This window comes from Triturus cristatus, chromosome 3_1 (assembly GCF_964204655.1).
Source record: "Triturus cristatus chromosome 3_1, aTriCri1.1, whole genome shotgun sequence".
NCBI lineage: Eukaryota > Metazoa > Chordata > Amphibia > Caudata > Salamandridae > Triturus > Triturus cristatus.
Window position 1 is genome coordinate 45,799,495 of NC_140583.1, and position 144,179 is coordinate 45,943,673.

The 144,179-nt window shown below is 45.1% G+C and overlaps 1 protein-coding gene across 1 annotated transcript; it reads left to right on the forward strand.

Moving 5' to 3' along the window:
- The first annotated feature begins 30,057 nt into the window (after nt 1-30,057).
- Nucleotides 30,058-112,343, forward strand: LOC146859666 (embryonic protein UVS.2-like). Its single transcript, XM_085643419.1, has 13 exons — nt 30,058-30,177; nt 46,952-46,976; nt 48,829-48,894; nt 64,726-64,866; nt 64,970-65,087; nt 69,996-70,171; nt 84,574-84,655; nt 86,095-86,222; nt 93,665-93,780; nt 95,181-95,406; nt 97,201-97,319; nt 101,005-101,227; nt 112,010-112,343. The coding sequence occupies exons 1-13, from the start codon at nt 30,109-30,111 to the stop codon at nt 112,018-112,020; spliced, it is 1,500 nt and encodes a 499-aa protein (XP_085499545.1). The 5' UTR covers nt 30,058-30,108; the 3' UTR covers nt 112,021-112,343.
- Nucleotides 112,344-144,179: the final 31,836 nt, after the last annotated feature.

The window sequence follows — 144,179 nt, forward strand, 5'->3', positions numbered from 1 at the left end:
GGTCGCAGTTGAAGATGGTCGGCTTGGCTCTTGCGGTCAGGTTAGTCACCTTATGGAGCTTGTTTCCAAAAGTTCCAAAACTTTCCCAAACCTTTGGAGGTCCTTCCAGAAGGTCTCCTTGTAGGTTCCAAAAAATTCATTCCAACACAAATCCAACGGTTTTGAATCTTCTAGACAGTCCTTGGCAGGTCTACACTTACCACAATGCACTTTGTGAACCTCTTAAAAGTGCACAGGACACACGCCAGGATTGGGACTCTGGCTGGAGAGGAGTTGTTTAAGCTCTGTTAACCTGAAGCTGCAGGGAGTCCACTCCTTGCTCCATCTTGTAGGAACGCAAAGTCCTCAAAGCTGTAATACCAGATAGTGCAGCAGGCGTAGTCTTCACCAAGTAGGCCCTTTAGTGCAGATCACAATTCCAGCAGGGCAGTCCTCCTTCTTCTTGGAGTTTCAGGCAGCAGACTGAGAGGCTATGCACCTCTCACATATTTATTCTCAGCTTATGGGCATCAAGATGTTGACACCCTTGACCAAAGAGCTGCAGGGGGCTACCCAGGCGCATGATCACTTCACCCAAAGTGGGCATCTTCTTGTCCCAGAAAGTACTATTCTTTCAAAATCCATGATGGCTGAAATTTCGTCAAAGCAGTAAGAGCTAACTAAACCTGGTCTCAGTGTGGCACGTTCCATAGCTCTCCTTCCCCTAACAGCGGAAAATTCCTTCCTTAAGCCTGCAATCTGGCTAGAGCGCAGGGGACTGGCGTTAGGTAGGCCTGGCATTCACTGCCTCTCTATCTTTGAAACCTCATACTTTATGACCCCTCCCCCCTGACCAGGCATCCTGTGTAGTTGCAAGGCTCTCTCCAGCAGATAGCCTCTCCACTGGATAGCCACGTATCACCTAATCAAAGCAGCCTTGCTAAGCCTGTTCACACTGACCAATCAGGGAGGACTGCAGGAAGGCTGAATTTTGGCTTACAGACAAGAAAGTGTCATAACGTCTTTTCTTTATAATAAAGAAAAAAGTTTATTTATAATCATCTATTGTGGTACACTGTGCTTTTTTAGACAAATTTTGGTTTTGTCTCTGAAATAGACATTCATTGTGACAATTACCTTATTACAATTGCCTTGGAAGTTATTACCTACTATGCTTGTTGCCCTGTCCTAGGAATTGATATATATACTCTACAGGGGGTCCTTGATATTTTCAAAGAAATAACGTCTTTTCTGTACAAGTTATGATAAATTCAACAAGAGCAATCTGTTGGATTATCACTACCATTCTGTAATGTCTACGGGTAATACCTTTCAACACTTTCGTAGCAATAGTTATGTGTCCATAACATATTGCCATGTTAGCCTAGGAGGTCAAATATCTACAAAAGAGGAAAATTAAATGTGCAATTCCTCTCTTACCAGGGTTTATTAAACATGATTTATAAGGACCCTGCTCATAATAACTGAATCCCCCACCCCTAGGACACCTATGGGATACCTGAAGGTTGCCTCATATGTAGACATGATGTAGATTAATACTTCACAGTGCCCCCAGCACCAAAAATCGAATTTGCACTGGGTTACCATGGGAGCAATTATTGGCAAACGAAATGAGGCGAAGAGGTGGGGGGCACTAATAGCATCAACACTTGCAGAATGGAAGAAAGACCTGGATTGGTGCATGATGGGCGAGAAAGTAACATATGAAGGGAGGAGGACAGATATGGGGGAAGGGGAGCACATATGGGGGGAATATATGTACCCCTTCAGTATTCACAATTCGGGGGGGAGATTCCAGGAGGAACCGACCTCGGTTGAGGTGTGTGATAGTGGGAGATGGAACCGAGATGTCCAGTTGTTTCGTTGAGTTAAGTATACATGTTTTGCTGTAAACAAAATTCGGTGACCATGCTGCTCTATATTTGCTTAATAAAAGAACAATTTTGCATGAAATTTCTACACTGGGGAAAAACAAAATGGGCTATTTTTCATCAACAGGGTTTATAAAAACATATTTTATAATGACCCTGCTTATAGTTATAACGGCCCTGCTTATAGTAACCTGACCCCCACCCCTGGATCTCCTTGGGGAGACCTTGGGGCTACCTGATATGTACAAATAATGTAGATTATCACTGTTATAGTGCTTTTGCCACTAAGGTCGAGTCTGCAGTGAATTTACTTTTTACAAGCAGTGCTGCAACTCGGGACTGCTTTTAAAACGACATCATCTCTCAGCAGTGCATGCATGCAAGTGCAAACAAAGGCTGCTGACCTCCAAACTGCCAGGCTGTATTATATACTGGGGACTTATGGGTAATATTCATCCCCATGCCCTATTATCTACTAGGCACATATGGGGTAGATCTTCCCAAGTGTTAGTGTACCTCAATGCATGTGTGTGTTTAACATAGCACTGGCCCTGGGCCTGGGTAGCAGGGTCTCAGAGCACAGTCATGGTCAGCTACATGTCAGCACATGACAATTGGGGAGAATGGGACAAAAGCGTGACTTTCTAACAGTGCTGATGATATGAGTTCTGTACTGTTGTATGAGGGAAAAACACATGCAAATACCAGACATGCTTTTACAACGTGGTCACTACCACGCAAGATCCAGTACCACAAACATCATTAGCACACGTCATTATAAGGCACATTTAGAAGCATACATTCTAAATACCTTTAACACACATATACTTACCACACATACCAGTACAATGCACACATTTACAACTAGTAGCACACATGGAAAGTGGAAAATGCCTCATAGGATGTGGAAAAAGGTATCCCTTCCTGCACAAAAAACAATCCTGGATGCAATAGGGGCAACCTTGCACCATGGTGCAAGGGTGCCTATGTTAGTTCTAGGCTGCCCAAATGGCACGAGAGCAGGCAGAAAGGACAGGAATGCACCTTTTTGCTGAACTACGGTGCATTACTGCCCTTTCACTTTGGCGTAGGGCAGCCCAACAAGGTGCCTTGCTGTGATGCACTATGCCAAAGCATCATAAATGAGGCCCTGAATCTACCAACACCCTGCAAAAATGCGATTTATGGGTATACAATCTCTTTTCACTACCCACAATAAGTCGACAATGAGCTGTAAGTACTTTATAACCTTACTACGCCTAACCCTACTATCCGGAAACCATTCCTGGATGACAGAAATGTGAAAAGCAGCAAACATTTAGCTGACTGCCATTTATGGAAGATACTGACTGTTGACCATTGCACCCCACTTGAGCCCTGAGACACTTTCCGCTGGCATGTGACTCGTGGGTCTGTCCATTTGTGCCATTTGGATAATGAGGTGATAATATGCAAGACTCTGTAAGAAGAACATTCATCATATATATTTTCTGTGTTTGAGTGAAGTCATCTTGGGCTGTGGTTTACCCATAGAATCAGGTTGAGTTAATTCACTGGACTTTTTCCAATGAGACACATAGATCAGGGAATCCCTTGGGCTGCACTCGTCATCTCACCTTGACGGAGCTACTCATATGCATCGGGCTTCAACAATACTTTGGTCCGATAACTGACTAATGCACAATGCAGCACACAGGTGGAAGAGGAGAGGTGCAGCGGCCAGGGTGCGTGACTCCGGATCATGGGTTTCACGGGTCGATCCTCGGTTTGATCCCCGGTGCCCGCGGCAGGTTAGCCCAGCACCATGTGACTCTGGACAATAGCTCGCTTAATCTTCCCGATGGCACCCAGCACTGGGACACCTCTCTGGAGAAAGCTTTGCGCTTTACAAATGCTGGTATTTCATGGAAAAAGCAAAGACAAGGAGAAATAAGAGTATTTCTCCTTGTTTCGCCATTCTAATGCCGGCTCTTGTATGGCGTCCGCTTTTGGTGCTGCCTCAGATTTACATCTTGTAAATCCGGGACAGTGTCAGAAGCAATGGGTGGTCCGGTGGAACGCCCACAGCAACCGCCATTGCACCCCCATTCATGCTAAGTGATGCGTGAAAAGGGGGCTTATTTACCAGGCAGCGTTAAGCCACAAAACGTGGTTGAACGCCACTTTGTCAATTTGGAAAAGGGCATATTGCCACCAGAATGTTGCTAAAAGTGATTCTCTGGTGGTGATATCCCCTTCTAAATAAACCCCTGTGTTTAAATAGCTCTTCGACCATTTCTAAGCACTAAAAATAATAGGTGCTCCATGTGATGGAATGACCCCAGAAAACGGAAGGATCTGCTGGCCCTGCGTTGATTCGAACTTGTGCCTTTCTCACCATTCCAGATGTCAGTCGTGACCTGAAACTCGCCAGTCAGCTTTCTGTAGCCAATTGTCACTGTCTGCCTCATGGGACTCGGTTCAAGCTTCGAAACATAACTAGAAAGGAACCTCACCCAGGGCTCGAATAAATGAATTATCCATTTCAGTTGCACGTACAGCTCATCGGTAGGACTTGTTGTCTCATCCGTGGTTCTCTCCGATCCGGGTCTTTTAGTGCCTCGAGGCCCAGGAGGGGCTGTGTCCAATCGCAGACACGCCCTTTTTACGCAAGGGTTATGCAGCGTGTAGTTTTTACAATATCACGAGGCAGGGTCTGTGGCAAACCCAATTCATCACACTAAAGAGCTGCTTATTAGCATCTCGTGATGGCGTTTCCATGACCAGAGGAGCTCGCGGGCATTTCTTCAAGGACAGAAGCAACTCGTCACCTGTGCAGAAGCAGGCGTCATCCTCCGTCTCGACAGGCGGATTTATTTATGCGTGTTCATTTTTAGGGCTGGCTGCAGGTACAGCTGTCAGTAAGACGCATTATTACCATTTAAAAAATATGCGAAGTGGGCTACAGATCTACCCTAAGGAGGGTATGTCTCTCGCCTCATGCTATTGGCTATTTGGTGTATGATTCCACCTTTAAGGAAGTGCTTACACTGAAGTGTAGGAGGAACTATTTTATATCAAAAAGTACAGCTGACCATCCCTCTGTTTCCCACACTCACTTCTTCATCTCCTAAATTCACTCTATGGAAAGCTATAACGTTTTGCGACTTGTTTTTCCTGCATTGACAAAGCCAGAAAGGCAGGTTTGAATTAAATAAACAGCATGTGTGCTATAACTGCGAGGGCAAATTTTAGTCAAATAGGAGTCCTAGGGTGTGGCCAGTGTTGGGAGCAGAGGTGAGCGTGTGTAATTGGAGGGTGTCATTTGTGTCTTACACATATAGGAGGTCCACCCACACACCATGTCTAGCGTATGTCTTTGAAGTGTCTGTGGGTCTCAACTCTCTTTCATGAAAATGTTTGATAAACTCAGGGCCAAATGTATCCTACTCTTGCACTGACCTTGCATCACACACAGTGACACAAGGGCAACTTAATACCAAAGACAGATTTACCAAGCAACGCAAGGTGAGACCTACTGTGTTACATGGATAGATGAGCAGGTAAAGCCTCTCAGGTGTGCCTCACTGTGAGTGCACCATACAGGTGAGAGCTGCAGTAACAGTGTTACATGGAGAGATGAGCAGGTAAAGCCTCGCAGGTGTGCCTCACTGTGAGTGCACCATACAGGTGAGAGCTTCAGCAGTAACAGTGTTACATGGATAGATGAGCAGGTAAAGCCTCTCAGGTGTGCCTTACTGTGCGTGCACCGTACAGGTGAGAGCTGCAGCAGTAACAGTGTTACATGAATAGATGAGCAGGTAAAGCCTCTCAGGTGTGCCTCACTGTGAGTTCACCGTACAGGTGAGGGCTGCAGTAACAGTGTTACATGGAGAGATGAGCAGGTAAAGCCTCACAGGTGTGCCTTACTGTGAGTGCACCGTACAGGTGAGAGCTGCAGCAGTAACAGTGTTACATGAATAGATGAGCAGGTAAAGCCTCTCAGGTGTGCCTCACTGTGAGTGCACCGTACAGGTGAGGGCTGCAGTAACAGTGTTACATGGAGAGATGAGCAGGTAAAGCCTCACAGGTGTGCCTCACTGTGAGTGCACCATACAGGTGAGAGCTTCAGCAATAACAGTGTTACATGGATAGATGAGCAGGTAAAGCCTCTCAGGTGTGCCTCACTGTGAGTGCACCGTACAGGTGAGAGCTGCAGCAGTAACAGTGTTACATGAATAGATGAGCAGGTAAAGCCTCTCAGGTGTGCCTCACTGTGAGTGCACCGTACAGGTGAGGGCTGCAGTAACAGTGTTACATGGAGAGATGAGCAGGTAAAGCCTCACAGGTGTGCCTCACTGTGAGTGCACCGTACAGGTGAGGGCTGCAGTAACAGTGTTACATGGAGAGATGAGCAGGTAAAGCCTCTCAGGTGTGCCTCACTGTGAGTGCACTGTGCAGGTGAGGGCTGCAGCAGTAACAGTGTTACATAGATAGATGAGCAGGTAAAGCCTCTCAGGTGTGCCTCGCTGTGAGTGCACCGTACAGGTGAGAGCTGCAGTAACAGTGTTACATGGATAGATGAGCAGGTAAAGCCTCTCGGGTGTGCCTCACTGTGAGTGCACCATACAGATGAGAGCTGCAGTTACAGTGATACATGGATAGATGAGCAGGTAAAGCCTCTCAGGTGTGCCTCACTGTGAGTGCACCGTACAGGTGAGAGCTGCAGTAACAGTGTTACATGGATAGATGAGCAGGTAAAGCCTCTCAGGTGTGCCTCGCTGTGAGTGCACCATACAGGTGAGAGCTGTAGCAGTAACAGTGTTATATGGATAGATGAGCAGGTAAAGCCTCTCGGGTGTGCCTCACTGTGAGTGCACCATACAGATGAGAGCTGCAGTAACAGTGTTACATGGATAGATGAGCAGGTAAAGCCTCTCAGGTGTGCCTCACTGTGAGTGCACCGTACAGGTGAGAGCTGCAGCAGTAACAGTGTTACATGGATAGATGAGCAGGTAAAGCCTCTCAGGTGTGCCTCACTGTGAGTGCACCGTACAGGTGAGGGCTGCAGTAACAGTATTACATGGAGAGATGAGCAGGTAAAGCCTCTCGGGTGTGCCTCACTGTGAGTGCACCATACAGATGAGAGCTGCAGTAACAGTGTTACATGGATAGATGAGCAGGTAAAGCCTCTCTGGTGTGCCTCACTGTGAGTGCACCATACAGGTGAGAGCTGCAGTAACAGTGTTACATGGATAGATGAGCAGGTAAAGCCTCTCAGGTGTGCCTCACTGTGAGTCTTCCATACAGGTGAGAGCTGCAGTAACAGTGTTACATGGAGAGATGAGCAGGTAAAGCCTCTCAGGTGTGCCTCCCTGTGAGTGCACCATAGAGGTGAGAGCTGCAGTAACAGTGTTACATGGAGAGATGAGCAGGTAAAGCCTCTCAAGTGTGCCTCCCTGTGAGTGCACCATACATGGGAGAGCTGCAGCAACAGTGCTACATAGATAGATGAGCAGGTAAAGCCTCTCAGGTGTGACTCACTGTGAGTGCACCATACAGGTGAGAGCTGCAGTAACAGTGTTACATGGAGAGATGAGCAGGTAAAGCCTCTCAGGTGTGCCTCGCTGTACAGGTGAGAGCTGCAGTAGTAACAGTGTTACATGGATAGTTGAGCAGGTAAAGCCTCTCAGGTGTGCCTCACTGTGAGTGCACCATACATGGGAGAGCTGCAGTAACAGTGTTACATGGAGAGATGAGCAGGTAAAGCCTCTCAGGTGTGCCTCACTGTGAGTGCACCATACAGGTGAGAGCTGCAGTTACAGTGTTACATGGATAGTTGAGCAGGTAAAGCCTCTCCGATGTGCCTCGCTGTACAGGTGAGAGCTGCAGCAGTAACAGTGTTACATGGATAGTTGAGCAGGTAAAGCCTCTCAGGTGTGCCTCACTGTGAGTGCACCATACATGGGAGAGCTGCAGTAACAGTGTTACATGGAGAGATGAGCAGGTAAAGCCTCTCAGGTGTGCCTCCCTGTGAATGCACCATACATGGGAGAGCTGCAGCAAGAGTGTTACAAAGATAGATGAGCAGGTAAAGCCTCTCCGGTGTGCCTCACTGTGAGTGCACCGTACAGGTGAGAGCTGCAGTTACAGTGTTACATGGATAGTTGAGCAGGTAAAGCCTCTCTCCGGTGTGCCTCACTGTGAGTGCACCATACAGGTGAGAGTTGCAATAACAGTGTTACATAGATAGATGAGCAGGTAAAGCCTCTCAGGTGTGCCTCACTGTACAGGTGAGAGCTGCAGTAACAGTGTTACATGGATAGCTGAGCAGGTAAATCCTCTAACGTTTGCCTCAGTGGGAGTGTGCTGGAGCGGGTAATACAAAATTTTGTATACCCCCCCATTCTGCATGTTTATATTAATCCGAATAATCAATTAATTGTAATATTATTAATCTGTTTGAAGTGATAACTCACCAATTATATTAACAAAAGAATTACACATGGGAATTGCTCCTTGCATGGCTATATTAATTGTGAACTAACTTGAGTACACATATTAATAGTAGAAAATTAGAATATTTCATGTTATTTGTCGCTTTGGCGATGTATTTGTGATTTGTGCTTTATTCAGTGAGTATAAACCGCTCTGAGTGTTGCTTCTGCTAGATAAATACACACACATATGGGTATTAGCAAGGGGATAACATTTTATTAGCCATTTCTATGTTTGATTAAGTTTTTGTGTTTCTTTTGCTTAAGTTGACTATTTTGGCCTAAACAAGATGGCTGAACAAGACGTTAGACATGACCCCCCTGACAACACGAGGTTCTGGGTGAAGTGCGCAGGCGTCACCGCCAGCAGCAGTGGCCTGGACCTGACCCCGGGAAAACATGTACCCTTCAAGGACTCTCCGGGAACCAATCCAAAACCAAAGACAAAGCTCAATTTAAAAACTGGAACAAGCAAGTTTGATGACTTCATCATTCGACACCCTGAGAACTGTACCCCTCTACCCCAAGTGGACCAATCAGGACTTTCTAAACCCCGATCTTTTTGACATTATTTTCATTATAAAAGTAGGTAGGGAATTGAACTGACATGACACGCTCTTCTTTGACGAACCCGATTTCCTGACGTTATGCTGACGGAGAGGACGGTGACACTGCTGGACAGCTGTTATCCTGAATCTTTGGGAGACTGAATTGCGGCCTAACTTTAATGAATAAAATTCTATTTGACTGACTGACTTAGAGGACAACTTTAACCAGAATAGGTAAAAATGATGCTCTGAAATGCTGATGATGATTTTTAACATTTCTTGCAATATTTCTTAGATAAAGAATATTTGATTAATTGACAAATGTGTTGTGTCGATTATTTTAAGAAGAGAATTTAATGGAATTTGAAGACTAGATAAATGACTGTGAAACAAAACCTTCAAACAACTAAATGATCCATCTCCTTATGAGAGGGATATCTTAGGTCTGTGGTCAATGTGTTTTGGAGTAAGGTAAAGGTATTCCTTTCATGTCAGTGTTCGGAAGCATATTTCCCTCAGAAAACAGATCAACGGAGTGTAAGTATATTGGTGTTATGGGCCCACCAATGAATATATTTGAGTGAATTTGATGCTGAGGTAGTTGGTCTGTGCCGAAGGGGGAAATTTGATGTTCCGCGCTGCAACAGTTTTTCTGGTAGCAAGACGATGGGTTTTATTGTTTTGGTTTTGTGATTATTGCTTGTAAATAGCTTAGTGATTATTGGCTATTGATTGATATTGGTTTATGTACTAACACTCTATGATGAGTCGTATTGAGTTTTATGTTGTTTGCACGGCTTCTGGGATGTAGGAAGTCAGAAGTTTGTAACGGTTCCGTAGTAGAGCAGAGGTAAGTGCTGTTCTCGGGAAAGACGGAATTGTTGTTATCCTGTAGGTACACAGGAGAAATGTGTGACGATTGAAGTTGCACGACGCATTGTCTGGGTTCAATTCGGTGACATCGTCGTGTGTTGCCATTAGAGACATTATTCTGTGTGGAAGAAGTGCGTCTGATAGCGAAGGTTACCTGTGAAATTCTGGTCTTAGGTACCAGGGATCCAATTGGCATTCCGATAACGCTTATCACTGGAAAGGTAATAGGTACTCTCTAAGCTTGTTAGAAGGACAAAGGAGAGGTAAGCCCTGCTTTGTTAACGTATGTCATAATTCTGTAGTAGGACAGACTGTTCGCTGTTCTCGGGAAAGACAGGATTCTGTGTGAATGTACTACATTTTTCTTGTGTGAAAGTGCGTGAAAGAAATAGCATTCGGGTTAATTGTGAAACTCTAGTTTTACTTCTCAGGAGCATTGGGTCTCCAACTATGTGTCTTAATTCTGGAGAAACGGTTAGCTAATGCTTGTTAGAAGGGTGAAGTAGAGGGATGTGCTACTTTATCAACGGAAGTAACGATTCTGTAGTAGGGCAGAGGTAAGCGCTGCTCTCAGGATAGACAGAATTCTCGTGACAAAGGTCTATTGCTATTCTTTGGTTAGCGAAGCGGACAATGGAGACGTTTTTATGTTGTTACTAACAGAATTGTAGAAATTGAAACAAAAACGTACTGAGCGGATTTTGTGAAGGAGGGGTAGACAGGAGCAGGTGCTGCCGCAGCTACTGCTGATGTCAGAACGACCACGCTGGGATTGGACAGTCGGTCAGAAACGTAAAACGCTCTGGATTGGTGCGTTAGTGTATGACGCGCTAGGAGTGGAGAAATACAGGGTGACGTAAACGCTCTCTATTGGTGCGTTAGTGTGAGTCGCGCTGAGATTTGAGAATTGTGACAGTGACGTAGACGCTCCAGATTGGTGCGTTAGTGTGAGTCGCGCTGCGATTGGACAGAAAAGCGGTACAGTTGTAAGGAGGAACTAGTGAGACACGAAAGAAAAGAAAATGTATTACGATCCACCAGAAAATGAGAAAAAGTCTTGGTTTGGTAGAATTAAAAAGTGGTTTAAAAAGGACAAACCGATCATAACTAGGGAAGGACAGTTACTTCCTCCACCGAAAACCCCTGCATCCTTTATGGTTGCGAAATATGGATATCACACCTGCTTTGGTTAGATAACTGGGTTAAATACACTGAAAAAGATGGAGTATTGGATTTTCCAGAGCATGGTTCATTTAATTTGGCTGTTTTGAGAAACCTGAGAGAGAAAATGATGAATTTAGAACCGAGACCTAGACCGACTCAATTTGAAGCTTTGACGGAGTGGGAAGACGAAATGCATGACCGAGAAAGACAGAGAAAAGGTAGAGGATATAGGTACCTGTTTGGCAGATCATACGGACATGAGACGCATGATGATCGAATGAGAAGGTGGCGAAAAGCGAGTATGACTGAGGGTTTGTTTCCCGTAAGAACTGCAGGAGAAAATGAAGGACGAAAGTGTTTAGAAAAGAGGCATAATCTGGAATCGAGAGGGTATGGAAAGAATGAATCAGAAGATGATGTTCTTGATGATATGTTCTATAAGAATCCGCCACCATACCGACCAGAACCAGAAATATTAACTCCAAATGCCCCAATGAAAGAAACAGTACGAATCATAAAATAGGAACCAGAGTTCCAAGATTTGGGAAGAAACAATTCCATTAGAGAGGTAGAAAAGAAGTCTGGAGGAAAATTGGATGGAGAACATTCAGCAGAATTAGCAAATATAACCCTAGAATTAACCGAGAAAATAAGAGAATTGACTAAGAATTTGGAAGCAGTAACTGTACCAGTAACAATAGGTCCAGTAATGCCTATTTTTGACAAGCAGAAAGACAGCGAACATTGTTTGACAGTCCCTTATAAAAGTAATAACCCGGTTGAACAACCAAGAATGAGTCAGAGTGAGAATCCATGGAGACAGACCATGAGTATGATTGAACCGAATTTTTCAAATAACCCGTTTGTAGGTCAAAACTGTGCAGAGAAACGTATGACCATGATAGAGACAATGTCAGAAACTCAAAAAGATTTTGGACAAGGAAATGTAGAGAAGCCAGTAGGACCATCAACAGAAGAGTTGAGTGAATGGTTGAGAAACTTGCAAAAGAAAGACAAGGAATCCCTGCCAAAAAAGAATGTAGCTAAATTACGAATGGTACTGGAAGAATTAATAGTAGGATCTATCCCGACAGAGAAGTTAAAAACGTACCAAGATGAGGAGTTGTTATTTCTGTGTAAAAGCGTAACGTGGAGAGCAAAGAGTCTTCATGAAAGATTAGAAGAAGTGGCCAATGAGATGGGTATTGATATTGAAAAGGTAAAAGCCTTACAGAGACCCTATTGAGTAGATTTCACCGAAAAAGACATTGAAAACATGAATACCACAGGACGAATAGGTCAGATTAAGGATATCATTATTTTGTTGAGAAAATGGGGAGATGTGGACAAATGGAAAAGCAGATGGTATCGTAAGCAAGACAAAGTTTCAGACAAAACGTTTTCAGCTTATCCTGTGAGAGAGAAAGAGAAGGTTGTGACAGAATACCCTATGAGAGAGATTCCGGGAGGAGGATATGTACATGTCCCATGGACCAGACAGAACATTTTGTCATTTACGAATAACTTCCCTCGACTGCGTGAAAAACCTGTTGAGTGGTATAGACAGGTGGACAGATTTGTGAAACTATCCAAAGTATTGTGGATTGACCTGAATAGCTTGTTTGACATAACAGTTCCAGCAGATCTGTGGACAGAATGTAAAATAGTAATAGATTGGCCGACACAGGAATACCCAAGGGATCCTAAGACAGGAGCTCCAGACCCCGAGGTAATGAAGAAATATGAACAGGTTATGGCATTTTTGAAGAACAAAGTACCCCCTAAAGAGACAGATTGGGTGAAAATTGACAGAACACATCAGGAAAGCAAAGAATCAGTACAAGCCTATTATGAGAGGTTAATTCTAGCCTTTAAACAATTCAGTGGAGATGAAAATTTGAGTGACAAGGATTTGAGTCATTTCGTATACAGGTTTGTATATGGTCTTCGTCCAGAAATTGGTGAAATAAAGCACAATTAGTGGAACAAGCTGGGTCAAAACAAAGATTTAATTCTGGGAAAAATAAAGTGAAAATTGAGGAAGCTAAGAAGAAATTTCCGTGTCATAATTGCGGTAGGATAGGGCATTGGAAATCCGAGTGTCAATTTCCACCAAGTACTAACGATAAAAATCCATCATTGAATCCACAGGTGTAGAATGAGGTGAGTGCTCAACAGCAATGACAACAGCAGGGTGTAACACAACAGAATCAGGTGCCAAAACCACCTTTTCCACAGAACAAAAATTGCCAGAAGTATAGTAAGGAGAATGGATTCTACAACGAAGAACAGGTAAATAAGCCGCAACGCGCTAGCGCTGCTTCGCAGTATTTGCTGCAACGCGATAAAAGCGATTCAGAAGAGGGTTATTGACGGTGCCGAAGGGAGGAAGAAGAGTGCGTACTTGGCACAACTCTAGAAGTAGACCAGACAGGCCCATTTGTAGATGGAAAAGTTAATAATGAAAATATGACTTTCCTAGTTGATACTGGTGCTACTCAATCAACTGTTAGATCAGCTGATGTCAAGAATCTTCCTCTCTCGGATGAAACGATCCAAGTAGTTGGAGTGTCCAACAGACAGATTAAAACTTATCTTACAGAACCAGTGAAAATGAGTATAGGGAAATTTTCTGAAATGCACAGATTTGTAGTGTGTGATACCAGTCCTGTGAATTTGTTAGGTAGAGATTTATTATGCAAGATGAATTGCACTATATTTTGTACTCCAGATGGAATAGCCTTTGAAACACCAGATGATGATGTGCTGTATAAAATGACAATGGCAAACAGAGCGAAAGAGATTACAGGAACCTGACGAACTACCAAAAGAATTGAAACAATCAGTAAAAGCAGAAGTTTGGGACTTCACAGGAGAAGATGTAGGGTTGATGAGATATGTAGATCCAGTAAAGATAACTGTAAAGGAAGGAGTATGTTATCCAAATGTCCCACAATATAAATTGACTCCTGAAATAATCGAAGGAGTTACTCCTGTGATTGAGAAAATGATAAAACAAGGAATTTTGAGAGAAATAATGAGTAGCCCATGTAATTCACCAATAATGGGACTGAAAAAGCCTAGTGGGAAGTTCAGAATAGTGCCAGATCTGAGAAAGATAAACAAAATTGTTGTACCATGTTGTCCCATTGTACCGAATCCATCTGTGATTTTATATCAGGTCCCTCATGACGCAGAATGGTACACAGTGATTGATTTGTGCCATGCTTTCTTTTCCATCCCATTGCACCATGACAGTCAGCAAATTTTTGCATTTCGTTTCGGTGAGCGTATTTTGGCGTGGGGCTGAATTACACAGGGGTATACAGAAAGCCCCTCAATAGTTAATCAGCTATTGAAAAAGTCATTGGAGAGTCTAGAAATGCCTGAAAATTCAGTATTAGTCCAGTATATCAATGTCAGAACTGCTTAAAACGGCAGGGGGTCGATTCCCTCGGAGGCAGATGACTAGTCCCAATTCCTTCCTGCCAAAGCCAGCGACAGGTGAAGACAACTGTCACTGACTTCAGCCCGGGGGAAAGGGGAAGTGGAAGACAAAACAAGAGAGACTGCCTCTTGACTCAGGTCGCTCTCCTCACTTCTATGTTCAGAAAGAAAGTCACCTGCAAAAGAGAACACAACATGAACTTGCCCAAAGTTCTCAATTACCTCTCTTGCTCTCTCTCTCTATTTTATACCTATTTACCTGAGTCCCAGCTGAGGCTAGCTCCTCTCTATATGCCTTGTCTGGATTGTGTAATTATCTGACCGACTGGAAGGAAACTCCCAAGAGCTTGAATGTCACCTTGCTTTTAGGAAGTTTCTCACATAGATAACATGTGTATCCCTCAAGGTTAAATAGAAGAATATACTGAGTTCCTCATGAGTAGTTCTCAATCAATTTGGAAGTCCAACCATAACTTAGTTCTTTTTGGTTCAGTTCTTGATAACCTCTAGAGCTCTAGGTTGAATGATTCCTTGTTACTGCTACTCTTAATCACCAACAGTCTCTTAGTCTGCAAACGTGGACTTTGAAAATCACTTGAACACTCTTACTTGTGAAACGGGGGCTCTTCTCTTCACCGAAGCAACTCCCCTTACCAAACTTCGACTCTTGCCTTTTTTCCTCGACGGAGGTCAGAAGCTGCTCTGGTTTTCACTAACCCCGGGCGTAGCACTACGCTTCGCCCACGTAGTGTACGTAGCGCTGCCTGCTTCGCACTTTCCGAAGTAGGCGAAGCAGGGCAGCGCTACGCACACGCCGAGGGCGAAGCGTAGCTGCTTGCCACCCGCCACCCACCTCCCGCCCGCCCTTCTTTTAAATAATATAAGCATTGAAAAATAAATTAAAATAAGTCGACTTACCCGTAAGCGCGGCGTCTCCGGGGCTCCTTCTTTCTGTTTCTAATTTCTTCTGGCAAATGCGCATGCGCGGACACCCGCGCATGCGCATTTCTCGCGAGAAAGTCGACTTATTTTAATTTATTTTTCAATGCTTATATTATTTAAAAGAAGGGCGGGCGGGAGGTGGGTGGCACGTAGTGGGGCTACGCGAAGCGCGTAGTGTGCGTAGATTTGGGCACACTATGTGCTGCTTCACGTAGCCCCACTACGCCCACTACGCCCACCCTTAGTTTTCACCTTGTTTCTCTGGTAAAGAATTTCAGAAAAGGCTTGAGAAAAACTAATATACATGCAAGAATTACAAGATAGCATTCGCTACTTCCCTACTGATAACTTTGAGTCGTCTTATAAGTTCTCTGAGGTACTTCACTAGGTTGACGGGAAGCGCTGAGGGAGAACGCTCCTGTCAACGGTTTTCAAATCGTTGAAGTGCGCCGCGCGATCTTCGCGCATGCGCATCAGTTCTTCCGAAGCGTCTCGAGGGCGTACTACTAGACCGCGCACCACCACTGAAAGTGGACACAGTCGAGTCTCGATCCCCTGCTAAGGGGTGCTTCAAATTGCCAATAACTGCGCACAAGAAGGACCTCCAACCAGGACTAATTCTCCTCCAACGCGGATACTTGGCTGCCGGGATCTTTATGGAGACATGTCTTTCCTTGTCATCATGATGCCTAGCATAAACGGGAGCGTTCCTGACAGTACTTCCCACCAAAAAGCGCTCCCCCAATCTAGGCTTTGCTGGATTGGCTTTATGAAATTCACGGATCAATCTTGGAGCATGAATGCTGGTGTGAGGCTCCCATGATCTTTCCTCTGGACCAAAGTTCTTCCAGTCAATCAGATAACACAATTTGCCCTTCCTAAACATGGAGTCTAAAATTTTATGTACCTCAAACTCCTCTTCTCCATCAATCAAAACTGGTTTAGTAGGTGCCTGACGTCTCAAATTAGGTGGACTCTTTTTTAGCAGGGATACATGAAACGTTGGATGGACCTTGAGATAGGAAGGCAAATGGATTCTGACTGTCACTGGATTTAACATCTTGTCTACTTGGAAAGGACCAATAAAGCGAGGCTGAAACTTTCGATTTTCTTTTAACCTGAGGTTCCTAGTGGATAGCCACACTTTATCTCCTGGGCTAAAAACTGGACTGATTCTCCTTTTCTTATCTGCCTGAGTTTTATAAGAAGTCTTAGCCTTGGTTAGATTTTCTTTTACTTGAGCTAAAGAATTTTGAACTTCTTTTACATATACCTCTACTGCAGGGACTGGACTTTCTTCCTTGTCTAATATTGAACTAGGATGTCTACCATAGTTTAGATAGAATGGTGAATTTCCCGTGGAAGAATGCTTGGCATTGTTATAGGCGAACTCTGCTGCCCACACCAACTCTGACCACTCTGCCCCTTGATCTAAGAGATAAAGCCGGAGGTACTGTTCTAGGTCTTGATTCACCCTTTCTGTCTGCCCATCTGTTTCCGGGTGAAAACTAGTGGAATAGCGGGCATCTATTCCTAACCTCTTAGTGAAGGCCTTCCAAAAATGGGAAACAAATTGCGAGCCTCGATCTGAAATCAAAACTTTTGGAATCCCATGTAACCTCACAACATGTTGGGAAAACAACTGAGCTAAACTTGGAGCATTGGGAATTTTCTTAAGTGGGACAAAATGAGCCATCTTTGAAAAGGTATCTACCATTACAAGGATGGTATTAAATCCTTGACTTGGAGGGAGATCTACAATTAGATCCATAGAAACCGTATGCCAAGGATGTGGTGGAGTGGACAATGGCATTAACAACCCTTGCGGGGCCTTACGGTCTGATTTCCCTTTTAAACATCTTTCACAAGTGGACACAAACTGTCGTATCTGCGGTCTCATCCCTGGCCACCAAAAATTTCTTTCCACCAATTCAACTGTCTTGCAAATTCCTTTATGACCCGCTAACAGATTGTCATGGCAGGACTTCAGGGCCTTTTCCTGGAGAGCCTTTGTTGGAAGGAAAAGACGATTTTCATAGTAAGGTAATTCATTCTTTAGTTCTCTACCTTCTTCCTCCAAGGCCCATTGATTCATTTCTGTTTTAGTCATCGATCTCTTAATCTCAGTTGAAAAATCTGAAAGGTTTGTGGCTGATATAATTTTCTCCTCCGGGATAATAAATTGAGACTCTTGGATCTTTTCTTGGGAATTGGAGTCGATTCTGGAGAGTGCATCTGCTTTAGCATTACTGGCCCCTGGCCGGAAAGTGATCACAAAATTGAAGTCCGCAAAAAACAAGGACCATCGCAATTGCCTGGAAGTCAGAGTGCGAGCAGACTTTAAAAATTGCAAGTTTCGATGGTCAGTGAACACTGTGACTTTGTGCTTAGCTCCCATCAAGTAATGTCGCCACTCGATAAAAGCGCATTTCACTGCCAACAACTCCTTGTCGGCAATTGAATAATTACACTCTGGTGGAGTCAACTTTCTGGAGAAATAGGCTACTGGGTGAAGTTGTCCGGTGTCTGCATGGCGTTGAGAGAGAATTCCCCCAATGGCGACATCCGAAGCATCTGCTTCTACATAGAATGGATCTTCCGTCTTGGGATGCAGTAAAACTGGAGACTGAGTAAAAGATTTCTTTAAAAATTGAAAAGCCTCTTCAGCTTCTTTTCCCCAAACAAACTTCACTCCTTTCTTCAAGAGACAAGTAATGGGGGTTACCACGCGGGAAAAATTTGGGATGAATCTTCGATAGAAATTGGAGAATCCCAAAAAACTTTGAATCTCTTTGACATTCGTTGGAGATGGCCACTCTTGCACTGCCTTCACCTTGGTGGTATCCATACTGACGCCTTGAGGGGTGAGCACAAAACCCAAAAACTCAACCCTTTCAACATGGAACGCACACTTCTCCAATTTTACGTAAAGGTGATTTTCAAACAGCCTGGTGAGAATGGCTCGCACATGTTGCACATGCTCATCCTTGTTTTGTGAAAAAATCAAAATGTCATCGATGTACACCACCGCCACTCGGTCCAAAAATTCTCCGAGGATATCATTTACAAAATGCTGAAAGGCTGCGGGAGCGTTGCACAACCCATATGGCATTACTTGATATTCGAATAATCCATAACGGGTGCGAAACGCTGTCTTCCACTCATCGCCAGCTGCCACTCTAATCAGATGATATGCCCCTCTTAAATCCAATTTAGTGTACACCTTGGCATCTTTTACTTGATCCAGTAACACTGAGATCAAAGGAAGAGGGTAACGGTTTTTTACAGTCACTTGATTCAAGGCTCTGTAATCCACACATGCTCGAAGATCTCCATCTTTCTTGGGGATAAAAAATAGGGGAGAGGAAACTGGGGACTGGGAGGGGCGTATGAATCCATTTGCTAGATATTGATCTAGATAAGATTTCAAAAATTGATTCTCAGTTTCGGTAAGGGCATATATACGACTGCACGGGAGCACTGCCCCAGGCTCTAGTTCAATCTTGCAGTCATATGGGCGATGAGGGGGGAGTTTTTCAGCCTCTTTTTTGTCAAATACTGATGATAGATCCTTGTACTCAAATGGAATTTCTTTGGTTTCCACTGAACAAATTTGAACTGGATGGTGGACTAGACCTTGAACTGGCGATTCTTCTTTAGATTGGATCTGATCATTGAAACAATTTTCCTTACAGAAGGGGGAGTCCATGACAACTGTTCTCTTACTCCAATTTATGCTTGGATTGTGCTCTGTCAGCCACGGAAGTCCTAAAATTAATTGAAACTGAGGAGCATCAATTAGATTGAACGTCATGTACTCCGAATGACCATTTAGTCCATTTAATTGAACTAATTCAGTTTCGTGGGTGATAGGTCCTGAAGATAGATTTGTACCATCCACAGCCCTCACTGCTTCCAGAATTTCTTTTTTGACAAACTTGATTCCTTGCTGGCGGGCATAATTGATGTCACAAAAATTTCCGGTAGCCCCTGAATCTAACATCACTGAGACCTTCTTTATTTCCAATCCTCGAAAACTTATGGTAAAGGAGACTACCAAATGGGGAGCGGCAGACTGTAAAGTGTTCACAACTTGCTGAGGTTCTTGAGCTGACTTAGTAATTGCTTCCACCCGCGCAGCTCCTTCTACGGGTGAAGCTTGTCTTTTCCCTGCTGAGAAACCTTTGGTCTTTTTGGACACTCTTTTACAAAATGCCCTGCTGATCCACAATATAAACAGAGTTGTGCACTTCGTCGACGCTCTTTTTCTTCTTTAGTCAGGGGCCCTCTGACGGATCCAATTTGCATTGGTTCTTCGGTGGAAGCCCCGTCTGAAGTCTTGTGAGCTTCCGTCTTAACTCGGTCAAAGCGAGGAGGAAAAGGTCGAAAGTCTTTTTTCTTTTCACTGCGTCGCTCACTCAGTCTGTGATCGAGCTGTAGCACCAAATCTATCAGTTCTGAAATTTCTGTGGGTCTTCGAGGAATTTGGGCGAGCGCATCTTTTAGTTCATCCTTCAATCCTCTATAAAATATGGCTGCTCTTTTTTCTTCAGGCCAATTGGTCTCTACAATCAATTTATTAAACTGCGCCAGATATCCTACAAGGTCTCGAGATCCTTGCTTGAGTTCTAACAACTCATTATCCGTAGCTTGGGATGCAGAGCGTCGATCGAAAATCCTTGAAAATTCTTTTTTGAAACCTTCAAAATCATACAAAACTGGATCATTCCGGGTGACCAGAGACATAGACCAGGCAGCTGCATCGCCATTCAGATACGACAGGATAAAGGCCACTTTAGATTGATTTTCAGCAAAGATCACTGGGCGACATAAAAAGTGCAACGAGCACTGGGTCAAAAATATTTGCGCCTTAAGAGGATCTCCACCAAATCTTTCTGGGGGCGCCAAAGGAATGATTGGCGAGATTGCGTGAATGACTTGAGTGGAAATGTCTGCAGAGGAGGGGTAACTTGACGTAGGTAGGGAACCCTTAAGAACTGACCCTGAAGCCACCAACTCATCTAATTTCTGCCTTGTTTGCATGGATTCATGACTAGACCTCTTAACTTCCTCCCTCAGGGATTTGTTATCGTCTAGGGCACTATTTAATTGTTCCTGCATATTGGTCAAAATACTAGTCAAGGATTTTAAATCTATACCCTCAGCCATACTGCCCAGGAGGGAATCTGCACTCCTCAATTAAGAGGTGGGCACTTCAATCTGTCAGAACTGCTTAAAACGGCAGGGGGTCGATTCCCTCGGAGGCAGATGACTAGTCCCAATTCCTTCCTGCCAAAGCCAGCGACAGGTGAAGACAACTGTCACTGACTTCAGCCCGGGGGAAAGGGGAAGTGGAAGACAAAACAAGAGAGACTGCCTCTTGACTCAGGTCGCTCTCCTCACTTCTATGTTCAGAAAGAAAGTCACCTGCAAAAGAGAACACAACATGAACTTGCCCAAAGTTCTCAATTACCTCTCTTGCTCTCTCTCTCTCTCTATTTTATACCTATTTACCTGAGCCCCAGCTGAGGCTAGCTCCTCTCTATATGCCTTGTCTGGATTGTGTAATTATCTGACCGACTGGAAGGAAACTCCCAAGAGCTTGAATGTCACCTTGCTTTTAGGAAGTTTCTCACATAGATAACATGTGTATCCCTCAAGGTTAAATAGAAGAATATACTGAGTTCCTCATGAGTAGTTCTCAATCAATTTGGAAGTCCAACCATAACTTAGTTCTTTTTGGTTCAGTTCTTGATAACCTCTAGAGCTCTAGGTTGAATGATTCCTTGTTACTGCTACTCTTAATCACCAACAGTCTCTTAGTCTGCAAACGTGGACTTTGAAAATCACTTGAACACTCTTACTTGTGAAACGGGGGCTCTTCTCTTCACCGAAGCAACTCCCCTTACCAAACTTCGACTCTTGCCTTTTTTCCTCGACGGAGGTCAGAAGCTGCTCTGGTTTTCACCTTGTTTCTCTGGTAAAGAATTTCAGAAAAGGCTTGAGAAAAACTAATATACATGCAAGAATTACAAGATAGCATTCGCTACTTCCCTACTGATAACTTTGAGTCGTCTTATAAGTTCTCTGAGGTACTTCACTAGGTTGACGGGAAGCGCTGAGGGAGAACGCTCCTGTCAACGGTTTTCAAATCGTTGAAGTGCGCCGCGCGATCTTCGCGCATGCGCATCAGTTCTTCCGAAGCGTCTCGAGGGCGTACTACTAGACCGCGCACCACCACTGAAAGTGGACACAGTCGAGTCTCGATCCCCTGCTAAGGGGTGCTTCAAATTGCCAATAACTGCGCACAAGAAGGACCTCCAACCAGGACTAATTCTCCTCCAACGCGGATACTTGGCTGCCGGGATCTTTATGGAGACATGTCTTTCCTTGTCATCATGATGCCTAGCATAAACGGGAGCGTTCCTGACAATCAATGACCTACTTGTGGCATCGAAAACTCGTGAAGCTTGTGAGGTAGACACGGTAGCTTTGCTGAATCATTTGGCAGACGGAGGATTAAAAGTGTCACCATCAAAATTACAATTCTGTAAGAAAGAAGTCCAATATTTAGGACACAGCATGAAGAAAGGACACAGGAAAATAACCCTAGACAGAATCAGGATCATAAAAAGAATGAGCCCACCAATGACCCAAAGAGAAGTGAGAATGTTTCTGGGAATGGTAGGATATTGTTGTCAGTGGATAGGCAATTTTTCATTGATTGCAAAACCTTTGGTACGACTGACAAGAAGTGATGTGAGAGATCCTATTGATTTGAACAAAAAGGAGTTGGCAGCATTCAAGAAGTTAAGAGAAGGATTGTGTGAAGCACCTGCATTAGGTATGCCTGACTATGATAAGGAGTTCGAGTTGTATTGCAGTGAGAGAAATGGATGTGCGCTCTCTGTTCTAGTACAGAAGCATGGAAAACTGAGGAAACCAGTTGCATATTTTTCATCTATGTTGGACCCTGTAGCTGTAGCCCTTCCTGTGTGTTTGAAAGCAGTAGCTGCTACATGTCGAAGTTTGGAACAGAGTGAAGGAATTGTGATGGGATACCCTGTGAAAGTGTTTGTACCTCATGATGTGGCGATTCTTTTAACAAGGAGTCGTACTCAGTATATGATGCACAGCCGAAATAATCGAAGGAGTTACTCCTGTGATTGAGAAAATGATAAGGCAAGGAACATTGAGAGAAATAATGAGTAGCCCATGTAATTCACCAATAATGGGATTGAAAAAGCCTAGTGGGAAGTTCAGAATAGTGCAAGATCTGAGAAAGATAAACAAAATTGTTGTACCATGTGGTCCCATTGTACCGAATCCATCTGTGATTTTATATCAGATCCCTCATGACGCAGAATGGTACACAGTGATTGATTTGTGCCATGCTTTCTTTTCCATCCCATTGCACCATGACAGTCAGCAAATTTTTGCATTTCATTTCGGTGAGCGTATTTTTGCGTTGTGCCGAATTCCACAGGGGTATACAGATAGCCCCTCAATATTTAATCAGCTTGCTATTGAAAAAGTCATTGGAGAGTATAGAAATGCCTGAAAATTCAGTACTAGTCCAGTATATCAATGACCTACTTGTGGCATCGAAAACTCGTGAAGCTTGTGAGGTAGACACCGTAGCTTTGCTGAATCATTTGGCAGATGGAGGATTAAAAGTGTCACCATCAAAATTACAATTCTGTCAGAAAGAAGTCCAATATTTAGGACATAGCATTGAGAAAGGACACAGGAAAATAACCATAGACAGAATCAGGATCATAAAAAGAACGAGTACACCAATGACCCAAAGAGAAGTGAGAATGTTTCTGGGAATGGTTGGATATTGTCATCAGTGGATAGGCAATTTTTCATTGATTGCAAAACCTTTGGTACGACTGACAAGAAGTGATGTGAGAGATCCTATTGATTTGAACAAAGAGGAGTTGGCAGCATTCAAGAAGTTAAGAGAAGGATTGTGTGAAGCACCAGCATTAGGTATGCCTCACTATGATAAGGAGTTCGAGTTGTATTGCAGTGAGAGAAATGGATGTGCGCTCTCTGTTCTAGTACAGAAGCATGGAAAACTGAGGAAACCAATTGCATATTTTTCATCCATGTTGGACCCAGTAGCTGTAGCCCTTCCTGGGTGTTTGAAAGCAGTAGCTGCTACATGTCGAAGTTTGGAACAGAGTGAAGGAATTTTGATGGGATACCCTGTGAAAGTGTTTGTACCTCATGATGTGGCGATTCTTTTAACAAGGAGTCGTACTCAGTATATGATGCACAGCCGACTGACTAAGTATGAAAAGGTCATTTTGGGTGCAACAAATGTGAGTCTTGTGAGATGAGTGAATGTGAATCCTTCAACATTGTTGCCTGACGTAGAGCATGTGGAGGTAAGAGATGAAGCAGATCATGATTGTTTGGATGTACTTGATTTCTGTACAAAACCAAGACCTGACATAAAAGATGCACATTTACCAGAAAGTGATTATGTCATGTTTGTTGATGGATCTTATTTAAGAACAGATGATGGAGTGGTGAGTGCAGCATATGCGGTATGTACAGTTGCAGCAGTGATGGAAGCATCCTATTTGAAAGGAGTAAGGTCGGCCCAAGTAGCTGAATTTATTGCCCTGACCAGAGCATGTAAGATTGGGAAAAGTGAGAGAGTGACTGTGATAACTGATAGCCAGTATGGCTACGGGGTGGTCCATGATTTCGGCCATATTTGGCTGCAAAGAGGTTTCCTGACCTCAAGTGGAACTCCCATTAACAATGCTGAAGTGGTTGGAAAGTTGCTTGAGGCAATACAGCCTCCGAGGCAGTTGGCTGTGGTAAAATGTGCTGCTCATAGTCGCAGTGGTGATTACATTGCCACTGGAAATAAATTTGCCAATGACATGGCACAATATTGTGCATGAAATCAGAATTCAATCAATCGGGCAAAGGAAAGGTAGATGATTTCTTGTTTCCCAATGTTTACTAACACTGTGGGAAAATGGGAAGAGATAAGACAATTGCAGGAAGAAGCAGGAGAGGAAGAAATAAAACAGTGAGTAAAAGCAGGATGTGCACCAAGAGAGAAAGATCATGTGTGGGTCTATCGAGATGGAAGACCAGTTATGCCTGATAGCATGATGTCTGCCATGGCACGGATGTATCATGGACAGGGACATTTAGGGAGAGACACCATGATTAGGTCTTTTAAACAAACTTGGTATAATGCCAAGTTTAGGCTTGTGGCAGAGAATATTTGTCAAAGATGTCTAATTTGTCAGCAGTACAATCCAGGAAGAAAAACAGTGGTGAGTCTAGGAACAATAGGTCGAGAGGGAGGACCTTTCACCAGAATGCAGGTAGGTTTCATTGAAATGCCTCATTGTAACAGGTTGAGGCATGTTTTGGTAATGGTATGCCTATTCTCCAGGTGGGTAGAGGTGTTCCCCACAGGAAGAAATGATGGAATGACAGTGGCAAAATGACTGTTGAGGGAATTTATACCTAGGTTTGGGTTCCCAGTAACAATTGAATCAGACAGAGGAGGACATTCTCATAATGAGATCATAAAACTGATTTGTGAAGCATTGACTGCACGACAAAAACTGCATTGTGCCTATCGACCAGAGGCTTCTGGTGTAGTAGAACAAATGAATGGTACTATCAAAAACAGAATAGGGAAAATGTGTTTAGCCACAGGTATGAAATGGCCCGATGTCTTGCCTCTAGTACTCATGACTATTAGATCAATACCAGACATAACTACTGGTTTGAGTCCTCATGAGATCCTCATGGGACGCGCAATGAGACATGTATTTATACCAGTCAACAAGCTGATGACAATAACTGATGACATGGTATTGGAATACTGTAAAAGCCTGGCTGACGCAGTTCATTCTGTGTTTCATCAGGTTGGAGCGGATGCCACCACACTTGAAAAGAAGCCAGCTCATGATCTGAGCCCAGGGGACTGGGTAAGGATAAAAGTACACAGAAGAAGAAACTGTTTGGTTCCCAGGTGGGGAAAACTAAGGCAAGTCATATTGACTACATCAACAACTGTGAAGTGTGCTGGATTGAAGAACTGGATCCATGCAAGTCATACTTTGAGAATTCCAAATCCAGATGACTGTAAAGAAAAGGAGTATTTTGATGAATCAGAATCCAGTACTGAGTCAGATGACGGAGAGCCAAAAGACAAGGAAAGAGAAAACTCTGAAAGGGGGGAGACAGAGCCAAGGTTAACTTTGGTCCCCTGAAGTAACTCCCTGAGGAAAAGGTTACAGATTTCTGAATCCAGTTCAGACTCAGAGTCAGAATAAAGAACACATTCGTCTAAGAAAGAACAAAGGAGGAAGAAAGAAAAAGAAAGTGGAGAGACAATAAAAGAAATCCGTGAGAAGGAAGTGCCAGATGAAAGATTGAGAGAAATTTCACCCGAAACAACACCTTTAGATGGACAGGTGCCAGATACAGAGAGAGAGGGAAACATTATTGCAGAAGACCCCCGAGGAGGAGTAGGGAACTCAAACATCCAGTTAGAAGCAGGGACAAGTAGTCAGCAGGAAGATTGTGTGACGGAGATTCGAGGAGGGACAGAAGTAGGGAAAACAAAAGAGGTGGAAAAAAAACTTGTGGAAGGTAAAAAGCAAGTTTAAACAGAGTCTGAGGGAAGCGAAGAAGAAATAACAGAAGGCCGAGTTCTGAGAAAGAGAGCTTGGAGAACTGAAAAGAATGATAAAGTGAGTAAATTGAAAAGAGCGGCAAAAGACGAGGTGTGGCCAAACAAAATAAAGAGACTGAGGTATCGACTGACATGTGTAAATTCGCCAAGAGCTGAACAGGTGAATGAAGTAACGAGTCAGGAAAAATCGAAAGAAGAACAGACAATAGTCAAAGAAAACAAACGAACAAGAAAACCTAACCAGAAGTATAAATCACCGGAATGGACATATGTGGCCCTGCCTGAAGTGAAGGAAGAGGCGGATAGCCAAGGAAATCCAGCGGTGGTTGTACCAGAAGTGGATGAGGAAGACGAAGAATCGGAAATCCTGAGAGTTATCTTGTCCGATATTGGAGAAGAAGCGGATGTTCAGGACAACCTGTATGCTCAAATCGAGAGGAAAGTAAAAGATGATGAGATGCCAAACTGAATGAGATAAAGAAGTTACTGATGGAAAAACAATAAAAATACTGAAAAGATAAAAACTGGTAGAATCACGTAGGTGCTTAGAAGCCTTGGGTTAGAAACTAGTTGTGAAGTAGAAGAGGCTAAGTCAAAAGACACGGCTCATTTAGAAGATGTCAAACATAGAAAGTAGCAAAAGTAGATGTACCTTCCTTAGAAGATGGTGCAAAATGTGTTGTTGTTGTACAGGATTATTAATACTTCTTTGGAGTATTCTTGCTCTACTAATTTCATTTAAAGTTACTGTAGATACATTACAAGGACATAATGATAACATAACTAATATAGGGAAAGTTCAAAAGGCATTTCCAACTAGAATAGATAAAAACTATTTACATAAAGACAGGTCAATAACAGATTTTTCTAACAATGTGTTTTCCAAATTGTTGTATGAATATGTAAAAACAATGGACGTAAGGGATTGCTACGTTTGTATGCAATTACCTGCATCTGTATCTGAAGGAGTGACTTATCATCACCTTCCTGTAACATATGGAATAACATGTAGTGTAATAGCTAGTTTATTTTATCAAACAGGTAAATTAGAGTATTATTTTTCAGATGTAGATACAATATTTTCACAAGTACCAGCAATTAACAAACTAAACAAGGTAAAACCTGCAAAGGTATTAGGTGAATTTTTCTTAGAGACCAATGAACTAACCTTAGAATAAATATTTAGAAATAACTTGACTTGCAGTTTAAAGAAAGAAGAGAAAACATTTTTGGATACGGTTGAAGAAAGGAGATTGAAAATACAAAGAAAGGTTTCAGAAGGGAAAGTGGAGAAAACAGTTTGGGATGTAGAAACGGAGAAACATTTAAGAGGGGAAACGAGTCCAACTATGGCTTTAGATTGGCCTCAGAAAGGGAAATTGTGTATAAGAAGGAATCAGACGGCGTATGACAATTATTTTCTAGGGAATAGTGAGTGCCATGATACATACCGGATCATGAGAGGATGGGGATTTAAAGGTGGAAGAGATCCAGTCTTTCCAGGACTGTATTTCATTTGTGGGAACAGGGCATATTATCGTTTGCCAGACCATTGGTATGGCACATGTTATGTTGGCCTGGTTTTTCCAAAGATTTTCCACATGGATAGAGGAGGAGATGGTGTACATAGTTTAGGTAGTTATTTAGCACGTAGTAAGAGAGAATCTTGGACTGAAACTGTGGGTGACATTTTTGGAGCACTGATACCCGCAGTGGGAATATCTCTGAATGCAATTAAAATTAGAAAACTTTCAACAGTTGTGGATCGCTTGTCAACAAGCACCTCTGGAGGATTCTTATTGGTGAATACTGAAATGGTTGCTATGGTAATGCAAAATCGACTTGCCCTTGAAATATTATTGGCAAAAGAGGGTGGAGTCTGTGGAATGCTGAAAGTTCAACATTGTTGTACTTACATTCCTGACAAAAGTAGAGATTTGAAAATGTATATCAAAAATATTACAGAACTGTATGACGAAATTGTACCACTGGAGGTTGAAGGTGTCTGGGAGAAGATTGGTAAGAAAATATCAGCTATTAAAGATTTTGTAGTAAAATTAGGTAGTACATTTATAGGTAAGATATTATTTCCATTAACATGTGTGATTTCCTTAATATTAATAATTAGACTAGGTTGTATTTGTTGTAGAAAGAATAAAAATCAGAAAAGAATAAAAAGAGAAGACTTAAGGAGAAGGGATAAGAAACAAGAAAGGGAATTTGAAGAAATAGAACTAGAAGAGTTAAAGGATAGCATGTATAAAACAGCAAAAAGAGAAGAAACAGGGGAAACTGAAATATGAACAAAACAAGAAATCAATTTAAATTTCCGTAAAAGGGATACAAAATGTTTTGGTTAGTGTGGTGATATAATCACAAAAGGGGGGGATTGCTGGAGCGGGTAATACAAAATTTTGTATACCCCCCCCATTCTGCATGTTTATATTAATCCGAATAATCAATTAATTCTAATATTATTAATCTGTTTGAAGTGATAACTCACCAATTATATTAACAAAAGAATTACACGTGGGAATTGCTCCTTGCATGGCTATATTAATTGTGAACTAACTTGAGTACGCATATTAATAGTAGAAAATTAGAATATTGCATGTTATTTGTCGCTTTGGTGATGTATATGTGATTTGTGCTTTATTCAGTGAGTATAAACCGCTCTGAGTGTTGCTTCTGCTTGATAAATACACACACATATGGGTATTAGCAAGGGGATAACATTTTATTAGCCATTTCTATGTTTAATTACGTTTTTGTGCTTCTTTTGCTTAAGTTGACCATTTCGGCCTAAACAAGATGGCTGAACAAGACGTTAGACGTGACTACCCTGACAACACGAGGTTCTGGATAAATGACTGTGAAACAAAACCTTCAAACAACTAAATGATCCATCTCCTTATGAGAGGGATATCTTAGGTCTGTGGTCAATGTGTTTTGGAGTAAGGTAAAGGTATTCCTTTCATGTCAGTGTTCGGAAGCACATTTCCCTCAGAAAACAGATCAACAGAGTGTAAGTATATTGGTGTTATGGGCCCCACCAATGAATATATTTGAGTGAATTTGATGCTGAGGTAGTTGGTCTGTGCCGAAGGGGGAAATTTGATGTTCCGCGCTGCAACAAGTGCACCATACAGGTGAGAGCTGCAGTAACAGTGTTACATGGATAGGTGATAAGGTAAAGCTTTTCAGCTGTCCCTGGCCATTATTACACTCTTCCTTCCATCATTTTATTCTTTTACCCTTCATTCCTCCAGTCCATGGCCTTGAACCATTTTACATACAAGTAGCTTTCCACAATTCTTTTCCTCACTCCACCCTTCTTTTCATTCAGCCTCCTACCATGTTTTTCATTCATGCACCCTCCCACGCATCTTTTCATCCTGAATCTGGCCGTTTGTTGTTAAACTCTTCCTTTCATCCTCTCACACATCCTTTCATCCTCCCACCCTTCCTTTCATTCTCTCACTCTGCTTTTCATCCTACTACTTTGCCTTTCTTCCTCCTACTCTGCCTTTTGTCCACCAACTCTTCCTTTCATCCTCCCATCCTTCCTTCCTTAAACAACTATTTACTTCTGATCCATCTACAAAGCTACCTAACTTTTCTTGAAACATTACATCTAAGTCCAGCTCATCTGATGCACTTTTTGTGTCTCATGTGATCTTCTCCAATCCGGGTCTTTCGGTGCCTCAAGGTCTATTGTTGTTGTTTGAGGAACCAAACCCTTGGAGGTGCACCTGTGTCCAATCACATATTCACCCTCTTACAGAAAGAAAAGAGTGAAGGCTTTTCAAACAAGAATATATCACGGTGCAGGCTCTGTACCAAACCAAATTTACCACACTTAAAAGCTGCTTATTATAATTTGACCCATAGCACCTCTGAGGAAATCCTAGGACATCCACCCAGGGACAGACACACCTTGTGACCTGTGGCGTAAGAGGTATCATCCTTGGGACTGAGAGCTGATTGGAGGATGCTCAGCCTCTTCTGGGTATATAAAGGACTGGTCTGGGGTCAACAAAGCATCTCCCAGAAGGTAGAAACACTGTCCTCTGGTGACCTGAGCACTGTTTCAGAACCCAAGGATGGACAGCAGAGGATGGGCACTGATCGCAGTGTGCCTGGTGAGCACCTGCTGGTGCTTACCTGTACAGGTGAGACCCCTTTAGCAATGGTAAAAAGAGCTGAGTGCAGGTACAGGTGAGAGCTCCAGTAACAGTGTTATATATGGTTCTACGCTGTTGTAGACTCTCAGGTGTGCATCACTGGAAGTACACCTGTGCAGGTGGGAACCGCAGTAACAGTGTTATATATGGTTCTACGCCGTTGTAGACTCTCAGGTGTGCATCACTGTAAGTACACCTGTACAGGTGAGACCCCCTTTAACAATGGTATGCAAAGCCGAGTGCAGACACGGTTGAACGCTTCAGTATCGGTGCTATGTATTAGTCTGTGTAGTTGTAGACTCTCAGGTGTGCATCACAGTAAGTACAACTGTGTAAGTAAGCTACAGTAACAGTGTTAAATATGGTTCTGTGCAGTTGTAGACTTGTCAGGTGTGCTACCTGTAAAGGTGAGATCCCCTTTAACAATGGTATATAGAGTTGAGTGCAGATACAGGTGAGAGCTGCAGTAATATTCCCATATAAAGTTCTGTGCAGTTGTAGACTCTTAGGTGTGCATTACTGTAAACACACCTGTGTAGGTGGGAGCTGTAGTAATAGTGAGTGATAGACCCATGCACACATAAAGCCTCTCAGGAGTACCGCACCTGACTATGAGGAAATCTGCAAAACCAAGAACAGCTGTAACCATATTACATAGGTCTGCATTGCACCAGTGCAGGAGCTTATATGAGTGACAGTATTACACAGCCCTCTGTACATTTGACACGTCTCTTGAGTGTTCCATAGAGAGCACGCCGGTAGAGTTAAGTATATCAGTAACAGTATTACACAGGCCTCTGTATATGTGACACCTATCAGGTGTGCTTTACTGTAAGGGCACCTGTACAGGAGAGTATATCAGTGGCAGTATTACACAGACCTGTGTACACTTAATGCCTCACAGGTGTGCTTCACAGGGAACATGCCTGCACAGGAGAGAATATCAGTGACGGTTCCATAGCCCTCTGTATATGTGACACCTCTCAGGTGTGCTTTACTTTAAATTCACCTGTGCAGTGATAGTATTAAACAGCCCTGTGTACATGTAATGCCTTTCAGGTGTGCTTCACAGAGAGAGCACCTGAACAGGAGAGTATATCAGTGGCGGTATTACACACCTCTGTGTACATGTAATACGTCTCAGGTGTGTTTCAGAGAGAGCGCACCTGTACAGGAGAGTACATCAGTGACAGTATTACAGAGCCCTGTGTACATGTAATACGTCTCAGGTGTGTTTCAGAGAGAGTGCACCTGCACAGGAGAGTACATCAGTGACAGTATTACAGAGCCCTGTGCACATGTAATGCGTCTCAGGAGTGTTTCAGAGAGAGAGCACCTGTACAGGAGAGTACATCAGTGACAGTATTACAGAGCCCTGTGTACATGTAATGCCTCTCAGGTGAGTTTCAGAGAGAGCGCACCTGTACAGGAGAGTACATCAGTGACAGTATTACAGAGCCCTGTGCACATGTAATGCGTCTCAGGAGTGTTTCAGAGAGAGAGCACCTGTTCAGGAGAGTACATCAGTGACAGTATTACAGAGCCCTGTGTACATGTAATGCCTCTCAGGTGAGTTTCAGAGAGAGCGCACCTGTACAGGAGAGTACATCAGTGACAGTATTACAGAGCCCTATGTACATGTAATGCGTCTCAGGAGTGTTTCAGAGAGAGCGCACCTGTACAGGAGAGTACATCAGTGACAGTATTACAGAGCCCTGTGTACATGTAATGCGTCTCAGGTGTGTTTCAGAGAGAGCGCACCTGTACAGGAGAGTACATCAGTGACAGTATTACAGAGCCCTGTGTACATGTAATGCGTCTCAGGAGAGTTTCAGAGAGAGCGCACCTGTACAAGAGAGTATGTCAGTGACAGTATTACAGAGCCCTGTGTACATGTAATGCGTCTCAGGTGTGTTTCAGAGAGAGCGCACCTGTACAGGAGAGTACGTCAGTGACAGTATTACAGAGCCCTGTGCACATGTAATGCGTCTCAGGTGTGTTTCAGAGAGAGCGCACCTCGACAGGAGAGTACATCAGTGACAGTATTACAGAGCCCTGTGCACATGTAATGCGTCTCAGGTGTGTTTCAGAGAGAGCGCACCTGTACAGGAGAGTACATCAGTGACAGTATTACAGAGCCCTGTGCACATGTAATGCGTCTCAGGTGTGCTTCAGAGAGAGCGCACCTGTACAGGAGAGTACATCAGTGACAGTATTACAGAGCCCTGTGTACATGTAATGCGTCTCAGGTGTGTTTCAGAGAGAGTGCACCTGTACAGGAGAGTACATCAGTGACAGTATTACAGAGCCCTGTGTACATGTAATGCGTCTCAGGAGAGTTTCAGAGAGAGCGCACCTGTACAGGAGAGTACATCAGTGACAGTATTACAGAGCCCTGTGTACATGTAACGCGTCTCAGGTGTGTTTCAGAGAGAGCGCTCCTGTACAGGAGAGTACATCAGTGACAGTATTACAGAGCCCTGTGAACATGTAATGCGTCTCAGGTGAGTTTCAGAGAGAGCACACCTGTACAGGAGAGTACATCAGTGACAGTATTAGAGAGCCCTGTGTACATGTAATGCGTCTCAGGAGTGTTTCAGAGAGAGCGCACCTGTACAGGAGAGTACATCAGTGACAGTATTACAGAGCCCTGTGTACATGTAATGCGTCTCAGGAGTGTTTCAAAGAGAGAGCACCTGTACAGGAGTGTTGCAGGGATTCTGCTTATACACAGAACTATGCGTAGAACCCCAGGACCTCAGTGAGTTGTGGTGTACCAGAAACTCACCTCAGAACCCAGAACCCAGTATCCGGCTAGCATAAGTGTCCCATTCGTTATCCGAGATTTAGCTCGGCGGTCCCAATGAAAAGACAACCCAGAACACGCGACTCAGTACATACTCAGGAATGGTGGGAATCGGAAACACCTGTTCGTATATTATTCTCACATCAGTCCACAACAAGAATCAACAGAGACACGGTGAAAATAAAAAGAGTTTATTTTTATAGACCACGTGTCCTAATATGCAGTACTTTGGCTAATACAAGCAGACAAATGATTAAAATCAAAACCATTAACATAGTTACAATTCCATAGAATATAAAAGGGGTGATCATGTTATAATGACAGTGGATACTACCACTTTCCCTTTACTAAGAAGCTAATATTATTATTAGTCTAACAGAAGGTCTCTTAGGCTTGAATAGGGGACCCCATACCTCAAAGATCAGCTTAGTGAAATCACATCACAGGAGCATCAGGAGACTTCTCGCAGGAAGGCTCGTCTTCGGTCTGAATAATAAACATGATGTCCGTGATATTAAAAGCACCAACTTTCAGGTATGTGCAGCTGCTCGTGTGTTATGGCTAAATAGTGGGTCGATCAACCTAGAGTGGAAAACATGCATTGTCTAACAACTCAGACTGTTTGTCACATCGTGTGCAGACCAAGGTCGCTTCGCAGAGCTCGGGATGGTAACAACAGATTGCTCTCGTGTGAGGCAAAACTCGAGTCAGCAGTTCGTTTAAGCAATAACATGTAAACGCAGTGCCGTGTGCAAAAGCAGCAAGATGGCTTTCTAACTTCTAACGCGGTTATGCTAACTTAACAATGTATGTACGTATTAAGGGAGTCCTTACTACATGCCCCCTTGATCGAAGCACTACTTAGTATGCAAGAAAAGAGAGAGAACGCAGAGTTCAAGCGCGACAGAGCAGAACAAGGCGTATCCAATTGAAAAAGGAACTGGTCAGTTCAGGCAAAGTTCGAACAGGAAAAAACCTCAAAAATAGAGAGGAAAAACAAAAAAATTCAAACTGGAATCGGGGAGGTGAAAAAAATGAAAAAACGCCTCACCGGGCAGAAGTGCAGACGTACAGGGCCAGTTCAAGACACGTGAGGAAAACACTGTGGACGAAAGTTCACTTAATCCATAAAAGTATATGCAGCATATGTGGCCACTGCTTCCAGCAGAAAATCATTGGCACGGCCACTGAAGGTTTCAGCCATCCAGTTAAGTAAAGAAAAGGAACATACGTGTTCTTCAATCAGCGGAGCCTCTAGCACCATCAGAGGGCAACCAGCATGTACTTCCTAGTAACTCATATTCAAGAAGTCATATGCCGCTCTCACGATGTCCCAATTACCCAGGATACCATGTGCCGCACCGTAGGCCATAATCCGAACTCCAGAACAGGCAGACTCGTGAGACACTAAGGGCCTCATCAGCCGATCAAAATCCGGGTCCGGAGACACCATGTTGGTTAAACACAAATCCATAGGCCATTCAAAGGGACAATCTAGGCAGTGGAAGACAGGTTGCACACAGGTGAAGTAGGAATACCGGAAGGATAATCCATATGCCAGGCTCAAAGTCGCCAACGGCAGGACACCATAGTAATCAAGCATCCTGTCACGAAGAAGCTGCAGACGGGACAGGCTGACGTGTGGCACAGAAAGAGCAGCCATTCCGCAAGATGAAAAGTAAAAGTAGCACACCTGCCACTAGAGCCAGAATTAACGGGATACCTCCAAAGACGCTGGAGAAAATAGAATGAAAAAATGCCGGAATCACACCAAAAATAGTTTGGAAAGAGGTCACGAGGCCCGAGCCCACAAGTTTAAAAAAATGAGCCAGGCCAGTCGTGGACGAGGCATTGAAAATTGTTTGATCAAAGCACCAAAATGCAGGGGGAGGTCAGTATTCAAAAGCGCCTGTACCTCGGTGCGCGTATTTGCTACGTGAAGGACAAATGTTTCCCGGGAGGAAGTCAATGGCACCTCCTTTTGGGACAATAGCGCTCTTATTCTGCTCATTTTGTCGAACTCTGCTTTCAAGGTTGGAATTGAAGGCCAGATAGAAGCATCCAGCCTCCCATGCGGGGGTGGAAACAGGACGTTATTGCAGCAGACAACCCTCTGTGTTACAGTTACTATATACGGGATCCCTACTAACATCCCGCAGCAAGCTTCATTGTTTAAAATCAAATAACTACCGTTTGCAAGCAGCGTGAAAGATGGCGTAATCACTGGTACCGGGATACCTTTGAGGACGCAGGCCAAATTCGGAGCGTGTACATTACAAGCACCGTGTAATTGAATGTGCCGACATACAACAGAATGATCAGGTGACGTTGTACATTCTTCACCCTTCAGATAAACCTCAGTACCGTCCCTTGTACATCTATACGTAAAGGGGAGGGACCAGACTTCATGTATGAAAGCGGTACCCAGCTGTTCATATCTACCCAGAGCATAGTGTTTCATACAAGAGGTAAACTTAAAAAGCGCAAACGGTAGACTTATCAATCCGTGTAAGAGCCACACAGCGGAATCGACTTCCGCAACAGAAAAAGGTAACGGCTCCAATTTCTCAATATGGAGCAGGGAATATGTAGCATCTTTCATGGACATGAACTGCTGTTTGTCAGTAAGGTTAAAGGGAAGAAATAACGATGTTGTATTCAGATAGTCCCAAGGGACCTTCCCTGCCTTCAAAGTTTGTAATGTCCATGCAAACTGCATAACAGAACGCAACTGGTTTTGACCATGATACAGAACAGACACATCATCCTGCACAATATCAACAATTGAAGATACAATATTATCTAATGTATAAATGCGAGAAGAAAGAGTGTTAATGCTGTTATCAATAACTGCTAATACTTTTTCCATATTAGCTTGATCAATAGCTCTCAATCTTGAAGCTGCCTCAATTTGCGACAGTTTCCATACTTCGTTGTAAATAGCATACGCCCATCTTTTGGATCTGCCACCCACAGGACCTTTAACAAAATCATTCAAATCTATTTTGTCATGTAACTTTGATAAATGAACTTTGACAGATGCCAAGGTGGAATGTCGCAGCCAGGACTGACATAATTTCCCTACTGAGTATGTAGTTACTGTATGTGACGACTCAAACCGGGGGTCCACTCGATCTTGAGTATACCCCGGTTTCAGTCCTAGAAAACGACGTTGACAGGTATCAGAGCTGCTTTGCCAAATTAACCATCCCTCACTATTAAATTTCGAAATGTTGAAGGACGAATTGGATACCAATAACTGTAAAGCAGGAAGGGACAGATCCGTGTGATTATCCCAATTTGGGTAAGCACCCAGATCCGGCACAGAAGGCGAATTTAGTTTTTTAGAAGTGGCCAATCCGAAACAGGTGGTTTGGAAGATGGTTGCATTTAAAAACAACATATGATTTGGTACTAGACAGGCACGGTGTAAAGCTTCAGTTCCCTGAACCTGCCACGGTTTGGAACCCCAAACCGACTTAAGATCAATAGTAGCCTTCCATAGATCATAACCTTTGATTGACAACTCATCCATAAAGGACTTAGAATATAGCAATTTGGTGTGTGTCAGTCTAACCTTGGAGGCAGACTCAGGCTTAACTTTAAAATAAAAGGAAGCCGGGGCTGAAACACTGAAATCAGTAAAATAAGTAAACTTATCAACTAATGTGTGTGAACTGCCAAACGAGGGGGTGGGACAATGTTCCCACTGGGTAAAATTTACAAAATTCCTAAACGAATTTGATTTATGCAAGAAGTGATTGCCATAATGTTGAAAACAATACTGTTCCGCATAATTAGCCGCATTGTCATACAAATCCTCTGCATCAAAGGCGGCATAATATTTCAAATCTGAAAATAGTGCTTCAATGGCGTGTACATCCCAATCATCAGAACGTATGTTCTGTTTAACTACATCGCCCATAGAAACACGAAATACATTAGGCACATTAATGACCTCTGTAGGCCCATGAATTTGAAATTTAACAGCATCCCATGCGATTCCATCCAGGACGGGCCAGGCAGTAATATTCACAAAAGTCTGGTCCCTTTTCATGATGTGGGATGAGGAGTGGGGGGCCAAAGTTCCATTGATAAGTCTAATTGTCGATCTCTCTTTGAGATAATGTCCATCCACCAAACGGAAGAACACTACAACAAATCCAATGGACATGAACAAAAAAATACCAAAAAGCATCAACCAGATGTATGTCCAAGGAGCTATCAAAAAATGCTTCTTAAACCAGCTCACAAAAACAACAATGTTTGATGGGGGAGGTGAGGGCAAAGAGTTAGTGTCAAAGGAAAAACGGGACTGGCCAAGCGCTGTAGATTGTAAAACAGGCGAAGGTCAACGTGTAGGATAAGCATACTCAGTCTCATCGGACAAACCACCAGCCGGTGGTATCAGCAAGGGATCAGTAACTGAATGCATCTCGATTGCAACATCAGACAAGGTGGTAGAAGCAGGAACCATCATTGAATTTCTTTGCATTGTCTGGCATGAAACTGCCGGAGTCATACTAAGAAGTATCGGCCACTCGCTGAAGTTTGACATTGTCAATAGAGATGTACCTGTTTTCTTTGCGACCAGGAAGTGGAGGTAAAATGACTGTTCTTGTACCCTGCACTCCAAGCACTGGAACTGGTGCACGATAAGAGGGGCCAAACTCCTTCTTGTTCTCCACCTTCTCACGGACCAGATCACCAACTCGGGGTAGCCAGCCGACTACCGGAATCTGAACCTCAGCTTCAGACGTGGAGGGCAAATGTTCTTTCGAAAGAGAGTCTCTGGCTTCTTGTAGAGTCTGCAAAACAGCACAGTGATCATCTACGTCAAAGGGTGCGGTTGACGCCGCAATGTCTAGACCATCAAGGTCTGGAACAAACATTCTGATTCCGAAGAGCATCATGTACGGGGTCCGCCCACCCAGAGACCTTCTAGGGAGATTATTTAGTGCACGTTGAACGTTATACAAATGGGCTAGCCAGTTCCGGCCTGTGCCTAAAACACGTGCTGTCAATGATTGCTTTAAGTCACGGTTCATTCGCTCCACCACACTATTACCCTCAGGTCGGTAGGGAGACGAAAATTTGACAAGGACCCCCAAATTTTTCATAGCCTCCTTGTAAGCCTTAGAGGCGAACGCAGGGCCCTGATCAGAATGGAAGGTACCACACGCAAAAGTTCCCACAAAGACACGCAAATCCCTGATGACAGTCCGCGAGTCAGCACTCCTTTGTGGCCACACCCATAGAAAACGTGTGCACGAATCCACTGCAACCAAGATGTACTTGTACGCAGTATCAGAAGAAAAAGGACCGCAGTGATCTAAATAAACACAACCAAATGGCTTATTAGAGATGTACAGCTGTGTCTGTGGTGGGCGCGCAACAGTAGAAGGTTTAATCTGTTGGCAAATGTCACAATCAAGAACATAAGCGCGCGCTTGTTTATATAAACCAAACCACCAGTAACGTTGTTGTAGCAGAGATATTGTAGCTGACACACCGGCGTGGGCAGACGCCAACCCCTCATGTGCAGCCAAGATCAGTGCTGGTCTGCAGTCCGCGTTGGGAATTATTCTATCACCAACGTCGTTAATCCTCACTAACGGGACGTTATCAGGACCTAAATGGTAAATATACCGAGAGGGAAAACCCTTTGGGTAATCTCCTCCCTTCTCTGTAGCAGCAATAGCTGCCAAGATGTCATCATCAATCTTACTTTTGGATCTTGTAACTACTGCCACTAAGTATGTAGCCACTGCTGTTTTCGCTGCCTCGTCAGCTAAGCTGTTGCCGACAGCATGGACACCAAGCCGCTGGTGACCAAGAGTGTGTATAACACTTACGAGTGGGAGACGTTCTTTAAAGTCTGCCACTCGAACCCAAAGCGTTTTATGCTTAATTGTGCTACCTTTAGTGTCACGGTAATCATTCTGAGACCAGAAGTGTAAATTGTCATTGTAGGACTGGACACAGTAGAAGGAGTCACTCACTATAAGAGTAGTGACTCGGGGATCAGCAAACTCCAGTGCAAGCACTAGAGCCCGGAGCTCCGCCAATTGCGCGGTACAATCACCCAACGACTGCGTATGCACTGCATCAGATTGGAATTCACCATTTACGAATGTACCTACGACAATTGCGCAAGCCGCTGAATAAGCATGCTTCGATCCAATTGCGGGTTGCGCAGACCCGTCAGTGTATATGACACAATGGTATTCTTCGAGCGGGCGCAAAGACAGAGGTGCCGGATGAACGAATTCATACTGCAAGAACTCTTGAGTCTGTAATGAGGCATCAAAGATGTAAGTGACGTCTGGCGACGTCAGTGTTGTAGCCCATTGTATCCACCGTGGATGCAAAGCTTTAGAATTTGGTACACTTGCTTTTGTCACTGCCTCTAAAGCAGGATATGGTGTTACAACCAGAATCTGTTTCCCATGCGACAGTGCGCGTTCCTTGAGGATCGCCATCTGCACAGCAGTCAGAACTTTTTCGACCGTGGAAAAACGTAATTCAGCAGAGGTGTATAAGTGGGATTTATACGCAATGGGGACTGTGTCGCCCTCATTAAACGTCAAATACGTGAACCCCACGGCGCCTGGTACCATTCTTATTACCAGGTTAGTGCGGTTATCACGTGTCAGCAAGTATTGTGAAGCAAGAAGGTCAGCCTGTAAAGACTGTAAAATAGCAGAGTGTTCTAGCTGCCAGCTAGACTTCGAAAATGAAGGCTGTACCAAGGCGTAAAGCGGCTTGATACGCTGGGCATAATCAGGAATATACGTACGGCCGAAATTCAGAAAACCCAGCAGAGATTGTAATTTCTTCAGTGTCGTAGGAGCACTCAAGCGTGCACACTTTTCCAGAAAGTGGGGGGCTAACCCCTTACCTTCATTGTTGAGCTCGTAGCCCAAAAACAACACCGTATATTCTGCGATGTGTGACTTCGCAAAATTGAATTTGTAGCCATAGTCTGCAAAACTCACTATAATATTGTCAACGCGAGACAGATGTGGCATCAGCTCATCATCCGTAAGATAGATATCGTCAACATATGAGTATGCTTCGGGGTCTATTCTTTCTAAAAGAGAAACCACGCGAGCAGAAAAGACGCCAGGGCTATTTTTGTACCCCATGGCTAATCTGGTAAACTGTTTTTGTTTTCCGCCCGAAGTAAACGCTGTCCACTGGCTACTCAGTGTGGACAGGTTATGGCTAAAAAAGCCATTGGAAATGTCAAGTGTCGTTTTAAATCTTTTACGAACGAGACTATCGACCAAAGCCGAACTATGTGTATTTTGTACCGCGCAGGTCCGGCAGTGGGAGTTTAGGTGCCGGTAATCCAAAACTAAACGGTGCGCAAAGGACGGGAGGATTACTTCCTCCCCTCTAGGAGCCTCTAAAATGAAAGCTGGGGGCCAATCCGCCTCCGCTAGGAGGATATCATAGGTAGTGGTCAGATTATCCCCAAAAATCCCTTTTATTGTACGTTGTATGTCACCCTCAATTAATAAGACTATTTCATAAAGTCTATCAGGGGGAGCCACTCTGGTGTCAGCTGTTTCCACAGTAACCGATATATCAGTTGCTGTCACCGCCAGAAATGGACGCAGAGCTTGACGGACTATGGTAATTTCCGCTGCGCTGTCCAGGAGCGTCAGCGCCCATGTCCGGTTCCGAAGCTGTGTCCGCACTATCTGAGGCATACCTTGCCGTCAGAGCCGCCACTTTCTTCTTCTGAAACGGGGGTCTTTGTCGTGCAAATTCGTCCTGCTTGCCTTTACCCTCAGTCTGTCGGGGCTGGTCACGCTGTTGTGGAGCACCCCGACCTTTGCCACCGCCTCCGCCACCGGACTGTGTAGCCGATATACCTGTGAAGAACGAGGAGAGCGCTGTTCAGAAACCTGAAATCTATCAGGAGACTTTATAGCAGCACGATCGCGCAGATCATAAGTGCGTTCACTACTAGACTGTACGGGAGAGGCAGGCCGAGATCCCTGTTTCTGCTGCTGCTGCTTCCCCTGTTGTTTAACCTGCCATTTTTGTTTAGGAAAAAAGGGCCGGTCGTCCTTACCAGACGTTTCTGCCTTACCCTGCTGCTTTAGATCGGGATTTTTTATGACAGGCTTAACTCCTAAAGAGCTACGACCCAAATCCCGATATGCCTCTGCGATTATTTTCGCAAACTCCTGCGGTTTGTCCTCCTCAGGAATTCGTTTCAGTTCATTACGAACCTGGAAATGCAAAGCATCACCCTTCAGGTTACCAATTATCATGGTAGCCACCAGGTCAAATTGCCCGAGGAGCCGCATCCCTAACTCTATCGCAGACTCCGCACCATGGTTCTCTTGAACTCTTTTGATTACGGAGGGCAGCTGCAACATAGACGGAGTGCCATAGCACTGCGCGTACGTCGCTGCAAAGACCTTGCCCCAATTTGTACAATCGTCAATGTGTGGGACCAAGTCCTTAGGCAAACTAATGGTGAGGATCCTGTGTTTCTCCACAGGTGAAGTATTCGGGTAAACCGCTTCTATTTGGTCAAATTTCTCAGCAAGCCAAAATGGGAAATCATCCCTAGTTAGGGGGCGCTTGCCCATAACAGAATTGACCATAACAGGACTAATGACCACCGCGTGATGATCAGTAGGCTGTCCCGCAACAGCAGGCGCCCCCGCCTGCATATTGCGCGACACATACTGCACCAACGCCCTATATACCGTAATTAGGGCAGTGTGTAGTACACGCAGCTCTGCCACCGTCACCGTGAGGTAACGGGGATGAGGCGTAAATCCGGCTAGTACCGGCCAAGTGGCCCCTGCAATTGATAAAGGGCCCATTCTCGGCGGTATAACCACATGGGGAAGGGCGCCATTAAACCAAATAAGATGCTGCCAAGCAGATATTGGTATTTCCTGTGTCCTATACGGCGTATAGTTCGCCGGCACTGCAGCGGCAGTGTAAGAATGAAAGGTGTCATCATCCCCCACCGCTGGAATCGTCACCCAAGAGTAGAACAACTCATAGGGATGAGCCGCATCGGCTCCCACCACAAAGATGACGTTCATACCAGTGTCCGGTACCCCATACTGCGTCAAATGACGTTTTAGAGCCGCTCGGCTATGCGCCGCAATATCCACCGACATCAGGACAATACACGTGAAACTATCAGTAGCACAAGGGTTCACTAACCTTTTTAATTATCAAGCTTGAAAGAACCTATATCAATAGACCTAGGTAGGTTTAAATCCGTCAGACTTGTTATCCGGAAACAAGAATGAGGGTGTTGTGGACAAACGCGAGCACTACTAAGGCGTTTCAACTCATAGACCAAACGTTAGGTGCGCCATGTTGCAGGGATTCTGCTTATACACAGAACTATGCGTAGAACCCCAGGACCTCAGTGAGTTGTGGTGTACCAGAAACTCACCTCAGAACCCAGAACCCAGTATCCGGCTAGCATAAGTGTCCCATTCGTTATCCGAGATTTAGCTCGGCGGTCCCAATGAAAAGACAACCCAGAACACGCGACTCAGTACATACTCAGGAATGGTGGGAATCGGAAACACCTGTTCGTATATTATTCTCACATCAGTCCACAACAAGAATCAACAGAGACACGGTGAAAATAAAAAGAGTTTATTTTTATAGACCACGTGTCCTAATATGCAGTACTTTGGCTAATACAAGCAGACAAATGATTAAAATCAAAACCATTAACATAGTTACAATTCCATAGAATATAAAAGGGGTGATCATGTTATAATGACAGTGGATACTACCACTTTCCCTTTACTAAGAAGCTAATATTATTATTAGTCTAACAGAAGGTCTCTTAGGCTTGAATAGGGGACCCCATACCTCAAAGATCAGCTTAGTGAAATCACATCACAGGAGCATCAGGAGACTTCTCGCAGGAAGGCTCGTCTTCGGTCTGAATAATAAACATGATGTCCGTGATATTAAAAGCACCAACTTTCAGGTATGTGCAGCTGCTCGTGTGTTATGGCTAAATAGTGGGTCGATCAACCTAGAGTGGAAAACATGCATTGTCTAACAACTCAGACTGTTTGTCACATCGTGTGCAGACCAAGGTCGCTTCGCAGAGCTCGGGATGGTAACAACAGATTGCTCTCGTGTGAGGCAAAACTCGAGTCAGCAGTTCGTTTAAGCAATAACATGTAAACGCAGTGCCGTGTGCAAAAGCAGCAAGATGGCTTTCTAACTTCTAACGCGGTTATGCTAACTTAACAATGTATGTACGTATTAAGGGAGTCCTTACTACAGGAGAGTACATCATTGACAGTATTACAGAGCCCTGTGTACATGTAATGCGTCTCAGGTGTGTTTCAGAGAGAGCGCACCTGTACAGGAGAGTATACCAGTGACAGTGTTACAGAGCCCTGTGTACATGTAATGCGTCTCAGGTGTGTTTCAGAGAGAGCGCACCTGTACAGGAGAGTACATCAGTGACAGTATTAAATAGCCCTGTGTACATGTAATGCGTCTCAGGTGTCTTTCAGAGAGAGCGCACCTGTACAGGAGAGTACATCAGTGCAAGTATTACAGAGCCCTGTGTACATGTAATGCCTCTCAGGTGTGTTTCAGAGAGAGCGCACCAGTACAGGAGAGTACATCAGTGACAGTATTACAGAGCCCTGTGTACATGTAATACGTCTCAGGTGTGTTTCAGAGAGAGCGCACCTGTACAGGAGAGTACATCAGTGACAGTATTACAGAGCCCTGTGTACATGTAATGCGTCTCAGGTGTCTTTCAGAGAGAGCGCACCTGTACAGGAGAGTACATCAGTGACAGTATTACAGAGCCCTGTGTACATGTAATGCCTCTCAGGTGTGTTTCAGAGAGAGCGCACCTGTACAGGAGAGTACATCAGTGACAGTATTACAGAGCCCTGTATACATGTAATGCGTCTCAGGTGTGTTTCAGAGAGAGTGCACCTGTACAGGAGAGTACATCAGTGACAGTATTACAGAGCCCTGTGTACATGTAATGCCTCTCAGGTGTGTTTCAGAGAGAGCGCACCTGTACAGGAGAGTACATCAGTGACAGTATTACAGAGCCCTGTGTACATGTAATGCGTCTCAGGTGTGTTTCAGAGAGAGCGCACCTGTACAGGAGAGTACATCAGTGACAGTAACACACAGCTCTGTGTACATGTAATGCGTCTCAGGTGTGTTTCAGAGAGAGCGCACCTGCACAGGAGAGTACATCAGGGACAGTATTACAGAGCCCTGTGCACATGTAATGCGTCTCAGGAGTGTTTCAGAGAGAGCGCACCTGTACAGGAGAGTACATCAGTGACAGTATTACAGAGCCCTGTGTACATGTAACGCGTCTCAGGTGTGTTTCAGAGAGAGCGCACCTGTACAGGAGAGTACATCAGTGACAGTATTACAGAGCCCTGTGTACATGTAATGCGTCTCTGGTGTGTTTCAGAGAGAGCGCACCTGTACAGGAGAGTACATCAGTGACAGTATTACAGAGCCCTGTATACATGTAATGCGTCTCAGGTGTGTTTCAGAGAGAGCGCACCTGTACAGGAGAGTACATCAGTGACAGTATTACAGAGCCCTGTATACATGTAATGCGTCTCTGGTGTGTTTCAGAGAGAGCGCACCTGTACAGGAGAGTACATCAGTGACAGTATTACAGAGCCCTGTGTACATGTAATGCGTCTCTGGTATGTTTCAGAGAGAGCGCACCTGTACAGGAGAGTACATCAGTGACAGTATTACAGAGCCCTGTATACATGTAATGCGTCTCTGGTGTGTTTCAGAGAGAGCGCACCTGTACAGGAGAGTACATCAGTGACAGTATTACAGAGCCCTGTGTACATGTAATGCGTCTCTGGTGTGTTTCAGAGAGAGCGCACCTGTACAGGAGAGTACATCAGTGACAGTATTACAGAGCCCTGTATACATGTAATGCGTCTCTGGTGTGTTTCAGAGAGAGCGCACCTGTACAGGAGAGTACATCAGTGACAGTATTACAGAGCCCTGTGTACATGTAATGCGTCTCTGGTGTGTTTCAGAGAGAGCGCACCTGTACAGGAGAGTACATCAGTAACAGTATTACAGATCCCTGTGTACATGTAATGCGTCTCAGAAGTGTTTCAGAGAGAGTGCACCTGTACAGGAGAGTACATCAGTGAAAGTATTACAGATCCCTGTGTACATGTAATGCGTCTCAGGTGAGTTTCAGAGAGAGTACACCTGTACTGGAGAGTACATCAGTGACAGTATTACAGAGCCCTGTGTACATGTAATGCGTCTCAGGAGAGTTTCAGAGAGAGCGCACCTGTACAGGAGAGTACATCAGTGACAGTATTACAGAGCCCTGTGTACATGCTATGCGTCTCAGGTGAGTTTCCTAGAGAGCACACTTGAGCAGGGGAGTATATCTGTGATAGTATTACATATGTGAGGCCTTCACATCTCCTGCACCAGTGGAGCCGACATGGCGGACGCACCTCCTGGCACAGCTGAAGGAGCTTCTTGTAAACTTACAGCTGGGATGACAGGGAACCACCGCCAACGTTTTAGGGTACAGTTTTTACAGTGCTTAGAGGTCATGAGACAGGCACTACAGAGTGCCACAGCCCCAATGAAACCAAGAGAAATGGCCCCTCCTGTGCACATGGTCCGTAGTACAAGACAGGCATAATAGTCCCCCAGAGTAGGAGTAAAGCAGGACTCCCTCACCTGTGGGCCCTAATGCCGCAGCACCGTTGTAAACTACGCCCCTGAGCAGAGTGTCTAGACACCGAGAGTAATCTTAGAGGCACATGACAGGCACCATGAGCATTTGTGAGGTAACTTATCTGGACAAGTGTTAAGTGTCAATCAAATTTGAAGTGCCTTTGAAAGTGTGATTTCCAACTGGGATTATTTTGCAAATCGTATAAAGAGTAGGGCTTTGGGAGGGTGTTTGTAGTGAACCTCCCAGGACATCTTCCAGCACCAAGGTCCTCATCCTGGGCCTGCATCCCACCGAGATGTTCGCGTCTCTAATTGGACCATGTAATTCCTGCATCAAACTGAGCTCATTGTAAGCAGTGGTCCTGTGTGGTAGGGTTTATTGTGGTGTTTACATGATGGATGGCTATTGGACAATGTGCTCAGTTTTCTGCATTTGGGGTCTCGGAATGGGGGTAGAGGGCTAAATTGCACATGTTAGAAGAAGTATATATGTCTGGAAACTCGAACATGGATTTTGTGGAGTGTGTCTGCCTGATGTTTGACACTATTTACCAGGCAAAAATGTTGCCAAAAACCTGCGAGTATGGAGTTCGCATGCACGTTTAAATTCCGATTTGGGCACAAAGAAGAGTTTGTACCCACATCAGGATTAGTGCGGGCGTCAGATGGTTCTACTTGAGGTACCTCGAGGACCGCTCCATAGACTCTTCTGTTACATTATAGTGAACTCTGTACATCTTCGGAGCCATCTGTGCTGCTGAAGGCCATTTGTTCTTGTGACACTTTCCCCGAAACGTTTCTTCAGCAGTTGTCAGTATCCAAATAGGTGCATGAACCACAGACTTCACCCTTGACACCTGTGCAACCCAGAGTGTGTGAAACAAGGGGCCAAACCAGGCCAGGAGCCACAGTGTTTTACCACAGTATGGGCGCTTGAATATCGATCCGCAGCAATACTGAGTGTAAGATATCAGCTGCACAGTATCAACAAGGGAAGTCAACAAGGGGGCATTGGAGCAGTAAATCTCCACTCCCCAAGATACTCTTACCTTGATGACACTGTGCATGGGGATGTCCTGCAGCTCACACCGTTGCAGGAGGAGGTTTGTTCTTTCGATATTTTGACATACACCACAACCTACATCTTATGTCATCTTTTAAAACGTGGCTTTAGGGTTCCCAAAAGTTCTTGTGTGATGCAAATGTATTTTTTCTCTTTTGCAGATTTTCTATGAACTGGAGAAAAATCGTAAGTATATTTTCAGTCGGGATATGTTTAAACTTGAGCATAGCTCCTGTACATAATGAAGCACTATACTCTGGGAAGGGTGGAGGCTGCATTGTGTCTATCTACTCAATCAATTTAAATTAGATCTTGTGTATGTTCAAAGGGAGTATGATGTGCCACCCTGAAACATGTGCATCGTAAGCATGTGAGCCTTGTGCATGAACATAATGCTGCTATGAGTCGCAAGGTGTGAGGATGAAAGGAGGAGCATTCACACAACTAACTGCAGGTGCAAAATGTTGAACATTGATAAGAGAGAACTAGAGAAAGGCCCGCAGAGAAGCAAAACCCTAAGCACCGTTGGCTGGGAGACAGAAGGGAGCTGTTTATTTATCGGACAGCTCCATTGTGTATTTGGAACCAGTGTTTGGGAAAGAATTTAACATGTCAAACATTTTAAGAGCATATATCCCTTCAATTAGTTAGAAATGCAAATTTTTCTCTCTTTGCCACATAATTCCTGTGACCTGCAGGGCTCTGAGCATTTCACCCCTTCCCACACAATGTGCATGAACATTTTTGCTAGTTGCCAGAAATACACATTTGGGCTCGATTCGCAAAAGTAAATAAACTTACAATATAATCTAAAGGGCTTATTTACAAGCCCATTGCGCTGTGGGTGAGTCACCTTAATGTGACGCACCGGCTGCGCAATGGGCTTGCCCACATTTATAAGGCCACGTTAAGTCACCCTGCGTGACATTTCATGGCCTTGTAAATATGGGCCCCTTTCACACATTACTCTGCATGAAAGGGGCGTTCCCTGGGTGTTGCGGTCGGTGTTCCCACACAACATCCACGGAACCTGAGACATTCCCAGATTTACAACACTTTGTAAAACTGAGAATGCGTCAGAATCCTGCGTTTCCGCACGGGAGGCATAGCAATGGCGTAACGAGGAGAGATGCTTTTATTTCTCCTCATTACTCCCTCTTTCTATGCGTGCGGGATTCTGCAGCATGCATATAAAGAGGAAAATGCCATCAATGATTGGTTTTTGTGTAGGATGGTGTGCCTTCCTCCACAAACATAATAATCCCCACAGCGCAGGCACCCTTGCAAAATGAAACAAGGGCGCCTGCACTGGCGTTTGGCAGCCAATTGTGCTCCTGCACAGGAGAAAGCACAGGGATGTGTAGTATTGTGGTTAATTCAATGCATTCCTATGCTTTGAAAATGATGCAGCATGGCGCAGTGAAATGGCATGCGGTTCCGTGCTGCATCATTTTCTATCAGTTGAGGCTCTAAGTTTATGGCTTTCGGTATTCAAGACCAGAAGTCTAAGTTTACTACTTTTGGTGTCCGCAAAGAGAAGTTACGAGAAGTATCTTTACGTCCGCACTCAGGGCAGAGTTTCCGCTTTCGTGGCGGAATCTTTGCACTTGTGGCAGAATCTCTGCCCCGAGTTTGGAGATTCCACTCCGCACCCGGAGCAGAATCTACATCTCCACCCCCATTGTGGAGACTTCACTCCTGGTCCGGAGACCCCATTCTGGGTGTGAAGTAAAACCTCCGCACACCACCCCGAGTGCGGAGATTCCGCCCCGAGTGCAGAAACTCTGCACTGAGAATGGACGTAAAGATACTACTCGTAGCGTACCTTTATGTATAACGAAACTTGTAAGCTTAGACAAAAGTCGTAAACTTAGGCTTTTGGTCTAAGTTTACCATTGTGAATCGGGCCCATGGTGTATAGACACAGATGCACATTTGGACTCAGAGAATATTTCATCTTCTATAATTGCTTTATGAATCCGCCTGTTCCAGTGCACGAGCAGCTGAAGTGAAGCTGGGAATGTGCCTTCTCTTTCAGACACCCGGCATTCAGAGGAGCCCCTGAGACCAGACGTCTTCGAGATCATCACCAAAGGGAACCAAGGTAGGAGAAAAGCTTGGGCCTCTGGGCGCTACACATTCTTACACGATGTTCAACTGTCACCTTGATCCCAGGCACCTTTGAGATCAAAATGGAACCAAGGTAACAGGAAACCTCAGGGCTTTGGTGCTGCCCTCTGTTAGACAGTAGTCAGAGGTGACCCTGAGCCCAGACATCTTCGACATCATCACCAAAAGGAACCAAGGTAAGGGATAACCTCAGTGCTCCAGGTATCTACTCTCTGTTACACAATATTCAGCTGTGACCCTGATCCTAGGTATCTTCGAGATCAAAATTAACCAAGGTGACGGCAAACCTCGGGGCCTCAGGGCACTACACTTTGTTAAAGAATAGTCAGCGACAAACGCGCATGAGCGGGCATCTGCGTTGGGGGGAATGATTGTTTATGTGCAGGAAGGTGTCCCTTTTTTCACATAAACAATCACAAATGGTGATTTGTAACTCCTATGTGTGCTGCATTGTACAGCACACATAGAAGTTGCAAATCATCTTTTTAGGTCTCGCCTATGCAGCGCGCATGCGCTGCTTAGGAGAGACCTTTAGTCATCGGCACAGCTTTGCGGGCAAAAACGTGCACGCGTTGCATTGCTTCCAATGGCAACGCGTGCAGGTCTAGCTATCCCCTTGCGGGAGCAAGCAGCACCATATAGTTTCAATTATAGCGCTCGCTCCCCCAAGGGAAATGCTGCCTGCTCTCGGACGCATCACCTCCACCCCCTAATTGCGGGAGGCGCGCGCGCTTGTTTTTGTGTACTGCTTCTTCGGGTGCAGCACATTTCCCCTAAAGTTCTTTATATGGAATATATGAAGACCGCGTTCTCCTATTTGTTTTACTGCCGAAGCAAACCGCACTCTAGCCATTTTCACTTGTTTCATCAGCTTTACTGTCAAGCATTGTTGTGGTTGAATCACACCACGTGTGTAGAAGCGCTACGCAGGCTTCTGAGCGCTCGGGCAGACAAGATTATCGCCACACCATCCGCCTGAGGAAAGACTTCATGCAGGAAGGAACAGGCAGAGACAAAGCAGGAATTCCAGGAGAGTTTGTGCTGGGTTTAGGGCCCTGCGGTCGAATACGTCAGGAGTGTGTGCCTTACTACCAGGAAATAACGTCCCTACTGAGAGATGGACAGTGGCTTAACGGTTAGAGCGGCCGACTTTGAAGCTGGGGAACCAGGGTCGAGTCTGGCAGGAGGAGGCTCAAAGATCCTGTGATACTAGTCAAATCACTTAATCTCCCCGTGCCTAAAAATGAATGTGTCCACCTGTAATTCAACCTGTGGTCATGTAAAGCGCTCCGATACCTTCGGTCGAGTTTGCGCTATTTAAAATTGACAAAAAACTGAAATGGCAACATCTTGCTACCGTAGGTTGCACCTCTGGCCATACCTATACAGAAACAAGGCCTGTCTGAAACCATAAGTATATTAAGCAGTCCAGTCGTCGAAGGGGTGCAATCCAGATATTGGTCTGGTAAGTGTAGTGGCATGAATGAGGGAGGCGAGACAGGTTACTTGGTAGAACTGAGCCTTTTATTAACTCCGGTAAATATTACGGCACACGAGGAGCAGCGGGTGAATCAACCGCCGGCTAGCGTCCTCGCGCTCTTTCTGTCCTCCTCCCGCCGCCCCCTGACGTCACAGCCATCCTCGACATCGGATTGGCCAGTGACGTCAGGAGGCAACATACAAGGGAAAGAGGACTGTCCTCTGCGTCGCAAGACTAGTACGTTACCTCACGTACAACATCTCCCTTTCTTAACAAATTGAGAAATATACATAACTTTACCTCATAACAAAATCTTCGAACCTCTTGGGAGCCCTGATATGCCTTGTTGGTCTGCGGGGAGTGACATACAGGGTGGACCCCCCGCCGCTAGTGCCCGTACCATCTTGGCTTGCACTCATTACATTATGACTGTCACTCCTCACAGATTTAGGACTGCTATCACTACGGCCTTCGGTATCCCCTAGGCCGTGCCACGTATTCTCACACCGGTCTGCACTTCCGTGTCCAGTCCGCCCTCGTACAGGAGGCGTATCACCACTCATACCATCACCAGTGGCACCATCATTGTCTTCTTGAACCTGCCACTCGTACACACTATCATCGCTCTCAGCCTCGCGCACCTGGTTGCCTCTCATGATGATTTCCTCTTGGCCTGCCTTGAGCCTGACAATGTCGTCCTTGCTACGCCATCCCCCTCCTTCCAAACAGACAGCTCCCTTTGTCACTCCTTGCACACGTGCAGGGGTCTGAAATACAGATTCTCCTTTCATCACCTTGGTTGGTTTCTTCACCAATACCCAATCCCCCTGCACTACATCTTTAACTTTGGCTCTGTTCACCATATCTGCATACCGTTTGTTGCTTTCCTGTTTAGCCACAATTCTTTCTTTGACTCTCAACCTCTCATCAGGTATATTCTCAGGTTCCTCCCTCATGTCATACCACTTATTAAATTTGGGAGTAAGCTCACTCATACACCTTCTCCCTCTCATCAGGTAAAACAGAGTGTGCCCCGTAACTGCATTAGGCGTGTTGTGGAAAGTGTGCATCTTGTCCGCCAGAAATGCTTTCACATCTAAGTTGGAGGCAACCGCCTGTTGCACACCCTCCTTCAAGAATCTATTCATCCGCTCGACCTGCCCATTGCTCTTAGGGCTGTAGAGCGGGGTCTTCTCCTGCTTGATTCCCAATCTGGCCAGGAAGTCCTTCATCTGCCTGGAGACCAGTTGGGTGCCGTTGTCGGACACCAAAACCTTCGGCTGACCCTCACTAGCGAAAATCTTCTTCAGCTCCTTGATCACTCGTTCAGTGGTAACCTCCCTGACGAACTTGTAGTGGATCCACTTGGAGAAGTAATCCGTGAGAACAATGAGATGTCTGCAGTCGTCTGGCAGCAGGGTAAACGGGCCTGCGAAGTCAATGGCATCCTTGATCCATGGACCGGCAGGAATGTCCACCAGTTGCAGCGTTCCTTTTGCCGTCTTCCAATGCTTGTCGGCCCTTAAACACGGTCCGCATCGATCAATAAAACTGCCGACGTCGCTGCACATCCCTGGCCACCAGTAGTATTGCTTGAGGAGATTCTTCGTGGCAGTACCGCCCGGGTGGCCCCTGTGAGCTATCCTGATTAGCTTTTCTCTCAACCCTTCCGGCGGCACAAACAGCTCATGTCTCTTCACGAAGCCGCCCTCGATGGTGAGTTCAGGGCTAACCTGTTGGAAACTCCTGAGAGCACCGTTCAAGTTCCGGATCGGGGGCCAACGAGCCGTCATATGGTCCATCACCCTACGAATAGTCATGTCCTTCTCCTGGGCCGTCAACCATTCTTCCTCAGAAATGGATCCCTCGCAAATGGCCGTAGCGTCCACCAGCGCCACCACGCACTCCGTGTCATCCAGGGAAACGTCCTCCTCGCCATTGACCGGCATGCGCGACAGGCAATCCGCCCTGCAATTGAGGCCACCCTTGATGTGTCTGATGACGAAGTGATATTGCTGCAGCTTGGACAGCAGACGTAGAAGCCTCGAGCTGGCTTTCCCGTTGCCGCGACCTTCGCCGTCCATCATGTAGATCAAGGGCTTGTGGTCGGTGACCAGTTCGAACTCCATACCCCACAGATAGTTCTTCAATTTCTCCACGGCCCATACGCACGCAAGCGTCTCCCGCTCGATGGTGCTGTAATGCTTCTCAGCGTCACTCAGTGACCGGGATATGAAAGCAACCGTGTTCTCCTTCTTCCCTTGGAACTGGCAAAACACCGCGCCGATACCCTTGGCGCTAGCGTCAACTGTGATCACGTTCCGGAATGCCTTGTTGTACGGCTGTAGCACTGGAGCCGCCACGATGGCCTGCTTGACAGATTCAAAAGCAGCCTGTTGGTCCTGCGCCCATGTAAATTTTTCGTTCTTCCTCAGCAGTTTCCTTAAAGGCTCCACCTTGGTCGCATATCCCTGCATGAATTTGGAGTAGTATTCACTGAGCCCCAGGAACGATCGCAAGGCGTCTTTGTCTCCGGGACATGGAGCATCACGTATGGCCCTCACCAAGTCATCTTTAGGCGCAATGCCCTCCGGGGTCAGCACGTGTCCTAAGTAGTCGATCTTGCCCTCCATGAACTTGCACTTGTCCTTGGAAACCGTCATCCCTTTTTCTCGCAGCACCTCCAGCACTTTGCCCAGCAGCTCCAGGTGCCCCTCCTCATCCGCCGTGTGGACTAAAATGTCGTCCTGGAAGGCTTCAACGCCCTTCATGTCGCAGAAGAGCAGATCCATCAGTCTTTGGAAGACACCGGAAGCCGAAGCGAGGCCGAATGGGAGACGGACGTACCTGTACGCTCTGAATGGGGTAATAAAGGTGGTCAGTTTCTTGGAATCCTCCGTGAGGCACACCTGGTGGTACGCGGACTTCAGGTCTATCAAAGTTAAAAACCTCGATCCTGACGTGGAAGACAGGATCTCTTGAATGTTGGGCAGAGGATGGCAGTTCACCAGGATATTTCTGTTCAAGGATCACAGGTCCACACACAGCCGAATGTCCCCTGTCCTCTTCTTCTTGGACACCACGATTGCGGACACCCACTCTGATGCGCCTGCTTCCTCTATCACTCCCTCCGACTTCAGCCTATCAAGAACAGCCTTCAGCTCCCCTCTGACAGATAGGGGAACCGACCTGACCTTGTGCTTTATCGGCACGGCATCCTCTTTCAATCGAATGGCGTGCACGAATCCTCTCACACACCCTACTTTGTTTTCAAAAACAGACTCAAATTTGCCGATGACCTCAGCCAAGCCCTCAGGCAAGTCATCCGGCTGCATGTAGTTGACCCAATCATCCCTCAGAACTATGGGATCGTCCGCCCCCGGGACTAGCATCACCCCCAGCTTTGCCAGGTCCGTCCATCCCACCAGGCTCCTTCCTTTCTCAGCCACATAGATCTTCGTTCTCACTGTTCGCCCCCTGAAGGTGAGGGAGTCCCAGAAGTACCCCATCATCACTATGTCTTGCTCCCCAAAGGCCTTCGGATTCACATCCGTCTCATGCAATTGCACACCCTGCCATTTCAAATCATATGTCGTATCAGATATCAGGGTAATAGGGGAACCAGAATCAGCCGTAAATGGCAATTCAACTGCACCGATCAGGACAGAGCCAATAGGCCCCTTCACTCTACCATCCTCAGCATCAATGGACCGTACGATGTCCGCATCCGCATCCACATCACTATCGCTCACCGAGCTCACATTCATGCCCCCACCAGGTCTCCTGGCCTTGCACACTGCCGCGAAATGGCCCACCTTCCTGCACTTAGAACAGCTTTTGGACAGGGCCGGGCAGGTCCTGCTATCCGCTAAGTGGTCCCTCGACCCACATCTAAAACAAGCGAGCGGCCTCCTGCCCCCCCCTCTCTCACTTGCCGCCCTGTCTGGAGTCTTGGATGTATTTGTATGTCTGTCCTGCACATAGAACACATTAGAAGCCTGACTTGTGCTCGCAAGTTCCTTCGTGGACACCATGGAGCATTCAACGGCCTTCGCAATGACCACCACATCTTTCAGCGAAGGGTTCCTGCAAGAAAGCAACCGTTCCTGCACCTTCTTGGAATGGCAGTAGAACACCACCTGGTCCCTGAGGTAGGTATCAGTCATCTCCGCGAATTCACAGTCTTGTGCCAAAACGCACAGACAGGCAATATATTCCTCGATAGTCTCTCCCTCCTCTTGCTTCCGCAATGCGAATTTATGGCGCCCCACCATGATGTTACCCTCCTCAGAATATTGCAGTTCAAGCCGCTTAACCGCCTCCTGGTACGCATTCAAGGGGGCAAGGGCCCCCGGAGGGTCCGCATAAACCGGTAAGCTGTCGAAAACCTCCTGACCTGCTTTCCCCAACAGTCCGAATAGAAGCGACTTCTTCCGTTCGGGGCTATATCCCTCACCATCAATGGAGACGATGTAATTTTCAAATGCGCGCAGCCACCCCTTCCATTTCATACATGGCTTACCGGGGGAGTCCAGAAAGAGGGGCGGCACACAAATGTTGATAGGTTGCGCCATGGCTGGAGAGCAGGCATAGGTGGAACAGGAGCGCAGCACACAGACAGCTCCCAGGCAGCTCAGAAGGACACCACCGGGTGCAGGAAGGCAGGTGTCAGGCGCAGCAGCAAGCAGCCCTAGCCTTAGGCGACTGGGAGCACCAAGGAACAGCAGAAACAGCGCTCCCACCACAGCAGCTCACCAAAGGCAGCTCACGGGGTCGTCGGGGCGCAACAGCACAGCATCAACAGCGGGCAGCAGCAGGCGGCACATCAGGGCTCACTGGCAGAGAGCCACGCATTCAGCAGGCAGGGGTAGAGACTAGAGACAAGGAGTCATCAGCAATGTAGTCCACCGCGCAGGAGCAAGCGAGGAGACATCGGCGCGCCGTACCAGCAACACAGGAACATCAGGCACGTCGGAAATCACACGTGGGCCGTAACGAAAGCTTTAACCCTCGTCGCCATTTGTAGTGGCATGAATGAGGGAGGCGAGACAGGTTACTTGGTAGAACTGAGCCTTTTATTAACTCCGGTAAATATTACGGCCCACGAGGAGCAGCGGGTGAATCAACCGCCGGCTAGCGTCCTCGCGCTCTTTCTGTCCTCCTCCCGCCGCCCCCTGACGTCACAGCCATCCTCGACATCGGATTGGCCAGTGACGTCAGGAGGCAACATACAAGGGAAAGAGGACTGTCCTCTGCGTCGCAAGACTAGTACGTTACCTCACGTACAACAGTAAGGTAGCTCTCTTTTGGCCCCTACCTAGGATCTTCTCATAAGGCGGCCACCTAATGACGTGCTTAACCGGATGCGATGCACCAATTTCGGATTTTTTTTTTCTCCCGGGGCAGTCTATTACCAAAGAACATTTTACTTTGAAGTCTTCTGCCACTTTAACGACCCTCGTTCCGCTCCTACTCATTCATCCCCCGCCTCCTGGCCGCACCGGCTCCTCCCGTGTTAAATTTCATCGAAGGCCGCCATGTAAATCTGCGGTTTCGCGCGCGCAGCGGCGCCTCGGCCTCCACGTGCTGAAGCAAAGCATATGGACGCCATACGGCTCTTGTCATGTGCGTCGTCGAGCGGCACTGTCGTGACAGGAGCATCATTCAGAGTCTAATAACCGCCATACGCGCCTGCGGTTCTGACACCCGCTAATTACCGCTTTGGGGAGTGGAGAGCGCAGATGACGACGGCGATGGGGGCGAAAGATAAAAGAAAACATACCCCCCCGTCCCCCTCCCCGCGTGCCGTGGACTGATAAATGGAGTGGCCGTTTGTCATCTTTCAAACTGGCAGTCCTGTCAGTCTTTATTGCTTTTTATGATGATGGACGTCACGGGGTAATGTATGGGCAGGGTCATGTAGATCCGCTAAGACAGGTAGCGGACAATTCCGTGACACCACTAGCCCCTCAATGAAAGCCTCCACGAGCCTCGCGCCGCTGCTGTATCTATGTCAATAAATAATAAATAAATAAATGCAGTACTATACATTCAGGGGCGGCCTTAGGCATGTGCAAGCTGTGCACCTGCACAGGGCCACCAAACCCCAGGGGCCACCACGAGGAATCGGATACAATACATATTCGTGGCGGCTCCTGGCAGGGATTTGGCGCATGAACGACTGAGGCGTGCTAAATCCAATGTGATGCACGCTGAATGCTTGTTCTTATACTCTTTTCCTTTCTAACCCAGTCTCGTCTTTGTGTGGGGTCAGCCTTGTTTCGGGCTCTTCTGGTAGGTCTTGTGCTTGTTTAGAACTTTTTTTCCAGGAGAATCGAGCTTGTTTTAATAGTCCAGATCTGGCACCTCCGGAGGCTCGCATGCGCGCGCATGCGCAGTGCCCGCGAGTCCTGCAGCGAAGGGGTTACAGAAGCACCACGCATCACTGGCGGCAGGAGGGGTGGCAGCACCGGTGCCCGGCGTGCAGCAAGCAGAACTGAGACCAGCCGAGGCCATGCACCGGCGCGCTTAGAGACCCTGGGCAAGAAAGGCCGCCTTGCAGAGGATAGCATGCCAGTGTGCAACCTTTGGTGCCAGCTGCGAGGTGAGCAGCCCGAGGGTCAGGGCATGGGGAGGGGGAGTGAGGAGGTCAGCGTGTGCCACTGCAGAGTGAACCCGAGGGAAGGTGAGCCATTGGACGAGGGTGTGGGGAGCCCTGGGGAGGAGGGCAGATCAGGCATAGGAATGTATCCCAGCCTGTGGGGGTGAGGAGCCGGGGGCGTGGGGAAGGTTGGGTGAGGATATTATTGTAGATGGTGTGTGCTTTGGGTCTGGGTGGAGGTAAGCCATGTGAGGTGGCGAGCTGGAGGTATTCTGGTGGTCATGGGAAGGGAGTGCATGATGAATCGGGAGAGAGAGCCTCTCTCTCACGATTCATCTCTGAGAGGGCGCGGGTCGGAGAGGTGGTCACCGTGCGCCAGGGGTAGGGAGTGGTACAGATCGACGCTGTATGTTGAGGGAAGAGTGAGTCAGGAGTGCAGGGGCGGTGTTTACTTGTGGCTGAGGGGAGGCATGGTGAGTTTTGGAGGTGTAACTTGGGAGGCACGGTCGTATTGGGGGGAAGAGGAGAGCAGGGTTCGAGGTGTTAGACGTAATGTTAAGGATTCATTAAAATGATTCCAATTACTTATCAACAATCATGAAAACAGAGTATGAAGCTGATACTTGTGATCTAATGAGTGGATCTGCCTGCACAAATCTTTTAAAACATCGAGTGTTCAAATGTACTTGGCATTTGGTTATGTCTGTTTATATGGTGTTGAGGCAGACATGAAATGCAAGCACCTATGGATGGACGCCTGGAATAGGATGGCAGTGCCTACCCATGTTAACTCAATCTAATGCCCTTTTGCAGAGACCTTGATAGGAGACTGGCTTCTTGATCATTTCTTTAATTACATTCCAGTGCTTGTCATGTGACTAGCAGAGAAAACTAGTTTAACTAGTCCTCAGTTTGCAATTGGTGAAGCAGCCTTCTCTGTCCATACTAGGGGCATAGTTACCATTGGTTCAGCAAGTACAGTGGTACTGAGACCCAAAACCCTCAGGGGCCCATTGAACCCTGATAATTGCTATATTTTACTTCCTGAGCAGCAGCCAAACGGGCCATTTTCCTTGCTTATGCCACGGCCCATGGGGTCGTTGGTACGCTGTGCTAGTGATTCGTACGTCTGCTTGAAAGTTGTCTCCTGACTGGATGTTCCTTGCACATTAATTTTGCTTCAGTGAACCTCTAGTGCCTTTTCATAGCCTTAGGACTCACTGTAATTAATCCTTGTTTAATAGGTGCTCTGAAAGCGAGCAGAACTGGTTGCTGGAATATGGCACTATACAATAAACCTTAATTAAATATATTGTATTTTGTCTTTTGACAATGTGGTAAAGTGGACGAGTCTTTGGTTACCTGTAGGCTGTCTTCAGGATCAGTTAGTGACGTACTGAGACAGGTCTCTGTGTGCCATGATTTCAAGGTAGCTTACTCTTCCTGCTAAGGTCACTTCCCAAATAGATCATGAACTATTCTCCAGGCTCTACTGTTCTCAGTGGACTGAGAAAACGGACCTTGTATGCCAAGTCACATGATCTACCCTATAGTTTTATAACACTCTTCAAATAAACCTTCCATATGTGGCTAGTCATCATAATGTGTCATACATGTAGTGGGAAGGGTAATTACTATCAATCAGTCAGGGTTTGTAAAGCTCAGCTGCTTCACACATAAGGGTCTCGAGGCGGTGTGGGATTCATGCTGCTGGATCATGCTGCTTGTTGGTTGAACAGCGAGGTCTTTTGGTCCTTCCTGAACTGCTAGAGCGATGGTGAGGCTCTGAGGTGCAGGGGGAGGGTTTTCAGGTCTTCACTGCCAGGTGGGAGAAGTAGCGGCCTCCACTGTTTTATCAGCGGCTGCATTGGGTGGCTGCTAAGGAGATGGTTCTGGAAGATATTTTCCTGGTAGGTTGGTGGAAATTCACTCGTTCATTAAGGTATGCTGGTCTTTCATTGTGTAGTCCAGGGAAGACATGGCTTGGCAGTTCGGGCTGGACTGTTCCCATGAGGCACAGGGTCAAGGCTGATTTGCATATGGCCATGTCTGAACTGGGGTGGTGTGGTAAGCAAAAAAACGATGGATTTAGGCCCAGATCTCTGTACTGGGGTGAATGTATGACATTGTTCTGCATTCTGTCCATCAACTGTTGTTTTTGCAAGAAAGTAAAAATGACACATCAAAATCTTTCAGCAGCCGCCACTGCTGATTGTCTTCTTTTTTTCCCTACCCACTGCTAGCCTCGCCCGCTGCATTGCAAGCAAAATGAAGAGAATTAGAGTACACAAATCTGGTTATTCGAAACGAAAGAGAAAGGTGACTCAGCAGGCTTTCGTAGTGTCACAGGAAGGAGCAATCCTGAACTTTATCACCCAAGGGAAACCTAAAGATGGAGAATCCTCTGGCCAGAGTACTGCTGATGCACTCGGTAAAACAGGCGCTGATGACCATAAAGAAGAACAAAACAATGATGATATCCATGAGCAGAATGATACTCATGAGCAGACCAATGAAAATGAACAAGGTGACTCTGAAATTGATACAAACATGCAGCAATTACCAACTCAGGATGAGGATTATTACAAAAGACCCTCAGACAGAGAAACTGAAACATCATTCATCGGTCCATCAACATCTGGCATTCTGAAGGAGGTTCAGAGTTTACAGACGGAAGATGCTGGTATTGAAAAGGAAGCCAAAGAGCAAGACCATGTTACAGACCCGTGTTCTGAATATGATTTATGTGATTGGAGGGATCCTGCTTTGTGGCCGAACTCTCTTACGGACGCGCAACGTGTTTTTCTTGTTGAAAGGGGTCCCTCCATGTTACTGGTCATCTAACGCCTTTTCTGGACGTTTTATTAAAAACACCTTCCTGAGCTCTGCCCCGCCCGGACCCCCTCTTCCGGGGCCCCCTACCTGCGCTCCCTGCACAGGGCCACCATGAGCCTAGAGCCGCCCCTGTTTCAGCTACAAGGGAAGATGACGTTGCAGAGATCCGTCTTGCAAGGAAGAAAGAAGAAGAAACAAGCATTGGTATACCCAATAGGTCTCGCTTTTGGGACCTTATAAGTATTTAGTTATGCAGCACAATATCCTTGGAGCAACAACATCAACCGTTGCATGGCTAAACACTTATAAGGTCCCAAAGGCGAGACCTATTGGCTATGCCAATGCTTGTTTAATGATTGTTTATGTGCAGGGAGGCACATAAACAATCATTCATGGTGTTTTGCTGTTTCTATGTGTGCTGCACAATGCAGCAGACATAGAAATAGCAAACAATAAGGAGAAATAAAGCATTTCTCCTCGTTTCGCCATGCTAAGACCAGGTTTTCCATGGTCTTAATTTTGGCTCTACCCCATATTTATGCCGCCATGTATATGTCTTGTGGCGGCAATAAATGGGTGTTGCAGCAGAACGCCCACTGCAACATCCATTGTGCACCCCTTTCACGCTAAGTATAGTGTGAAATGGTGCCTTATTTAAAAGGCTGCTTTAAACCACGCTAAATGGCTTAGCACCACCACGTAAATAAAGAGAGCCCCCTATCACCACAGGAACGTCGTTAAAATTGAAGTTCCTGTGGCACTAGGTGATTGTAAATATGCGACATGGCACGCCACAACCACTGCCTGTGGCATCGGTAAGTAGCCCCTCTAGAAGGCCTCACAGCCCTAAGGCATGGTGCACTATACCACAAGTGAGGGCATAGCTGTGTGAGCAATATGCCCCTACAGTGTGTACATCCATTCTTAGAAATTGTAAGTGCAGTGCAGCCATATTGAGTACATGGGCCGGGAGTCTGTCATTTTGAACTCCACAGCTCCATTAAGGCTTTACTGAATGCTAAAAAGTATGGTATCAAATGTTTCAGCGCAATAAACCCACACTGATGCCAGTGTTGGATTTATTGTACAATGCGCTCAGAGGGCGTGCTAGAGATGCCCCTTGTAAATGTAATGTAAATCCATATTTGTGAAGCGCGAACTACTCACCCTTATGGGTCTCAAGGCGCTGGGGGCGTTCGTGGAAATTAAGTGAGCTATTGCCCAGAGTCACATGGTGCTGAGCTGAGCTGCCGCCGGAGCCAGGAATCGAATCGTGGACCCTATGCTCCGAAGTCAACTGCCCTGGCCGCTGCACCACACGTCTCCCCTTGAAAAACAACCAACTCTCTAGCATGCTTCTGACTGGTCTGCACCAGCTTGCCACTCTCAGACATGTTTTGGACCCCCTAAGGTGGGAGCCCTTATGCTCTTGTGGGCCCTTAACAACGCCTGCTTGGGGTGGAGGAGCTTCTCACCTACCCCCAAGTAGGACAAGCATTCAGGGTGGTGAGCCGTAAAGGCTTCCTGCCCTTTGTTGTGCTAGCCAGGGACTCCCAAGCCAGTGGAGATGCCCACCCCTCTGACCAAGCCCCACTTTTTGCAGCAAGTTTAGCAGGATAATTAGTAGTCAGGAGAAGTCCCAGCCAGGGACACCCCTAAGATGTCCTGCACCGGGAGGACCCCTCCTTAGATGAGCCTCCATCTTGAATAGAGGGATTCTAGCTAATCAGGTTAGGGGATGCCCCCTCCTCAAAGGGAGGGGACATACAAAGCGTGTAGTTGCCCTAAAAGTAATCAGCCCATTAGCTACTACCTGTCATTAACTTCCAGTGCTAGTAATGCTCATAAATTGAAGATCTAGGTTCACCCCTGAACCTTGAACCTCAGATTCCTGTGACTTAAGAAGAAGAAAGACAAAGAAGATGCTGTGCAGCCAAGCCTGAAGACGACTACTGATTTGGTCTCGCGGCCCTGTCCACAAGAAAACAACTACAAAGTCTCCGTATCCAGCGTGAACCATGAGTCCTGCCCACATGGCACCTGATGCCCACAGCCCTAGTCTGAGTGGCTCACTTGCCCAGTGAAGTTTCCCCAGTGATCCTGACCCCGACTCCATGGGCGGCTTAACTATCCTGGACCCCACAAAGATGCCTGCTGCCTCATCATAAAGGGTCCTTCTGACTGTGACCGGCTCAGATAAAGAAGACCTGACACCTAAAGGCACTTGTGCATCCTCAGCCCCCTGACCTTGGGGAGCCCAGCTGATGGTGCCCAGGCATCCTACAACGTCTCCACTTACCTGCCCAGTTGTTGGTCACATTCGTCCAGCCTCCTGGTCCGAGCCTGCAGCCTCTTTGTTCCACTTATATTCCCATTTGGTTGCATTGGGTGCCCCTGTGCTCCTGGTGGGGTATGGTTGGTGCTGCCTTGTGCCCCCTCCTGTACTTGCTTTCACCCTCAGGGTCTGTGCCCTGAAACCACTGGTACTTACCTGCAACTAGCACCTCTTGTGGGTGCCCCCAGTCTCCATTTACTAACATTGGGCCCAGTGACCTCTACACCCGGCCAGCCCAGTGCCACTGGTGATGCTGTACCTACCTTGAGCTGATCCGTGCCCAGTGTAAACCCCAAAAGCCTGGATGTGTAAGTCGAGTACATACCTATAAATGTGTCTAACTGTTTTCCCTCCATAGGAATGCATTGAATTCCTTCCTATCACACTAAATGTCCATCTATTGCAAAAATGCTAAGTTCTATTACTGCTGTGCTGACATCACACAGTATTTCTAATTTACTGTTCAGTATTGTTACTGTTTTTGCAAACGCAATTTACTGTACATGAAAAGTATGTCTATTTTAAAACTGGTATTCACCTGCAACTGAGTTTTCTTAGTTCTATGAATAAAAGTAACAAAGTATAGTTTTTTTATACAAAACAATTGGTCTTGGATTCAGTCACTGGGTGTGTGTAATCATTTCTTGCCTGAATGAGTATAACAAATGCTTAACACAGCTCACTGATAAGCCTAACTGCTCGAGCACGCTACCACAAAAAAGAGTAATGTATTATCTACTTTAACCTCTGTAAAGCCTCTAGGATCCACTGGACACTGGGCACATTTTACCTTACTTCGGTATAGTATATACAAGGCTAGCTTCCTACACTGGGCACTAGACCTTGTTATGTGATAGTCAGCTGTGACACTAAACCAAGACATCCTTGAGATCACCATAGAGAACGAAGGTAAGAGAAAACCTCAGGGCCTCTTGGCGTTACAGTTTGTTATGAGATAGTCAGCTATGATCCTGAAGCCAGGTGTCTTCCAGATCATCACCAATGAGAACCAAGGTAAGAGCAAGCCTCAGGGCCTCTGGGTGCTAGACTCTGTTAAACAATAGTCAGCTGTGACCCTGTCCCAGATATTTTCGAGATCGTCACCAAACAGGACCAAATTAAGAGAAATCTTCAGGCCTCTTTGTTACAAGAAAGTCAGTTGTGAGCCTGAGCCAAGGTGTCTTCACAATCATCCCCGAAAACAACCAAGGTGCTAGACGTGGCCCTTTCTGCCGGATCACCCAAGGTTGTTGCCCTCCTCCGCCATCCTTTGCTGAACTCGTTTTAGTTGGCTTTTAGCACTCTGTGCACTTGTTTCCTGCTGACCAGTGGTAAAGCTCTTCTGCTTCTCCCTAAAACACGGTAACATTGGCCTGCGCCTAATTGGCACATTTCATTTACTTGTAAGTCCCTAGTATCTGGGGTTAGGTGTACCAGGGTGTGTATAATAAACTCTACTACGGGGCAGAATCACTCCTTGTGGGACCCACTAAAGTACCCTTTTAAACATGTCTCAGGCCTGACACTGCAGCCTGTAGTGCAGATTGAAGCAGCCATTTACACCTGGTCTCAATACAGAATCATTTGATCATGTTTTACAAATGTAGTATATCTGGGAAAAGATGCCACCCTTTTAAAAACATATAGAAGAGCGGAGTAACACACTTAAAAAAAAATGCTCTCTGAGAAATAAAGTCCACCCCAAACACATTTCAAATTCATAATCTGGTAACAAAATACAGATATGTATCATGTCAACACCACAGAACTACTTTTATCAATCAAAGCACATGATTGGCCCACACTAGTATCTATTCTGTGCTAATACAATCATATCTATTAAAATCAAACTGCCTTTTGTGTGCTGCAGATTGTGTAAACTGATCCTGCTCATTGATCTTGTTCAATTAGTAAATATTCAAAGAATTCTATACATTGGTTCATACTTGTATGTAACACAGATAATGACGTGTACAATCCTAGTTTAGATTTAAAGACTTAATACATATGTGTGATTGAAGAATTACAGACAGGGTGAAATGGCTGCCTCTAACAACACGTGTGATGTCACTGGTGGTGTTTGCTGAAAGACGACATGAAGCGCTTAGAAGGCATATAGCCATTGCAGTCGTTAACCTGATTTTTCTGTCTTCATATGCTCCATTTTATTACGGTAAGCCAGTAAAATGCTTTTAGTGATGCCATAATTAACTCCTGATATGACAAGATGACAACACTATAGGAATGTGAGACACAGGAAACCATTCCCAGTGAACATTACCCGCTGCAGTCGCTCGCTGTCCATGTCTGTGTGCTGAGGCCTTTTTCAGTTATTAGGGTAATTTGCTTTCTTAAGTAGCTGCTTGGGCCAAGGTCTGTTGTGTGACCCAAAATGGCTGCATCTTCTTCCATCACACAAGATTGTTGCATTTTTTATTTTTTTCTTGAAATTGTGCTTCAGGCTCAAAATCAGCTCTCTTCTCTTCTGTGTGCACGTGTTCCTTCTAGTGTTATGACAGACACTGAATACTAACACTGGGCTCTACTGTTATAGGCAGCTCACAGCTGGTCCACGAGGGAGACATTGCCGTCCAACCAGGTCGCAGTGCCAGGATATGTCCAAACAACAGCTGCTTCTGGCCTAAATCCAGAGATGGGACGGTCTCTGTGCCCTACACCCTCAGTTCCACTTACAGTGAGTTCACTTTTCCACCAAGGCTTAACACTTTCTTTCATAGATACCTTTCCAGGTTGCTTCAACTTATGTCATCCTCCCCCTTTTCTCTGTTGTCCCTCAGGTGCCGAAGATGTGGATGCCATCAAAGATGCAATGAGTGAGTTTGCAACTGTGACCTGTATCCGCTTTGTTACCCGCACAGCGGAACCAGATTACCTCCAGATCGTGCCTGAGGATGGGTAAGAGAATAGAACCCCCTAAGGACTGACTCCACATTCAGCATCGCATCAGATAGGGCTCAATCAGATACACTCATTAGCTCAGGAGCCTGCCTTTGGATGGGTAAGAGCACAGAATGCCCTAAGGACTGATCCTACATTCAGCGTCACGTCAGATACGACTCCATCAGATAGACTCATTACCTCCTGACCCTGCCTGCGGATGGATAAGAGCAGAAGGCCCACCATGGACTGATCCTACAATCGGCATCACAGTAGATAGTGCTCCATCAGATAGACTCATTACCTCCTGACCCTAGCCATGGTTGGGTAAGAGCATAGGAACTCCAAGGACTGATCCTAAGTTCAGCACTACAGCAGACAGGGCGCCATCTGAAACACACTCGTTAGCTCCAGATCCTGCCTGTGGATAGGTAAGAGCACAGGACACACTAAGGACTGATCCTACAATCCACATCACAACAGGTACAGCTCCATCAGATAGACTTATTACTGCTAGGCCCTGCCTTTTGATGGGTAAGAACACAGGACACTTTAAGGACGGATCCTTCCTTGAGCATCACACCAGATAGGGCTCAATCAGATAGACTCATTACCTCCAGACCCTGACTGTGGGGAGGAGGTTAGAATCACAGGGCACCCAAAGGACTTATCCTACACACAGCATCATACTAGATCCATCACATAGACTCATTACTTCCAGACCCTGCCAGCGGATAGGTAAGAGCACAGGACACCCTAAGGACTGATCCTGCATTCAACATCACAATAGATATGGCGCTTTCACATAGACTCAGCGTTAACACCCATATTCCCTGATCGTAACTGGACAAGGCAAATTACTGGCATGATCTCCAACTCGCTTAGGACATAGGTAAGAACAATATACCCCTACACAGTATAGCTTAGGTGCATAGAATGGGGTAAGAGGTAGTGGTGTGAAAATATTTGCATTCAACTGTGTAAAAAGTCTCCTCTAGAGATTACATATGGTTATTGTTGAGCTTCACGCCCCATTGTGCTTTCACTAGAGCTAAACGCCCTGTGGGAAAGCTGGCTTCAGGGAATCCCTTTATGACTCGAATTCTAAGGGCTGCGGTTACTGAATGAGAGCTACCACTGCAACTGAGATCTTCAGATTGGTAAACCAGATGTAAGGCTCTCTCACTGGTGGCATGGATCCTCGGATACGCCTTAAAATCCAACAGAGTCAGCTCACAATCTGGGAGTAATCTTCGATTTCAATTTTTCTCTTTGTTTTCAAATTTCAAAACTCATATCCACTTGCTATTTTATGTTGAAATTACTCTGGAAGATTGCCCCTTCTGCCTTTCAGAAGAATTTGGTCCAGTCCCTGAAATTAAATAGAATGGATTGTTGTAACTCAGTCTGTACTGGTCTTTCTGAACTTCTGATCTACAAATTATAACTTGCACAAATCATTTTAGGTTCATATAAAATAAACTTGATACACCCTCAGGAAGAAATGAGTTACATGGGCTGAAAGCCCTTAGTTAGTGATTGTCTGTGGTCTGCTGATTACGACTTAGAGTCCGTCCAGGCTTTTGGGTGCCTCTATGAATCATCATCAATGTTCGGTGACCTCTCACTGAGGTATCCACCGGGCTTTTGTTCTCTAAATGAAAGACCCCCCAATGAGTTCAGTACTGTCCATGATGACCCTCTTTGGGTTGTGGAGTCACAGTGTAAGACCCCCATGGGTTCAGTATTCTCCATGATGACCCTCTTTGGATTGTGGAGTCACAGTGAAAAACCCCCCATGGGTTCAGTACTGTCCATGATGAACCTCTTTGGGTTGCGGAGTGACAGTGAAAGACCCCCCATGGGTTCAGTACTGTCCATGATGACCCTCTTTGGGTTGTGGAGTCACAGTGAAAGACCCCCATGGGTTCAGTACTGTCAATGATGACCTTCTTTGGGTTGTGGAGTCACAGTGAAAGACTCACAATGGGTGGTTCAGTACTGTCCATGATGACCCTCTTTGGGTTGTGGAGTCACAGTCAAAGACCCTACATGCGTTGTTGATTTTAAATGATAGACCTTCCATGGTTTGTGATGCCTCAGTGAATGACCATCCATGTTCTGTGAGCTCTTACTGAGGTATCCCAAGGGGTTGTGTTCTCTACGTGAAAGACCCCCCATGGCTTCAGTGCCTCTTTGGGTTGTGGAGTCACAGTAAAAGACCCCCCATGGGCTTAGTACTGTCCATGATGACCGTCTTTGGGTTGTAGAGTCTCAGTTAAAGACCCTCCATGGGTTCCGTAATCTCCATCATGACCCACTTTGACTTGAGAAGTCACATGGAGTAACCCCCATGGGTTCCGTACTGTCCATGATGACCCTCTTAGGGTTGTGGAGTCACAGTAGAAGACCCTACGTGTGTTGTGGATTCTAACTGATAGACCATTCATGGGTTGTGGGTGCTCAGTGGGAGATGGTCCTCCATAGGGAATGAGCACTCATTAAAGGGCTGTCCATGGTCTGTGGAGTGTTAGTGATAGATCCTTTACTGAGGTATGACCCTCAATGACTGGAACCTATCTGCGGGAGATGCCCCTTCATGGGCAGAGAACTCTCAGTGATAGACTTTTCATTGGCAGTGGACCCTCAGTGAAAGGCTTTCCATGGGCAGAGAGCTCTCTCAGTGAAAGTCTTTCAGGTGTTGTGAACTCAGTCGCAGAACATCCATGGAGTTTCACCTCTCTGTGAGAAATAATACCAAATGTCCTTTGACCGCTCAGTGACAGTATAGCATAAGGGTCTGCACACTCTGAGTGATGGCTCTGCAGTTCCATGCAATCCCACCTACTGTTCAAGGCTATGACTTCTAGGCATCACTGGACTAAAAATAGCTTAGAAGTTCTGATGGCTGAATCCTGTATTCTTTTATTATGCCCTAGTTCTGTGATGACTGGATCCTGAATGCTTTGTTTATTCCCTAGTGTTGTGATGACTGGATCCTGAATGCTTTGTTTATTCCCTAGTGTTGCGATGGCTGCATCCTGTATGCTTTATTTATTCCCTAGTGTTGTGATGGCTGGATCCTGTATGCTATGTTGATTTTCTAGAGGTTCTGATGGCTGGATCCTGTGTGTTTTTTTCATTCTCATGAGGTTCTGATGTCTGGATCCTGTATGCTTTTCTTATTCCCTAGTGTTGCGATGGCTGCATCCTGTATGCTGTGTACATTTCCCAGTGTTGTGATGGCTGTATCCTGTATGCTTTGTTGATTTCCTGGAAGTTTCGATGGCTGCATCCTGTATCCTTCGTTCATTCTCTAGTATTATGATGGCGAGATCCTGTATTCTGTCTTCATTCCCTAGTGCTGTGATGGCTGTATCCTGTATGCTTAGTTTATTCCCTAGGAATGCGATGGCTGGAGCCTGTATTCTATCTTCATTCTCTAGTGCTGTGATGGCTGGATCCTGTATGTTTTGTCAATTCCTCAGTGTTGTGATGGCAGGGCTCCAAATATCCACTCACCCACTCACTATGGCGAGCCAGATTTCATAAGGATGAGCTACTTTTAAGGACTAGTCACCCTTCCGGTGAGCTGACAATAAGTATTCTGCTTGCTCACAAAGTGAATAAGCAATTAATATGCCTTGTATTCTTGTTATCCTGTCACATTTGCTCAGCTTTCAGAGACAGAGGTCAAATGCCAGTCCTACATTTACTTCTCTATCTGTTATTGAAGTTAGAGGATTTTGTAAAGTGAACTGTGTGACAATCGTACTGTGTCAAGCATGTGCAATAAAAGGCTATAAGGTTTTATGCTTTTTATCTAAAACAACAATGAAATTGCTATTACGTGAACTGTTCAACATAGTTATGAAGACCCATATTTGTAATTCTGAAGAAAAACACATTTTCTATATGATCAATACAAATCAGAACACTTTACTTGGTGATGTGAAAATTTTAAATACTCTTACTGAAACCCAATTTTCAAACATTGTTTATGCACTATACAGTTTTATCCATAAAACTGCAAGTTAGTTGGAAGGTTTTGTGGCCATTTAAATGGAAAATGTGCTATATGTAAATGACAGTGCACTACCTTATCATGCTTTAGAAATATAGGTATGATGAGTGTTTTTAAGCATGTACTGTAAAATCCTGTATGCTTTGTTCATTCCCTAGAGTTGTTATGGCTGGATCCTGTATGCTTTGTTCATTCCCTAGAGTTGTGATGGCTGGTTCCTGTATGCTTTGTTCATTACCTAGTGTTCTGATGGGTGGATCCTGTATGCTTTGTTCATTCCCTAGAGTTGAGATGGCTGGATCCTGTATGCTTTGTTCATTCCCCAGTATTGTGATGGCTGGATCCTGTATGCTTTGTTCATTCCCTAGAGTTGAGATGGCTGGATCCTGTATGCTTTGTTCATTCCCTAGAGTTGAGATGGCTGGATCCTGTATGCTTTGTTCATTCCCTAGAGTTGTGATGGCTGGATCCTGTATGCTGTTTATTCCTTGGTTTTGTAATGTCTGGATCCTGTATGCTTTGTTCATTCCTTAGCGTTGGCATGGTTAGATCCTGTATGCTTTGTTTATTCCCTAGTGTTGTGATGGCTGGATCATGTATGCTTTGTTGTTTTCCTATTGTTGTGATGGCTGGATCCTGTATGTATTAATTAAATTATAATGTATTAGAAATGAATAAGAATGGTGCAGGATGACACAGCTTTTCTTTGCATGCAAGGATTTTCATCACAAACTCGACTGTGCAATGTCACTGTCCAAGAACTGCTCCTCCCTTGCAGATAGCAACAGTCAGTGAGGAGATGCATAGGCTGATGCTTTGTAAGGGGTGATATTGTAATATTCTTTCTCTGAAGGTGCCATTGTAGATATTTATGGATCTCTCTCGCCCAACTTCTCCCCTAGGTGCTGGTCGTACGTCGGGAAGATAAGAGGAGTTCAGAAGGTATCTCTCGCTGATGGATGTATTTGGAAAGGAGTCATCCAGCATGAGCTGAACCACGCCCTGGGCTTCTACCACGAGCAGAGCCGCAGCGACCGCGACAACTATGTGACCATCATGACGGAGAACATCTCACCTGGTCAGTGACACTCCCTGGGCTCCACTTAGTACTAAGAAGTAAAACTGAGTACAACTCAGAATCCTGATGGGCTGAACTTGGCATTGGTTTAGATATCTGATTGGGTAAGCTTAGGTTTAAACACAGATACCCATCAACACACCCTTTCTACCAATCTGACCCTTGGTTGTGTTGATCAATATTTGTTACTGTCACAGGCGGGCGTCCTTTTCACAAACGTCACCACTGCTGAGGGCATTTACTGGAGCAATGCTTCATTTGAAACAGTTAGTTCATTGCCTACATAAAAATTGTGACCCGTGTTTAAAATGATTTTGACCTGAAATCGATAAGGAGGATCATTGACTTAATTGCAGTGCCTCGATTCAGAGACACGGGGTCGCTATTGATACAGAAGTGTTACGGTTAAGCTGCTTCACTGCATTGAGTGAAGTAATACTAAGATGTGGTTCTGTTCTGCTCTCTCCCAGTGCTGGTGGCAGACTTTAGGCAGGCATGCACCCACACAGAGGCCCTTGCGCCATAGTGCTGCAGTGTCTGTGTTGTCTGAACCATAGTTTTTGTGCTGGAAATGGTCCCTTTTAATATGAAAGCTATGCGTTAAGACTTTTCCCACTTTGTATGTGTGCTGTACAATGCAGCACACATGCAAAGTGGGAAAGTTTCACCTCATTATGATCATCTTCAGGAGGTGCAGAATGTGTTCCCAAATTCCTGTCTACAGTTTTTTGTAGCTAAGGATTTATGTCAGTCAGTCAGTCAGTCAAAGAACTTTATTCGGTTACTAAAAACCATAAAAGCAGTACAAAATACATAAAACAAGGTTAAAATTCAATAAAACAGATTAAAAAGTGATTGCAAATCCTAAATAAAAGAAACGTATCAGAGATATAAGGAGTACCATATTTACAAGTGTCAGGTTTGGTGGTTGATCTTTGGGGCCAGACTGGTTTTCTTTTGTCTAGCGGCTGCTACCAAAAAACACGCTACACCATATGTGACCTGTACCGAGTTCAACATCTGTAAATATAATAGAGCCGGCCGTACCTGAGCAAAGTTTAAGTCTTTCAGGATGGGGAAAAGAAATTCTTTACGGGCCACCAAATAATGTTCACAAAGCATAACTAGGTGCAGAGTATCCTGTGTAGAGAAGAAATCGCAGGTGCAGGGTGGGGAATCTTCTGGGATGCCCCACTTTGTATACGAGCCAAGCACAAGATGTATCAGGTTGAACCTGAACCTTATGAGTAGAAAACAATGATATGGTTTGGTAACATATTTTAAATAAGGGTCCATGGCCAAAGACGACGAAAGTTGGTAAAATGATCTTACCATTGGTTTACAAAGCTCAACCGTTTCCCTCTCAGCTTCCAACATATTTCGAAAGTGCTGCTTGACCCACCTTACATCTTCTTTTTTAAGATTCTGTGGAAAAGAGTACATATCCGGGCGTCCTAGCCTAGCGCATGCCGCTCTAACATACGCTAGCCACGGTATGCTATCTGCTTTATCCAAAGTCATACAATCTTTGAGAATGCAGTGGTTCAATGTAATCTCCTCGTTTGTCCAAGTTTTAATCCAACATAACAGTGGGGACATTTTTAAGAGATCAGTGACATAACCCAAGCCTATTTCGTTATGAATTGAATATGTGGGGGATGATTTCGGGAGTGATAACAAGGCTCGTATAAAGTTGTTTTCTACGATTTGGATGCCTGGGGCTGAAACGTAGCCCCAAATATCTGCCCCATAGGATGCAATTGCCACACATTTGGCTCTATAAATACGAGTCATGGCTTCCATGGGTCTCGAACCCAATCTTTTAGCAAAATGCATAAGAGCTGTGGTAGATCTGCTTACGCCATTCTCCTTTAACTTCAGTTGGGCACCCCAAGTTCCTTTCTCATCAAAAGTGACTCCTAAGTAACAAAAAAAGGGTACCCTCGAGATTGGAGAATTGTTACAGCTGAAGGACCTAACCTTCATATTTTTCCTCCGTGAGCCTGTAACCATAACATGGGATTTAGCAGTGTTGATCTTTAGGTCCAAGTCTTCCATGAAACCACCAAAATGATCTAATAATCTTTGCAGGCCCGTACCAGTCCGAGCTATAAGAACGGCGTCGTCCGCGTATAGGAGCACCGGAATAGGTAGCCCCCCCATACGCGGTATGTCCAAGGTAGCTGAATTCAGGGATTTCCCCAAGGAGTTAATATACAGTGTGAAGAGGAGAGGGGCCAGAATGCAGCCTTGTCTGACCCCTCTCCCTGACCTAAACTTTGTCGTGCATCTTCCTTCCCTTGTTACCCTAACCGAGGCGGACAAATTTTGGTGAAGGTCGTGCAAAAAGTTAACCAAAGTGCTGTCCAAACCCAAGTCTCGCAAAATAATCCAAAGTTTTGAACGGTTTACCAAATCGAAAGCAGAAGATAAGTCCATAAATCCCAAATAAAGAAGCCCCCCCTTCGCCACAGTGTATTTGCTAATGATAAGGTGAAGGTTTAAACATTGGTCCATGGTCCCTCTATGTGCTCTGAAACCGTACTGTAGATCCGAGAGGGTCCCGCTCTCCACTAGCCAATCCCCCATTCTTTGCAAGATGACTCTGCCCAAGATCTTAACGGCAGAGTCCAACAGGGAGATTGGTCTATAGCAGGCAGGGTCCCCCCTATTCCCTTTCTTAAAAATGGGCACAATAATAGAGGTAGACCAGGAGGAAGGAAAACCAGCTGCAGGTATCGCATTAAATACATTGGTTAATATTTTTGACCAAAATTGCGGATACTGGATGTAGAGATCTGCGGGGACCCCATCAGGACCCGGGGCCTTGTGTTTACTTGTGTCTTTAATCGCCCTCTCAACCTCAGTGGTATTAAACTTCAGGTGAGGTGTAACATGGGCACTGACTGGTGAAGTTAATGCTGTGGATTCATAAATCTGTTTAAAGTGGCCTAGCCATCTTCCATCTTTGATCACACAGTCCATATCAGTTTTCCCATCCTCGGAGAAAAAAGGCTGGTTCACCAAGGCCCAAAACTTTTTGCTATCTCTCAATACATCAATGGATAGTAAACTATCCCAAGCTTCCTCCTTAATTTGGGTTTTGCGATTGGTGACTGCAATTTTGTATTCCTTCCTTAGGTTAGTCACTAAGGGCCTGTCTCTGGGTTTATGTTTTAATGCTTTCAACAAGGCACTGTGTTTTAGCGAACAATCCTTGTTAAACCATTTAAAAATCTTCTTGTTCCTTAGTGCGCCTGGCCTTGGCTCCAAGTTCTTAGAGATCCTTGTACATATTTCCTCATACGCAGCCATAACATCAGAGCCAAGGGCAGTTGGATCTAAGCACACTACCAAGTTAGCCTCCGCCTCTTGGGCTAATGTTTGGAAGAATTGCTCAGGGACGATCATCCCCCACTTAAGACGCCTTCCCTGGTCCTTAGTTGTCAAAACATTTGGAGCTGCCACACTTGTCAATCTACTAATCCGGAAACAGTCTAGGTCCAGCATTAAGAGGACGGGGTGATGATCACTGAAACTAGCAGTAACAACCCTATACTCACGTGCCTTTGACAGGACCCTGGATGATACAAAAATATAGTCTATGACGGTGTTGGCGTCTCTCCCTATAAAAGTTGGGGCTCTGGGTTCATTTTTGCCCTGCTCAATTTCAAATAGATTTAAGTTCGCAAGGAAAGTCTCGAGGCACTCACCCTCATTTGTATGTTCAAAATGGGGAATGCCCTCGGTCGGTAAGCCCCCATATCTATCGTTAAAACAGTCTCCCTCACAAGGATGAATGTTAAAATCACCCAGGATTACCATCTCTGGGGCGGAACTGCAATCTTGTCTATAGACTGACAGGAAGTCTAATAAAGAGGTCAAATGCTCATTCGCATAAGAAACCTCCTTGGAATTATAAAAATTAATGAGCAAGAAAATTTTAGTATCAGATAAAGTCCACTCCACAACTAACGTGTTCATGGGTGCGGAATCTAATTTTTTAAAAACCCCCACTAAGTCCAGAGAACATAGTGTGAGTAGGCCACCCTTTGCTCTCCCTCTTGCTCCTGGGACTGCTGGAGTAGAAAAACTACAGAAACCATCCAATGAGAAACTTGTAGTTGTATCCCATGTTTCTTGGATTGCCAGGACGTCATATTGTTTTACAAACCCTTGCCATATGGGGTCTAGAGCCTTTACATTTAAACCCGCCACGTTCCAGGTGAGAAATTTACAATATGGTGAATCTGCGTTAAGAGGGGTAAGCGCACCCCGGCGATCACCCTCCACTGGGTCTTTATCGGGCGTATGAGAAAGGTTTAATTTAGTCGAGTCCTCCGTAGCAACAACCTTACTTGGTTGAGTAGGGATAATCTGGAAGCTCCGTCGAAATTCCGAGCTCTGTGTTTGTCAGTCAACCCAATCTTTGGTTGACAGGCATTCAAAACGATTGGCCATTGGAAAGTGCAAGGGATTATCTAGACCATTTGTAAACTGTTGGTAATGATAGGGTTGGCTGTAATGTGGACCAACAAGAGGGCCGCCTTGACGCGGTCTACCTCTTCTGCTCCTTACCTGGTTCCATCCCGCATTCCACCCCTCCTCCCACCCAAGGGGTTGTATCTCCCAGGGAGGATTGAGTCTCTGTCTAAATTTACTGTCATGGGGTCCTTTTAACCAACTCCATCGATTGTCAGCTTGATTTTGTGGGAGATAAAAATAAGACAGAGGTCTAGCAGCCACCGTACTCGTCTGGAATCTAGGGGATCCACTACTACAAATGAACTCTACAACCTCAGTATTCTCGAAAGTGACCACTACACAGTCCCCTTGAAGGTTTTTTCTGTTGCCTCCCACCCACGGAGCTCTCTCAATCATTAGGATATTGCACGGTATATTTGGCGGGAGGGGATAGTTTTTGGATAGCCAGTAACATACTTTATTTTTAAGGGCCTGATACGATTCTACTTCTGATGGAGGGATTTCAGTGACACCAGTGAGAATAATCACGTAGGGGCAGGCATCAGGGGGAAGGTGAATGTTTCTACGGGCCATGCCCTTGGCTCTGTCGGGTGCATCAAAGTTTAAAGGCTGTGATAATCGATCACTTAATGTAGCCTGAGCGGTTGAATTGATTTTAGTTGTTGTCAGAGATTGATCTGTTTTCTGAGTTTGGTCAGTTCTGGGGGCCTTTATTGTGGTGCCAACCTGGTTTGTAGTGTTACTGGAATTCTTGGGGGCCACTTTTATAGTCTCCAGCGATCTGTTAACAGCCACCGCAGGCTTATTGGCCTTTTTAGCTGAAATAGTAACCTGGGCAATTTTGTTATTCAAGGTAAAACTAGGGGCACTTATATCCTTATGTATGTTTTTTAGGACAGTTTCCAGGCAGCGTAGTCTAGCCTCTAAGGGTTCCAGCAATACTTTTAACATGTTAAAAATAGTGGTGTTACTCATGCTTGAACCATAGCCCTCCTGTAATGGAGATTTTACTGAATTACCAACTTCCCCAGTCAACTCCAGGATTTCCTCCAGGCTTTGGTCGATAATAGTATCGTCTGGAAGGCTCAGGGGTAAGCCAATCTTGATAACATGCGGTCCCTCTGTGGAACTGGGTAAAGCTACTGGCAATTTATCCATGTTAGGGAGGTTAGGGGGAATTCGAACCTTCTTTCCTTTATGAATGGATGGTTTATTAGTTTTTCGAATTTGCTTAAGGATAGCCCCTTCTGTCCGACCCCTTTCTTTTGTAACGGATATATTGTTAGAGGTATTTGACTCACTTTGTTGCACTCCACGTTCTGATAGGAAATGAAGGTTAGGAGAAGCCTCCAGGTCCTGTAAAGTGTTTGAGGCATCAAGATCCCCGGTCTCTCCAGTACTATGTACTAGGGCCTGTATATCTGTCCGAGAATCAGTGTTGGGTGTCTGTGCCTGTGCAATAAGGCCCAAGGAGGATCGTTTGGCCATGGCCAGGTCTTGGGACACTCTCCTATCCATTAATGTTATACCCTCGTCAATTAGCGCATGAGTGCGGGTGATAAAATCATCCAAGGTTCCGGTAAGTTTTTTAGCTCCTACAGCGGCCATACTTCTGGTTTCGCGACAGTTCATGGCCTATAATCCTATCAGTAAAAGCACAGGGGAGCCAAGTATAACCGACTAGGGTTTGTGGCCCAGTCCAGCCTCTTCTGGCCTCTGAGGGCCACAGAGGGCCCGCCCTTTGCCCGGGCTTCGCTCGGCGTCCCGCTCGCGTCCCGCTATGCGGAGGAACGATGTTCTTAAAGGTGGCGTTGCGGCCGGGGGCATGTCTTGCTGGGGGCGCGGCCGTGCACACCTGTGCAGCGCAGGGACTCCTGGTCTAGAGAGTCCCTGCAGCACGCGCCCTCTGATACCTCCCGCAGTTATTCCGTCCTCGTTCCGGGCACTCTCCGGCACCCCTGCAGCCTCAACCACACGCCAAATGCCGCGCAGCGGCACCCGCGAAGTGTGTGCTGCAAGTTGTTAACTGGCGGTATGGCGGTCAATCCCTCCAGGGACACGGGGAGGCCACAAGACGAGTCGGCGTTCTCCCAGCTCACCCAGTCGGCAAGTGGCGGCGTCCAGGTAAAGTTTCTTTTGATTTATGTCAAAACCCATGGGTTGGTGCATAGTAACGCCCGTCCACCACCCATGAAATGCCCCCTTGACTCAAAGTAATCAAGAGATAGCCAAGCACAGCCTTTTGTTACTTTGGATTGCAATACAACACAAATCACCATTTGCGTTGGAGTGTAAATTCCACCTGTACCCTTTGAATCAGGTTTGCATTAGACAAGTAACGCAAACACAAAGCATGTATCGTTAATTGGGCCAAGGGGCTGATGAGATGTGAGGCACCTTGAACACCACTCTTTCTCACTCCACTATCTCACATGCAAATAATGGTGTTTCTTTCTACAGTTTTTTCATCCTTCGATTGTTTAGTAACTCCAGAATCCTCCTCTGTATTCCCAAACTTTCTGCATGAAAAACTCTCCTCTCCCTTTCATTCGAATGCACGTCTCCACTCTCGGAGCACAGCCCACTTCAACTCACAAGCATGTTTGCCTCATTCTTTATAATTGCATTATTGCTAATGTCCTCATTCTATTCCACTATTGGGGACCCTTCCTGCAAAGAAGCGCTGCTCCTGTGTTGTTGCTGTCTGGCCACTTCGCCACGCCTCGCGGCCCCCGCTTCGCGGGCGCCGCTCGTAGGCTTAGACTCTCTCTGGGGAACATCCTTTTTGCCTCCCTTCACGTGCTTTGAGCACCAACGCGCCCCTTGCAAGCTGTCATCTGGTCAACAGGGGTAGAGGCGGGACTGCGAGGACCAGCATTCCTAGCGGCGTGGATCGGCCGCAGCTGGTCCTCTTCCCGCCCCCTCCTCCTCCTCCTCTTTAAAATCTGTGTGGAGTGAGTGAGCCTTGGGACCCTTCCTGCAAAGAAGCGCTGCTCCTGTGTTGTTGCTGTCTGGCCACTTCGCCACGCCTCGCGGCCCCCGCTTCGCGGGAGCCGCTCGTAGGCTTAGACTCTCTCTGGGGAACATCCTTTTTGCCTCCCTTCACGTGCTTTGAGCACCAACGCGCCCCTTGCAAGCTGTCATCTGGTCAACAGGGGTAGAGGCGGGACTGCGAGGACCAGCATTCCTAGCGGCGTGGATCGGCCGCAGCTGGTCCTCTTCCCGCCCCTTCCTCTTGTTTTTCCTTCATAGCTTGTGTGGACAACGCGCACGCGGGACGCGCGCGGGGCAACGGCCGGGGCGAAGACCGGGCTAAGAGCGGGCCGTTTGAGGCCGTTCGAGGACGGCAGAGGACGGCCCAGGCCCACCCCCCTTATTGCTCCTAACCTGCTTGTTATTGTATCATCGTGCTGAGACAGGTTAGCTTAAACTGAAGCTCCCTAGTTAGTAAGTCGAATGACGACCCTGATCTCATCGTAAGCACCATGAGTATTAGGATGACACGTAGCAAAGCCTCCAAAGGTGGTTCACAAATCTGTGGCCCTATGGACGACTTCATCACCCGCACAAATATAGCCATCGATGAAGAAATATCTAAACTTCAAACCCGGGTATCCCTAGAATTGGTAGCTGCACGTAGGCTGTCCGAGGTAATTGCCCTCTCGAAAAAATAATCCCTAGGACATATAGCCTCTGCTGTCACTCCAGCACGCCCTGCCCGCCCAAATAGTATTACCACCCAGGTTGATTTACACCAGCCCCCGATTACTTCCACCCTTACTCCGCCCTTAGAACAATCACGCATTACAGAAGAGCTAAGTTTCGCTGCACCTTCTCTCGCCCAGACCCCCACCCTTAATCCCCTTTCCCAAGCATTCCCAACTACTTCCCGTGTTAGTGGTGCACAACCCAAAAGAAAACGCCAATTACGCTCAGCCTACTCTCGTAAAAAGGCAAAGGTCGCAGTCTCCCACCAGCTCACAATGACCAACACTCAGGCACGTAATGCTTTACCTGAGGGTTCCTTGAGCACACAGTCAGTATGCCAAAGTATGGGAGAGGGTCCAGCCAATACCACCCCAGTAGACGAGGGGGCGCAGGTACAAGACCAGGGAAGGAATGATAAGGAATTTATAGATCAAGTCTGGGAAACATTAAAAAAACTTCTCTCACCACTCGACTTAAGATTGTCTAGGATAGAAAACAATCTACTCGAGATGGAGAAGAGCATTATTGCTCTGGCCACTCTCGGCCTAAGAAGTCTCGAAAACCAGGGCGTGTCCTTATCTGACCCACTTTCGCCAGCCCCTGTTTTGCAAGCTGAGCAGCACCCCCCACCAGTACCTGTTGCTGTAAGGCCTGTTCCTAAGTCGAGGACTGTGGCTGTGGATCAAGTTTCCATAACCGCTAAACCTCAGGCTACCAAACCGCAGATTCCCACACGGAACTCTAAGCCTGGAAAAGTAAATCCAAACCTGGTAGCATCCGCCAGACCCCAGCCTGCCGAAACCCAGGGTCCTCGTCCAAAAGAAAATTTTAGAGGAGGCTATATAGACCTTCCACCAGAGGCCAATGACTATGTGGTCGTGTTGACAGGCGTCCCTGTGATTGGCACTGACCAACACGAAAACCACTGGTCATTGAAAAATAAAACTATGCACTGGCTTAACGTCAACAGACCGATTCCCAATGGCAAAAGAAGCCGAGTAATGATGGTCCGTAGAATACCCTGGGTGGGCCCAACCAAGAAATCTAAGCAAGGGGACTGTGTAGTTGTAACTTTTGAAGACCCACATACGGCGCACCATATCTGTTCCTGGCCAACTAGTGAAGATTCTTTAGTCATACCAAGGCCGCTATCCTATTTTTACCCCCCACGCCAATTGCATACCCAAGCGGATAACTGGTCCTTGGTGCAGCACCACCCATGGAACACCCATCCCATGAGGCAAAAGAATACTCTTTTACACTGGAATGGCCTTTCAACCTACAATAGATTTGGAGGCCTGGAGGAGGTCGATTGACTTTCTATGTTCCCAGCATGCCCACAACTAGAAAAAGCATTGTCTCCACATGTTATAGACATAATTGGAAATCCAACCAACGGCCCTCCAACTAGCCAAGCCGGGCTTCTGACTCTCTTGCCCCGGGCCATGGAACCGATCAAAATGGCCATTTTAGATTGCAAAAGAGTGGAAACGAGGCCAGACAGCCCCTGTTCGATCCCCCCTCCTCCAGTACAATCTAATCCAATGGAGATCGACCTGCCTGATAGAGTTGCCTCCCCAGGCGATTCTTCACTGAGGGTCTTAAGCTGGAATGTGGCTGGCCTTGCACGTAACTTTGATAACCCGGAATGGAACACCTTCCTGGCACCCTATGACATTTGCTTGCTACAGGAAACATGGTGCCAGGAACCTAGACATAGAGTGGGGTTTTCGACCTTCTATGTTCCGGCTGTATGTCACCAAGGTTCTAAAGGACGCCCATCCGGTGGTCTTCTCATCTGGATCAACATAGCACTAGACCTCAGTGTTTCTCAAAGGACCACCGAAACACCTGACCTTCAATGGCTAACAGTGCACTACAAAGGGGGAAGGAAACTAGAACTATTTAATCTCTACTTAAGGGGCAATAGGAACGGAGGATCTCTAAACTCTTTAGGCTTAAGTAACTACCTGTCTGCCTGTGACGCCGACTCTCTCGTCCTGCTGGCAGGCGATTTTAATTGCTGTTTTGAGCCTTTAGCCAAAGAAGATATTCTGGATACCAACGAGGAGGATAACAGGAGGGGCATCCCTATTTTGAACCTCGAACCGATCCCTAAATGGACACAAAAGGCGATCGATATAAATGCTCTTTGCATGGAGCATAACTTGAGAGCAACGAATGGGCGTTCTAAATCAGATCCCATGGGTGCCCATACATACAATAGGACGGGCCACTCATCCAGAATTGACTTTGTTATGCTCAACTATAACCTCTGGCCATATCATCAAGACATGGAGGTTATAGAGACCTGTGATAGCGACCACAACCCTCTCGCTTTATCCATTTCTGTCCGCTGGCAAACTGGGTCTCAAGAAGCTACTAATCAGTTATGGAAAGCTTCACATGAGATTCTTCCCTCAAACTGTGGCAGACGTCTTAAATGGGCAAGAGTCTCAGCGGATGAGGCTAGGATGTCACAAGCTGAAACCATCTTACTAGAGGCTGAATCTAGGCTTGATAGCACGAATAGCGATAGCAAGATGTTTTTATCGTTATTTACGGAGACTGTAACGGCACTAAGTGGGCTGTTCATCATTCCCAAACCCAGCTCCAGAACTGCTTCAAAGGGGGCCCTGAGAACAAGTGAAAAGTGGTTCACAGCCAAGTGTCGACTTGCTAAGGGTGATCTTGTTGCTGCAGTAAAAGGAAAAGACCAAGCTACCATCAGGTCTGCAAGGAAACTTTATAGGAAAACTGTGACTGAGGCCAAGCGGACATATGATTTCAACTTTTGGCGTGACCTAACGGAGGCGAGCACAAGGAAAGATGCTAAGGGGTTCTGGGACTTGCTAAGATCAAGAGACAAGCCCATTGATCAACAACTGACTTGTAATATCCCTGGTGTTGCCTGGTTTGCCCACTTTTCGAAATTGTATTCGGCTCAGACAGGGCCTCCGCAACCAGACCCGCTCCCAAGGCTCAGTTCCACAGATCTCCCACCAAATGAAGTCCTATTTACCACCTTGGAAGTAGAGAAGGCAATCAGGTGTATTGTTTCTAACAAAGCGGCAGGACCTGATGGGATCCCGGGCGACTTGATAAAAAAGAATCCCCCATTTTGGAGCAGATTAATTGCTGCTCTTCTTAATGAGGTTATGTTGGGGGGGTCTTTCCCTGACTCTTGGAGGGGCGCTGAAGTAGTCCCCATTTTCAAGAAGGGTAGCAGGGAAGACCCAGCCAATTACCGCCCCATCAGTTTGCTGGATTCGACGCAAAAGGTAGCGGGGAAAGTGGTATTGGGCAGGATTCTGGAGTGGGTGGATGAAAACCAGATATTGTCTGATTTCCAAGCGGGTTTTAGATCAGGGACAGGCACCGTCGAGCAGACATTCCGCCTTTTAATGCTCTATTGGAAGGTAGTGGTGCTAGGAGGGGGCAGCTTATACTTAGTCTTCATAGACTTAAAAACAGCCTTCGACCTGGTTCCAAGAGCATTATTGTGGAAGGTCCTTGACGAGTTAGGTCTACCTCCCTATTTGTTGGCCTTGCTGATAAAATTTCATGAAAACAACTTTGCCCAAATCAGATGGGGTGCCCAGGGAGAAAAAACCCTGTGTATTCCAGTAGACAGGGGCGTCCGCCAGGGGTGTGTGCTTGCCCCCACTCTGTTTTCGCTTTACGTCAATGGAGTGGTGGAGCACCTTCTTCAACATCCTGCAGATGCACCATCCCTGGCTGGAAGGAAAATCCCGACGCTCCTGTTTGCGGACGACACCCTCCTGATTTCGAAATCACCTGTAGGCATACAGTCACTACTTTCCAGCTTCAAGGCCTTCTGTGACACCAAGGGACTGGCCATAAATATTGGCAAGACCAAATTTCTTGTCCTCAACCCCCCTAAGAAATCTGTTAAACCCCCCACTCTAGACTCTGTCACATTAGAACGGGTCAAAGAATTTGACTATCTAGGCATACGTCTTTGTGATAGTATGAGCTGGAAGGCCCATCACCAAAAAGTGTTTCTAACCCATAAGAGGGTTGTTGGTGCGTTACTTAAAGAGCAGCGTGCTTCCTTCATAAAACCTATTGGGGCACTTCTTGATATTTATAGGGGTAGGGTTGTGAGTGCAGCACTGTATGGCGCAGAACTTTGGGGTACCCAGAGAGTGGATACTTTGGCCCACCTAGAAAATAAATTTCACAAAGATCTGATGAGGCTACCCCAGAGCACCTCCACAATCCCCCTCTTGCTGGACGCAGGTACCCGTCCAATCTGCGAGCAAGCTAAATTACGCCCCTTACTACTATGGTCTAGAATTTGGAACGTCCCCGAACTCCACAGCTATGCAGACGCCCTAAAAGATGTACTGTCCTTACCTGGCTGGCATAAGATCGCCTGGCTCAGAGAGGTCAAGAGGGCATTATACAAGCTCGGTCTGGGAGCTGCGTGGGAAAATAAAACAGCACCTCCTAAACAAGAACTGAAGAAGGCTTACTGGTCTTGGGTGGATGACGAGAGACTTGGTAAATCAAATCACCCAAGATCTGTTGCCAACTTCTTGATGGTTAAAGATATCCCCTCCAGAGAACCATATTTGGACTTGATTCACAGTCCACATGATAGGGCATTATATTTTAAATTCAGGGTTGGGGTCTTACCTTTATGTCAGTTTACCTCTACCTGGAAACCACCACTGCAAACTGTACCCTATTGCCCATTCTGCGAGCTAAAAATCGAATCTGTCGTACACTTTCTATTTGAGTGTCGAGTCTATATGGCCCCTAGACGGAGGTGGTTGAAGCCTCTTTGTAGGAGCCTGGGAACTCGCTCACATCTGGAAGCTATAAGAATACTGCTCTCAGATACAAGACCCTTTTTTGCCATTTGTTTGGCTAAATTCCTAGGCTGGGCTTGGCGCATAAGATCTGCTAAACAACTGACGATACAGTAAAGTGTCCCTTTTTCATTTTTCATAAATTTTAAGATTATCCCGTGTAAATATGAAATGTTTTTAATGGTAATATGAATTGTAAATTGCTTTGTTTCGACCATTGTTTTTATGCTGTCATGTTTTGCTTTTATGATATGTTTCTATATCGAAATAAAGCTTTACTACTACATTCTATTCCAAATTTTCAAATCAATCACTCTGCTTTGTAAGTCACTCCTGAAAAGTTCTAATGCCTAATCTCCTCTTTCATGTATTAATACCACAAACCATCTATTAAAGGTCACATACCCCCTCTACTTCCCAATTAATCACCACTAACTCCTAATAGTTTTCTCTTCCTCAAAGAAACTGGAGTAAATGCATTGTACGGTTTTCTTGAGAGCACAAGAATAATCCCAATAACCAACAACCACTGGATTAACCACTAAACCTTGGGTGCCCGGAGCGCTGTGCCCGTCGGCATAAAGTGCTTCAGTGCCTTGTCAAGCACCACATAAATGAAATTAGGATACTATACTATACAATGTAAGGTGGAAGGTGAACCTGCAGATTATCAAGGGGGTTGGATCACTTTATGAGGCAAAAAAGTTTCATAAGGAAAAAAACATGAGGATTTTCCCTTCAAAAAAGACAACAGTGAGTTATCTTTAAACCTGGCTGAAACTCCAGTGCATCCCTCTCAGATGTATGTAGGCACTGGTGTCTATTTAGTGTGAGCCTCACTCTGGAGCAAGATGGTGCTCTTCATCAAACAGGACTTACATTTACAATTTTACAACTTCACAACACATGCTGGTGCGATTAAGTGATTTACCTCAAATTCACATGCTTTTCTATCTGGTGCTGAGGCCCAGATGTGAACTCAACCCCACATCTTCCTAGTTTGAAGCTTAGCCATTGGACTACTTCTAACCCCTGCAATGACATGCAGGAGCAGTAGCGGTCCGTGAAGGGAGTTCCGTGGGGCAGTGAGCCGGGCGGGGGAGGGGCAGGGTGGGGAAATGTAAACACCGGAATATGGATGAATAGAGGTAAGTACACATTTAAATAAATAAAACGAATTTCGTTGCTCGCACTGCATCGCATTTTGCGATGCAGCGCGCGCAAAGGAATTTGCCCGCGGAACTCCCTCCACGGACCGCTACTGCGCAGGAGCACTGCCCCCTAGTAAGATGGGACCTTCACTTTATTGAAATGTGCCCTGTCAGGCTCGGTCAGCACTAACTCATCTTTACTGTCTGCTCATCTTAACAGGAAACATCGGCAACTTTAACAAAGAGAACACCAACAACCTTGGGCTGGAATATGACTACTCCTCCGTGATGCATTATGGGATGTAAGTCTCTGATGCTCAGCTCAGAAATGTTCAGTTTAAAACTCTCATCAAAGGCTTTTACATATATAGACAGTGACCCTGATTTTGATTTTGTATGACAAGGTACTCCTTTGCAAACATGATGGATGCCCCTCTCCCCCAAACCCTAGCACCACCCGCTTACTTAAAGATGGGCGGACCCTAAGTATCCCGTGGACAGAGCCCCAGTTGGCTCTGTTGATGAAATACTTCCTTTGACAGCCAGATGTGGTGGCGGCCATCTGAGGAATGGCATTACAATGCCTGCCCTGTTTAGGGTGGGCGGTGTAATATTTTCTTGCCCATCACCGTCAGGAAAAACCTAACATTGAGGGACAGGAAGAAAACAATAATGACCCCCACAACCTGGGTGAAAACCTTTAGTAATTGAAAGGAACCGCAGTGATGATGGTTCCTTTTATTTAGCGGGTGGAGAACCGTCAGGATGGTACAGCAAATGTCTGAGATTGCTAGAAAAGGGAAGTAGAGGGTGGTGTTTATTTCACCTTTGACGGTGGAGGGGTGTACAGGGAGCAGAGCATGGTGCATAATTGAACCTATATATATGAGTAAGATCACCAGAGTGGTGACAGCGTCTGTTAGGAGGAAAGAGGAGCAATGGAAAGATGGCTGGGTTGGCCTTCATGAGTGCTAGAATGTGGCAGCGCCATAAGAGGATAAAAGCAGAAACGGGCAGTATATTTAAGGCTGTGTCAGTGAACATGTTCCCAGAGTGGAATGTCCATGGATGAGGAAGATTAGTCCCATCATGGCTGTGTTGGTGAACACCATTGGTTAGTACTGATGCTCTGTATGTGAATTGGGGTACGGAATGATGTCTGGGCTGGTGTACGTGGGTGCCACAGTGTGGAACTGCCATTGAAGATCAAGGTAAGAAAGTGAAGTTGACTCATGGCTGTGTCAGTGAACATGTTCCCATCGTGTGGAATGTCCATGGGTGAAGAGAGCATGTAAATGCTTTCTGAGTTGGTGAACATACTCGGTGTAGAGTGGAAGCGCCATTGTTGATGAATCACACGAGGATGGTACCTAGTGCTCACGTCAACCTCTGATGAAAGCAGAAATGTTGTGAGACTCTACAGGAAGAGTTTTTCAAATCAGTGCTTTTTAAGATCTGAGATTCTGAGTGAGGGAGAAGGCGCTAAGGTGGGCGTGTTCTCTCCTCTATGGCTTAGAGGTTCATTAAATGGAAATCTGTGAAGTTTTAGACTGAGCAGGGTAGATTCTGCAGGGGGTTAGTTCAGGAAAAACTTTGAGACTAAATTTAGACATTCAACGTTTTAAGCGAACCCCAAATATCTGACCATCAGCTGCACTCACTGTGGATGTTTATGTGTGAATAATGAACTATAATGGCACATACATGATGGGCTTTACCTGTAAGGTCTTCCTTTCCACAGGTATGCCTTCAGTAACAATTATGGACAGCCGACCATCATCCCCAAGCCAAATCCTGAAACACCCATTGGACAGAGAAATGGGCTTAGCAACCTGGATGTTTCCAAAATCAACACCCTGTACCAGTGTGGTAAGGAGTGCACGTATGCAGTAATATTCTGAAATTCCACAGCAGTCCCAGCATACGTTCCTTCTAGCTGGGTATCTCACGTTTCCTATTGATTACAGCTCAATGTCAACTAAAGTGATCCTTCATGGGACATTTTTATTTTGTTGTTTATTTGTAGAGCTCACACTATGAAATAAATCATTGTGTTTGAGTGCTAAACTCACTAAATAAATAGTACAAAATACCATGTTAATATAAGTGCTGCAAAAAAGAGCACATGTGAATGTTTTAAGGTTTTCCTAAAAGTAAGTAGAGTATGTCTTTTCTTAATATCCATTGGCACTACATTGAGAATCTTTGGGCCAACTAGAAAGAATCTGCGGTCTCCCTTCCACTGAGTATCAGTACTTGCAATGTGAAGAAGATATAAGCCACATGATCCTAGCTTGGAGGAGGGAAGATGTCTAATGGTTTTAGCCCACAATCGGGTGCTGTTTTTCTTGATGCACTTAAAAATAGGAATGCTGTTTTGAAGATAATGACCTTCTGGATAGGGGTTTTGGATAGGTACCAATGAAATCTAGCCTGCTGATGAGATAATGACCTTTCAGATAGCTTTTGGATGGGTACCAATGAATATGTCTGCTGATAAATGAAAATGTATCCCTAGTTTTAAAACAAGTCATCTCACCATTTCTTGATCATGTTGCATCTTAGCTATTTGATTTTTAGACGCCCACTCATAAAGGAATTGATTTAATCCAGGATTGAATCAGTCACTGAACCAGACATGATTTTGTGATATTTGTTTTGGATGTAGGGCAATGCGTTTTGCAGTTGTATTAACCTGAATAATCCAGAAGCACTACAGAGCTGATGTGAGCCTCAAAGTTCAAATCTTTTTTTTTTTAAGTTTAAGTTTATTGAGAAAAAGTCATTTAAACATGAGAGAACTTCATATAACATACAATATAACATTATAAACTTATAATGTAGCAAAACCAATTTAAGAAAAGGGGGATAGCAGAGGAAAGCAAGTAGGGGGAGATCAGGGAGGGAAAAGGAAAGAAGGAGGGGGAGAGGTCAAAAATTGGAAATAACACCAGAGTTCAAACTTTATAAACATGAAGAAAAAGGTTTTAGAGATATATAGAGTAAATGTAATTAACAATACAACACAAGGAGTAATCATGAAACCATATTAAGATGTAAAATAAAAGACTAACGATTACCTCAAGGAGGTTTCTGGACTTCATCGGAAGTGTTAGCTGATGTAGGGTTGATAGATGCAGCGAGTGTAAGATAAGAGGATAAAGGTAGCCATAAAAGATCTCTTTTAATGGAAAGCGATATAGGAGTAACATAACTAGTGTCCAGTCTATGGTGAAAACAAACAGCATTCCACCATGCTTTAAAAGTGACTTTATCTGCCTGTTTCCAATTGGAAGTTATCAGGTAGAAAGCAATTGCTATTAATGAGTCAACCAATTTGGAGTTAAGAGATGCAGCAGACCATGAAGGTGATAGGGATCCTAAGAAAATATTGGTAAAAGAGAAAGGAATTTGAGTATGAAAGATTTTGTTAATTTGGGACCAAATTAAAAGCCAGAAGCGAGATATGGGAGGACATTGGAAAAGCATATTCTTTAAATCAGCCAATAAACAAGGGCAGGACAAGCAAGTAGAGGGAGTGTCAGGAGAAATAGAAGCTAGCTTAGCAGGAGTGAATAAAATACATTTATAAATAAAATAAAGGGTTTGAGAAGTGTTAGCAGCTCTGGAAGTCTTGTGAATCTTTAGCCATAGTTTATCCCAAAGGGGGGTAGGCCAACTTTCATCCAAATCTTTTTCCCAAGCCAATTCAGCCTTCTCCTTGCCTCTAATAGAAGAGAAATATAAACACCTATATAAAGAAGATGCTGAAGCGGTGGATGAGAGTAAAGGAAAAACGGCAGAACATTTAGATGGAGGAGTAGAAAGAGACGGTAAAGAATGAAGGTATCGGGAAAGAGAAGAACACAATAAAACATATTTATCTTTACAGGAGGATGGCAAAGAGAATTTTGACTGTAGATCCAGAAAAGAAATAGGAATGTTATTGATTAGTAATTGGGAGATCCAAAACAATCCTTTGAGTCTCCACGCTTTCCAATAAAAGGCACGATTATTGATGCGTAGCAAATTATTATGCCAAATGGGCTGTTGATCTAAAGAGGACAATGAGGGATAAGAAGAAGGAAGAAGAGGTGCAAGGATTTTACGCGTATGAGAGATGACTGGGGAGCGAAAAAGGGAGATGTTGTTAGTGATGGCAAGAGATTCCTTGAATTCAATAGGAGCTAGAAAATATTTTTCTATTTTTAACCAAATAGGAGGATGAATCTGTTGATCAACAGAAAGCCAGCAAGAAGATTGCTTTAAAGAGAAAGCAAGATGATATGATTTAAAATCAGGACATTTAAGGCCTCCAGGTGATTTATCTGCTTTCAAAGCAGACAGAGCAATTCGAGAGGGTTTATTCTTCCAAAGAAATTTAGTCAAAAGAGAATCAATTTTTTTAAAGTAAAAAACAGGAATATGAACCAGAATCATAGAAAGGAGATAAAGAATCAAAGGAGCGAGCATCATCTTGATTGAGTCTAAACGCCCCCACCAAGAGAGAAACAGTGGGTGCCAGTGGTCAATAGAATCAGATAAAGTTTTAATCATACTATCAAAGTTTATTTTTAATGTTTCAGGGATGTTAGAGGAAAACCACAAGCCTAAATATTTAATCTTAGAGATTTGCCAGGAAAAGCCGGTCTGTATGAAGTCATGTTTCAGACAAAAAACATTTAAAGGCAGGATTTCGCATTTGTCAGCATTAAGACGATACCCAGATAATTGAGAGAAAGTGTCAACCAGAGATAAAAATGAAGGAATGGAGGTGGATGGATTGGAGCAATAGAGGAGAATATCATCCACATTGACGGATAATTTAATATGAGATGAATCAAGTTGAAAGCCAGTGATTTTTTCTTCTAATCTTATTTTAGTTAAAAAGGGTTCCAGAGCTATTATGAATAAAAGAGGGGAAAGAGGGCAACCTTGGTGCACTCCTCTAGAAAGAGAGAAGTAGTCCGAACTCTTGCCATTTACAAAAATAGAAGCTTTGGGTCCTGAGTATAAAATAGAAATAAGAGATATTAGCTTAGGCGATTTCTTACGGCCAAATTGCAATTTTTCTAGGCTTCATACATTGCATTTGAGGAATCGCAATTTGCGATTCCTTAAATGCAATCGCAAAATAGAGAATCGCAAATTTTGCGATTCTCTAATTTGCGAAGTCCTTTTGGGATGATACATCCCAAAAGGCCTTTTCCCGTTCGCAAACGGGCCGATTCTGAGAATCGGCCCGTTTGAGAATGGGAAAAGGGTTTGATAAATATGCCCCTTAGTCTAGCTAAATGCGTTAATACCCGTTGTCTTTTAATAGGATTATTTGCTCCTTTAACATTCCAAGTTACAACTCTAAAAATAAATCATCCAATAAAACATGAACAGTTGATATAAAATCAGAATAAAAGTTAGAAATTGCATTATAACAGAGATTGGAATTGATGGAAGGAAGAGTGAGAGAGAAACTCAAAAACACATAAAAAGAGTGTTGTAAGGTGTATCTAAGTAAGAGGAGAAGGAAAAGGAGGAGAAAAAGAGAGAATGAAAAGGGAGAAAACCCAGATTCGGGAAAGAAAAACACAAAACAAAAATACAATACAAATCAAACAATTGACCATATAAAAAGGTGTCAAAAGGACATACCACAAAAAGACAATACGACTGGGGATGGTGGAGCCACATGAGGAAGGTAGCACACCGGACTGGAGACTCCATCAGGGCGCGGCAAAGGGAGAGCGACTTCCAGGCATGTATGACGAAAACATACATCAAAGGAGCACGTAACAGCATCTAAACAGCATCTAAAAGAGACCAAAAAGAAAAAACCATTAACCACGTAAATTCACAACGGAGCAAAAAACAGCAGGCAGGATAGGATAACAAACTTCAAGACATAAAAAAGGGATGCGTAAGAACACAGAATAATTATGCTCGAGAAATGTCCATAGAGTCATCTCTAGAAGAGTTCAAAAATTGTTGAAACAGCTCCGGGTCTTCATAGTTCGTCGTTTTATTGTTGTAAGTCACTTTAAAGAGGCAAGGGTGGAACAAGCCATAACGAGCATTCAGGGAGCGAAGAGCAGGTCTCATATCCAGGAATTTCTTCCGACGATCAGCAGTAACTTTGGCGTAGTCTTGTGCAAAGATAAGATTAGAACCATTCCAAGTAATCTTCCCTTTCTGTTTTGCAGCTTGAAGAACTTTAAGTAAGTCGGTATATTCTAGGAAATTCAGGATAACTCCTCTAGGTTTTGTTGAAGAAGAAGAAGAGGCAGTGGAGGAACGAGAGATTGAGCCTAAACGATGAGCTCGTTGAATATTTAAACTTAGATAACTTGGGAGACCAAGAAGCGTGGGTAAAAAGGATTGAAAAAAGGATATAGGATTTGATCCCTCAAGGCCTTCCGCAAGTCCGTAAATACGTAGGTTGTTACACCTATTTCGATTTTCTACGTTTTCGACCTGTTGCTTAAGGTTTTGAATTTCCCTATGCAGGTATGGAACTTGCTCTGTAACTGTTTGAACTGAAGCCACTTTTCTCTCCAAATCCTCTACTTTTTGTTCGGTGTGTGACCAGTTATCTTCGAGACTTTGAAGACGAGAATTTGTTTCTGTCATGTAGGATTTGAGAGAACGAATTTCTTCAAGTAAAAGTTCCAGTAAAATAGAAGAGGGAGTATTAGTAGGAGAGGGAGGATTTGTCTTCACTCGCTTCCCTGGTGTAGAGGTAGAAGAAGAGGATATTTTGGACGAGGTTTTAGAGCTTGGGCGGGAAGTTTGAGGAGAGGATGTTTTAGTGGCAGGGGAGTCACTAGTTGCCTCTATTATGCAGTCTTGTAGTACACTGAAAGGGTTAAAGTCTTCCAAAGGTGCTGTGGAGGCATTGACTGGCTGAGGAGCATTACGAGTATGCCGTGACGTCGCCATTGAAAAATTGAAAGGTGAGAAAAATTAGTAAATCAAGTTCCAAAGGCTTAAAATGATGGTAGAAAATTAATACAGGAAACGCTGAGGAGGAATTCCTGTACGTGGCAGTCAAAAATCAGCGTAACAAAACAAAGAGACCAGTGACAACCAGCATATGAAGAGAGAGACCAAGCTCTAGCAATGTTTTAAAGAAAAAGATACTGCCTCAAGCTATTTGATATTATATGGCATAAAATGACTGAAAAAACCAGGGAGCGTGAAGTAAGAAACAAAATGCCAAATATTTGCCAGTCGTTCTCTGAAAAGGCAAAAAGTGTAAGAAACAGCAAAAAATACTTTTCTCTCAGCAACCTACTTTATACTGTCCACTTATGAAGCAAAACAGTTATTGAACCTCCTGCATGGCGTCAGAAAAAAGGCATTACATCTGTGAGGCTGTAGACATCACAAAATGGCGGTTGGTCAGTGAAGGGCAGTCATCCAGAGAAATTTTCCATTATTAAAAAATGAAAATCCTCTTACCCCCTTCTTATAACGATGGTCCCTGCCTTAAACATGAAAAGGAAGAGGTAGCGCTCCTTGAGAAGAAGAAGCGCGAGGCAGACGAGAGATATAAAACCTCAGGAAGCTGCAAAATGGCGTCCGCATTTGAAGTCCGATCCGCGGGCGATGAGAGTTTTCAAAAACAGCCTGTTACGCTCACCTCGTCACTTCAACCTCCAAATGTCAAGGATGCAGTCATTCCGCTATGTTCTTAGCGCATTTTCTGGAACAAGTGCTGACGTGAGTCGCCTGGAGGCCCCGTTGCGGTTACGCTCCGACGGAGCTTCTCACAGCGGCGGCCATCTTCTCTGGCGCCTAGCCACGCCCCCTCAAAGTTCAATTCTGTTTCCCAGATGACCCCAAACCTTTTAGATGTCTTAGTGAAGGTGCATGGGATCTCAAATAAAGTCCGGTGGCTAAGAAGGGTTATTTAGGAGTCATGAGCCTCTGCAGAGCATCTCAGTTTTTGCTCCACTAAATTTTGGCCCACTTTTATTTATTCACCTGACCACATTACTTCGGCCTTCTTTAAGGACAAAGAACGCGTCCTTCAGCCCCACACATGCAAATAGATTAGGTTGTCATCAGCAAATAAACACTATTTCAGGTCTCTGGCCCTAATGATACAAAATAGTGATTTGAAAGACAAGGGAGGCAGATAGAGAGACAGAAGGGTGGACACTGGAAGACCCCTCCTTCAACCTTCCCCTTTGATGACTTGAAGGACTCAGGCCTAGCACTTTGTGTCTGTCCTGTTAGAACATTATCAGAACCGTTCTAGAGCTTTATCCAACACAGTGGTCAAGCAGTAGGCCATAGTCCACTATGTCGAATGAGGCTGATAAATCTAGCAGTATCAGCCAAGAGAAAGATGTTTCACCAGCTTAAGCTAAGGCAGGCAAATAGAACTGTCCTATTGCCCTACTAAAACCTATCACCTGCTACCAATAGCCCTCTATGTTCTTCCTGCGCATAGGATGGAATCACAGCATTTATCCCTGGTTGAATTCCAGGCTTTGTTTCCTCCTGATGCAACCCCAGCATTTATCCTATGATCAGATCTCAGCACTTGTCTTCAGATGGAATCCCATCATGTATCAAATGACTTGATTTCAGCATTTATCTTCTGATTGGATCCCAGCATTTATTCCCTCTTTGGATTCCAACGTGTATCAACACCCATTTCATGCCCCTTTAATGCAGAAAACTGTGTTAAAGGGAACAATGTTTACCAGACAGCATTAAGGGAAAAAAGTGGCTTAATGCTGCAGGCTCCTGTGCCACGGGATGGCACAAAAAGTGACTTTTCAGCGGCGCAAGGGACCTCATAAATGAGACCCTAAGTGCCTTTATAACTATACACCATGTATATTTCTTTGACCAGGATACATGTCACTGAAGACCAGAATAGAGAAAGTGGAGAGGTAGAAATATTCTGTTCTTAGTCCAAAACAATTTCCTCTTGCAGAGTTTTAATTTGTATCTATGTCTCCAAAAACCTATCCTATCTCTACTGCCATTTAACCTGCACCAGGGTAGTTGGGGTCGACGCTCAACGTGCCCCGTGTAGGTTTTTGGTGCCTACTTATGTTCATTGTGTTTTTATATATCATTACTGAGACTTGCACTAAGTGCTGATTGGCTACAGAGATCATTATTTAGGTCAAGGGCTTCCTCTTGGTGGAGGTATAAAATGTCTGCTTAAATACTGGTGAGACTAACTGAGAAGTTCTGGGTAGCATCTGGTGGAGGGTGGAACTTCTAACCGTCATGGTCATTGTAAAGTTTCAAGTCATCACTCTTTAAAGGACTTTAATTTTCATATTTGGTTTCAGGTTTGTGCAGCACTCTTCTCTCTGACCCGACCGGAACTGTGAAGTCATCCAATAACCCCTCCTCGTACCCAAACAACGTCAACTGTGTCTACCTGATCCGAGTGCCCTACGATAAGGTAATGAAGTCAGTCCCGCTTTCCTCCTGCCAGAGTCCTGACCTATCTGAGGGTGGGACTTGGAGTAGTGCACTGAGTTCGGACCTATCGACAGGTGGTAGAGGTAGCTGCTGAGGTAAGTCACTCTGGTTAGATCGTTCCATCAGTGTGGAGAAGAAGGACTGGTCCTTGGAGTGTTCTCCCCACTGACGGCAGCAACGTCACTGCAGAACGTCTGAGAAAAAACAATTAGTAGGTGTTACTTACATCTACAGCAGTGCTGTCACCATAGAGAAGACGGAATAAAGCTTAAAGAGTGGGTCTGCATGCAGCAAGTAGGCCATACCTTAAGCAAGTTCAAAATGGGCGTCAAAGAAACAAGGGGGCAGTGAACAAAGGTGAGAGAGAATGCCAGAGTTCCCCAAGGGATATGGACATACAAGGGTTAATTTCTTAATGAAGAGTGTAGCAGGACAGAATGCTAGTGTGCTCAGCGATAGGTATTATATCCTGAGTGTATGGTACAAGAATATTGAATTTTAAATATAATGCAAATACGGTTATAGTCAATATATGTATAGGTAAGTATAGACTTGCTACACTAAATTTCACATTTATCTTGACACTATATAGATATATGGCTTTAAGGTAGGCTGATGCGGAGAGCAGTGAATCTATTCTCAGCTGTACATGCTCAGGATGTTGCGATAGTTAATATTCTGGCTACAATGTTTTTGTACGTGATATTTCTCTGCTATATATTCTAACGTTCAATCGTTGCACAAAGCGTGGACATCCTTTGTGAGATTTCATCTGTAGGGCGGCAGTCTTCTTCATCTCATGGTCTGCTGTGTGGCATCACTCACATTCAAAGGTACGAACACAGGCTATCGGTAATCCAGAGGCCGTGCCCTCGAGGTCAAGGGCCTTCACTGTGAGCCCATGAAAGGGCCAACTGTGCCAGGCGTCTTGAAGCTTACACCAGCCTAGCTCTCTCGGGTACTCCTTTAAGTATGTGGTGTTGACGGAGAGCCGCAGCTTAGCACAAGCAATCAAGAATTCAGTGTGTAACTTCTTCACAAGAGGTACCTTGGCATCAGCAGAGGTTTGGTTCCAAGTAGAGGCACCAAGAGAGAAAACACGAGGAGCAGGAACAGCAGAAGGGTGCCATGTCTCTATAAACAGACAATTGAAGTGGGAGGATGGTGGTGAAGGGGGCTATAGACAGAAGCAGTTACTAAATTAAAGAGTCGAGGTAAAGGGATACAGGGATTGTCCGACAGTCAATGCAAAATCACTGACGAGTCGCGTCTGCAGAAAACTTTCAGAAACTGAAAATCAGTTCTTCATAAACAAATGAAAGATAGAACTTCTAGATGCCCTGGCGGTCATATGTCTAAATTTCTGCTCTTTCTTCTCAGATTCTTCTGCAGTTTGATGCCTTTGATCTCCAGTCCTCCCCAAACTGTGACTCTGACTACCTCACAATTTATGATGGCGACAATAAGGCAGCCCCAGTCTTACTCAGCAAAGCTTGTGGGACCGGAGAGCTCCTGCCATTCACCTCTTCTGGAAATGAGATGTTGCTGGAGTTTGTGACGGATGGATCCATCATCGCCAGTGGGTTCAAGGCCTCCTACAGCAATGGTACGGTCCTTGGTGTCAGGCCGCTCTCAGACAGGGAGGAGTAATGCAGAGGCTTCCTACATCAATGGGAAGGTCCTTAGTGTCAGGACGCTTCAGTTAAGGGAGTGGGTTGGAAAGGCCTCCTACAACCATGGCACGGTCCTTGGTGGTGGGGCACTGTCAGACAGGGGAGGAGGACACAAACGCCTCCTACAATGATGGCACGGTACTTGTTGTTGGGACACTGTCAGACAGGGGAGGAGGACACAAACGCCTACTACAACAATGGCACGGTCCTTGGTATCGGGGCACTGTCAGACAGGGGAGGAGGACACAAACGCCTCCTACAGCAATGCTATGGTCCCTGGTGTCGGACGCTCTGTCTCAGGAGAGGGAGGTCGCAAAGGCCTTCGAAGGCATTAGGAGGGTCCTTGGTGTCCAGCTGTCCTCAGTAAGGGAAGTGGGTTGTAAAGTCCTCCTACAGCAACTGTACGGTCCTTGATGACTGGCACACTCACACAGGGGAGGGAGGCTGCAAAGACCGCCTACAGCAATTGTTCACTCTTTGGTGTTGGGGTGCTCTGAGAAAGGGGAGGAGGGAGGGAGCAAAGGCCACCTACAGCAAGGGTATGGTCTTTGGTGCCGGTGTGCTCTCAGACAGGAGAGGCAAGACGCAAAGACTGCTTACAGCAATGGCACGGCCCTTCGTGTTGGGGCGAATTCAGTCAGTGGAGGAAGGTCAAAAATGCCTTCTACAGCAATGGTACAGTCCTTGGTGTTGAGGCGTTCTCAGAAAGGGGAGGGGGGAAGCAAGGTCCCCTACAGCATTGGGAAGGTTCTTCGTGTCAGGCAGCTCTTGGTCAAGGGACTGGGTTGCAACGGACTCCCTCAGCAATGATATGCGCCCTGTTTTAGGGGCATTCTCAGACAAGGGAGAGAGGATGCAAAGACCACATGCATTAATGGTATGTTCCTTCGTGTCCGAGTGCTCCCAGTTAGTGGAAAGAGGTTGCAAAGGCTTCCTACAGAAATGGTACAGTCCTTGGTGTTGGAGAACACTCAGATGGGAGGAAGGAAGTAGGCCTTCTACAGCAATGGGAAGGTAACTGTTGTAAGGCTGCTCTCAGTTAAGGCAGTGGGTAGTAAAGGCCTCCTACAGCAATGGTACGGCGCTTGGTGTTGGGCGCTTCTAGCTAGGGGAGGGAGGAGGACACAAAGACCTCCTACAGCACAGGCGAGGGAAGGACGCAAAAGCCTCTTGTTTGGGGCCCGGTGAGCTGTGCTCCCAAGGTATATGGCCGTGTTGGCATAAGGTTCACTGCAGGAAGTGCTTGTTTCTCAGAGTCAATAGAGGTCTCACCATGATTAGCAATGTTTTGTTTCTGATTTCTCTGCCTCTGGAATCTTGCTCACTGATGATCAGGGTTGGCAAAGATCACACTGTGCTCAAAATATATGGGACACATATGATTAGTGAGGTGGGAGAGCACCGATAAGGATCTCTGATAGTGGGAGTCCACTAGTGGCAGAACTGCTCACTTGGACATGAGCTTGATTATGTACCATCCTTATGCAGCTGGTTCCCAGATGTGCACTAATATCTTCAATTTCATGCCATGTACCACTTCTCTGGAAGACACATGAGCTGAGGTACAAACAGAGTTTTGGGGGCATCAGGCAGAATCCTACTCTTGGATCCTGTTTGGCAGACAGTTGTTGCTGCAGGGCTGAAGCCGAGCTGTTCTGTGTTTTATGCGTGTGAACATTATACACTGGTAACCAGTACTTAATATGATTTTTTCTTCTGTTTAACAGTAAAATGTGGTGGGACGTTCACCAGCTCTGCTGGCACCATCTCATCTCCCTACTATCCCAACAATTACCGTGCCAACATGGACTGCGGCTTCTACATCATGGCTCCAGCTGGACACAAGGTAAGTGCAGGAGCTATCCAATGTCACTTTAGTGCTGAAATACGTGTAGGACCTGGAAACACAAAGAACCTTCTAGACTGTCTGCCAGAGAGGGCGGTATGGTGTAATAATATTCCAGAACAGAGACGGCAGGACAGAGTTAAAAAAAAAAATCCTAGCCTGCGAATCCACTCAGATGAAGACTTATCACTTCTGGTTGATGAAGGTGCCTAGGCACTAGACTGTGTATATTGAAACTCAAATGTCCCCTGCTGGCGGGAAAGTGATGATAAATAGGGGCTAATGCATGCTAGTCCTTCCTTATCTCACACTGCCTCCTGCTGGTAGGACAGTGACTGTAAGTAAGGGCCAACACATGATTCTACTTCCTTATGTAACACTTCCCCTTGCGAGCACCACAGTGATGGTAAATAAGAGCCAAAACATACATCTCCTTCCTTATCTCACACTGCCCCCTGTTGGAACGACAGTGATGGTAAATAAGGGCCAACGCATATTTCTTCTTCCTTATCTCACACTGCCCCCCACTGGCAGGACAGTGATGGTGAGTAAGGGCCAACGCATGATTCTCCTTCCTTATGTAACACAAAAAACACTCAAGAAACTGCAGAAACACACAGGAAGAATCACTCCCAAACAAATACACAATGGGGGGATGTCATCCACTACCAAAACACGGGTGGGACCAAAACCCCCTAAACTCAAAAAATAAGGGAGCAACCCCCAAACGTATAGAATACAGAAATGGGAGTAAAACCGAAAGACTAGTGCAGCAAACATAACAAAATTGCAGCACAGTGAGGCATTAAAAGACAGATACCCACACAGACAAAAGCTAATCTATAAATGAAGGGACTAACACCCAACACAAACATGAAAAAAGGTGGGACTCACACCCCCTTAAAATTTAGTAAAAAGGACTAATACCTATTACTAATACATAGGTGGACCCAACTCCCCCTATACACTGAATAGTAAATGGGATTAACCCAACACTAAAACCTAGGTGGGACTATTACCCCCTAAACACTGAATACTAGGTGGGACTAACACCCCCTAAACACGAAGTATATGGGACTAACACCCATTACTAACTTAATAGGTGGGACTAACACCCCCTAAACACGAAGTATATGGGACTAACACCCATTACTAATATAATAAGTGGGACTAACACCCCCTATGCACCGACAAGAGAGTCACAGCATGACCATCACACAGAATCGTAGACCAAGTGCATCACAAAGTGACTAATACAAACTACACGACCAACACAAAAAATGAAAATGGTACAAAATCAGAACACCACCATAAGTATGCAAAAACATTCTCACTAGAAGTGCAGTAATAAACTGTGACCAAAACCATTCTCACTAGTAGTGCAATATTAAACTGTGACCCGCCGGTGAGCGATCTCTCACCCGAGTAGTGAGACACTGGGTACACACTCATATCATTAAATTATTAAAACCATAGCATGTTAAATAACCATAGTCATAGGTGTGCCTGTCACCGTGAAGATAGACAGGCATGCGACAGTTCTTGGTGATAATCCAGATGAAAGAACTCCGAACCGATACAATGTCAGTTGACAGACATAAGCGCTTGAAAGTAACAAGGGACTTGGCAGCACAACAAAGTACTTTGCAGGAGATCAAAATGCTGTGCAGCAGACAACATGCCCACCGAGAACGAAAACGAGCCTGGGCAGTAAGACAACAAAAGAAACTCACCACGAAGAATGTAGGCACTGTTCAGTGACAGAAAAAGAAAGTCAAACTTCTTAATGTTGAAACTGAAAAGAGTCCGGTTTAGGATGACCGGTTTACTGAAAAGAAGAATACTTTGCCCAAAACGACCGCACTGAAGACAAAAGGCCAGCGTCGAATGTCCGTTGACTTGAGTTGACTAAATAAACGATGAAAATTGAAAAAGCGGACAAGAGATCCTCACGTTGCGACGCAGACATAACTTTATTGAGCATTCAAATGAACAATGGTTGGCAGGTTGCTGTAGGACACCATAAGAAGACACGAATATGCAAAGTAAAAATGCCTGGATCCGCCAACTCCAATATGGCGGGACGCACAAGAGACGCATGCCGGGTGGCTTACGGCGCGCACCGACTTCAAAACGCACAAATGCAGCTCCGAACACCAAAAGAGCTCAAGACGTCATGGAAGCTTGAAGAGAGGCTCCGCGCGACATTGATGATGGTAAGTTGCGCGAGCCAATTTGAATTTTTAAACGATGCACATCCGTCTTGGCAACTGACCCCGCAACCAAACCCAAAGCAATTGAATATGTCCTTAAAACTCTCTATGGTCACAGTGCAAGTGACCACCCCATCTCGCAGAGACTCTGCGAACAAAACTGCAACAACCGTTAAAGCGTCAGTAGAAAACCAAACAGGCAGTGGCACAAGAGACTCTCACATAGGTTCAGCGCTCTCACGAAGGAGCATTAGAAATCCAACATCCAATGTAGTTCAGAGTCAATAAGCTCGCACTTGTTCCCAAAACACAGGCAGTCACCAATTACCTTGTCCACAGAGGCACATTGTCCTTTAGTACTTGGGGCCTTGAAGTTGGTTGTTGTACCAATCACGATCCTCAAATGGCCCTCCACAGACCAACACAGGAGTGGGGACGCCTCTTCCCAGTAGCAAATCTGAATTTGGGTTCTGGGTACGCAATGACGTATTATGTAAAAATTTGGGTTCTGGGTACGCAGAATTATGTATCATGTTTTCCACACAGTATAGTGCCCTTAGGCAAGGGATGCCTTTTTAGTGGTGTTATTGGGCAGAGGCTACACGTATGCCTGGTTTAGTTAGTGAGTGTAAAGTTGAGGTGTCTTGTCCTCAGTGGTTCAAATTCCACAGGTTTAGTGCCCTTACGCAAGGGATGCCCTAATAGAGTTGTTAGTGGGCAGTTTGGGTGTGGGTTTGGTTTTATTTCATTCCCATGTAGAGTTATTGGAACCCCTGCTCTGGGGTGGGTATGTGGTCTTGGTACACATTAAGCGGTACACGCGGCCTTTTCATTGAGGTGAGTTGGTGAGTGTTATTTCTACTCACAGTTCCCATATTATAGGGATGGTCATGGTCTGGGTACGAGCCCCTTTCCATAGTGCGTAACACGCAGCCTTTACTAAGGTGAGTTTATGGGTATTGTTCCCATTCAAGGTTTACAGATTAGTTCTTTTTGGTAACCCGGACGCGGGTCATGTTTTCGTGGTTTCCACCAGTTAACATAACATTGTACCCTCTCACAGGGTTGGTTTAGATTTATGGGTACGGTTCCCCTACACAGGGTGTACCTTCTAGTTATATGGTCCCATATTCATTGTTATAGTCTTAGACCCTAGTTACAATATACAGGAGAACAGTAAACCTTATATGAAGATACTACAACTTCCCCTTGCGAGCAGCACAGTGATGGTAAATAAGAGCCACAACATACATCTCCTTCCTTACCTCACACTGCCCCCTGTTGGTAGGACAGTGATGGTGAATAAGGGCCAACACATACTTCTTCCTTGTCTCATACTGCCCCCTACTGGCTTGATAGAGGTGGTCAATAACGACTGTCAACTAGTTTTCTTCCTCATGGCACACTGTCTTCTGCTGGCATGACAGAGGTATCATTTAAGGACTAACACATACTTCTTTTACACCCTGCAGGTCTCATTGACATTCACATCCTTTGCCGTTGAATCTCATGCAGAATGCGCCTATGACTCCTTGTCTATTTTCAATGGTGCCAAGACCACCTCCCCGCTTATTGGCAAATACTGCGGATCCAGTCTAGTCCCACCAGTGACCTCCACCGGGAGCTTCCTTCTGCTCCAGTTCCACAGTGATGAGTCAGTGAATATGAAGGGATTCCAGGCCACCTACACCTTCGGTAAGTTTATCTGCGGTAAAGGGACCCACTGGCCTTCATCACTGAGGCTCAGCAGGTAGGTGTTTGTTCTTATCTGGGAAAAAGTGTCAGAAGGCCTATGTTGCACGAAGGCATTTGCTTTAGCTCACTGTGCTTGAGGTTAGCATGTAACCTCTGGTGGCTGAGCCTGCTTAGGGATACCAAATTCTCCGTCAAGAATAAATCGTATACAAAGACCACAAAATAGCCCTATAGTCCACCCGTTAACCACAGGGATCATGAAGGTGCCTATCTTGGCTGAAGAGATAATGGAAGATATTCATACAAACCGTACATGGAATGGATGGAAGGATGTGAGCCTAGCTCATTGGAAAGCCCAACCACTCACATTTCGATCAATACTCAAGCAAGGTTCCAACACCTGGTATCGTTCTTTATATAAGTCCTACCTGGGCTAGCACATGTGAGGTCAATTAATGAAAGTTTGTGCAATTTAGATCAGAGAGCAAGACAATAAATAGGCAGAGAAACTATAATATGCAAGTGCAAATTGACCTAAAATATTCGGAATTCAAGGTCAGCTTGTGGAGGATTGCCCAGGTCTGACCAATGAGCACTGCTCAGTAAGTGATTGAGATTGGTGTGGCAGCAACAGAAAAGGATTAACATACACGTATACGATTACTTTATAAAAAACAACCTTCTTGAGATCCTGAGAGCTCTGAAATAGTTTTCCACTCACTCCTGACGTCAGTGTGTGGGATTCATATACACTTTCCGATACCGCTGGGCATGTTGGACCCTTTCACATCTCCATACGATGCCCATCACAAAGCTCTCTGGTGCCAATTATTCAATAGCTTCATCTCCCACCATCTAACCCTGGTGGTCGTGTCATGTGTCAAAGGGCATTAGTGCCAATTAATATAGGCTTGTCTCCCACCATCTAACTTCAGTAGTAGTGACATGCATCAAAGCGCTCTAGTGCCAATTAATAAATAGCCTGATCTCCCACCATCTAATCCCGGTCGTACTGACATGTGTCATAGGGCACTAGTGCCAATTAAAAAAACAGGCTTTTCTCCAGCCATCTAAAAATCATTAGTAGTGACATATGTTGTAAAGCATTAGTGCCAATAATGTAATAGCTGCATCTCCCACAATTCAACTCTGGTAGTAATGACGTGTCATGAGGCACTGGTGCCAATTAATAAATATCCTCATCTAACTCTGGTAGTAGTGACATATGTCATTGCCCTTTTAGTGGAAGACAAAGGGAGTCATTTGGCAGGTGGTGGATTTGCAGTCCTGCTGTTAATTGGCATTTCAGGGCCTGCCACGTCTCCTGTAGATGCCCAGTAAAGATGGGCACTAGTGCCAGTTAATAAATATCCTCCTCTCCCATCTGACTTTGGGAGTAGTGACGTGTCATGGAGCACTAGTGCCAGTTAATAAATAGCCTCCTCTTCCATCTGACTTTGGGAGTAGTGACGTGTCATGGGGCACTAGTGCCAGTTAATAAATAGCCTCCTCTCCCACCATTGTAATATGGAATACAAAGGGCATTTGCGTTTTACCAAAGGGGAGTCCTATGGTAAATTAGTGGGGTACAGCTCTGGGAAACTCTAAGTCCCCCCTCTTATTTGGAGGTTGACAAGTGCTGATTGACTGCTGGTGCAACCTCCACTGGCAGTAAGCCTCTCCCACAGGTCTCTGCCTTTGAGGCATCATTAAACCCTCTCTATTTAGGGTGGGCCTCCCAAAGCAGATCTGCCCTCCTTGTGTCTGCCATGGGAGACACGGCGAAGCCGGGCAGGGACAAACAACTGTGGTTTCCATGGGCTGGGGGGAAACACCCTGCATTTATTTATTTATTTATTTTATTTACTTGACTTTTATATAGCGTTGGCTAGACCCGGAGGTATCAGAGCGCTTTACATGAGGAGAGTTACATAGTGTGGCATTCTACACTGAGATGTTGCTAAGTAACATGTAACATGATCATGTGACACATTGGAATCTCTGAGCTCATAGAGTGTTGTAAATAGGAATGTTCTGTGAAGTCAGTTGTTTGATGTTATGCTGGCTGATGGATGGGATCTTCTTTCTTGGATTAAACTCACTACTACTTTATACCTGACTTATCTATTCTTTGGACCTGGAGAATACTTCACTGGCGTAGTCGGCACAGGAGTAATGAAGAGTGAAAGAAAGAGAAGATCTCAACAATTATTTGGCTGTATTTAATGCCTTAAGGAACTGTCTCGCATTTGAAGAAACTCTCTGCCACGTATTAATTCCTGTTTCATCACACTGGAAGGTCATTTAACTTAATACAGTACTCTGTGGATGTTAAAAGAAACTCAAGTGGTGTTTGGATCGTCGTGCGTTACATCTCTGTAGCTGATGTAAGCTACAAGCATTGTCAGAAGCTGCGAGCAATGTCGGATCATCTATACTGATTCTCTTCATCGCGTAATCACATCTTGGACATACGCGACGAATTGGTGTTCTTACAATGCGTTAATGTATGTGGATTGATACATGCGCAAACTGTTCCTGTTCTTTTGTGGTGCATCGGAGAGTGGTATGAGAAGATATATATATAAATATATACTTCATCAATGTCGTGCTGGTTCCAAGGCATGTAGGGATTCCTGAAACTACATCGTGGTCGTTCCCCGGCGCGTGTGGACATTTGAAATTTCATAAATAAACACCGGGATTCTAGGTAACGTGACATCTGCTTACCTGGAACTTGGATTTTCTTGTCCGGTTCGTTCCATGTTCTGCTTCTTCCTCGCCCATTATCCTCAGCCTCTTGCAGCGTCAGCGTCAGCTGTCTCTTGAACGCACTGGAGGATGTCATCACGCACCACGCTACTGTTTGCGCGAGCGTGGTAGCCATCTTGGTGACTGTATCCTAGCAACTGTACAAACTTTATTTACATGCTTCGAACAGCACGTGTGGATGTGCTAATTTCATTTCAAGGCGGGCGAACGAAGTCGCATCAAGGGAAGTGTACGAGTAACACGCATTGATGTGTTACTTTCGTTTTTAAGCAAGCGAAGGAAGTTTTATCTGGGGGAAGTGTCCTGCATAATTGTTTTATTATGAATAGCATGTGGGAAAATTCTACAGTTTAATTGAAATTGTATTTGTATACAGTGTTAAAAAAATTATACAAAAAGATTAATACTAAGGATTTTTTTTTTTTACTGTATCACAGTAAATAAGCCTTTTGTCAGTATAACTTCGGAGCTAGATAGTTAACTCTCTGTTATTTATATCGGTTGAAGTCAACTTACCTCAAACATGCAGAATGTTACTGCTGCCCCATTTTTTTTGTCGTGTCCTGGGTCACCTCCCATTAAGTGGAAAAAATGGAAGGTGGTTTTTGAGAGGTACGCCAGAGTGTGCGGACCATCTTTGAGCGCAGAAAGGAAGTCATCTCTGCTTCTGCATTGTTTAGGTTCTGAAGGTCAGGATGTATATGATCACTTGCCAGAGCTTCCAGATTCAGAGGCGGGGAGATTGAATGATTACGAAATATGTATTAAGAAACTTGATAATCATTATCTTCCTAAAGTTAGCACGATTCTAGAAAGATATCAATTTGCAAAGAGGATGCAAGCAGCCGAGGAAACTATTGAAGATTACATAACCCAACTAAGAAAATTAGCGTCATCATGTAAATTTGACATTCTGACTGATGAACGCATTAGGGATCAATTTATGTTTGGGTGCACTATTGAAAAGATTAGAGAGGAATTGTGGTTGAAGGATGAACCGACACTGGATGAGGTGTTAACAATTGCCAAACGAATTGAACATTCGTTAAAATGTGTTGCTGTTATTAAGAGGGACGCTGAAAAAGGGTCTAAAGTGGAATCTGTGAAAGTAGAGACTAAAGATTCCAAAAACGAAGTAAAAAGTAATCCTGAAAAGGGGTGGTCTGAAAGAAAATGCTACAGATGTGGCAAAGCGGGACATCTTGCCAATGACAAGAAATGTCCGGCGCTCAATCAAACATGTTCCAAATGTAAATTAAAAGGACATTTCACGGCGTTATGCAAAACAAAATATAAACCTAAGGTAAAAGAAGTTGAGATATACCAAAGGGAGTTGGAACAGTCGGAGGGTCATGTGTGTGGGCAGATAGTAATACAGGTTGATAGTAAAGGCAATACTAAATCTTGTCCTTATGATGAAATTGTAGTAGATGGAGAAAAAACGAGAGTACTATTTGACTCTGGGGCAAAGATTACCATTGTGTCTAATGAGTTCTATAACTCAAAGCTCAAAGGGAAGATCAGTTTGATGAAACCCGATATCATTCCTTTGGCGTATGGAGGAGAGCCAATAAAACTTCATGGATACTTTGTGGGATTGATTGAATATAAAGACAGGATGGCATCAGGGAAAATTTATGTGTCAAAGCGGGGTGATAGTATAATTAGCTGGATTCACCAGGGCGATTTAGGGGTGTTTTTAGATCCTAACGCTAATCCGTGTATACAGCTAAAGGATAGGATTCAATCAGTGGATAGGTACGCCAATGAGGAATATGTTCAAAATTTAAGGAGGGAGTATCCAAATGTATTTAAGGAGACTTTAGGCTGTTTAAAGGGGTACCAACATAAAATTCAGCTGAAAGGTGATGCGATTCCCGTGTGTTGTAAGGTGAGAAGTGTGCCATTATCAGTTAAGGAAGACATGAAGAAGGAAATACAAAAGTTAAGCAGTTGTGGCATAATTGAGGAAGTAGAGGGATCAGAATGGTTGGCTCCAGTGGTGGCAGCACGCAAACCTAATGGCAATCTTCGTTTATGTATTGATTTGAGACAACTTAACAAAGCTGTGGTGGTGGATAGGTATCCATTGCCAAACATAACTGAATTGTTGACCTTACTTGATGGAGCGAAAGTTTTTAGCACCATAGATCTCACTTCTGCATATCACCAGATAGAGCTAGATGAATCATCACGGGACTACACATCGTTTGTCACGCCCTTTGGAACGTATAGGTTTAGAAGAATGCCTTTTGGATTGGTGTCAGCCTCTTCAGTGTTTCAGAGGGTGATGGAGAGGGTGTTAAAAGATTTACCAGGGGTATGTGTATACCAGGACGATATCTTGGTGTTTGCGAAAGATGAGATGGAACATGACTTGAGGTTGAAATCCGTTTTGGGGAATTTGTGCAAATATAACCTTACGGTTAAGGTGGAAAAGTGCAAGTTTAGATCTGACAAGATCAATTACCTGGGTCATAGTATTTCTGGGGAAGGAGTAAAACCTAAATCTGAGTTGATTGAGACTATTACGAGGATGTGTTCTCCCTCTGATAAAACCGAATTGATGAAATTTCTAGGCATGATAGAGTATTATGCGAAATTTGTTATGGACTTTGCTGTGGCAACGGTAAACATGAGGCGATTATTGAGGAAAGGTGAAGAATTTGTATGGTCTGAAATGTGTGAGAATGAATTTATAGCCATTAAAAAGAAGCTTAGTCAAGCTCCTTCTTTAAAAAGTTTTAATCCTGCAGGTAAATCCATTTTGGTGACTGATGCGAGTGAAAAAGGTCTTGGAGCAGTTCTGAAACAACATGGGACCGATGGCATGCGCACAATAATGTTTTTGTCAAGGAGTCTTAGAGATCCTGAGACACGATATTCAGTGGTGGAAAGGGAAGCCTTAGCTGTTGCTTGGGCTGTCAAGAAGTTAAAGAAATTTTTGTGGGGCGTTGATTTTGAAGTCCATACAGATCATAAACCCTTGATTGAAATATTCAGTAAAAAGGGGTTAGATCTCATTTCTGGAAGGATAACTAAATGGATTATTGGCTTACAGGAATATAATTTTAATATAAAATATATTCCTGGTATTGAGAATGGAATTGCTGATGTTCTTTCACGTCTAGTTCCAAAGAGTAGTGTGAGTGAGGACTGTTGTTCAGATGATGATGAGGAGGATGAAATAGTGTGTGCAGTGGATCATAGTATTATTTCAGAGGAAAGGTGGTTGAGGGAGTTGAAAGATGACGTGACATTGAGTGAAGTGACATCTTTGTTAAAGAAAGGGTGGATGTCTAGTAGAGAGGGGTCTGAAGGCACAAGATCCTTTTGGACAGTACGTAATGAATTATCGGTTGATAATGACTTGCTATTTAGGGGAACAAGATTGGTTCCTCCGGCTAGTCTTAGAAAAGAATTAATTGATCTAGTGCATGTGGCGCATTCAGGGTTGTCGAAAAGTAAAGAAAGGCTTCGCATGTCATATTGGTGGCCTGGAATGGATAACATGATAGAGAGAATTATTAGGGATTGTGTTACTTGTGCAGTAAGTGATAAAAATAAATGTGTTCATGTGCAACCTATGGTTTTGAGGAAACGCCCTAATGGTCCATGGCAGGAAATTGCTTTGGACATTGTGGGTCCTATTCTTGAGAAAGGATCACAGATTTACATTTTGGTGGTTATTGACATGTTCTCTAGATGGCCTGAGATTTTCTTTCTATCAATGATTACTACTTCTAAGGTGATAGAGTGCTTGAAACTCTTGTTTGCTAGAGAAGGTTTCCCAAGATCAATATTGTCGGACAATGGAGTCCAACTGGTTTCGAAAGAAATGGAACAATTTTTAAATGCTAGAGGTATTATTCACAAGACCTCTGCCCTCTATCATCCTGAAGCCAATGGGATGGTGGAAAGATTTAATAAGGTTATTAAGGAAACTATTGTATTGGCTAAAGGTGTGGAGTTAGATTGGAAAAAACAGGTTTTGGAAAAGGTTGAAGAGTACAGATTGGCTCCTCATGCAACAACAGGGAAGTCTCCTTTTCTGTTGTTTCGGGGTAGAGTACCCAACACTAGTGTAGAACCTTATTGGGTTAACAAGTATGAACTTGCTAAAGGCAAGGAGTGTGTGTGTGATGGTGAATGCATGCTAAAATTAGAAGATGAAAAGGCTAAATCTAGAAAGGCATATTTTGATGTGAAACATGCTGTAAAGAAAACTAAAGTAGATATTGGTGATTGGGTCAGGATTAGATGCCCTGGGTTGTTGGGGAGCTCTATGTCAAAATTCATGAAGCCCATCAAAGTAATTAAAACATTTAATAATGCCATCCAAACGCAAGATCATAGGATTTGGAATCTAAATAGAGTTGTTGTGTGTAATAATATGCAGAACTTAAATAAGGAGTCGGTTTCTGCTAAGGATGTGGAGGAAAAGGAGTTGAACTCTCAAAGAAAGTCTTCAAGGATGGTTAAAAAACCAAGTTATCTTGCTGATTTTTGTTTGAGATAATTTTGCAATTTTTATTTTGGAAGGGTAATGATGGGTTTGGTATATAGGTTAAGTTGTGTTGAGGTTTAGCTTCATGTTTAGTTCTTTTGGACTTTGTATTAATTCAATGTGTATTTATTCAATGTGCTTGTATGTTCTCTTATGAGGAAGGGAGATGTGTGGCATTCTACACTGAGATGTTGCTAAGTAACATGTGACATGATCATGTGACACATTGGAATCTCTGAGCTCATAGAGTGTTGTAAATAGGAATGTTCTGTGAAGTCAGTTGTTTGATGTTATGCTGGCTGATGGATGGGATCTTCTTTCTTGGATTAAACTCACTACTACTTTATACCTGACTTATCTATTCTTTGGACCTGGAGAATACTTCACATAGGTTACAAGTTACATATTGTTACAGAAGGTACATCAAATACAAGTTACATCCGTTGGATTCATGGCATGTAGAAGGGTAAGGAGATGATGTAAAAGGGTGACTGGGAGGGAGATTAAGCGGAGCAAAGGCACAAGGACTAACAAAGCAGGCAGGGGGAGAGAGATTCAGGGGAGAGAGGAAGGGAATAGGGGAGGCAGGCAAAGAATGAAGGAGGGAAGAGGTGGGGGAGGGGGTAGGAGACACAGCGAGGAGATGAGGAAGTAACTGTGTCTGATGTGCGGCTGGATGGGAGATGGCTCCCCGCGGTAAAGGGATCATTCCCAGTCTTCCATTATGTGTGATTGCCTTGTCGTGGTGGACTCTCTCAGCGGGGTCGCTGAGACTCCAGGGCATAGATACTGGATCCCTCCCCAACAAGGGGAGAGGAGTGCTTTGGTCACGGGCACACTTAGAAGAATGAAGGAGGGAAGAAGAGGGGGAGGGGGTAGAAAACCCAGCGTGAACACACTGACAGACTTTCGGCAGGGTAGGAGACGGATCCCAGTGGTAAAGGGATCAATCCCAATCCTCCACTATGTGTGACTTCTTTGTCACTGTGAACCCCCTCAGAAGGGTCTCTGAGACTCCAGGGCAAAAAATGCTGGATCCATCCCCAACAAGGGGAGTAGGAATGCTTTGGACAAGGGCATACTTATGGGGGCCATTATAGGGAGTCAGGCTGGTAGGGTTACATAGGTAACAAGTTACACACTGTTACAGAAAGGTACGTCAATTACAAGTTACATCCGTTGGTTCATGGCATGTAGAAGGGTAAGGGGGTAATGTAAAAGGGCAACGGGGAAGGAGATTAAGCGGAACATAGGCACAAGGATTAACAAAGCAGGCAGGGGGAGAGAGATTCAGGGGAGAGAGGATAGGAATAGTGGAGACAAGCAAAGAATGAAGGAGGGCAGAGGTGGGGGAGGGGGTAGGAGACACAGCGAGAAGACGAGAAGTAACTGTGTCTGAAGTCTGGCTGGGTTGGAGACGGCTAGACCCGGAGGTATCAGAGCACTTTACAAGAGGATCGTTGCGTTGCAAGTTACATCAGGTACAAGATCCTAGTAAAGGTACAGTAAACAGAAACAATGTTGCGTGAGTTTGTAGGAAGGGGGAATGGAGCCATAGCAGGGAGACGAGGAAGAACTGTGCCCAATGTCCGGCTGGGTAGGTGACGGTCAAGGGGGAAACCAGGGCCAATCTCCTCAATAGCTGTCTAGCAACTCCACCGGGCATCAGCCATGTTGCCCAGGTCTCAGCGTTCAGGAAAAACAGTTTTGAATAGTTAGATAAGCTACAGTTGCATAGTCGAGTAGGGGAAGAACATATCCGTACTAGAGAAAAGAGGTAACAAGAAGGGGGGGGGGGAGTAAAAAGCAAATTGGAGAAGGAGCTGGTGGCTGCCATTTAGGAAATGAAGGCAGAGGCGGACGCCATTTTAAGGTCAGGCACATCATGTCCGGGTCTCAGTAGATCCCTATGTAGGTATTGATGCAGTAGTTGGTCTCAGCCATGATGAAGCCCTGCTCGTGGGAGGCAGCAGACAGCTCGGACCCCTGGATGCCGTTTAAATGCCGAGACATGTGAGGTAAAAGAGGCGGGACTTCATCTTTCTCTGGAAGATGAGGCCAAATTATCGTTATGGTCCCTAAAGCACCAGATTGGTATGCACAGCTAATAATCCATGGTACCATCACTCCCCAGTCAGTGATGTTGCCCCACCTGTGACTCCGCAAGCGCCAATATCTGCCTCTGAAGATCACGGGCGAACAGCTGCCCGTTGTCAGCGCTTTACCCCGTCTCCCTCAGCACCCCACAGTTCAGGAGACCTCCAGATATAGTGTACCCCACTCAGCAGGGGTATGTGCCTGCCCGATTGTTCTCACCTCGTCCACCACTGCTGGTGAATCCGTGAGACACGAGCGAGGGAGACGGCCACCAAACGCCCAGCACAACACCACAGTCAGCCGATGCCCGCACCACACCACAAGCCCTCTCAGCCAGTCAGATGGCTGCACACAATTCGCGGTTCCCGGGCTGAGTGAGTATTATGTTAGAGAAGGCAACACATCGTCAGCGGGCCCCTCCAGCTCCCGAATCAGAATCAGCGGTCAGCACACTAACAGTTACCGCGTCTGAAGCCTCCGATGCCATGAACCGTCAACAGAGTCACAGGCGCAGCACACGGTTCCAGCAGCTTTCCTAGTGCTATATTTCTCTTGCATTTACAGCAGTTACATCACACACAGACTTAAAGCTGCAGCGATCACCTTTTTCGTCAGCCGGACTTCGCTTGCTCATCGCGGTCCCTAGCTTGCGCACCTCCCCGTGCGATCAATTGCTCCGGCACTCAAACAGCCACTGTGGGGATACGGAATAGCTACCTCAGTCACCGTATTCAATGCAGTCTCCACGGGTCAATGCTGTAATTTGAGTCCCATTGGAATAAACGGCCGTGGCGCCATCTTGTCCCCGCTGCAGTCCAGGCGGCAGATATTTTGTCCATGTGAGCCGCCTGCTTTCTGGTTGTGGAAACTTGGTTAAGGGTGGGCAAACAAAGCGGTGGATCGCCGTAAAGGAGCCTGGAGAGAGTAATCACAACGGAGCATCAGCTCCGCCGGCCATGATGGGAGCTGGCCTGTTAGGGACATTGGTTTTGTTTTTTATTGTATTGGAAAGAAATCTCTGCTTTGGCAGTTTGTTTGTGAGAAGCAAAAATAATTCTGCTGCAACTGTTAAATCTAACAAGGATGGGTGGTCTGCCATAGCATGGGTGAAGACGGTACCTCTGTAGCCACAGCCGTCTCCATGCACTGACTGTTGGGGTCTGAATGACCCCAAAGTGCCTCAGACCAACTCTTTTATGGGGCTGGACTCGACTGTTCACAAAAACAATAAAGCTCATTAATAGCTCAGTATGATCAAATATTATGCAAATAATCACCACAGTAAATCCGCATTGTACATATTCCTTGGGTATCATTAAAACCAGAGTGAATTTTTCTATTCAGTCATTGGAAGACTCTTCTTACACTTAAACAACTTATATGTGTTTTTCCATATTTACTTTCAGTGAATGCCTAACCCAGGAGAAGCTGCCATGCCACAGATTAACAGCAGGCCATGGCCCCGGAAGTACATCTGTTTCACATGAAGAATGGGTGAATGGTTTAAGTGCTGCGTTTGTTTCTCTCTGAGCCTCAGTTTTTGGTCGTCCTGGTTCTCTCTCTTGTTGAACTTGAGTCTTTTGTTTTGTTGTGTGTTGTTGTCCCATGTATTAGGAAGCACATCTCCAACAGTGGTTGTCAATCGTGAATCAAGTGTTTGCAACCTGCCTGACATCTGACCCCTACCTCAACAGTGATGTATTTGATGATGAATTATACTGAGTGTGAAATGTTCTGCTGATGTGAAATGAAATAAAAATATAAAATAAAATGTTGACTCTTTTGCAGATCATGTAACATTGAACAGATTTTATATTGGTACAACGAGCCCTGCTCTTCTGATAGGAGTCTTCTATTTTTGGTAGGGGATGTGTGTGGTAGGTGTGCATGCCCATGTGTATGTGTGCACCGTCTGTGTCAACTAGAAGTAGTATAAAGGATGAATGGATGATATTAATCAGGGCCTGGCCACCAATTATAGAACTTAGGTGGCATTTTTTTGCTATTATCATTATTGCATGGATTCTGCTCAGAAACATAACTATACCTGGGACCATTGAGCATCAGTTAGTAGGGACTAAGTCAACCTACAACATCAGTACCTATGAGCCCAAATCCGACTAGCTTATAGTGCCTGCCTTGTCCTCCTAACCTTTCCAGAGAGACAAGTGATTTGGCACCCCAGAACACAACACTCTAGACCCTCTCAGGGACCACGGTAGCAGATCATCACCTTTCGTTCTCTCACTCCTACATGTCCACAATAAATGAAAAAGAGACACGAAGAAAGCATACAATATTTATTGAAACTATTGTGCTCTCTTATGAAGCAACAGCGCTGCTATCAGAAAGCATATGCAGGTCAACAATGTGATTAGCATACTTGAGAGATCATTCACAATATAAAGCCCTGTCATTAGCTGACAGATTTGCCTAAGGATACCCTCATTATGGGAAACAATGTTATATTATAGATCTCTGGGATTAATGGCGAAGGCAAATTTCTGGCATACATAGTTAGCTGTTCTATATAACCAACAAAAGAACACAGGGTATGAGGCAATAATCACTGCGCCTATCAAAAATCAGGTATAAGTAATCCTAATCTCAGGGTGCCACAGACCTGAGGCTCAATACCGCTATGCCTCCAAGGGAAATTCCCACAAATTAGAATACAACACAATGGTCCAGCACTCCACTCAAAGTAAGCAATAATCAAGTTCAACAAAATTGAGATTCATTCACCAGTTCTTTGTATAGAGGTTCTTTATTCTGAATCTTCTTAAAAAGCACGTGACTGGAGCCAACGCGTTTCGTCCCTAAGGACTTCTTCAGGGCAGATATTGTATCAGTACATTATTTCTAAAAGATCCTCAGGATAGTTCTTTCGAAGAACTGCAGGACGAGTGCTGACCAATGCCGCAATACTATCCTTATAAACGGTTGTGTAGTGACGAGAGCAGACTGATTCTGCACTAATAATTGTGACTGGCTTACGCCGCTAACACTTGTGGTGAGCATTGACTTGAATTGGATCCCCTACTTGTCGGGAGAACGATATTTGAAATTACTTAGGTACTAGGAGGCTGTTAGAAGAGAGAGCAATTGATCGAAAGCACTATCCTGAAGAACTTTTAGAAAAAATATTCTGATACTATATCTGCCCTGAAGAAGTCCTTAGGGACGAAACGCGTTGGCTATGGTTGTGTGCTTTTTAAGAAGATTCAGAATAAAGAACCTCTATACAAAGACCTGCTGAATGGATCTCAATTTTGTTGAACTTGATTATTGCTTACTTTGAGTGAAGTGCTGGACCATTGTGTTGTATTATAGGTAGCTGTTCTGCATCTCAACTAGTGTTGCTCTCATCTCCATCTTTGCTCTGTGAGAATCTCTTTGCTCTGTGTGTTTTCAAAGCAAAAAGTCCTGGGTTATATCATAAAAATTGTGTGTTGAAAAACAGCAGCTGGATTTCTCTATTATGTCTGGGTGATAGTGTCTGAACACAGAGAACAACAGGGAACAGTGTTGTTTTACCTTGTATGAGATGTTCGGACTGAATCCGAGCAGAAGAGCAAAATATGAAAACATTTCCAGCCTATTTGTGAAAAAAAAATGTGACACAAAAACAAGTGTAGTATTTCATAATTTGTGCAACCTTTGGAGAACAACAATGGGTTCCATATGGAACACACCACAAAGCGACATTAGATGGGGAATGTCTGAAGATATCTCCAAGACCAGGAGGATAGGCGTTCCCTAACAGTGAATCTAAAGCGTGGAACAGCCTCCCTCTCAACATTGGAGCCTCTTCCTTTCTTTTTGAATACCTCAAGAACCTGAAGCCCTGGCTTTGCATTTAACCAACCTACCATAGGCAGGGCTAGCACACACAGCACCAGGATACCGTTGCAGCTGATTGTGTGCTTTACAAATACACATAATATATCTTCCTGAGGAGGCAGTATCAGTGACTTGCCATATGGAAAGCCAGACCTACTACTGCTCCTTTCTGGCATGAGTAAATTTGGTTCCAGCCCATTTGAGGGAGTAGAGATATACAGTACACACTGTTTAGTAACTCTACACTTGTAAATGATGAACAACCAAAAGTAGGAAAGTTACTCAAAAGGGTAGAAGTGCATTTACACATTTAGATCTATTCTTGTATATGTTTACCTTTGTGTTTGAGTCCCTTGATATTTTACAGTGTTAATTAATTAGATATTAATTCTATTTGGTAAAAGTGGATGAAAATAAATACAGATGTAGACACACGCACAGACACACTCACATGTACTCATACATTTAAAACTTTATATATATGATGTATATTTTCTAACTGTATATTAATGTTAATGCAAGATGGAAATTCCTAACATTCCAACTCGCAATTGGGGGGGGGTGTTAAAAGGGTGTTCACTCTGAAGTAAGGATGGGCTTGAGGTTGACTTATCATATGTTCACCTTATCCACAATTATTAGATATTAGGACATTTTACATAAAATAATTTACAATGAAAGTTATTTCATATATCCTGGTCATTCTGAAACCCTTAACAGATTTTAGTTTTCTGTGGCTGGACTTGGTCACCCCTAATATGAGCTAACATTAATACTAGCATGATGGGGCTGCTTCTGGCTACAAAACTGGTGGATCACAGTCAGTCATATGTATCACTCTGTCACTGAAAGTCATATTGAGTAGCATGTTTACCACAAAAGAGCTGCTCCTAGTGTGATAACCCAAACGAGTTACAAGAACGTCGTGAGTGTGGGCATCTCACAAAAAGTTACGGACTGGTCTCACACACCACCTGGTGTCATGCTTCATCATTGACCAGTCCTCGCCCTCTAAAACCTTTGTTTGATAGAGGGCGGGCATACACCTGGAGACAGGAATGCATTTCTAAACTAAGGAGTGGGGGCCCGTGAAATGGAAAGTGAGGTTAAAAATCATTATAGTTACCAGAAAATACATTTTAATGTGGCCAATAACTATATGATACGACTCCGGAAAACACGCCCCCTACATCGATCGGGCTCCCGCCCCTTCAGCCACTCCACCATTCATATTACCGCATGGGACACCTACCCGTTTTTCCACGAATTAAGCTCCCTGTCTCACACAGTCTTGGCATACACACGCCTACCTCCGACATTTTACATCCAGGCTGTGTAGCTCTGGGACACCGGGAAACGCGCATCTGAAAGCGATTTTCGCTTATTACACCAATTAAGCGTCCCCGATGCACTTTAAAAGACGACGCCCGCTCCCTGCCATTCCTACATTCGGGAGGACCGGGAGCGGACATAGGATTCGGAACAATCCATTACGTGTGACAGTAAGAGTTTGAATGAACTGAGAGACCAATGTGTTTTTTCTTTGTTTACATTGTTTTCTTTTTCCCACCTCCGCTACCCACTGAATTTTGGATAGTTTACTGCTCAACATGTGGTTTGGAAGGTTTGCTCTCAATCAAAAGGCTTTATGAAGGCTATGGTTTCTTGTGTTTTCTTTTTCAGAGGTGCCATAACAGTGGATCCCCTCTGCCCCCTCCCCCATGGGACAAGTTGTCCATTAAATTAGGGTAAGATTGGTGGCAGCGCTGTCTGCCACCACCTTTGAAGTTTCACGAACGTGTACACGAATAGAGTGCCACTAAGTCACGTACACTTTGTTCACCCTTAGAAACCAATGCATGCATTGTTCTTCTTTTTCTTCCACAGGTACGGTTGACCCGACGAGTTCTATTAATCATCAATTCTCATATGTTTTTATTTTTTATTTTATTTTTTTCATTTAGGCTTCACCATTGGAAGCAATTTAGAAAGTGAAGTGTGGCCTACGCCACACCCACACAGTGGTACTTCTTACTAACAACTGGTAAGAACGGAGCCCCCCCTTTTTTTACTTTTAGGTCCTGAAGAATGCCATGGACCCAACTGGGCCGCTTTGGCAGAAACATGTCGACCACCTACGAGACGGTTAGGGGACACTAAACACCCCACTCACCGTCCTTTGTTTTTAGTATCATATAGTTATTGGCCACATTAAAATTTATTTTCTGGTAACTATAATGATTTTTAACCTCACTTTCCATTTCACGGGCCCCCACTCCTTAGTTGAGAAGTGCATCCCTGTCTCCAGGTGTATGCCCGCCCTCTATCAAACGAAGGTTTTAGAGGGCGAGGACTGGTCAATGATGAAGCATGACACCAGGTGGTGTGTGAGACCAGTCCGTAACTTTTTGTGAGATGCCCACAGTCACGACGTTCTTGTAACTCGTTTGGGTTATCACACTAGGAGCAGCTCTTTTGTGGTAAACATTTAATATTGGAAGCTGCTAGCTCCTAGAACCCCACGCCTCTTGTTCCCTCCTCCACAGATTCAGTGGAGTTCTCTTGTGATTATATTGAGTAGCATGTCATGTCTTTAAAAAGGTTAGAGAGCTGGTGAAGAGATAGTCACATGCCAGGCTGGCAACTCTAAAGCTTGGCATCATTGAGCCCTATCAGGAGGAAGAATTATTCAGTCACAGTCATGTGCCAGTCTAGTACCTCATATGGGTATGGACTCTCATAGCTGACAGAATATGGCATTAGAAAAAACATAAAATGTGTCAGATGGGTGTCTCTGAAAGTAAATAGGGCTAGGGTAGGGTCAGCAACATGTCAGACTAGAGCAAATGCAGAACACAACAGGCTGGTGCCTCTGAAAAGCCATCATAAACAAAGCTCAGAGAGTCTATAACTTGGCATCAACATTCAGGAAGGCATTTCAGGCTAGTGCAAACCTGTGTGCTTCTCGTACCAGTACCTTAGAGCCTTGTTCATCCTAGTAGGGCTGACCACTGGATATTGTGTGATTTCCTGTCAGGATATTGCATACTGACGTTTGGTGGAGCTGAGGAAGGCTACATTACCAGATTATTGACTTACTTGGCTGTCTCCGCAATACCAATGTTAGACCTGTTAGCCTCAGGGTGGGCCTCACCCAAACTTTTTGCTTGCTTGCCTCCTCTTTTTGTTGAATCTTTTTGTTGGCCTTAGATCTCTGAGCACTTTACTACTGCTGCCCAGTGCTAAAGTGCATGCGTCTCTCCCCTAAACATGGTATCATTGTTGTATAGCCAATTGGCATATTTAGTTTACTTGTAAGTCCCTTGTAAAGTAGTATACCATATACCCACACAAGTAGCCCTTTCAACATATCTCAGGCCTGTGACATCAGATCTTGTGTGTGCAGTTCTGATCTGCCACTTCGACTTGCCATTTAAAACAATTTGACAAGCCTTAAACTCTCCTTTCATAAGTCACTCAGAAGGTAGGCCCTTTATAGCTCATCGGGCAGGGCGCTGTGTAAAGAAAAGGTAGGACATACACTGTTAAGGTTTGCATGTTCTAGTAGTGAAAAACAACTATAATTATTTTTCACTTCTATGGGCCTGCTCTTCTCATAGGTTAAATTTAGAAACTCTGTATTACACTATTAAGCTGTAATTCCTGATTAGAAAGGAGTTGATGTGTTATGTTTTATATCTTTAGAATTCTTATGATAAATCCTCTTTACTGGTAAAGTTGAAGTTAATATAATTATTTTAGAAATGCTACTTTTAGCGTGTTGAAAATTCTCTGCTCTTACAGCCTATTTCCAATACCCGTCTGGGGTGGGTGACAGATACACATTGTGCATTCCCTCTAAACAGCCACAAACTGAGGACGGTTCGGTGTGTGTGAGTACTCATCTGCATTCTGATGGCTCATCCTGGCCGGGAAGCGGGGGGAGCTGACACACCTGAATAGGCAGTGCCCTGTCCCCACACAAATGGTTGAGTACCACTTAGTACTGTTGCCGAACACACCCACCTCTGTAGGATGTAAGCTGCTGATCCACAGGAGCGATGAGAATGTCCCCACACTACCTACACCTATCCACAGAAGAGTGACTGAACAACACCCTCTATGCAGAAAGACGAAGGGAGATGTGGGGACCCAAAACGGTAAAGGATAAGTTTCAAGTCCCCCAGCTGGCTTCCATCAAAGTGATAGCGTAGAGGAAGGACCTATATAGGAGACAAAGAGGATATCATTAAAGACCAACCTTCCTCCCACTCCGTCTACTCCTCTCACACTACTCTCCGCTGTAAGTTATGGTGATTCTCTTACCAGCTGGACATCTCAAGGGGCTTTCACTTGAATGACTCTGATGCAGCAGGGCAGTGTTTCCACACAAGAGTTGGCAAATAGAGGATAACCCTCCTCGAGGAATAGAAGGTGACTTGACTCCTTATTAGGGGTAAGGCTAAACGGACAGGAGGGGGAGGTGAATGGAAAGAGGAGCAGCCTTCTATAAAGAGTACCAGCAACACAATGAGTAAGGTAGCCAATGGCCTACTGTAAGGAAACAATATTCTTGGTTCAACACATCTACTAGGTCAGCGTGAACCGTATGCCAGAAGGGATAATTAAGCGGTAAAAAAAACCTCCAGCGCAACACTGCGCGTGTCACAATGCCTGTGAGATCAACAAAAGCATAAAAAGTAAGAGTCGCTATCCCCAACGCGCACCGCGCGTGTCAATGCGAATTTCCAAACCAATGAAGGCAAATATGTGCATGAACTATCAGGCGCAGCGCGCGTTACAACCCGTTCACTAATAGGAACTGTACCCAGTTCTAATCAAACAAACGGTACCAGAGACGATATCGTTCAGGTAACAACAAGCCAGGGGAATTTAGGCGGGGAGGGATTACTGGGACTGTATCGGGCTGTGCTAAAGCCCTATGGCACTCATAGGGGGGAGAGGAGGTCAGGAAGACCGGCAACGGTACAGGATACAGGCAGGACACAACCTACTGCCTTCGCGGCATTAACTCGGCTTACCGCGAGGTTGAGAAGAGCGGTAGTGCGTCCGAAAGCGGAGCAATCCTCTCGCTAGGCGAAACGAACAAACACCACCAGACTCTCTACAGGGAAACACCAACAAGAAGGTTCGGGGATACTCCGGAACAGAGAGGGAGTAGACCAGCAAGAGAACAGGATCCGAGGAACTGAAAGCCAAGCATCGGCTTCTTGGAAACGCCCAGTATTTAAAAGAGGGAGTGTATGCAAAGTCCACTTCCATGGTCCTCAAGCAGGGAGCGTCTACAAAGAGCATGCCATCTTGTTTTAAACTTTATTGTTCCCACGTAACCCAAGGGATTAGGCAAGAGGCCCGATGTGTAACAGTTCTCCCTCCCAAAGGTCGATTTACCGGGCGGGGTTTGCCGGGATTTAGGTCATGAAACCTGCGTACCAGAACAGGAGCAAGTACATTTTCCGCAGGTTCCCAAGACCTATCCTCAGGAGGGAACCCTAGCCAATCAATTAAATATTGCAATTTACCCCGGTATCTACGGGAATCAAGAATTCTCTTCACGGGATATTCCAGGTCATCACCTACTAAAATAGGGGGTGGAGGCACGTCAGGATCAGAGGAAGACTGAAATTCTTTCAATAATGACACGTGGAAAACGGGGTGTATTTGCATTTCTGCAGGTAATTCCAATTTCATGGACACAGGGGAGACTAGCTTGATTATTTTGTATGGTCCTATGAGCCTGGGATGCAATTTACGTGGACCTTCTAATCGTAAGTTTTTGGTAGACAACCAAACCTTATCCCCTATCTTATAGTCCGGGGCAGGACAACGGTGTTTGTCTGCTTGTCTCCTCATACTTTCTTGTGTCTTTTTTAACTCTCTAGAAACTGCTTCCTATATCTGTACCAGATTCTTATGATGTAGATGGACGGCAGGGATCTGGTCTAAGTGACCGGGGACAGGGAGAGGAAGGAATTGAGGATGATGAGCCTGTGCACAAAAGAAAGGAGAAACCCCTGTAGCTGAATGAATAGTATTGTTGTATGCAAATTCGGCCAAAGGTAATGCATGTACCCAATTGGAAGTGACAGTGGATAGTAAACATCTCAGGAATTGTTCCAACGTCTGATTGGTTCTTTCGGTTTGCCCATCCGTCTGTGGATGATAGGCTGTGGACAACCTATGATCAATTCCCAAAGCTGTGCACAGTCCCTGCCAGAACCGTGAAATGAACTGGGCGCCTGTGTCTGTTATAATGACTGACGGAATGCCGTGTAATCGAATAATATGCTCTATGAACACCCGAACTAAATCCTTTGACTTGGGTAATTTTTTCAAAGGGATGAAATGTGACATCTTTGCAAATAAGTCAACTACCACAAGAATAGTAGTATAACCCTGTTCTGCGGGGAGGTCTGTAATAAAGTCCACGCTGACAGTGTGCCAAGGGATGGAGGGAATGTTAATAGGATGCAACAATCCTGCAGGAGGAGTATGTTTAGACTTTTGTCTGGCACACACACCACATCTTGAGACATACAACAAAACATCCTTATTTCGTCCCTTCCACCAAAACCATCGTTTACACAACTGTACTCTCTTTTCTCCCCCTGGGTGTCCGGTTAAGGAAGTGTCATGACACCATTTTATTATCTGTTGCTGTAGATGCACCAAAGGAATATAGATTTTACCATCGTGTAAATATAACCCATCCTTAATGGTACCTAAAGCAGTGTTTACCCATTCAAGAGGAGATACATCGCCATAAGCCTTCATTAATTGGGATAGAAAAGAATCGGTTGTGAATCCCTTGTTGCTACTCCCTACAATCTTATGACCCGGAATGAGGGGAGGAGGTTCTCATGTTATGGCTTTATGTTCAGAACCCAATCTGGACAGGGCATCAGCTTTCCCCTGCTGGGTTCCCGGACGATAGGTGATGATATAATCGTACTTGCTAAAAAACAGTACCCATCGCACCTGTCTAGGGGTTAAAGCCTTAGCTGACTTAAAAAACTGTAAGTTGCGATGATCAGTGTAAATCGTAATAGTATGAGGAGACCCTAATAAATAGTGTCTCCATTCTTGAAAAGCAAGTTTGATAGCCAGTAACTCTCTTTCACCGATGGTATAGTTCTGCTCCGCTGGAAGTAGGGTTTTTGAGAAATACGCTATAGGATGCAAACAGCCCGTAATAGGGTTACGTTGTGATAACACCCCTCCTACCGCGTATTGGGAGGCATCTGCTTCCACAAAATATGGTTGTGTGTTGTCGGCGTGGCGCACCACAGGTGCGGTAGTAAACTGTTCCTTGAGCTGAGAGAATGCTTTTTCGGCGTCTTCCGACCAAACAAAAGTCTTCCCTTTCCGTAGAAGCCTCGTAATGGGAGTGATTAACTCAGAAAAATGATCTCTAAACCGTCAGTAAAAATTGGCAAAACCTAAAAAGGATTGCACCTCCTTCACCGACGTCGGGCTAGGCCACTTGACTAACGCTTCTATCTTCTTGGGGTCCATGAGTATGCCTTCGGGGGATATAACAAATCCCAAAAAATCCACCTTATTCGTGTGGAAGCAACTTTTATCAAGTTTAGCGAAAAGGTGGTTTTCTCTTAACCTTTTAAGGACCTTCTTAACATGCTCTACGTGTTCTGATTCGTTCTTGGAGAATATCAATATGTCGTCAATGTAGACAATCACAAACATATCTAAATATTCTCGTAAAATGTCATTGATAAAATATTGGAACGCCGCAGGGGCGTTACATAGTCCAAAGGGCATGACACAATACTCGAATAAACCGAATTTTGTGCGAAAGGCGGTTTTCCACTCATCACCTTCCTTGACTCTTATTAGATGATATGCTCCTCTAAGATCCAATTTGGTGAAGATAGAGGCTCCACGTACTTGATCCAGTAACACTGGTATTAGAGGCAAGGGATATTTGTTCTTGATGGTCGCCTTATTTAAGGCGCGATAATCAAGACAGGCTCTTAGGCCCCCTTCACGTTTGGGAATGAAGAAGAGGGGCGATGATACAGGAGACGTAGAGTGACGTATGAACCTTTTTTTAACATTTCCTTGAGGTATTGTTGAAGATACGTTGTTGCCGACTCGGTCAAGGCATACACTCGATTCACAGGCAATTCTACCCCAGGAATCAGGTCTATTCTACAATCATAGCTCCTGTGAGGAGGCAAGGCGGAGGCCTTTTCCTCATCAAAGACTTCCCTGAACTCAGAATACATGGAGGGAAGAGTATCTGATTTATTCAAGGCACAAGAAACCGGAGATTCCCATTCATGAGCCTCCTTATAACAATGCAACAGACAATGAGCAGATTTTAATGTGACCGTCCGACTAATCCAGTCGATAAGAGGGTCATGTACCTCTAGCCAAGGTACTCCAAGAATAGCCCCAAAACTAGGGGTATCAATGAGATCAAACACTATTTGTTCGGAATGTCCATTACTGCATACCATGGTCAATGCAGGGGTATGATAGGTTATCAAACCAGAAGATAACTCCGTTCCATCCACTGCTCGAATGGGTTCAGGTTTTGGCTTGGGCAAAAACGGAATATTCAGAGTACGTGCCAATTGAATATCTAAAAAATTACCTGTCGCCCTTGAATCCAACAGGATTGACAAAGTCTTGCGACATTGAAGGGATAAAATGAAAACTACTGTTATTGTGAAATGACGGGCCACAGGTGTAGACATACCAGCTACCTCTACCGAGACCTTATCACTCAATACACTTGAAGAAATGGTCTCTTCTTTCTTCAACTCGTTTCCCGCTGAGAAGGTAGTCTCCTGACACAATGCTACAGTCTTGGGAATGGCTCCTGTTTTAGCAGGACAACTTCGCGCATAATGTCCTCCCTTACCACAATATAGGCAGAGATTCTGTTTTCTACGTCTGTCTTTCTCTTCTACCGTTAAAGGATTTCTCATCCCTCCAATCTGCATGGGTTCAGAGGTGTTTTTAGGTTCCTTACTCTCTTTCTTGTCACTTTTCACTATCATGAATCGAACAAGATTTCCTTTAGCCTTTTCACCTCTTCTTTCCGTTAATCGATGACTAAGTTTTATCGTTAAATCTATGAAGGCATGACAGTCATCCGGGGGGTCCAATATGTGAGATAATAGATTTTTTAATTCATCATTCAATCTTCTTTAAAACAAGGAGGTTCGTTTCTCCTCAGGCCATTGAGTCTCAACTATTAATCTATTGAACTCTGTTACATAGTTGAGAATGTCTTTATTTCCTTGTTTCAAGCTCAACAATTCGCTATCACTAGCTTGTATATAAGTGTGACGTGCAAACAAGCTCTTCATTTTCTCCTTAAAGAGAACAAAGCTGTATAGGAGGGGATTGTTGCTTTCCACTAAAGGTACCGCCCAATTTGCAGCATTTCCCCCTAAATATGAAATAACAAAGGCCACCTTAGCAGTGTCATCTGAGAAGGCGGCCGCCTTACACAAGAAATGCAATTGGCATTGGTTGAGAAAGACACTAAATTTGTTACTATCTCCGTAAAATCGTTCAGGAACTGCCAATGGAACGGGGACTGGAGTATGCACCGAGACCTGGACTGTCTGAGGAGTGTAAGGGTTAGCAGAAACAGATTCATCAGATGGCAAAGGTGCCAGAAAACGGGCAGGTTGAATATAAGTACGTTTGTTCCTAACTGAGGGAGTTTCCTCCGTATTATTCTTACGCTGGTGTTTTTCTAGTTCCATATGTAAATGTTGATTTCCTGCTCTAAGTCTCCCGACTTCTCTTTGTAAAATTAAGAGTGCTGCAGCTAAGTCCTCAACGGTGGGAGTGGAGAGCGGGCTCTCCATTCCCACCCCAGCTCCTTCGAGATTCATCGTCGCTCGGGTGGATCTAATTCGTGGGCTTGGCTTTCTGTTGCGGAACACACCCACCTCTGTAGGATGTGAGCTGCTGATGCACAGGAGCGATGAGAATGTCCCCACACTACCTACACCTATCCACAGAAGAGTGACTGAACAACACCCTCTATGCAGAAAGACGAAGGGAGATGTGGGGACCCAAAACGGTAAAGGATAAGTTTCAAGTCCCCCAGCTGGCTTCCATCAAAGGGATAGCATAGAGGAAGGACCTATATAGGAGACAAAGAGGATATCATTAAAGACCAACCTTCCTCCCACCCTGTCTACTCCTCTCACACTACTCTCCGCTGTAAGTTATGGTGATTCTCTTACCAGCTGGACATCTCAAGGGGCTTTCACTTGAATGACTCTGATGCAGCAGGGCAGTGTTTCCACACAAGAGTTGGCAAATAGAGGATAACCCTCCTCGAGGAATAGAAGGTGACTTGACTCCTTATTAGGGGTAAGGCTAAACGGACAGGAGGGGGAGGTGAATGGAAAGAGGAGCAGCCTTCTATAAAGAGTACCAGCAACACAATGAGTAAGGTAGCCAATGGCCTACTGTAAGGAAACAATATTCTGGGTTCAACACATCTACTAGGTCAGCGTGAACCGTATGCCAGAAGGGATAATTAAGCGGTAAAAAAAACCTCCAGCGCAACACTGCGCGTGTCTCAATGCCTGTGAGATCAACAAAAGCATATAAAGTAAGAGTCGCTATCCCCAACGCGCACCGCGCGTGTCAATGCGAATTTCCAAACCAATGAAGGCAAATACGTGCATGAACTATCAGGCGCAGCGCGCGTGACAACCCGTTCACTAATAGGAACTGTACCCAGTTCTAAACAAACAAACGGTACCAGAGACGATATCGTTCAGGTAACAACAAGCCAGGGGAATTTAGGCGGGAGGCGGGGAGGGATTACTGGGACTGTATCGGGCTGTGCTAAAGCTCTATGGCACTCATAGGGGGGAGAGGAGGTCAGGAAGACTGGCAACATTACAGGATACAGGCAGGACACAACCTACTGCCTTCGCGGCATTAACTCGGCTTACTGCAAGGTTGAGAAGAACGGTAGTGCGTCCGAAAGCGGAGCAATCCTCTCGCTAGGCGAAACGAACAAACACCACCAATCTCTCTACAGGGAAACACCAACAAGAAGGTTCGGGGATACTCCGGAACAGAGAGGGAGTAGACCAGCAAGGGAACAGGATCCGAGGAACTGAAAGCCAAGCATCTGCTTCTTGGAAACGCCCAGTATTTAAAAGAGGGAGTGTATACAAAGTCCACTTCCATAGTCCTCGAGCAGGGAGCGTCTACAAAGAGCATGCCATCTTGTTTTAAACTTTATTGTTCCCATGTAACCCAAGGGATTAGGCAAGAGGCCCGATGTGTAACAAGTACCACCTATAGCTAGTATGGTGCCAAGGAAATGAAGAAAGAGATTCAGTGTACTTAAAAGGCCCATCTTAGAAATCACTCCCACTTCAAAGGTACAACTGGGTATAAGTACTGGGGCTCTACTTCTGGACCTGTAATTGAACTCTGTCAGAAGAACTGCTGTACTGCTTCAAGGATTGACACTCTGTTGGACAGATGCTCTGGAAGACCTACTTTTCTGCATGCAGACCTGCAGCATGCTGCTCTCTGGCCCTGCTGAAGTAGATCTGGATTCTACTTTGCAACAGAAGTAATCTCCAAGGGGATGTTGCCTTGCCCCCTGTTGCTTGAGCCTCAGGGCTATCAAAGTTTCTACACTAACCCTGTGCGTAGTGGGCATAGCGGGGTACGCGGAGCGCCGCAGAGCTGAGAACAAACTCCGTGAAACTCTGGGTAGCTCTGCTACGCCACCCGCCTCCCACCCGCCCCAATAACAATTGTTAACACTTTTAAAAAACAAGTATTTGCAATGTAAATAGGTCTCGCATTTGTGAGTTAGAGCTATTGACATTGTAAATGGCAATATTTTTTACCTACACATTTTATTTTTGGAGTGAATGTATGTAATGTGCAAAATCCCTTGGAAAGGTCCTGCACTTCGTAATAAATATATCGAAAAAGACACAAAGTGTGGATTGTGTCAACAATTGCTTGCACGTACCTCATGGGTGAAGTGTTGCCACACATGCACACCGTGGAGCTTTACTAATGCGAAACTCATTTATAAAAGTTGTGCTTATAGACTAACCAACGCGATCGGGATCGGAGCATGTGAATCCAAATCCCGACTTCTCTTTCATTTTCTAGACTATTTGACTCACTCTCCTGTGTTTTGGTTATCCCCCAAACACTGGGAGGCAATGAAGTTTGCCAAGGGGGCGGGGGCAGGGGGGCTTCGGGGGTACATGAAAATATATTCATTGCCTAGTTGTGAAAGGTCGCCCGGTGCTATTAGTTAAAAGTGTGCAGATTTCATTAAGATATTAAGAGTACTTTACTCGCATCTATGAAAAAATCGACATTAACTAAACAAAATGCCAGAATGCGTGTCAGTTTTCACAGTGTTTTAGACAGTACTGGTTGCTTAGTTCCATTGCATTAATTTTTGTATTTACTCTTTTACACAGCATCCAAAGTAGGTTACCTAACCCCAAAGCCCCGAGTTGTTAAATGACACATGGAAGGGAGTGTTTTACAGTTAAGCAAATGTGTCCAAATGTAATTTTGGTAGTGCCATGGAATGATCAGCCAATGACGTACTCGATTAGCAGGTATTTAACTACATGTTCAAAACGTACTGTATTGTGGCTGTTGTTTGTTTGTACACAACCACCTCTCTGAATGTGTTCATTAACACACACCTTCAATCTACCAGACAGTGCTCACAGAGGGCCGACTAAAGTACAGAAGAAAATGTATTCATTTATCCTGAGTGTGAAGGCACCGGGAGGCTAAGGTGCCCGGACGGAGAGGCTAGGGATCCCAGCGCTTCTACAGACTCTGCCGTGCTCCTCTGCACCAGCAGGGCACAGCTCAGAATCTGCAGCTTCTGCTAAAAATAGGTGAGGGGGATGAGGTCGGGGCATGCGGAAGTTGCCAGCATAGATCCAGGTTATTGAAAGTGATGATTCTGACGTGAGGCAATGGAGACTGACTTTGTCTGTTTGTCTGCACCAGTCTATTTCTCTACCATCTACCGGGCTGAATGTATCCATTCATCTCTCTTTATTAGAGATGCGCGAGCCAGTATATTAATTAACAGGTAGAGCCCGCCGGAGATGAGCCAAGCGTATATGAGCCAGTGTGCGAGCTGTGAAAATGATCGGCATGTTAATCATACAGTAAACATGATGTAAATGTGCAATAATGTCTCTTCAGATTTCAAAAAAGTGCATTTCTTTAGCGCGTCACCTCAGTACACAAGATTATAGCACTGAATTGAGAGGAAGTTATTAAAAGTGCTTGTTTTACGCATGAGTTAAAACAATGCCACTCCTCCCGCCCGACAACAATGCCATTTGTGAACTAAGAGGCGTCAGTTGCCATACATACCCCGAATGTTGCCGAGAGTCTTATTATATTTAGAGGAACATTAAAATCTAGTTCATTAAACACAAAGTTTTTGTACAGCACGCATCTTGAACTTGCATATTTCAAAGGGGCAATAATAAAGATGAAAACGGAAGTGCCGGCAGTAAAGAAAACACGAACGGGAGAGGGGGGGCGGGGGAGGGTGAGAAGTCACAGACTGAGGGAGGGGGTGGTGGGGTGGGGAGACAAGGAAGAAAATAGTATTAGGAGTAAAGGGGCCAATAGCCGTAGAAGGATACAAATGATGAATGAGGAGGGACTAACAAGCCTCTAACTAATCGGAAGGCAGCATTTAAGACAAAAGGCAATGGGCAGAGAGTGGGTGGAGCTTCCACAAAGCTTCCACACTACAGCATATACTGCGTGTCTCACAAAGCGATGGCACCACATTCGCGCTGTAGCGCTAGGCGAAACCTAAAAGAAAATAGTGTCAGGAGTAAAGGGGCCAATAGCCGCAGAAGGATACAAATGAGGAATGAGGAGGTATTAACATGCCTCAAACAAATCGGAAGGCAGCATTTAAGACAAAAGCCAATGGGCAGAGAGTGGGCGGAGCTTCCACGAAGCTTCCACACTACAGTACATACTGCATGCCTCGCAAAGCGATGGCAGCGCATTCGCGCTGCAACACCAGGCGATACCTAATAAGTATAAAGTAAAATAAAAAGCACCTTACCTTGTCTGTGGCATCCCCGGCTGGCCTCCTCTTCTTCATCGCATTCGAGGTGAAAACTGCGCATGCGCAGTTTTCACCTCGAACACGATGAAGAGAAGGAGGCCAGCCAGCAATGCCGCAGATAAGGTTACGTGCTTTTTATTTTACTTTATACACATTTTTTAACTGGTTTAACAATTGTTAATAGGGCGGGTGGGAGGCGGGGGCAGGCCGAATGTGCGGGGTTTCGCTTACTCTGCATTCCGTGCGGAACGCGGCATAGGCAAAACTCCATACACTCCGCAGGCGGAGCGGAGTTCTCCGCGCACGCCTAATCTACACCTGCTCCTGTGCCTGGTTTACTGGAAGTGGACCCAGATACTTGCATCAGAGATTTTGACACATCTCCAGTCTGTTAGGGGAGTAGAATCGGTGCATCGTTCTTGGAACCAATGCCTCGTCTTGAGAGCACAATGCATTGCAACAGTGCAACGCTGCTACAGTAGTGTGGAGAGATCAACGCATCCCTCAACTACACGGAAAAGTGCGGCTCATCGCACTCCAGAACCAAAGAATCTCGGCTCAGCACTTCATCTACGAAACTGACTCATCGTCACCACTGCATGGAGAAAATAGACACACCACCTCTACTGCGGGCTCGACACCGACGCATCTCTCGTCTGCTCTCTGCATCTCGCAGTTGTGACTACAATCAAGCTAATCTGTTCACTGGGCCTGGGTGGCTTTTGTCCCGGGCCGGCGCTTCATCACAGTTGGCCTGAACTATTGACTTTTACTTGGCCCAGTTCAACAAGATTACTCCCATTGGCACCTATTTCTTCTAAATGCTGGAACTCTTTCTATTCTTTAAAAATTCATAACTCAATTTCTACACTTTGGATTTTTGTCGTTTTGGTCTTGATGTTTTAATGAAACTATTGTGTATTTTTATCTTTTTTCTAAACCAGTGTAGAGTATTTTTGTGATATTTTCATGGTGTTACTGTGTGTTGTGTTGCACAAATGCTTTACACATTGCCTCTTTACATAAGCCTGACTGCTGTGTGCCGAGTCACCAGAGGGTTAGCAAAGGTTATCTTTTAGTGTGTATGTGACTTACACTCACTAGGACTGTGATTCCTGCTTGGACAGGGTGCATAACTCTGCCAACCAGAAACCCAATTTCTAACAATTAGCAAGACGAATAGGCCAGTATGTCAATATCTTCTGTTTTCCTGAATAGCATAGAGAGAGGCTCTCATTTGTCAGGCAATAGGGAAACTGTGAGAGTTAATGACAGATTGGTTGTCTCTGAAAGGCTATATCGAGAGACAGTCATGTCTGTGTCAAATAGCGGATAATTGAACAGGCTATTGACACAGAATGGCATGTTGTATTTGAAAGGAGTTAGACAAGTGGCTGCTGAGAACTTCAGAATGACCAAAAGGCTGGTAAAGAGCTAGTCATGCTACATGCTACAGGGATATTTGAAGATTTTCTCAAGTAGATTGTTCCCTCTGAAATGCCAAGGTGGTCTACCTGGAGTCAGGTGCACAAGAACCTGTAGAGAAATTGTGAGATTCTATATGAGGCTATGAAAGAAATAAGCAACGTTATTTTCAGTTCCCTGTTTGACTGTGCTCAGAACTGCATCAAATGGTCTGGAAGAAACAACCATTTTTCCTGGAGGCGCTAGAACCCAACAGTAACAAGAAGGGGGCAAAGATTTGCTCTTCACGGTTCTTCTGATATATCTTGTATTCTGCAGCAGGAACAGGGGGTCATGCTGCTAATGCTTTATTTCTTAAGTGTTTGACTTCTTTTGCTGCTTACCAACCACCCAGAAAACCTGAATGTCTAGCATTTAAACCCAGCAGAACAGACTGAAAACTAAGGCCCATTGAGGGGGTGAAGGGTTCTGACATGAGAGGGCAGGACATGTACCATAAATAATGGGCCTCTTATCTTAAAGAGAGAATTACCCCCTACTGCCCGGGGAAGGCGTTAAGATCTTCTACTCTTCATCTGCTTGTGGTGCTAAAATTCTTTCTAACCAGGAAGGGAGGTCGCTCCTTCCAGGTGATCGTTAGCAAGTTATGGAACTCCCTTCCTCTGGCCCTCAGAAGTGATTCTGAACTCCTTAGTTTTAGACAGCATCTTAAGACGTGGCTGTTCCCCCTATAGAGTTTGTCGCTATGATAGGACAGAAAGACGTGTGTGAACTCCTGGTGTCTGGCAGGTACTTTTAGCACCGGGACACTCTTTTTGAGTAGCCGAGCGCTCTATAAATCCCCTTTAACATAACATAATGGGATAAACCCCAAAACTAAGGTGTAATCTTAACACTCTTACCATTATTAGTGCTACCCAGGGGCGGCTCCTCCATTAAGTCGAGCTTCACCCCACTCACTAAACTACCTCTAGAGATGGAAAAATAAAATGGTAATAAAGTTCAATTACTACCATTTTATTTTTCAACACTCATTTCTACTGCTGCCAGTCAGGCAACAGCAGAAAGCAGTGATGGGCAGGGCACTTTAAGTTTAAAGTGTGCATGTCTCTTAGGCTGGTTGTCTTGTGACAGCCAGACAGACATGTGCAGTTTAAACCTCTGTAACCCAGCTGTCTAAGAGAGCTGGGTTAGAGACAGCATAGGGCTCCGTGGTCCTCGGGAGCACTGAAGGAGGCCGCTCCCTCCAATCCTGGCGCTACTTTCATCCTGCATGAAAGCAGCACACGGATTGGCTACTGCAGTTTCACCGTTTCCTGGTTCCCGCTTTGGAGCCTGCCTGCCTACAGAGTTGAGCGAGTAGTACATCGCACCAGGAAGGTAAGTTAAATTTTTTGCATATTTTGTAATTTTATTTTTTGTCCACCCACCCCATCACTCTCCATACATGCGAGCTGCCACTGATACTACCAACTACCCATATGACCCTTGGGCCCAAACTGCTGGTGCTCACTAGTCTTGTCGAGTGAGAACCCTGCATGTGCTCAGCAGGAAGCCTGCCTGCACTGTGACTTGCTCTATCCTGTTGCAGGCTCTCCGCTGCACAAACAATACTTGCAAAGGTACATCGTGACTTCCAATGCCATGCGCCTCTGAATCATTGATGCTGCTGTTGAGAAGGCCTTGTTGATGGTGTGAAGGATTTTGAAGGTGAGCCTCTGCTTGACAGGGAGAGATGAATCATATTGGGGTTTCATTGTATCAATACATTATATCCTCCTTCCAGCGTAGCACTCGGCACTCAGAACTGAGGCGTATCTCAGGACCTGATATAAGGTTTGGCAGGCAGACCACTGGTGGGCAGAATGGCGAAGGTCATCTCCTTCTCCTTCTGGCTGAACTACTACCAACCAAAGAATTAGATCACCACTGGAGTTTTCTCCTAGGGGTGGGGGTCCTTACTTGTCTTCTGTTTGTGACAGAAAGAGAAAAAAAAAGACAACAGACTGTCCGCTCTAATTAGGGTGGGGGTTCTGATGCCCTCACTTTGATACACCTTACATTTTTGAGCCATCGGTCCGCCAGAATCATAACTGAGATGATGGACTGAGGGTTTGACAGAGAAGGGTACTCCACCATGTTTATGACAGAGTACCCTGTCTGTCAAACACTAAGTCAGGCCCTCATTCCTTTTAGGAATAGTTTACTATGGGGGGGCGTGGCTAGGCGCCCGAGGAAGATGGCGGCGGCGGTGTAGGAGCTCCGTCCGTACCAGAGCTCACCGGCGGTTCGCGCTTCCCATGCGAACAATGGAGGGAAGCCTTCGCTGTCGGAGGGTGCCGGGCGTGTTCTGAGCCCACTTCTGACGCTGCGGCGGACTTGCTTTCAATTCTGCTGCCCTTTTCAATCCCGGTCGCGGCTCTGCATCGGCCGCGACCGCCATTTTGTCTGCCCGCGATCCCCTCAGAAGCGCGTTTCATCGCGCATTGGATTCCCGGCTGCTTCGTTGAACCTGCAATATTCCCAGCACTCCCAGCGACACAGATGTCACAGACCTGCATGTCTAGGTGACTTTTTATTAATTAGTATGGCTTTTTCGGGGAACAACCTTTACAACGCAACTTTTACAACGCACTACCATTACAACGAAACTGTTACAACGCAAATGCATTGACAACGCATGCCATTACAACGCAAGTCTTTACATCGACTTGCACTAGATGGCGTGCTAACATTAAAAATAGTGTAGTTTACTATCCAAACACCTTCCCTACTGTTACGTGGACTGGAGTTAGAATAGTAAATTACACTTTTTTAATGTTAGCACGCCATCTACTGCAAGTCGATGTAAAGACTTGCGTTGTAAAGACTTGCGTTGTCACTGCATTTGCGTTGTAAAAATTTCGTTGTAACAGCATGCGTTGTAAAAGCATGCGTTGTAACATCATACATCCGGCTTTTTCATAGACTTAATTGATATTTTTTGCTCTCCTCAAATCCGGCAGCCATTTTAAGACCTCAATCTGCGTCTCCTGGCTCTTTGGTATTCATGTCTCTTGTTTTTTGTTTTTTTCTGGCCTAGCATATTTTCTCGCCAACTCTTTTTACTTGCTCCTCTTTTACTCTTCACGTTCTTTGGATCCCGCAAAGTACCTGTTTTTGTTTCCAGTCTGGCAGTGTGTTCTCAGTGAACCTGCACTTCACAGGCGCGTTGATGGCTGACTGTTCCAGCAAGGTCCAAAAGCGCAATTATATTAAAAACTCCAAGCTTTTCACGGAATTGGCTCATTTAGAAGCCTCTCAGTCTCTCCCTACTAGTGAGACGACGTCGAACATGGAAGCCTCTTCACAGTCTTCAGTAAAAATGACGCCTAAGAGGTTAAAAAAAGATCCACCTTCGCCTCCTAAGTCCTCTTCGACCATCTCGATGGAGTTACTCCTTGAAGAGATACGGGCCTTGCGCCCTTTCATGGAAGAAACCAATGCTAAGTTGCAGGTTCTTACTGACAATTGGGCTTTGATGGATATAAGAATGTCATCGGTGGAGCGTGATGTCTCCTCTCTTCAGGACTCTGCAGCCAAGGTCACCCATATGCATGTGCAGATCTCCTCTCTCCAGAAGCAGGTGGAGGACCTGGAAAATCGAAACAGATGCAACAATCTTCGCCTTTACGGCTTGGTGGAAGGCTGCGAGGGGAGTGATCCCATCAATTTTTTCAAGTCTTTTCTTCCTAAGCTTTTACACTTGCCCGAGGATACCCTATTCAATATCCAGCGTGCCCACAGACTTGGACGAGCTTCCTCCTCTCTATTCACGCCAGTGAAGCCCAGAGGTGTAATTATGTATTTTCTGAAATACACAGATCTACTGAAAGTTCTTTCAGCAGCCAGAGCCTCTCCTCGTCTCACATGGTCGGGTTCCACTTTGTTCTTTGCGCAGGATTACGCCAGAGCCACTGCAAACCGTCGTAAGGCCTTCTTGGACATGAGACCTGACCTTCGCTCCATTGGTGCCAGATATGGTCTCTTCCACCCTTGCTTATTCAAAGTCACCTACAATAATAAGACTACGACATATGAGGAGCCTACGCGACTTCGGAGTTTCCTGAACTCCTGCGGCCAGGCTGACATGGAGCTTTCTGGCCCTTCCTCTTCTCTCCCACCGTGACTTTTTCTGGAGTTGTATTATGATGTTCCAGTTTCTTATGTCTGCTGATTTTTCTAATTCAACTGTTCTTAAACTTGCATGTTCTCTTGATGAGTTCATGCTTTACATTGTAGTATTTGTTATTGACGTTGTGGTTCCTTGGTTCGTCCTATTCATTGCTTGTCTTGTGCCCCTGTCGTTTGCCGTCGCCTAACCTTGTTACCTTTCTTCCTTCACAGATCAATGTTCCGTGTTCCGTCCTGTTCCTCTGGTTGGACGTCTCACTGACCCCGAGTGTCCTGCCTTCTCCAGTTGGCCCCACCTCCCTCCCCCCGCCTCCACGTACGTCCTTGCTTGTCCCTGTTCCTGATCGTATCTTCCCTAAGTTACCCTTTGTAAGTATTCCTCATCCCCTTTTAGACATGTCTGTTCTTGTTTTGTTTCTCCTTACTTTGATTTTTCCCTTCATATTTTCAGGTTTATTGGTGTCAGTTCCTTTTCCGCTACCTTTTTCTTCTTCTCTCTTTCTCTCCTTCTTTCTCCTCATCGCTTATTGGCTCCCTTAGTCATGCTTCTTTCTCTTTATATATTTTATCCCCCTGTTACTTTACTTCTCCTTTGACTCATATTTACGTTCTTCTCCCTTTGGCCTTCTTCTCTCTTGTCTTGCTTGTTCATTGGTCTTTTTGCGCATGTACTTTTTTCTCTTTCATTGGACCTTACTTATCAATATCTCTTGACTTCATTTTATATTTTCACCGATCTCAGTAACACCTTGGCTTTTCTCTATTTTTATGGCATCTCTTAGTCTTCTTTTACTTTTCTTTCTCTTGTCCATTCCATTTCTTCTCTATTCTTATTTCTTTCTTTCTTTTTCCTATGTTCTTATTTTTTGCGAGGCTTTCTATCGATGTTTTAATTTTTCTTTGCATTACTCTTTTAATAATCCTTAATGTCAGTACGTATTGTTTCTTGGAACGTTAAAGGTCTTCATTCTCCTATTAAGAGGCAAAAAAATCTCTCTCATCTAGCCAAGTTGAATGTAGACATTGCCTTCTTGCAAGAAACCCATTTGTCTGATATTGAAGCTGCTAAGCTCAAGAGGGGTTGGGTTGGTGATGTGTTCTCTGCTCCTGGTGATGGTAAAAGAAATGGTGTGGTTGTGTTAATTCGCAAATCTCTCTCTCATTCGCTCTTGACTTCTGAGTCAGACCCCGAAGGTAGATGGTTGTATGTCAAACTTTCCTCGAAGGGTATTCCCATCTCCCGTCTCAACATTTACACACCTACGGGCGGTGACCCCGCCTTTTGGCGCACAATGGCTTCTCATATTTCTGAATACGTTGATGACAATTTTATTATGGCAGGAGATTGCAATCTACCCCTTGATCCCTTTTTAGATAGACATTCCAAAGCATCTTATATCCCTAATAAGTCTCATAAACTGTTTGTTCAAGCAATATCCCAGCACAAACTCATTGATGCCTGGCGTTTATGTAACCCTACTACTAAAGAGTTTACCTTTTTCTCCCCATCCCACCAATCACAGTCCCGCATTGATTACATCTTCCTTTCCCATCATATCTCTCAGTCCCTCACTCATGCCGATATTGGCCCCATCTTGTTCTCTGATCACGCCCTGTACTGGTTAACATTGATGTCTTACCCAAGTCCACTGGGCCAAAATGATGGCGCTTTAATAATACTCTACTTCTTGATCCCAAATTCACCACCTCCTTTGTTGAATTTACTACAGAATTTTTTGCCATTAATGACACACCCACTTTGCCCAAGCATGCTATTTGGGACGCTTATAAGGCTGCAGCCAGGGGTTTCATCATTGATCATGTGGCTAGAAAGCGTAAGACTGCTCGCAAGCGTGCTAGTGATCTTCTCCTCACGATTAAAAAACTGGAGCATTCTTTCTATACTTGCCATTCGCAGGAAAGTTTGACTACTCTTATTGAAGCTAAGATGCAATTTAACAAACAATCCACTGATGATGCTTCGTTATATTTGTTGAAATCTAGTTCAAAATTTTACGGGGGTAAGAACAAAGCGGGGAAGGTTTTAGCCAATTATTTAAAAGTCAAGCAACAGAAATTGAACATTGAGTCTGTTTATTATGTTAATTCTGTTTTAAGGCACACAGATGTTGAGATTTTAGAGGGATTTTCCCGTTTTTACTCCACGCTTTACTCTTCTGAAACTCACCCTACTGCCCAATCCCTCGCTACCTTTTTCTCCAGCATTCAGGCACCTCCCAATTTTCCTGTTGACTTATCCATTCTTGAACTGCCCATCTCTAATCCCGAAGTACACACTGCACTTCAGTCACTCAAGAAGGATAAAGACCCGGGTCCGGACAGATTTACAGTTGAATTTTATTTGCACTTTTCTAAATTACTATTACCCAGATTACATTCTCTTATTGATTCTTTTATACTCAGCGGCACTTCCTCTGGCACTTTCTCAGACACCCACATATGTATTATACACAAAGAAGGAAAAGACACCCAGCATTGCAAGAATTATAGAGGAATCTCCTTGGTTAACATTGATTGCAAGATGTATGCTAAATCCCTTGCCATAAGACCCCTTTCTTCCTGAACTGTTGGGCCCGGAACAATCTGGATTTGTTAAAGGTCGTTTCATCACAGATAATACTAGACTTCTGTTCAATGTCCTGTCCAAATCCTCACGATTCCAGGATTCGCTAGCGGCAATTGCTTTGGACGCAGAAAAAGCGTTTGATAGTGTAGAGTGGACTTTCCTTTTTTCCGCCCTCAGATGGTTTGGGTTTGGTCATAATTTTATTTCCTTTGTTTCTTTCCTGTATTCCAGTCCCAGAGCGGCGGTTTGTGCTAATGGCCTAGTCTCTTCTTTCTTCAACTTAGGTAGAGGAGTCCGTCAGGGTTGTCCTCTTTCCCCCTTCCTTTTTAATCTGGCCTTAGAACCCTTTCTCTCAAAACTCCGCCAAAATCCTAACTTGCATGGTTTCCAAATCTCCCAAACAAACATCAAACTTACTGCTTATGCAGATGATATCCTACTCTTTATGTCCAACCCTGCCATTTCTATTCCCGCATTTCTAACTGAAGTTCATGAATACTCCCAAATTTCTGGTTATAAGTTGAACAATGACAAATGTGAAATTTTACCCCTTGCAAAATTTACCTTCAAACCTGATTTTGCTGCGTCCAATTTTACTTGGAGTTCCTCACATATCAAATATCTTGGTTTGCACATTACCCCCTCCCTTCCCGATACTGTCTCGTTGTGCCTTAATAAGTGCACCCAGAAATTGTCTGACCTCACTTCTAGATGGCACCCGCTTTACCTTTCCTGGTGGGGTCGCCTTGACACGATTAAAATGATGCTATCCCCAATAGTTCTTTACACTATCTCCAATATTCCAGTTCCTATTCCAGCAAAAATTTTTAGGAAAATCAATAATATTCTCCCTTCTTTCCTCTGGTCCGGCAAAAAAGCGCGTATGTCCTTGTTCAGACTACGACTTCCCAAGTCAGAGGGTGGGGTCAACTTTCCAGATTTTCCCACTTATCATAAACCATTCCTTCTGCGACAAGCTTCCCTTTGGTTGCGGGATCCTGCTGAATCTTCCCCCTTATGGCTTGTTATTGAGCGTCTTTCTTTATCCCCCTTTACTTTCGCTGAGTATCTCTCATTTTCTCGTAAGCCCCAGTTTATTTCCACTCCCATCCATAAGTTCACTACCAAACTTCTTCTTTCCACTTCCCCAAGCCCTCCTTCCTCTGCAGCCGAATTTCTCAATACCACCATTTGGTATAATAATAGTATCCTCATTAATCACAAGCCCTTTTATTGGAAATCTTGGAGACAAAAGGGTTTGATCTGGGTATCCCATCTCTTTTCTGGCTCCGATTTCTTACCTTTCTCCATTCTTAGCCAAAATTTCAATCTCCCTCGCTCCTTTGCCCGTAATTATCTCACGCTTAAGAACGCAGTTATGTCCACCTATACCCAATTCTCGAACTCTCCCACCCAATCCGGGTCTCCCAATCCTACTCTGCACCTCCATTCCTTGCTGCGTACTCATCCCACAGCCTCCTCAATTTATCACTCATTTCACAAGACTCTCACACCTAGGCCAAAATCCATGGTAGAGGAACAATGGGAGTCTGATTTTGACATCTCTTGGCCCACCTCTCTTTGGGATAAAATGTGGACCAAACTTTGCAAGTCGTCCAGGGCTGCTTCTCTCACACAAACCCTAATTGTTTTATCTATAACAGACTTCTCTTTTCACCCCATATGTTGAATAAGAGGTTTCCTTTAATCCCTGACCTTTGTTGGTCCTGCTCAACACCTAAGGCTACTCTTTTTCACATGCTTTTTTCCTATACTGCTACGCACAATTTTTGGAAACAAGTTTGGGCCCAAATTAATGCCATATTTCATACTGCATTTCCCTTCTCCTTTGTTAATATTTTTTTAGGGAGTCTCTCTTCCTGTTGGGCAGATATTGATTTTAATATGCAAATTGTTGACTTGTTGCTAGCTGTTGCATTCCAGCAAATTAATGTTAATTGGAAACATTTTGCTAATATTTCTTTTAGAGCATGGTGGTACAATGTATGTCATAAACACAGGCTAAACGTTGTCTTTATATACCCCCTCAGTCTGGCCAAAAATCGACATGATCTTTGGCTTCCTGTGACCCTGTACCTTGATATCTGTGCTAAGCGCTCATCTCATTTGCCTCCTTTTCAGCAGGAGGTCTCTAAGCCTCCTTGATTGACCTTTTTGTTCCTTTGCATTTTTATATAATTCATTTTACTGCATATTATTTCCAGTACTGCTTTCTGTTATATAGCCTCAATTATTTGTTATCTCTCAATCTCATGTTTATTTCCACAGTCATGTTCTATTCCACCTCTCATATTGCTGTTATGTTTTAGGTTTTCTTATGTATCGACACCTTTATTTGTCTAATAAAAATCTTTTGAACTAAAAAGGAATAGTTTACTATTTTTTGCCCATTATATTTTAAGAAACGTACGTGATGTACCACTGTAACATGGTGCTGCATCGTCCCAAAGGTGTATTTACTTTCGGTGTCAACAGGGTCCCATACTATACTGTTCGTGCGATTGTGGCTACACATAGCATGCCAAAATTGGCATTAGTTCAGTCCCATACATGCCAGCAAATCCGATTCAGGTGGGAGACACCCTTTTTTTAAGAACGAAATAAATTTTTTAAGATGACGTCCACATAAAATCCCTTCTGCTTCAATGTACATCAATGGGGAAAATCAATTTCCACGATTTTTTTTTCAATCTCCCTTTTACCAACTTAAAAATGTCAGCATGTATGCGATCCATCCCTCCATGTCCGCAGGCCCAAGAAGTACTGCGCCACCCGGGCACTACAACACGCCCTGATGTCAGTACGCACCTCCTGGTCTGGGAACGGACGGGGTGGTAAATAAACGTACATACCGTTCACACCATCCCTGCATCAGCTTGCACTCCCTCTCGGACTCAGCCGGGGGCGTCCCCCAGCACACTTGCTATGAGGGCACACTGCTGGGTACAGCCTTCAGCATGAATATCCACCCCAGGGCTGACAAGGCACTGGAACCCACCAGTCCTCACGCAGCGATAGCGGCTGCACCAGCCTCAGTGCACAGAGGCTGGAAGAAGCCTGGACATTAGACAGGCACACCGCGAGAGGGAGCGGTGCATGGTGCAACTGCCTGCCCTCTTAAGTTCTGTGAAGTGCCCCCTATAGGGGGAAGACCCTCACAGTGCTCATTCAGCTGTGGGGGCTCTGGCACCATTTACAAACTTGCAGACCTGGCCACCACCACCGTCAGGTGGAAGATCTGGATGGGGCGGCTTGAGATCTATTTCAGAGCCACCAGGGAAAGGACAATGAAGTAAAGAGGTTACTTCTGGTGCATTTTGTTGGTGAGGACATATACAAATTGTTTCTACACCTCCCGGATACGGGTGGACATTGATGACTATGATGCCTCAATAACCACTCTCAATACGCTCTATGGGGCCGATTCACAGAACTAACTTAAGACAAAATCCTAAACTTACTACTTTTGGTATTCACAGAAGTTAGGATTTTGTCTTAAGTTTGTCTTAAGACAGACTTAACACAGACTTAAGACAAACTTAAGACAGACTTAAGACAGACTTAAGACAAACTTAAGAAAAAATCCTAACTTAAGTCTGTCTTAAGTCTGTCTTAAGTTTGTCTCAACACAAACTTAAGACAAAATCCTAACTTCTGTGAATACCAAAAGTAGTAAGTTTAGGATTTTGTCTTAAGTTAGTTCTGTGAATCGGCCCCATAGAGCGTATTGAGAGGACAAAGCTAATTTTTCCAGCCCAAGGGCAAATTCTTTTTATTCTACAGAGAGGGACTCTCTGTAAGACCACAGCAATCAAAGAGGCCCCGCACCCAAGAACTCGACCAAGGAATGCATCCTGTTAGGCAAGGCGACATACTGCAGCTGGTTTCTGCTCAATCTCACCACCCTGTCTGAGCCTCTCTCAAGCACTTACAAAGTCTGAATCAAGGTGGAAATAGGCCCCAGAGGAGTAAAAGGCATTTAACATGATAAAGAATGCTCTTCTAGCAGATTTCACTCTTGGCGTAGTTCAAAACCGACATAACTGGTTGGGAATGTAAGCACAGTGGGCCTGGGTGCTGTCCTGACACAGGAGCAGGAGTCAGGGGTGGGGGCCACCCTCCCAGTAGCAAGCAGAGTGCTCACGGCCATTAAAGCACAGTACCCGCAGATGGAATGAGAATCCCTAGCCATCAAATGGGCTTGTCACCACTTTCCCCTATACATCTATGGCTGGGAATTCAAGGTGATAACGGACCGCAATCGACTGGTGAGTGTGTTTGGAGGGACAGCCTCCCCAACCAACCTAAAGTATAGATCGATGGGCAGTACAAATGCTACCATACCAGTTCTATGTGGTGTAAAGGCCGGGAGTAAACAACCAGGCAGACTTCCTGTCCCGGCATCCCCAGACGGAGCTGATGGACTGGTCACAGTCAGAGCAGGGGCCAAAGAATTCACTTGCATGGTAGTTACGGCAGCTTGCCTGAATGTGCTGACGATTGAGGACATCAGGCGAGCCACTGACACCGATGAGGGCCTCAGGAAACAGAAATCACAGAAACCCAGAATATACTGGGAGGGAGGACGAACACGGAGCTATAGGAACTGGCTGCACAGTGATCGGATACTGAACCCGCTGGTGTATTAGCCCGCCGGATACTGTTGAGGCGAGGTTCACAGATTGATTAGAACACATCTTAGGGTATCTAACCTGCAGCAATACTTCAAGTGAACACATCTTAGGGTATCTAACCTGCAGCAATACTTCAAGTGGATACTGAACCCGCTGGTGTATTAGCCCGCCGGATACTGTTGAGGCGAGGTTTATAGATTGATTAGAACACATTTTAGGGTATCTAACCTGCCGCAATACTTCAAGTGGTAGGTAGTTGTTTCACATATACCACGGTGTGTAGGTAGTTTCACATTATATTCATGGTCCTGATGAATTGCCATAGACCCGGTGGGGCTGTCAAGGCAAGAAACATGTTGAACTATTGGAGTAGAGCGCCACTTTGTTCTGATTTATTATGTCAGACAAAACCGCCTCTCCTTTTTCTTTTAATCAGGTAGGAACCACAGTCAAATAAATTATATTGGTTACCTAACCTGTTTTAACTTTCACTCTTTACTCACACCTACACTTTCTAGGCCCCTCACTCACACCTCACTAATTGGCAAGGAACAAAAGATCTCTGCCAAAGAACCCCTCATTGGGAGCCCGTTGGGTATTGCAGCGCCAACCCAACGAGGAGCAGGCCCAATGATGAAGCATGACACCTAGCTGGCTGGGTGTGTGAGGGCACTAGTTCCGAATGAGGGAATTCCCCTCAGGACCCACATTATTGGTTGGAGGTGACGGGTATAACTGTCCTTTTGGTACGCATTCTCATATATATCTCTCTCTTTCCTCTTTTTATCATGTTAACCCTTGAGGAACAGCATACTCCTTTTTTTGTGTATGGCCTCAGGAGAGCGACAGATGCCATCATCAACAATGCATGGAAGATATTTCTTCAGGATGCCAATCAGTTGGACCCAGCTGAGAATGCCAGGCTATCGCATCTATGGAGAATCAGGGAAGAGCTGGGCTTCAAGGCAGAAGGTTCATAATGCAAGGGAACTGCATCGTCATCCTCAAGTCCCTGGAAAACTGAGTGATTGAACTGGCCCATGAGGGGCTGAGAAAGCAAAAGATAGAATGAGAGTAAAGGAATGCTTTTTGGGCATAGAAGTCAGAGTAGAGAAAGCGGTGCATCAGTGCCACAAGTGTCAAATTATGGGGAGCCCCACTGCACTGGTGCCTATCACCACGGAAGACACACCAATGACCACCTGGGGAAAAGTCAGCTTAGACTTCGGGAACTTACTGGACGGCAGGATGGCATGGCCATGGTCGATGGCCAGTCCAAGTCCCTATGTTGTAGAAATAGAAACCACGTGTTCTCTCATGTAAAGCTCCTACTTAACCAGACCTTTGCAGCATATGGCCCACCAAAGACCATCTGGTGGGCGATGGTTCCCTTTTTAGGGAACCGAACTTCGGGAATACCTGGATGCACTCGGAATCAAGCATCAGAAGATAACGCCTCAGCTGCCCCAAGCCAACGGCATGGTGGAGAGGTTCTTGAGGACATTGAATAAAGCTCTCTGCATTACAGTGGACCAAAACAAGGACCTTGAGTGGAGTGTGCACCGATTTCTGAGGGAATATCGCAACACCCCCCACTGCACAAACACTGCCCCCGCATGCACCTGCTGTTTTAAAGGCATGTATAGGACAGCATTGCAATGGCACCAGGAAGATGCCCAGCCATGTTAGACACAGGGCACATGAATGAGGTGCTGTAAGACTAACAAAAGAACCAGTCAGGCACAGAGGGCCATGGAAAAGCACCTGGAGATGGGGGATTGTTTCCTGGTGAAGGACCACTACTCCAATTAGAAGTTCCACACCCCATTGTAAAGGGGAGCATGGGCAGTGACAAAAGTAAATGAAACCATGATAAAATATATCATGGTTCCAACCAACTGCATCCCGAGATAGGGAGGAAGAAGGAGACCAGGACATGCCGATGCCCAACGACAATCCAACCCCAGCGGGTTAGGACATGACCGAGGTCTCTTGTGGCCTTGGCGCCACCCAACAAGGGGCCCACAGAGGGAGCTTGACCCACACAGGCAAAATGGGGCCATATGCTTCAACTTCGGGAGTGCCCATGGCCCTGCTGAGTGGGATTAGCCACTTATATGGACTGAGACCTAACCCAGCTCCCAGTCAGAGGCCCCTTAATTTAGTAAGTGCCCAAGTTGGGGTGGTTCCTGCCATCGAATATTGGATGGGATGCACTGAGCCACCCGGGCTCCACAACATGCCCTCGTGTCAGCACGCACCACCTTGGTCGATCGATGCGGCTGAGGGGTTACATAAACAGAGACAGACCGCTCGGTATCGGTCCCGAATAGTGCTATTAGCGTCTGTCTGATTTATCATGCATGGCTTCCCCGCTCAGCCTATCCAGGCCTTCCCCAGCGCACAGCATGCCAGGCGCTGCTGCTGATGCAGAATCGCCCCTCTTGGCGCGTATTAGTTCACTCTGGCAGGGTGACCGCTGTGCACTCCGTGTCCTCCAGGATGTTACCGACAAACCACATATACTTTCTCACATCAAGAGGTGCAGCGTTCTCATTTAGTTATTTAAATGTCTTATGACAGTGCATGGATGATTTTGTTTATGAGCTAAGCTTAATGTTTTTTTCAAATAGGCATTTCACCAGTGGCGTAACAAAACTTTAGGGGGCCCCCCTGCAAAATACAGGGAGTGGGGCCCCCCACGCTCCGGACCCAGTAAGGAGCTCTCGGGCCAGTGGCTTGTCGCGATGCACAGCAGGGCA

What these genes read in the sequence shown, in the direction of transcription:
- LOC146859666 (XM_085643419.1), top strand. Translation starts at nt 30,109, where the DNA reads ATGGACAGCAGAGGATGGGCACTGATCGCAGTGTGCCTGGTGAGCACC. An exon ending in CTATGAACTGGAGAAAAATC is followed by an intron (nt 46,977 to 48,828) that starts GTAAGTATATTT and finishes CTTCTCTTTCAG; the next exon opens with ACACCCGGCATTCAGAGGAG. An exon ending in TGGCTCCAGCTGGACACAAG is followed by an intron (nt 97,320 to 101,004) that starts GTAAGTGCAGGA and finishes TACACCCTGCAG; the next exon opens with GTCTCATTGACATTCACATC.